Source organism: Apodemus sylvaticus, chromosome 18, assembly GCF_947179515.1.
Source record: "Apodemus sylvaticus chromosome 18, mApoSyl1.1, whole genome shotgun sequence".
Taxonomy (NCBI): domain Eukaryota; kingdom Metazoa; phylum Chordata; class Mammalia; order Rodentia; family Muridae; genus Apodemus; species Apodemus sylvaticus.
This window is the reverse complement of record NC_067489.1, coordinates 9619888-9764066: the sequence shown is the minus strand read 5'-3', so window position 1 is coordinate 9764066 and position 144179 is coordinate 9619888. Positions and strand designations below refer to the sequence as shown.

The window sequence follows — 144179 nt, the reverse complement described above, 5'->3', positions numbered from 1 at the left end:
ACAATTCATAAGAGTAGCAAAATCAGTTATGAAAATAATTGTATGGTTAAGGGTGAACATAACATGAGAAACCGTGTCTTAGTTAGGGTTTCCGTTGCTGTGAGAGACTCCATGACCAAGGCAGCTCTTATCAAATAAAACATTTAATTGGGGCTGGCTTACAGTTTCTGAGGTTCAGTCAATTATCATCATGGCAGGAAGCACGGCAGTGTGCAGGCAGACAGGTGCTGGGAGTTCTGTATCTTGATCCGAAGGCTGCCAAGAGACTCTCTGTACTGCACTGGGCAGAGCGTGAGCACTAGGAGACCTCAAAGCCCACCCCCACAGAGTCACACTTCATTTGCATATGCATATGGCGCAAAAGGCCAAGCGCCAGTACAGAAAGAACTCACTCATTCTGGATGAAAAATGAGCTCCGATCTTTATCGCATAGAGAAGGAAAAAACTTCTACTGTCTTATTGCTAAGTGAATTAAACCAAAGTCTGTAAAAAGGAAGCTTTGTCTTCTTTATGAAGACTAAGCCTGCCTTGCTGTTGAGGAGGGACCCGTTCTGTCCTGCTCTGACAGAACAGCATCCTACAATGTCATCCTTCCTAGTTTCTTACACCTTTTCTAGGGGAGTAGATCACATGCTTTTCCCAAACATCCTCTTTTCTTTTTCTTACAAAAATTTACTAAAAGTTCAAACATCATTTTAAACCATAAATTGAATGAAAAGTTTACAGCAAAGGATGTTTACGAATGTATCCATTAACCTGAGACATTCATGATCTGTCACTAGTTCTGCAGGTTCATAGAGTTAAAGACCATAACTAAGTTATCACTGAAAAATTATATAGATAAAGTCAGTCAATATTTTATCTTCTGTCCTTGCACCTACAATAAATCAATCATCCGTTCCCTTTTATGACCTTTGGTTAGCGGTTTTACTGCCCCTTGGAATGTGCTCTAAGTTGTTTGTTTTATGTGTTTGCTGTCTCAGAAACAATTAACTGGTGACACTTGAAGACTGGCAGAGTTCTCAAGGCAGTCTTGACATCAAAACGGGACCTAATAGCTGTCCCACTAAAAAAGAGCTTAATAATTACCAGTATCATGTTAGAAATTCTTATAGAATCATCATTAAGAATTAAGAAATCATCTACTTGTCTGTATAGCATCACTACAAGATAGTATAGCTTCATCGTTCTGCAGAAATCTGCTCAGAAGAGTAAGTCAATACCTAGTGATTACATGTGTGTTATGTGTGTGTGTGTGTGTGTGTGTGTGTGTGTGTGTGTATTAATAGGAAAAGCATAAGCACATTAATATCAGGAATCTTTCCACTAATTTCTTCGGCCTTGTCTAGAAGAGTAAATCCACCATAGTTGTACAGTCCGTGGTGGAAGCCTCTCAGGAAGGTCACCTGCTAGCTTTTAGCTTTTCCTGGATGGCTCCTGGCACTCTGGAAACTCCAACAAATCATCCAAATGCCACTGCCCATTTTTATACAGCACACAAGCTAAAACTGGATTTTCATTGTTGAATAAATAAGAGACTTACTACTTTATGATATCTGGAAATTACATGGAAACCAAGTCAAATGTCAGTGGCCACAGCATACTGTCAAGGGTGGCCTCACTCCTCCGTGGCTGAGCAGTCACTGCACCAAAGACTGTGGGACCCACACGCCTAGAGTCTCCCATACCTGGTCCTCTCCAGAAAGGCTGGCACACAACTATTCTCGAATAAAGATGCCTTCTCATTCTCCTTGAAACTTGGAATGATCACATGACTGAGTTCCAGGTAGCAAAGGTTAGCAGGAATGGAGTATATGTAAATCATGTGTAATTTGGGAAAGAGGCTCTTCCTCACGACCCCTCCTCCTGGTAACTAAGACACAGCTGAGATGATAGAAGCCCCAGCCTCCCTCTCTGTCCACGAAACAGATGACCAAAGACAGGCCAGCAACAAGAGGAGGTTCAAATCCCCTATGATGAGGAACATCACAAGCTCAATGCCCTTGCTTGTTCCTATTACAGATATTAATCTGTCTTGTTTCTATTACAGATAGTAATCTGTTCCTTCAGCCACTATGTCAGGCCTTCTTTAGGGGATGTTACATAGAATGCACTATAGAGTCACACTTACATGCCTTAGAAACTGCTGTGTATTAATGTCATTTAAGTCAGTTAACTCAAATGCCACCTCCTTGGAAAGTACCTGCTTTGTTCCCATTATAACCAATGAACAGAAATTGCCTCTGCCAGCATGTGGCACCCACACTGCAGGAATCACTTAGTGAAGAATTTCCGTTGTAAAATTTTCCATTCACAGCCTGACAGGCCTAAGGATGTTCTCAGCACACACACACAGGCACAAAGGAAAACCAAAGCTTTCCTAAGCATAAAACTTTAAATGCATAGACTGGGCTTTTGGGATGGCTCGGTGGGTAAAGGCACTTGCCACCAGGCCTGATGACCTAAGTCCCGTTCCAGAGATCTATGGGTTGGAAGGAGAGAACCAACACCCACAGATGTCCTATGACCTCAATACATGTGCTGTGGCATATATGTGTCCATATATGTGCATACATATATACACACACACATAAACGAATGTAATTTAAATTTTTTTAGAAAAAATTATAGATTATCAAACCACTGTAAACCCAACATGGCCTTTGGAAATTACACAGTTCATATAATCATATTTTTGCAATGAGTTATATATCAAATGCCCTTGTGTATGAAACCCAGATGGAAGCTGAGAGGCCCAGAAATCAAGGATTGGTCCTTGACCTGGGCTCCCTACCTCTCCAAGCTCCCGTTCATATTTTCTTAAAATCTTTCTACATTTCTGGCCAAGCTTTCTAATGAAGTCTGATTATGCTAGTGATGGCCCAAACCTTATTGAATCTATTCTGGTCACTGAAACAAAACTATATCTAGCCTTGCATCTGGCTTTGGACAGATTACATATCTGAACTCTAGGGGGTAAATTCTGATAGTGCTTTTCAAGTCGCCTGGCTAGAATTTGGGTGAGCACTGATGTTCCTTGTTCAGGGCCCCTCCGTCCATGGGAACCTACTGAAGTCTCACACAAGAGGCTACCTCAGGGATGTAACATAGCACTATGCAATGGTACTTACAGGTGGTGGAACTGCAAAACTAACCACCTACAAACGTGTGGGACATCTTGTCATTTAACTCATGCGACAAAGCCCACACAGCAGTGGGAGCACAAGGACCTCGCAATCGCAATCATTATTTAGTGGTCGTTCTGTCCAAAGACACACTACATGGCTCAGGAGGACTGAGCACTCTTCTGTAGCGGCGCGGCAAGAGCTTATCAAGGGTGTGTATGGGGAAGATTTTGGTTCTTTCTTGCTCTGGAGTCTGTATACTTGTGGGTTTCGTATTTTTACTCAAGATATTCTTTTATATTCTCTGGCTTTTCTCTGTGTCTTGGATAAAACACCATCATCAGACAGGTCCTTTCCAACTGTATGCTCTGCGAGTGTCATCCATCACAATTATCCAGGATTTTCTTTAGAGCACGGGCAACAATTGGCGATGGTTATACTTGTTCCTGTGCTTGGCTTGGACTGTCATCTCAGGAAGCTTACAGACAGAGAACAGCAGCAGCACTGGAACCTTTTCACCGTGGTATTCTCCGCTCGTGTAACTAAAATGGCTTTTAACATTTAGTAGGCAGAATGAATGAGGGGTGGGGGGGAAAGGTAATTGTAACATTTTTATTATGGCTCTCAATATATCCAGAAGAGATTCTCCTTTATAACATCATTAAAGTTCTGGTTATATGTATTTTTTAAGGTATGTATTTAAGTTTGATTTCCTTTCTTCTCCACAGTGGATGGAAGCATTCACAGGACTGAGTAGGGGCTTTAAAATAATAGTGATATACAGGATCCACAAGATCTGAGCTGGATCTAGCATGAAAACCCAACCCCTGAATACTAGTTTTCATGGTGCTAGAAGGTTCCACGCAAGCTTCCAAGGGAGGCAGACAACCAATAATCCTATCCAGCTATGACGCCTATGGACTACAGCAGAAACAAACACGGCATGATCACCCTAGGGTGCAATGTGGCATGAAGATCCCAGTGCTAACCGACAGCTCTCTAACTGGGCTTAAAGCCCTCTCCACAGAAGGGAAATCACGCCCAGTCCTGGAAACCTAGCCACCTCTACCTTCATCTAATGAGGCCACGAATCTTGGAGAAACGCCTGTAACTACTACTGTACTAAACCAGTATAACTTCTGACTATGCCATAAGGATTTATCCTTGGATTTACAGGTGAGTCCTCAAACTTCTCTATGCAATGAATGAAGATCATTACAGAAAACCGCATTGTGTTAAAATGCAGAGCACGTGTGCTTTGGTGGTGCCCAGCCCCCAAGGACACATCCACAACATAATTCCTGGACCTAAGGCTCAGGAAACTGTGCAAGAGCAAGCAGAAGGATTATAAGAGTCAAATGACCAACTGTGAGATTGTGTCTCCCAGAAACATCAGCAAGTTATACCTGAGAAGTCTCAACAACAGTGCTGCCTAACACACAAGAGGAAACATCTCAGGGGCCCTCACCCCAGACAAAGAATTACAAGCAACTAAGAGACACTAAGAGCTGGAGACACAGTCTAACTCAGGGAAGACCCCACCCCAATTTGTTATCTAATACCAAGTGGTCAGCTCTGAAATCATATGCATACAGGTAAGAATATGTGGACCAAGCAGGTTGTATTTGTATATTTATTGTGTATTTGTATAGTGTGTGTGTGGGGGGGGGGGGGTACGGAGAAACAACAATTAAAGGAAAAGACGGCATAAATTTGAGAAAAAACAAGTCAGTGGGTACATAGGTGGGGTTGGAGGAAGAAAAGGTCGGGGGAAAGGTTGTAACTATATTTTAATTCCAAAAAAATTTTTTTAATCAAAGAAAAAAAAGATTGGTGATGGAAGTAATTCTTCTAAATTGGAACAGAAATAAAAATGCTGCACCACATGTTCCTCGGCTTCATGAGGCGAGAAGCCTTAGCAACTGTGCGTGCTGAGCCCACACCTATGCCTGCGCTTTGTCAAAAAGAACCAGCATTGGTGGCGGCAACTTGCACAGCAGGACACACCCTGGATTCTGCACTTGGGCATAGAGTCACGCCTTCTGGAGGAAGAAATCGTGACTCAGCACCTCATCAACACATTTAAACCATAAAAAACTAAATCTGGTTACAGACCGGGAAGCCACGAGACATAAACACGCTACGGGAACAAGCATGGTCCCGAAATGAGGCTCTCCAATTAAAACCCGGAAGTATGACCAGGGATGCGAAGCACCCAGCCCTCCACCACCCTGGGCCACCTCCAGAAACTGTGGTTTCTGTGTCGTTCTAAACATGCCTTGGAGTAGGAAACCATCAGACAAGGCTCAAGGCTGAAGTTAGGTCTTTCCAGTTTGTGATTTCCCATAATCCTTTGCTTTTCTAACTCAACCAGCACACGGCCACTCCAGTGCCTTTCGAGCATTAGCATTTTCCTTCTGAGTAGCCAATGGGCCTTGAGAGCAGAAGCATGCCATGCCCTCTGCTAAATAGCGTCTGCCATCTATCATGTATGTCTCTAATCACAAAGTATAGCTCCCTGTCTCCTATTCTTAACAAATCCTTTCAGCAAATCACAGTTGGAACCGTTTCTGGAAAGGGAGTTATAGAACAAATAAATCACATCGAGGACACACGTGCCCTCTTCCTGCATTCTGTCCTCTTCCCGGTCTGCTCTTGTGAGAACAGAACTCACAGGAGTCCACGGAGGCCCCTAAAGCTGCAGCATCCTTACCCTGTCTGAGCAGAGGACCGGCCATCTTGACTCTGTCGCTAGGAAACGGCAGCCCTGTGCTGATGTACAAATGACTCCTTTAAAATGAACCTTCTAAGCAGCATGCAGATATACACGTGGGGTCACTTCAAACCTTCTGTAAACCTAGCCACACTACTATTTCTCCACACAGTTCCTCAGCTTCATGAGGCGAGGAACTTCTCTTTAGTACGGCAGCCCACTCTTCCCCCAGGATTTCAAAGTTCCCAGGTTTCTGAATTCCTCCCTTTGTAATCTGTGCTTCACGCTGCTACATCATCACCCCTTCGAAGAGCTGTGGGCAACTGGTTAAACCTGGCAAGTGAACCGGTCCCTAGTGTGCTGTAATTGCTGACATTTTAAATAAAGCCGTTGCTTTGTTCACTTGATGCCTCCCAGTACCCTCTAAGCACACCTCCACCAATAGTCACACCATCATTGGTGGTCACACCTCCACCAATAGTCACACCATCACCTATGGTCACACCTCCACTGATGGTCACACCTCCACCAATGGCCACACCTCCCTCAATGGTCACACTTCCATTGATGGCCACACCATCCCCGATGGTCACACCTCCACCAATGGCCACACCATCACCGATGGTCACAGTTCCGCCGATGGTCACACCTCATTGATGGCCATACTTCCACTGGTGTTCACACCTCCACCAATGGCCACACTATCACCGATGGTCACACCATCACTGATGGCCACACTTCCACTGGTGTTCACACCTCCACCCATGGTCCCATCCTCGGAACTATTCCTGTGCTGCTATGACTCGCCCCTACTAGTTAGTTTATGGTAAGCCCTGGGCACCATGAAAATAGCAGCTGTGAACGCAGATCTTCTGCTACAAATTTTACAGTTTCTTTTACTCTGCTTCAGTCCTTAACTTTGCATTGTTTCCTCTAAAGAAATCCACCCTCCGATGAAGCATTACATGCCTGAGATTTGACCAATCATCATTTTATATTTCTCTGCAAGAGATACACATGTGGATTAAAAAGCCATGATATGGGCTGGAGAGATAGCTCAGTGATTAAGAGCACTGACTGCTCTTCCAGAGGTCCTGAGTTCAATTCCTGGCAACCACATGATGGCTCACAACCATCTGTAATGGGATCCAATGCCTTCTACTGGTGCGTCTTAAGAGAGCAACAGTGGATTATGTTTTGGGTATTCCAGTTTTCTAGGTTAATATCCACTTATTAGTGAGTGCATACCATGATTCACCTTTTGAGTCTGGGTTACCTCAAACATAATCCACACATCAAATGAGGTACAAGAAGAAAGGAGGAGTGGCCCCTGGTTCTGGAAAGACTCAGTGAAGCAGTATTCGACAAAACCAGAACGGGGAAGTGGGAAGGGGTGAGTGGGAGGACAGGGGAAGAGAAGGGGGCTTACGGGACTTTCAGGGAGTGGGGGGCTAGAAAAGGGGAAATCATTTGAAATGTAAATAAATTATATCGAATAAAAAAAAAGAGAGCAACAGTGTACTCATACGTAAAACAAATAATTCTTTTTTTAAAAGCTGTGATATACATACCTATGCCATACGCTCAGGGTATTTTACAGGGATACTGAAATAGAGATTAGTGAGTGAGTTAAGTAGCACAGAGGGCTGGGGGGTGGGGTATGAATCTCCCTGGGAAGGGGAAATAGAATTTCCGGTGGGGGGGGGGGGCACAGGAACAAATGGGATCTGGTCGGTGGGAGGAAGGAGGGGGACTGTACCGGGGACTGTACAGGGTTGGGGAGAAACAACTGGAATGAGGGGGGGGTCATCTGGGGGACGAGCTAGAAACCTAGTACAATGGAAATTCCCAAGAATCTACAAAGGTGACCCTAGCTAAGACTCCTAGCAATGGGGGACATGGACCCTAAATTGGCTATCTGATGTAGTTAGGCAAGACTGCCAGGGAAGGGACAGGGACACCAACCCAGCTACAGTTTTTCCTGACTACAAGATGTACTAGAAGTGGCCAACTAATCACAGGTCCAGCCTGAGACCCATGTCACTAGAGGGAACCCACCCCTAACGCTACCTGGAGGGCCAGAAACAAGAGGCGGGACAGCCTAGAGATAGAGACCTAGGGCAAAACCAAACATGACCAAAAAAAAAAGGGGGGGGCAATGAAATGATGCCGAATAATATCCTGTTATACTCACAGCTTGCATAGACTGGTGCCTAACCCAGCTGTCTTCAGAGAGGCTTCATTGAGCAAGTGAGGGAAACAGATGCAGAGAGCCAGGGGCAAACATCAGGCAGAGCTCAGGGAAGGACTGTAGGAGCCAGAGGGGTCACAGACACCACAAAAACCCACAGAATCAACTAACTAGGGCAACAATCAGGGAGCCTGTGTGGGTCTGACCAGTCCCTCTGCACAAATGTTACAGTTGTGTAGCTTGGGTTGGAGGGAGGTGTGTTCTGACTCTTGCCTGCTTTGGAACATTTCCCTCTTACTGGGTTGCCGTGTCCACCCATAACGTGAGGGGAGGTGCCTGCTCTCACTGTAACTTGAAAGGCCATGGGAAGCCTGCTCTTTTCTGAATAGAAATAGGGGAGGAGTGGAATAGGGGAGGGGCAGAGGAGAGGTGGGGAAAGGAATTGGGAGGGGAGGAAGGAGGGGGAATTGGGTTGAGACATAAAATAAATAATAACAATAGTAGTAGTAGTAATTAATATAATAGAGATTATGAATAGAATGAAAAAAAAACATTCCAGAGATTAGCATATAAATGGTAACCGAAACTGGAAGACTCAGACAGCCTTGGCACACCTGGGCTTCATTCAAGCAAGGAACCTTGCTCAACAATAGCCTGCATCAGATAATTAAATTGAAGCCTTGGAAGTTTCATTGGCCTCTAGCTTGGTTCTGTATAAGCACATATATTTAAACATAGATAAAGTTGTTATTGCTTCTCGGCCTTTTGGCTAAGATCAAGTGTAAAGCTGTTTATTAACCTGGAAAATATTATTAGAAACATTAGCAAAATGATTAAGATTATTGATATTTTGGGAAGAAGAGTCACACACCATTCATGTTTCAAAGCTCTGTTTTGATGTGAAACAAAACAATCAATGCTGAAACTTCTAATACAAATTATTTAGACTGTTTTCTACCAGTAATCACGTAATTTTTCTGAATGAAATGTTGAGGAAAGTTTTGGTGTTTGTTTTTTCTCGTTAAAAACTTTATCTATTAAAAAATAATAATAACCGGGTGGTGGTGGCACAAGCTTGTAATCCTAGCACTCTGGGAGGCAGAGGCAAGCAGATTTCTGAGTTCAAGGCCAGCCTGGTCTACAGAGTGAGTTCCAGGACAGCCAGGGCTATACAGAGAAACCCTGTCTCGAAAAAACCAAATCCAAAATCATAATAATAATAATAATAATAATAGCCTATTAGGATTCTGTGTCTGCATATCAAATGAGGTACAAGAAAAACAGAGGAGTGGCCCCTTGTTCTGGAAAGACCCAGTGTAGCAGTATAGGGCAAAACCAGAACAGGGAAGTGGGAACGGGTGGATGGGAGAAGAGGGGGAGGGAAGGGGGCTTGGGACTTTCGGGGAGTGGGGGTCCAGAAAAGGGGAAATCATTTGAAATGCAAATAAAAATATATCGAATAAAAAAAAAAAGGATTCTGTGTCTGCCTTGCCCAGTGGCCAGAGCTCTGGGCATGATGCCAGGTCCTCCCATAATCCACAACCTATGCCCCACAGTGGTCACAGAAGATGGTTATGCCATCAACTTGGGGCCACCTATTTACTCCACAAGTGGTAGCAGAGGACGGTTATGTCCCCACAAAAGCTTGCACCCCAGGGCCAGGCCTTTCCTCTGTTGCGGGGAGCCAGGCCACAGGCCGTATCTCGTACACCTTGGTACTTACGTACAGTTCCCCTTCAATAACCTATCTGCCTTCCTTTAACTGCCCACGCACCTCTGTACAATTCCATGTACGGAGGCCTAAGAACCTTGAAGCTCCAACAGAGGCCATCCAGATCAAAATGCACACCTGTGATGACACTCAATACTACACTCATGATTTAACCACAGACCGCAAACATTATCACCCGACAGGAAGAAAAGCACATTCGTTTCCCGTGAATTCTTGCTGAATGCTGCTCTGTTGGACTAAGAAGGGCTCAGCGCTGTTTCTGGACTGTTTTATTTTTCTTCTCTGTTTTTGACATCAAGTCTGTAGCCCAGGTCGGCCTCAAACTCCTGATTCTTCTGCCTCCGCTGGGATTTCAGGCACTGGACTTTTATTGTGTTTTTCCAGATATAAACATGAGGAGTTCTTTCCACATGAATGATGCTAAATGTAGTTTTATTACAGGAATGTCTCTCAGACTAACAACTCCCTGAAATCATGAGATAACGCTGTGTGTGTGCACAGAGGGTTGTTAGGAATCCTCCCCGACAGTCTATTTAGACCACCACTGGAGTTACAGGAACCAAGAACCTAGAGCTACTGGATATCTAAAGATAACACGTCCAGCAGGAGGTCCCCAATACCCTTGAGCACCTTCTGAGGTTTCTCCAGGAAGTCACCACTCCGGGTTCCTACTGGCAAAGCAAGGAGACAGAAGGACTGAAGAAGTAGGGTTTCCTTCAGGCACTTTCTCAAGCACGAGTCTTAGGGAAAAGCAAGCCCAGGCTTTGTTGCAGGGTTCACTGTGGCCTGTCTTTTACACACAGAAATAATTCTACGCTGTGGCCTCAACTCTATTTCTTCTCCACTATCAGCCAGTGCTCCCAGAAGCGAGCGTACAAATGCCTGGTTCCCATCCAGGTCAGAGCCATCACACACCGGCTCTCGGCACTCCACGGTCATTTACGCAGTGATAAAATCCACAGAATATTTCCAGTGGCAGGCAGAGGCAGAAGCAGCCCATAACCTAACAGACTGCCGGGCCATTATCATTTGAATAATGTCAGAGAATTATATTACATTTCAACCCCCAAAGCTATGATAAAACAAAGCTCTATGCCGTCTCTCCTTGGAGGTGGCGGGGTGGCTGTGTAAATTTCCCTTCTCTTCCTTCTGAGATCGAGTGAGGGGACAGTGAGGGGTTTAAAAAGAAAGCAAGCCATGGACGTGAAAGAAGGGCAGTGGGCAAGATCTACAGCACCAGCAGCTTCAGCTCATCTGCAGGATACAGCAAGCGGAAGGTTACAACAGGACGGGATCTGGGAGGCAGGGAGGCTGCAAGACAGAGAGGGGAGTAACACTGCAGATCCCAGAGTGCCTGCTGCCGCAGCTGCTCACGACATGGGCAACAGGTGGGGAGCCCGAGCTGGGGGAGCAGAGCCTAGCTACGACAGCACCCACAGAATGACCATCAGCACGCATAAACAGGCACCCCAAAAACCCTCGCCTGGCACCTCCCACCTCATAGCACCTCCCAAGGGACTAGAATCACCTCCCCTTTGAAAATGATGGTGATCCCCTCTAAACAAAGACTCAAATTTGGGGTTCAGGTTCTCAAGCGATCTGGTGTGCTGTTTGTCCAGACAACGTGAAAAATTACCACACATGACAGCACACAGCTAGAGCCAACCACTCTGCTGTAAAGGAAATCTGTGGGGAATCCTAAGAGTTTCAATAGAAAAGGCAATTAGGCACACAAGTGGTAAGACAATTTGTACAGAGAAAGCCGAGGAAATACTGCGCCACCTTCAAAAGATATGGGGGGCGGGGGCAGGGGGGGGGGACAAGCTGGAAACTTAAATGAAACAGTTGAGACTGAAATTTTAATTCATGTGTTGAAGGTAATAACATTAACAAAACCTACCAGAAAAATAGAAATAAAACGCACAGCAGAGCACACGACACAGCAGGAAGATCGCAGGCCACACACGAGAGCACGAGCACTCCTGACAGAAAGAAAAGAAACTGCAGGTGAAGAAACCGGTGACAGCAAAGGACTATCTATCACCAAGCTCTCCAGAGGGGACAGGAAAACAAAGGGGAAATGATGTTGGAAATCAATAACCAGGCTAGACCTTCTAACAGAGGGAATGACTGGCAAGATGGGAAACGAGTCTCCACTCTTACAGTCCGCACTACTGCAAGCCCAACGTCAGTAAAGGCAGAAAGGGGCAGACTCGAAATAAGACAGACGGCCAGAAAAGGCATGAAGTGTTGAAAAAGCTCAGGCCTCAGAAACTTAGCGATCGATCAAAACCTGTCCGTCGGGAAGGAAGGACAGTCCAGGGGCCCGAATCTGAGGAGTATCACCTATCCCCTGGGCCTTTGGGATAACTGCAACAGGAAAGAAACGCAAGACGCTGGGTAGAGTGGCATACACCTGCAATCCCAGCAGCGAGGAAGCTGAGGCAGGAGGATTGTGGGTTCAAGATCAACCTGGAATATGCAGTGAGATGAGAGAGGGGTAGAGGGAAAGGAGGAGGAAGAGGAGGAAGGAAAGAGGAAACAGCCTTAGGCATTCCAGAGATCTGTGTGAGAGAGAACATAGCCACTGTGTGCTGGGCAGCTCTGCCGTGTCCAGTGAGCAATGGTGGGACAGGTGCACTTATTTCTGATGTTCAGAGTACAGCCAAAGCACCGGACTTAATGGTGACTGCTAAACACGGCACACACCACACTGGCCACAACTGCAAAGAGAGACGGGAAGTTCAGGGAGCTCAGACGAGCCAGCGCATCTCTTCACACACGAGCTGGCTGTCGGGTGACAATGCCTAGAATGGATGAGAAATAAACATGTAAGTCTCTGCTAGAGCTAAAGAGTTAGCCAAGGAAGAGCCTAAAAGCAACAGTCCAGTGACATGCTGAACAGCTGACACGGAAGCACATGAGTGAGGAGGAGTCAGGGGGCTGCCCTGAGGAGACAGACCAACAGAAGCAGTCACCAGCAAGTCAAGCAGTGAGCATACAAGGCTGAACATGCTGGGCGTAGGCACACACCTCTGGTGTGCATCCAAGTCCACAAAACAAGTAACACAGCAGGAGTGAAGAGTCCCCTTGTGTCCTGCTAGGTCACTACCGCTGTGATGAAACAACACCATGACCAAAAGCAATTTGGGGAGGGAAGGGTTTATTCGGCTCACACTTCCACACGGCTATTCATCATCAAAGGAAGTCAGGACAGGAACTCAAGCAGGACCCTGAGGCAGGAGCTGATGCAGAGGCCATGGAGGGGTGCTGCATACTGGCTTGCTCTTTGTGGCTTGCTCAGCCTGCTTTCCTATAGAACCCAGGACTGCCAGCCCAGGGATGGCCCCACCCCTCCCTCCATACACTGGGCCCTCCCACATCAATCACTAATTAAGGAAGCGCTCTACAGGCTTGCCCACAGGCCAGTCTTATGGAGGCATATGCTCAACTGAGGCTCCCCCCTCTCTGATGACTCTAGCTCGTACTGAGTTAATGTAACCACCAGTTAGCACACCATGTCAGCCATGGTCATAGGCAATGAAGCTGGTCCAACAGACGCCCTAGGATGTGAGATGGCAAGGCAGGAGGTTGTTGTCCTCAGTGGAGGTGGGAAATTCCACTCTGTTACTGTATACTAAAAGTTCTAACCCCCACCCCCATGCCTCAGGATGGCAGAGAAGCAGAATGGGGCACTCCCTCCTTCAACTCTAATTCCTTGTGCATGGTTGCATTTAAAAAAAAATGAACAAATAGGTAAACCTCCCTCACAAAACACACAATCATATATTTCATGTTATCTTTAACTTCTTTCACTCAATACACCTAAAATTAAACAGTAGGAAAACAAGTGCTACCGCGCCTGTACTGCTGTTTTGTGGGAAGCCAAGTACATAGGCACGATTGGTTTTTTTGCAAGGAAATAACCATAATAAGGCCTACCACATTAGGGATACCTCGAGATGGCAGGAAGCTTAATAACCCTCCAGCAGGACAGATCGCCTGGTCTACTGACCAGCTCAGAATCCAGCGGTCCCTGTCCTGGGGCTTCGGTGCTGAATCTGTGACCCAGGCTGATGAACTTCCAAAAGTACCAGGAAATAGGGAGACACCATATCTGCAGCCTTTAGCCACAGGCCTGTGGACTTACTCACTTTTTAAATGGTATGGCATTTGAAAATAACACATTGAGGAAAGAGTAAACCAGGGACAATTTTGCCAAACAATTAAGTCCAAGAAATGTAGAAAAGAAACATGTTTAGGGCTAAGAATAACTGTAGGACACCAGATGACCCAATCCTATCTGCCTCTGCGGAGGGAACCAGAGGCCCAAAGTGAAATTAACTTGCAAATAATCCTGGCTCTCTGGGGAAGAGAGCATCCTAAAAGGAAGTAGGAATGTGTGTGTGTGTGTGTGTGTATGTGTGTGTGTTTTAACTCAGCATATCGATAGATGTACCTTAATAAAATAATCTCTCCTCAGAAAGCATACACATTGGAAGAAAAGCAGACTGATCATTAAAAAGTCTCTGATGTCCTCAATAGGTGCACTGTAAAGTCCATAGGATGCTTGGCTGGATAGGACAGATCCTGGGTCGCCCTTGGGAGGGTACAGTTAGGAAAGAGAAATACCAAAACATAGACACCAAATCGCACCGTCCTTAGATTAAGGAGCAGAAGCAAATGGGAACTGGACTGCTCAGTGTCTCTCCAGATCTGAGGAAAAGGTTAGCTGGACACAGTATAGCACTTGGAGATCCAGAACTGAGAGACAATTCTAGCGAGAAATGTTTAGAAAATGTCTAGGAAACCTATGTATCGATTGAGCATGGATTCTAGAATTCCATACCTGACTTCCCATGACAACACAGAATCCAACTTCAGGCACATTAAAAATTCAACAAAATTATTATTTCAGATCATACATATATGGAACATAAATGAACTCTGTACTTAAATTTAGGTCTCACTCCAAAGTATTTCAATATAGTTATGTAAGTATCCACAAATCTGAAAAAAAAATCTGAAGCTCAAAACCTTCCTAACACACATTTCGGAAAAGTGTGTTCACCCTATAGTAATACTTCATATATACTCGTTGACAGCTTCTTCACTACTTATGGTTTGTGCATATATATGCCTGTATGTATGTGAGTATGTGAATCTATGCATGTATGAGTATACATGTACAATACATGTGAGGGCCAGTGGTTGTTCTTCAAGTGCCATCGACTGTAGGGGGATGTCAGTCCAGCAACAAGGCTACTCTAGATGGAACAGACACACCCTTAGCACACACCTTTAGTTCCAAACAATGAAGGTAAGGTTAGTTTGTAGAAGGAAGGTCCCATGGAAAGTGATGTCTAAATGAGTGGCAGACAAAGTGACAAATCAGAGAAAGATTTGACAGAGTAGGATACGCCCAACCCTCACGAGAAGAGAAAGGAGGGAAGCAGAGAGAAAAGGCAGTTTTACCAGGACAGTGATGAGAGACGGTGACAGAGAGAGAACAAGCCAGGCACAAGTGAAAACAGGAGGAGGCAGAGAATGAGGAGCCAGAAGATTAGAACAGACTGCCCAAGGTAATATAAGGCCAAGTGAAACAATTCAGTCAGTGGCCAAGAGAGAGACCAGACTGAATCAGTCAGCCTGGAGAGGAATCTGAAGCAGAACAGCTGAGTTGAACTACTTAGCCAGAGTTCATAAAGATCTAGAAAGGGTGAGTTTATCAGTAGTAAGGCTCAGAGGCTGAGACTTCTAGTCTAGATAAGATTGTCCAGAGTCTAAAAGCTTCCAGGACTAGGCCTAGGCTAGCAGACAGAGGCAGTCAGGCTCTGAGATGACAGTCACATCCGGTGAATAAAAGTTACTTTTACAATCAACCTTGGTTTTATTTTTAGACAAGGTCTCTGACTGGACTAGAGCTCAGGTGAACTAGGTAGACTGGTCAGCAAGTCCCAGACATCCTCCTGCCTCTGCTCCCCAGTGCTGGGGTGACGAACTCACACTATCGTGCCTGACCCGTTTTATTTATTTATTTTTCCTTACTCAGATTCTAGGAATCAAAGTCAGGGCTTGACTTACTCATCCATCTCCCTGGCCCTAGATCTGATTTTAATAGCAAGATACCAAGATTAGCAACATGAAGGGACATGTGTCACTCACAGAGGCAGCTGGATTTACACAAAGAACACGCAGAAGGCAATACACCTTTCCTCTTTATGAATGAAAGACTCCCAGGACTGCTTTATAAATAAATAAATAAGTAAATAAATAAATAAATAAATAAATAAATAAAGTCTTTATGATTTACAGAGCTGTCATCAGGGATCTGACAAAATACACCACACAGTAAAGAACAGAGTGGACATTGATCAGAACATCCCTCAGAGAGCAAGGAAACCTCAGATCCGCTTCCTGCCTCCTGTCTCCACAAGCCTCAGGGACTTCAGCTTTATAGTGATCTTTGTGTGAGGACAGCAAGACAATCCTGGTGCCCATTTCAGACAAAATAACTGTAGCCAAGTCCACTCAGTCCTCATCACAGCATGTAGTCACACCCATAAACTCAAAAACAAGGAAGATACTTAACACCTGGTCCGCAGATATCAGGCAGACAGACTCAGATTCTACTCAGTGATTCTGAGGCAGAGATCTGGGCAATTCAACACCACCTCGCCATCACCTGAATTCTACTAAAACCATGAGTCCAAAAGAAGAAAATGAAAGACACGTGGTCTTTAAATGAGAGCCACCTGAGCTCAGATGCAGAACGGGGTGACCCCAAACTCCTCTCTGCCCGCGGGCCATTTTCAGTGACTCAGCACCAAGAACTGGCGCTGGGAATGCCACACCCATGGATCCAGAGGAAGGATTCACTATGGCAAGATGTCATTCCTGGGTGTGGGTGCAGCTCAACCACAAAGCACCCTTCCTTAAAACACTGGTAAGACAAACGGCCACGGCGTGACCACACAACCACCAGCACCCAGCGGAAACCCTCTTCCAAAGCAACGTCGCAGGGCTGCGCCACTGAGCACGCGTGCGTTTGTTGTTCCGGTTTGCCCGTTTTGTTTTCTCAAGTTAGGTAATCATATGACCATAGGTTCACTGGGTTATTATATTTTATGTAAGGCTCAGCAAGCTGCTAAAGATGGCCAGAAGGCACAGGAACAGTAAGGGAGAGGAAAGGATTTGTAGCAGTGAGTTCAGATAAGGAAGGGGCTCCGAGGTGGGGAAAGCATGGCTCAGTGATGTAAAGTAACACAAGACCCGAGTTGTCAAAGAACATTCCGGGAGGGTAACAAGGCTGGTGCCAAGGCCTAGCGGCAGGAAAGAACAAGGAGCGTAGGGCGTCACACTGAGCCACAGTACCGGACAGCTTCCCATAAAAGCTCACGGTGAACCCCGGGACAGAGGACATTTTGCAGAAAGCCCCGAGAGCCAGAAAGGAGAAATCTGGATGTGACAAAAGGCAACCAAAAACATCGTGCCGAGAAGTGACATGATAAAAATGGCTTTAGAAAGATTATCCCAGCAGCTGTGTGTAGGATGGTTTCAAGCCGAGAGAGACCGGAGGCGGCGGGGAGATCTGCTGAAAGAATGTTCTCCTAATTCAAGCACAGTGTGGGGAGGCGTGGTCGGGCGCAGAGCCTGGGTGGGAGAGCAAGGGATTCTGGGACCCGACCTCAGTTTCCCTGCCTGTAAAATGTGAGGCTTGACCCAGCAAAGATTCGGCTTGTATACTTTTTGACTCAGCAGAATTCCATCCTGAGGCCTCCGTTAGATCAAAGCAGGGAGAAGAAACACAAAGTCTCAACCTCACACCCAGCCTTGGCAAACTAAAGTTCATGCATTTTTATCACATCTTAAAATCTCAGATATACAAGATTGCACCATGCTAAATAAAAACATCAGAGAACATTCTCCAGGAGTGGGTTGGTGGCTGCCCACCCTCCTCTTACAGGCAGAGGCCAGAAAGCCTCGGTGTGATCCTCCCCGCCCCCACCAGCGCCTCTTCCCCATCTTAGTTGCAACCATGTCATTTCCTAAACGGTGCTCATCCACCACCCTCTCCCACCTCTGTCACAAGCATCACCCACTGAAGGTGCCACTCATCCTCTGGACCTCGGTGTCCCCGCCCACTTGCTGCTCACACACCCACTAGCATGGAAGTCCAGCCGAAGAAGCAAGAATGCCTCACGATCCTCAGCGTGAAGCCCTTTCAGAAGCGCTTCTTGTCTTAGGCTAGGGCAATGGCTCAGTCTATGAAGTATTTGCTATGCAAGTCTGAGAACCCGAGTTCAGATGCACCACATACAAAGGCAGTCATGGTGATGTACGCCTGTAGTATTGGCACTGGTTGTGCAGGGACAGGATCCATGGAGGTGAGTGGCCAGCTAGCCCAGCCAAGTCATGAGCTCCACGTTCAGTGAGAGCAACTGTTGTAAAAAAACAAACAAACAAACAAACAAAAACAACAACAACAACAACAAAAATAGGGTGGACAAGATGGCTCAGCAGGTAAATGCTCTAAGGACCTGAGTTTCACCCTCAGGACTTACATGTAGGAGAGAACTGATTCCTACCTTGTACCCATCCATGCACACAGGTGCACACACACACACACATAATAGATAAATGTAAACATAAATAACAGAGAGTGAAGAAGGTATCCAACATTGACTTCTGGCTTCTCTATGTACACGAAACTGAACACCCACATAAATATGTACACACAAGTGCAACCTCAAAGGCTCTCCCAAGCCCAGGATCAACCTTACCACTCAGTAATAATTAAAACTCAGTGTTTTTAATCAACTTCCCCACGCCCTGGTCTGAACTCCAATCACAGGTAGAGCCTGTGAGCATTAATTCCTGAATCCCCACATACCCTAAGGTGGCTACCTTTACTGCCTAACACCATGGTACCTAGAAGCTCCTAACACGAGTCTTGACATGCACATAACACACACACAGCACAAGCCTGGGTGTGCCGTTCTTACCACAGTTGGCTTAAAAACTCACAACTACAATCTCCAGAGGAAGTTCCAAACCAACAGCAGTGTGAGGCATCCAAGCATCAGTATTAATGTCCTAACCCAGTGAACTGACACACTTTTCACCATGTCTGAACTGATGAGAACAAAAGAACTCCCAGAAGCTTCCCAGGCTGGTTCCCAGCCCTTCCCACCGCTCCCCTCTGTGCCTCCATCCACTCTCCCTGGGACTGACACTTCCCTGGTATCTCTCCTACACGGCTACTCCTTCCACATCTGTCCCAGGCTCAAGCCCTCCATGCCCTCCTCTCTCACAGCAATTCTCTCATTGCTATTTAAGTGAACATTTAAACTAAATATAATTATGATTTCATTAACTCCCGTTCTTCCTATTGACTGCATTCCCCGATTTCCCAGAAGGTCCTTAGTGTAAATAAGTCCTAGCTTTATTGGCCAGAAATGCAGACAAGGAAACAAACTAACTCCCCTAAACAGGATGGGTTTTCTGAAGTATTTTTAAATTATTATTCTGAGGTACATAGTAGTAATTCTTCAGAGAAGTAAGCCTCATCCTTTTTCTATAGAGAAGCAGGAAGACCTTTGCCATATTATGACACCAGGTGTAAAAGTTCAGGTTTGCACCCCACCCGTAAAAAATACCTAACTTTTCAATGGATCCGTGTAACCTATCTGCAAAAGAGAGGTGGCTGTCACTGACTTAAGTCCACCAAGTCCAAACTCTCTCTTAGTTTATAACTGCTTGGTCTTTTAAGGAAAAAAAAAATGTAGGAGAAACAGACAGTGCAGCAGTGTGACAACTTTTTGTCATTTCCAAAATTAACAGCTTGGAATAGGAATGAGTATGAGTATATTCTCATAGTTACCCACCACCCTCTCCCACCTCATTCACAAGCATCACCCACTGAAGGTGCCACTCATCCTCTGGACCTCCGTGTCCCCGCCCACTTGTCCCCACCGACTTGCTCCTCACATACCCACTAGCATGCGAGTCCACCTGAGCCAGCAAGAATGCCTCACAGTCCCCAGCGTGAAGCCCCATCATTGCGACATACCTCCTGTGCTGGGGGAGGGCTCAGTCTGTGAGTATTTGATGAGCACTCTTTAGGCATAACGTCAGTAAAACACTTGAGCATGGTGTCTTAGGGACACAGGATGAGCATCCTTTTTAAGAAACTGCAGAATGATCCGGGCAGTGATGGCACACACCTTTAATCCCAGCACTTGGGAGGCAGAAGCAGGCGGTTTTCTGAGTTCGAAGCCAGCCTGGCCTACAGAGTGAGTTCCAGGACAGCCAGGGCTACACAGACAAACTCTATATCGAAAAAGCCAAAAAATAAAAAAATAAAAATAAATAAAAATGAAGAAGAAGAAGAAGAAGAAGAAGAAGGAGGAGGAGGAGGAGGAGGAGGAGGAGGAGAAGAAGAAGAAGAAGAAGTAGTAGTAGTAGCAGTAGTAGAAGTAGTAGAAGTAGTAGTAGTAGTTGCAGAACGCAGAGGACACAGAAGAGTGATTTCTGTGTGACTAGTCATGCTGTCCATGAGGGCCTCAGTGGGCACAGGATAAACTCCCAGGTCACCTCACTCCAATGTTCCTGGCCACCACTTCCATCTCCTCAATTATACATGTCAAAAGGAGAGCCCAGTATCTGCAACTCCTTAACAGAACTCACTGCACTCGGCACAGAACACACGGTCAGAACGAAACCAGGAAGGCAGGGCTCCTCACCGCTGCCTCCCACACAGAAACATAATGCCCACACTAAGTCTCTAGAGCAACTCTGCCAGGCCGATGCTCCAGGCCCTGCTCCCAAGCAAGCCTCCAGACCCGAGCTCTCTGCCTGCTGTGCACCACACAACCTTCATGTCTCTGCTTCTCACCAGACCATGGGATTCTCAGGCCAAGACATTAAGTCCGATTCATTTTTTTAACCACAGGCATGTGAACCTTCTAGACAGTTTTTCATCCACGGGGTAAAGGTTCAGGTGCAAAGCAAGAGTGGTCACTGGTTGCGACATGAAGTCAGGTGGGGGCAGAGGCTCAGCTCCTCCTCTCTACTCTAAATTCAGAAAAGGCCTGCCCATAGTGACTTTAGCGTGTCAATGTGATGACCATGGACTGTCAAGTCTATCAGGAGCACAGGACACATACCTGCCTCACCTCCAAGTGGCAGGAAGATTAAAATGGGTGATTTTGAGCCTAGGATTCACTCTGGGTGCTGTGTTCAGATATACAGATGGTGTTCCTCTTGCATAGTAACAGTAAGTGGCTAGTTCTTTGTGAGGGTGAAAAAAAAGGAAAGCAGGAGAAAAAGAAGCAGCCAGAAGCAACAGAAACTTAAGAATCAGAAGGACAAAGTCTGGGACTGAGAAGAAGGCAAATCCCTTGTAACCCTTAATATTTTGCGATGCCCTCAAAGAGAAGATGGTGAGAGACTCAAAGGAAGGTCAGGAGACAGAGAGACCCACTCTCCACTGGGAACACTCAGAAGGCACAGTGTGGTTCAGTTACATTATTTACAAATAGCAGGCGCCAGCGAGAGGGACAGGCAATACCTGTTGTCGGCAGAGGGGAAAGAGAAGAAACTTCCAGCTACCAACCATCTGGCCAGGGCACCTTCCCAGGTGGACGAACAGGCCCTGAGATGAAGATTTCAAAATAGATTTATTTCCAGACTGGACACCATTCAGAAACTAAATTTAGCCAGCTTGAATTCTTTTTTAAAAATGCTATCCCATTAAGCCTTTTCATAGAGGAAGTCTACATTTCATTACAAAGCGGAACACGGCGTTCTCAGATCAGCTGGAGGCACAGGAGGGGCAGCTGCAAGGTGCACACAGTTGGCAGACACACAGTGGATTTGAGGAGGAGAGATGGCTCCAGGCAAATGAACCAAGGGACTCTAGCTGTAGTCACCTTGAAAATCAAACATAAAAGCGCTTGTGGTCATTATTTTAAAAGATAAGCCATTTGGTAAATTAGACAAAGTAAGTCTTTAATTTGCCTCTTTGTTGGCAAGCCTCTGTGACTCAGACATTTCTCAAATTCGTGCCAGCTCCTTCCTTACCTGGTGCTTTAAATTCTTTGATCCTTTTACTCATATTCAGAGCCTGCTCTCCTTCGCTGGGTAAAGGTGGTGCTTCAACAATCACATGCAATATGGCTTTATCTGGGCCAGAAAAAATATCTACATATTCTGTCATCTTCCTTGAGTCTTTAACTTGTTTGGAGAGGAGGAGACAAGGCTTCCCTTGACACTTTGTGAAGTCCTTGCCTATAAACTCTTATTGGCATCTGACACCCCTGTGACTGCAGAAACTATAGCAAAATAAGCATTGGCTTGTGGGAATCGCTGGAGTAAGACACAGTTGGGCAATAGTTTTAAGGTTCTTAGGAGTGACTATGTTATTAGGGTGACCAAAGTTGTACCCAAGGAGTTCTTATCAAATTCCTGGAATCCATAAGCCTGACCTTATTTGAGGCAGAAAAGTCTTTGAAGGTATGCTCATCAAGGACTTTCTGGTGAAAGGTTAATCCCAGGTGACTTGAAGTGGGCCCTACATAAACCAGTAGTATCCTGTGGCACAGAGATTTAGATATATACAAAACCATAGGAATAGAGATACTTAGGAGATTAGACTGCAAGACAGGCGGATTTCTGAGTTCGAGGCTGGCCTGGTCTACAGAGTGAGTTCCAGGATAGCCAGAGCTACACATAGAAACCCTGTCTCAAAAAAAAGGAGATTAGACTGGTATGGCCACAAGCCAGGGAATACCTGAAGTCACTAGAAGCTCAGAGACCAGAAGGATCACAGCTTTCAGACACCTGGATTTTAAGGCTCCTAGCAGCCAGAGCTACAAGACTACAGGTTTGTCATTGCAAGCCACCAACTTAAAGGCAATTTATTATGGCAGCCTCAATAAACTAAATATACCCTTAGCCAACTTACTAGGGGTTGGCTGAAAGTAGAGTTTCAGAAAATAAAAGAATTGCAAAGTAAAAGCCAATTTAGGGTAATAGAACTTACCCTAAGAAGAAAGAAGAAGAAAATGTGAAGAAAAAAAAAAGAAACAGGGGGAAGCTATAGTATATTCTAGAATATTAAACATGGGCTAAAAAAGCAAATTATAGATAATATTTTAGATCAAGTTCTTAGCAAAAAATAAATAAAAAGGCATAGTTATCAACTTAGATTTAAAAATCAAGAAGATATTTGAAAAGCAGTATACCAAGAAACAGATTATACTTACTTGTAGACCACAGAATTAATGCTGACTGTTAATACATTAATTTATGCTTCCTTATAATTTCAAAATATTTAAAAGATATTAAAGACCTAGAGAAAAAAGAAAATGCAAGGATATAGCCCAAATGTTCTCCTATCCATCCCCACATGAGGGTGAGAACAAAACTTCTGAGGAGAGAGGACTCTGAAAAGACAGACTGCATGACAGAAGTTAACAGGGGAAAAACACCCGGCAGCTAAGGAAATGCATCACCAATTGAACAATGAAATAACTGACCTCTGGGTTTTCCCTATTCTTATTCCCTTGAAACGTACAAAGGAATTTCAAAGAGGAGCCTACATGTGTTACAGAAGAAAGATTTAAAGAAACGGAGCCCTCACGGCAGAGGCAAGAGACCACACACGGTGGGTGATTCATTCCTTGGAAGGCTATTGGCGATGCTATTAACAAATCTATACCACTGGGCATCCAGATTTAACCCAGTGCACATGCAAGAATTTTCTTCTATACTACAATATTTTAAGATGATATAAGACAGGGATCTTGGGGCTAATGAGATGGCTCAATCAGTAAGATGCTTACCATGCACAGAAGAGGACCTGAGTTTTTATCTTCAGAACCAATGAAAAAGTTGAGAATGGTAACAGATCTAAAACCATGGCACCGGGAAGGCAGGGACAGGCAGATCCCTAAGGTTTGCTGGCCTAGTCTAAGAAGTGGGTGTAGAGGGGGGAGGGGCGAAGTCTGTTCTTTCTCAACAGAATAGATAGAGGAAGACTGACATTAACCTCTGGCCTCACACACACACATGCACATATAAGCACATGAATCTGCATGCACACACAAGCATGTACATGCATACATGAATACACACACACACACACACACACCATAGGGCAAGTATTTCTTCCCTTTTTTGTTTGTACTACAGTGTTCTATAAAGGAGAAGAAAGTTCTCCCCCCCTCTTCTCCCTCCCACTCCCTCCCCCCATCTCTCTTCCCCTGCTCCCTTTCCCTCTCCCTCTCTTCCTAGCAACCCAGGATCCCTGCACTCATGCACAGTCTAAAAGCAGCATGTGATATGTGAGTGCTGTTTTAACAGCTCCTCTGAGATGAAAATATTCCATCCAACAGGGAAGCTACTTAAACCAAAAAGTAAACAATTCAAGATAGCTACAGGAAGTCCCTGAAACCAACCAGATTTACCAGGCCCCTCCCTGCCAGAGCAAGCTTTAAAAGCTACACAGAAGACTCAGAGAAACCCTCAGCAAAGACCGAGGCCGGCCAGCTGCCGAGAAAAGGCAGAAATCAGCTGACTGCCTAGAAGAGGTTTAGAGCAACTGAGTCACTTGGAAAGGACACTTTCCAGTCTCTTGAGCTGCCTTCAGGCTGAGCAGTAAACTCCAGGTACCCAGCTTTCTGAGCTGTCACCATGCTGGGGTGGGCCTCGGTGATGGAGCTGTCTTTGAGTCATTTCTGTTCCTGTAAGGAACCCCTCACCCATATACCCCTGTAAATATCCCCAGTAAAATTCATAGTTCATCAAGTTGGACTTTTGTGGTATCTGTACTTTGGTCTATCATCCTTATCTGGGACGAGCAGCCATATATATTGTATCTTCTGAGGAAAATGTTTGTCGCACAACACTGACACGCTGAGCCAGCTTTAGGAAGTTCACAGACATGGAGAACGGTACTTGTCAGTTTAGCCTATGGCTTCCTTCCCTGCCTGTACTTGATCTTCAGTCTTTTCCTGGTCCCCAACATGAGCCACTTCCTTCCAACATCCCCTCCACCCTTTGGGCCACAGAACTACAGGATTTCTACTTAGTGAATCCAATCATGTCGAAGAATAAATGATAAGTCATGAATTGTAAGATTACAGTGGGTTAATGGAGTCTAAAAGAGAGGTCTACTTCCCTATATATACTCTCATATTCATATTCTTCCTCCCTCTCCCTCTCTCTTCCTCTCTCTCCTCCTCTCCCTCTCTCCCCTTCTTCCTCTCTCCCTCTTTCCCCTTTCTCTCCCCCCTCTCCCCCTCTCTTCCTCTCCTTCCCCTTCCTCTCTCTCCCCCTCTCTTCCTCTCCTTCCCCTCTCCTCTCTCTCCCCCTCTTCCTCTCCTTCCCTTTCCCTCTGTCCTCTCTCTCTCCCCATCCTCTCCTTCCCTCTCTCCCTCTCCCTCCCTCTCTCCCTCTCCCTCCCTCTCTCTCTCCCAACCTCTTCCCCTCTCTCCCTCCTTCCCTCTCTCTCCTTCCCTCTCCCTCTGTCCCCTCTCTCTCTCTATCCTTCTCTCTCTCCCTCCTCTCTCTCCTCCCCCACCCCCCCAAATACATATACAGAAGCCATGTAAGACCTCCTTAAATTGCAAAACCATCACCTGCCACAGGTGGGCGGTAAATTCAGAAGTGCATCTCAGACTGCTGGTTGTAAACAGGATCCAGTCTTCCTGAGGTTAAGGAAACCCAGTTTCCCCCCAGGGATCTGTCCTCTACATGGGAACAGTAAATGAGGACAGTTTAACCCGGAAGCAGATTAAGATTCACCAATGCCTCAAGCAGGGGCTTCTGCTCTTGGTAGTGTCTAGTAGATGTGATACGTGAAGCCGGGCGTGGTGGCGCACGCCTGCAATCCCAGCACTTGGAAGGCAGAGGCAGGCGGATTTCTGAGTTCGAGGCCAGCCTGGTCTACAGAGTGAGTTCCAGGACAGCCAGGGCTATACAGAGAAACCCTTGTCTCGGGTGGGGGGGCGGGAAAGATGTGATACATGAAGCACAGACTCCAGAGACAGCTACAAGGTTTCTTCCCGCAAAGATTCCCCGGGGGCACGTCCAGACTCTCTTCTTCCCCTTCCTGGTCTGTTTAGATCTACACCCTGCCAGACCTGCTGCAAATGTGACAAAGACAGGAAATACATAGAAGGCTGGGCATGTATACGTCCCTCCATACCATTCTCCATGGGCAGCACTTCCCTGCTGAGGCTATGCTAGGTCACCACAGAGACCTCCTTCCTGACCAAGTCAGAGCCACCACCTATAAATGCTGGAGTACAAAATCTTCACCCTGGGAGAAGACACCCACAGGCCCAGGAAGCCTGTGTGAAGTTTAATAGAGCCTGATGACATCATGTCAGCATTGGCTCAGGGTGGTTACAGCATTCGGAAACCTGATGGCTCAAATCCTGCTGGCTGTTTGCACCCTTTTCAGTAGGGATGACACCTGTTACCAAGACAGTGGAAGACACCACAGATCAAAAGATCTGTGATGAGACTTGTAGCCACCCTACCAGGAGCTAACAAATATTCTTTATGTTTTTATTATACATTATTTTAATGAATTAATTTATTCACTTTACATTCTAGTATCAACCCTCCTCTCCTCTCAGACCCTCCTCCCCAAGTTCCTCCTGTTCCTCTCTGTCTGTCTGTCTGTCTCTGTCTCTGTCTCTGTCTCTGTCTCTCTGTGTGTGAGAGAGAAAGAGAGAGAGAAAGTGAGTTAGTTCAACAGTCACTACAGGACTAGGCACATCCTCTCGTATTGAAGACAAACAAGGAAGCCCAGTAAGGGAACGGGATCCACAGACAGACAACTTCAGGGACAGCCTCTCCTCCCAGTTTTGGGGTAACTGCATGAAGACCAAGCCGTACATCTGATACATATGGGGAGGGGGCTAGGACCAGTCCATGCTCATTCTTTGGTTGGTGGTTCAGTCTCTTGGAGGCCCCAAGGGTCCAGGTTAGTTGACTCTGGCTGTCTTCCTGTGGAGTCCCTATCCTCTTCAGGTCCCTCAATCCTTCCACAAGACTCCCTGAGCTCCATCTAATGCTTGACTATGGGTCTCTACATCTGTTTCAGTCAGCTGCTGGGCGGAGCCTCTCAGAGGACAGTCTAACAAATATTTCTATTCAAGTTGTTTGGGGGGGGGGTGGTTCCTATACATGAAGCTAAATGCATTTTGATACAAACACACAAGCACATACACACACACACACACACACACACATCACTAACAGCTCAGCATTTGCACATGCATGGTAACATTTCTATCTGAATCTCTTCATTCATCAGTTCATTCATTCAACAAATGCTGGCTTGATGCCTCATGCCCAGGAATCTGTTAGGTGTTTGGTTTGCAGCAGTGATCAAACTAGATGAAACTAGTCTGATCAAACTAGCCTTTTTAGGGCATCTATTCCACCAAGAGGCTACAAATTTCAGCTGTGGAGCCAGCCCGCCACCCTGCAGCACTCCAAACTATGTCAATGAGCCCCCCCCCCCATAATGTAATATAGTCTCCCTTTCTGTTTCCTATTCAGCGGCATGCAATTGGCATCACGGCTGACCTCACATTACTCTGCAAAAATTAGGTAAGTTAACACTGGTAACTTATTTAATTAACATTTAGAAGACCTAGAAAACACTAAGTACTCAGTAATGTTGCCCATTATTGGGCAAATGTTACAAAGAAGAAAGCACAGGAGAAAGTAGCAAAGAAAAGGGGCTCAAAGCTTTGCCCTTCCTTTGACCTAGCACAGAGGCACAACTGTGGAAGAGCAGGAGACACAACGTAGTGGGGAGATCACTGACTGTGACAGGCAGTTGGTGTGAAGTCCCTTGACTGTAGCTGTAGCTCTGAGTGTAGAGACTAACAAGAGGCCACGGTGGCGGCGGGACGTGTTAAGGTACCAACGATGTGCCTGGCAGCTATGCAGTCTACTGACTAATCGTCTGGAGATAGGATTCGCAGAGTTGAATCCTTGCTTGGCTGCAGGGCACCCACCAGTCTTCTTTTCATGTTCAAGGCCAGGGGCCTGGGGACGTGGAGGTATAGGGTATGCGATCTTGTGTACAGTTTCCTTTATTTCACAATATAGGAAGATCATATGGTACCATTAAAATATTTAAGTTCCATCTTTTTATGACTGTGCATTTTTACAGTGTGGCTATATTTTAACAAATGTAGCCTCCTTTTCTTTTCTTCATTCCAGTATTATTCCATGAAACAAAGCCATAGTGTATATCTAATTAGCTAATCTTGCATACTTGCAATCACTTCCTTAGGATAAGTTCTCAGAAGTGAACATCCCAGAAGTTTTCTTTTGGTTGAGTGTTGTGATGTTTAAGACATACCATTTTAGAAACAAAAAAGGGGTACATTAAAGAACTTTACTAAGTATTTCTACTGTTTAGTTGCCTGGGAAAAAAGCTGTGTAACTCACTGCTCACAACAAAAATAAAGCTTCGAATCTAATTATAGTGATAAACCAGAACATTTTGTTTTAGATTCAGAAATGCTATACCCTAAAACGGCCCCAAGATGATCTTGAAACTAGCTCTCAACCATTTATGAAAATCTCCACGTTGTCTGTAATACAGATTTTACGCTAAGCTTTTATCAGAAAATAGTTAAAAGAGATATGTTCAGAAACTGTCAAAATTCAATAGTGTCATAAAATATTGTTTTAAAGAGCCAAAAGTTTCTCATTAAAAGTATATAAACAAGGTATATACAACGCCATTGAAGTGGTGATAAAGTTTCACATCCCACTTACATGCACGTAACTCAGGGAATCCACGGTAATGATCTGATGGAGGACCCACATGGTGGCTGTATAGCTGAGCCAGTGGCTGTGGGGTTGTCACTCCAATGTTTGTTGAGGAGCAAGGGCCACAGCACTGTGGTAGACAATGGGGATTGGTAGCTCTGTCTTTCTCATAGCTCTCTCTCCAGTACCAAGGACAGTGAACGGCCCAGGCACCCCGGTGTGCTTTCCATGGTCTGTGCCCTCCTAGAGCACAAAGCAAGGACTAAGAGGATGACTTCATCTGGCATCAGGCCTGGGAAATATGCCACAGGGAAGCAGTGTTCAACTTGGTCTGGAAAAGTATGTAAGAAATCTGGAAAATAAATTAGGGTTGGGGAACCCACCTCTGTGGCTAAGCACACTTGATCTAGGGGACCCATGCTCAGTTCCCAGAACCCACATGGCTGTTCACAACTGTCTACAGCTCCAGGTGTTGACCAAGAATCTGATTCCCTCTTCTGGCTCTAGAGGCATCAGACATGCACATGGTACAAAGAAACATGCAGGTAAAACACACATAAGGCACAATGTTTCTTTCGAGAAAACATTATTAAGTGTAGCAAAAAATGTGGTACCCTATGGCCAAAGTGCAATACAGAGTTACAAGATGGAGCAGACAGGGGTGGGAGCAGGGGGGTGGAAAGCCAACCTCCACAAACATCAGAGTGGTAATAGAACAATGAGCAACTCCAACACAGAGTTGGGACAACCCTGGCCGGTGAAGAGCAGAATGTTGCTCCTAGGACCATTCACTGATACAGAAGATCTTCTTGGGGCTGGAGTGGTTGGCAATTAAGACTGAAGACCTTTGCTCACAATGCTACCATTGTAGCAGATTTGGGAAAGACCAAAGTGTAAGGTGTCCCAGGGAGCATGTGCTGGCCCCGGAGAGATGTTCTGAGACAAACGCCCAGAGTAAGCTTCATTCAATAGGATGGAGTAGGAAGAAGTGGCAACAAGCCAGAGATGAATCAGAGATAACAGAGCTACCTGGGTGAACAGCTTTTCAACCTCAGGATGGTACAGAAGGGCCCTCCGCAAGCCTTCCAGCTTCTGCTGCCAGCACAGCTGGCCGGTAAGTTTTAATACACCTCGTCCTACACCAGGCTTTTTGTTAGATAATTTTGCCCAACTATAGGCTAATGCCAGTGTTTTGAGCACATTTAAATCAGGTGAGGCTAATCTATAACATTTGGTAGGTGTATTAAATGCATATTTGGCTTTTTGGTACTTTCAATTAATGAAGAGTTTTCAGGTGGTAGGCTCATTTTAATTTTAGAATCACTTGTTAAGTATAAGGATTCTCTTCACATGCTGTTACCTTCAGCATGTTAAGGTCATTGCCTTACAATAAAACATCATGTACCAGGGCTTTAGGAACTATGTAAATACATAAACCTCAAAAGCTTGAGTCCTTCACAGGATATGCTTCATGGTTCACATGTATCTATAACATTAACTATAATATGCTTGTCAGTGATGCAAAGGCATAAAGTCCCAGCCATCTTGCCATCTGGCCACTGAGATAACATGTGACCACTGGACAGATATGCGTGCCCTCTTCCAGGCTGTACTTGGGCTTTGTTGCCTTTAGTTTGCATTTTAGTGTGTCATAAGACATGATCAGGAAAAATACTTCTTCCTGTATACAACAGCCCCAACTCTTCTGTATGTGATCTGCTTGGGAAAGACCCTACATAACTTTTACGTATTTGTGATGTCAACGCAACAAGGTAAACAGGTAAAGGTTTGTGTGTTTTGGGTTTTGTTGATATGACTCCTAGGGAACTCATAGTCAGGTGTAACATTCAAAAACATCTCTAACTGTAACAGTTGTTGCCTTGTTGGCCCAACCTAGTTTATTAAAATTTCTTCCATGCTTTTACTGGTTAAGTTCACTTACATTTTTTGAAGGATTGACAAGCAAATATATAAATAAGCAAGAGTACTACAAAACTCTCAGAAGTCAGGGTCATTTAAAACTCCCAGCTCCGGTGGCCCAAAATGGCTTTGCTTCCTCATAACTGAAAGAGGCAGGACAGTCCAGACATTCTACAGCATCCTTCCTACAATGCTGATGCCATTGGTCCACTTGAGCCATGTGGTCATCCCACCAAGTTAACGTGACATCATCCCCTTGTGGCGATGGGTGACTAAACCACAGTGAGGTCAACCAGATGGCTAAATGCCGCTCTGTTGTGTAGGCAGGTGACAGCAGACCTGAACTCAGTCATCCTTGACACCAACAGGATGAGATGCCACTTGTCACCTTGTGCAGAAACAGCAGGAAGAATGTCCATTAAGCACAAGAGCATATGTTTGCATATTGCTTGGATACTCTATGGGCTCTAGGGAATAATTACATTCTTTTATTTCCAGCTGTATTCTTGTGCCTGTTATTTGGTCTCCCTCAGTATGCACAACATGGGGTATCATTTTTAAACCAATGGCTAATTATATATACAAAGTTTAATTTTTTTTGCTATAATTTTATTGGCAGTGTATGTCCAAATGTATAGTCCTTTCAGACCTAATTGGATAAAATGTTTCTTTTTCTTCAGGTGGAAACACATAAGAAGTATACCAGACAAGAACATCACTTAGTAATGAACAAACCTTGCTCAAAAATTAAAGTTTTCACTTGGAAGCTTCTGAATAAACAAAAACCTACCCTATCACTTGATCGTCAGGAACAGATGACCCAATTCAACTATCTGAAACAACAGGTAAAGATGGTTCTCTCAAATAATCATGCTGCCTGTTCTCCTCAGACAGGAGCTGTGTGGGGGATACAGCCTTATCTTTTAGATAGGTTGTAAGTTGACTACAGCAACTTTAAGTCTTCTGTTTGAGTAGACTTCAATGTACTTTCATGATTGAACAACCTGACAAAGTCACATATCCTGTGATGTCCCGGGTCAATCAAGCATTCAGCCCACTGTTAGAAAGAGGTAGCCCCCCACAGCCACACCCCACGCATGGGCAGGATCTCCAAAAGCAGAACTAGGTAAATTCCCACAGCATGATATCCTGGCAACCAATAAGGTCACTCCATCTTGGGAAGTGGCAACACCAGATGCAAAAGCGTTAATGGGATCTTGCCCCTCCCGTGTCTGTTGCAGACAGAGAACAACAGTTGTTCTTCCATGCCCATAAAAAGGGACACTACTAACACCCATGACATACTGATGGTGAGGCCTTCTCATGTTTAGGGAAAAATGGAAGGATCAAGAGAAATCAGGTGGCTAATCCCCAGCACCTTTGCCAAAGCGATTAAGGACTAACTGTACTGTGTGCCACAGCTCTGAAGCACGGGGAGGTGGAGCGGAGCAAGGGCAGCTGCGGATTTCACACCAGCATGGGAGCCTGGTGAGAATCAGAGCCCGGGGAATTGGGCCTCCTGAAAACCTGGAATGCTCCTATTATGAATACCAGGGAATCGCCATGTTTTAAAATGTCCACACACAAGTACCAAGGAACAAGTGGACATACTCGGTAGATGCTGGACAAGCAACTTATGAGCCCTCATAGGATGAAGACCAAAGGCTGGGGAAAACTGGTTGGTTAAGAGCAATTTCAACTGCATGGAGTGTTTTGCCCACTAACTTCCTGTGTGGTGAAGCTCTGATTCCTTTATAGCCAACACACTGCAATGCTCTAAATATGACTCCCATCTGGCCAAAATGATGAATCACAGCTATTTTTATTGTAGCCAATGCATGATCATGGCTTATCCATTCTAAGGGTCAATAAATAATACTTAATTAACATCCTCGTAAATTCTATAATCAAAGTTTATATCATTCCACTCCTTGGGCAACTAAGATGAAGGCTGTTTGTTTTCTTTTGTTTTTTGCCTCAAATATAATCCTAAAAGAATATCACAGTATTAAAAGTCCTGTAACACTTAATAAAACCCTAGAACGTTTTAGTTCCGCATTGGAAAGGGGTTCTTGGTACATGAATCAAGTTCTAAGAAGCGTGTTTTTGCCTCTAATACTCAATTTGGAATTTCTATCACTGTCAAAAAGGAAGTGGACAAAAATAGGAGATGCAACAGATTGCCACAGAGGAACATACTTACGTCACTCTGGAGAAATGACAACACTGCTATTGAACCACCTGAATCACGCACGAGCCCTCAGAGCGCAGCTCGGGGATCCGCAAATGAGTGTCTTGCCTCCGCCAGCACACCAACCAACCACATAAGCTAACTTCACTATGGCTGCACAAGCAGCAAAGGGACTGAAGCTTGGCACTGCTCCCCTTGGAAGGTTTCTCTGGGGAATACAAAGGTTGCGTGGGGGAGGGGTGGTCATTTTAATTATGTTCCCTTGAGTTATTTGGCATCGCGCTCACTTACCATTTGGCTGTATTACCCTTTGACCCAAAACACAAGGTATTTACAGGTCAGAGCAAGAGTAATGGCTTCACCTCTACTGACTTGACAGAGATGATTTCAGAAGGGAATAGCAGGACATAAACACGGCCAGCTCATAATAGGTCATCTCAGAGACCAAAACCCATAATCACTACATCAGCCCCATGAAGTGGAGAAGTGGTGTCACTAGGGACTCCTGCCCATCTTTCATTGGGTTTATGTTTCTCCCAATCCAGATGTGCTTGAGCAGAGGACTCCCTGAGGCCTGCTAGCCATGTGGCCAGATGTGGGGCATAAAATATTCTAATTTGTTCCCTTCTAAGTAATGAAAAAAGTCACACCACCTAAAAGGAAGTCGTATGCACAATCTACAATTAACATGGAAGCCAAATCTGTGTGAGTCACCCTACTGCCTGCACAAGACAATTTGGCTACTGGAGAATCCTGATTAATAGCATTAAATGGCATTTTTAAAACACCAGAGTAACAACCTGACCTGCCAAAATTTATTATTTTTTCATCATATCACCAATTTTTTTTGGCCTTGGCTATGTAGCACCTTCCACAGAGAATATGAAGATGAAAATCGCATTATAATGCACTCTAAGTCTATATACTGATGGGGAGGTTAGATTAAGTCAGCTTCAGATTTATACACTGCCCTGAAGCTGTCCAGGATTACTTTGGGCTATTCTGAGACTCCAGGTCGTTTTCTCAATACAAATGCAATTAGTTTGTGGGCTGTACAATAAGAGCCTTCTATAAAACACAGGTGACTGGGATCCACGGTAACGGTCAGATCTCAAGGTTGTAGGCTGATGTACCCTCCTGGCCACTAACAGCAATCCCAAGGCTCCGAGTCCAGATAGCTCCCTCCTGCCTCCAAGTATTAGACGCCAGGAAAAACTGCTTAAGCTTTAATCTCCAGCCCTGAAACGCCCACAGCTTGGACTGGCAGAGTTCATCAACAGCGAGGGCGAATTCGCTGCCCGTTACTTTATACTCTCATCGATACAAGACAGCTGTGGCTGATCAGTCAGTCACGCATTTGGATTTCGGGCCGGGATCGACATCCATTTGAAAGGAAGGAAGCCACACGCGGGCGGCTGACACCACATTCCCGAAGTGTTTTGAGTTTCGGGTGAGAATCGCTAAGCAGCAGCGGCGCTCTGGGTTCCCTTCCACCTGCGACACTCTGCGCCCGCCTAGGCACCGCCTGCTGTCCTTCCCCACCTCTTCTAACTCGGTATAGAGCCCCAGACCCTGCCTCGGGTCCCAGCGGAGCATCTCCCGCCACCCAACCGCTCCAAAAGGATGCGAGAGAAATCCGGTGCCCCGCCCGGCCCCACCTGGCCGGCGCCAAGCAGAGGAGCCGGTGCCTGCCGCCCCCCAGCCCTTCGCCGCGCAGGGCTGTAATAATTACATCCTCATTATTTCTTCTGCGATCGTTAGGAAAAGAGCCCGAGAACAGCAACAGCAGCTGCCGGGGGAGGCTTAGTTACAAAACCCTGCGCTGGGTAGCGCTTCGCTTAGCAACCACCCCTAAAAAAGCCCCCGTGCTCCCGGCTCGCACTTGGAGAGCCCAGCAGCGGCCACCCCCTCCCAAGCCCGAGGCCCAGGCCCTGCCGGGAGGGCGCGACAGCTTTTGCTAAGGGCACAAGTGGCCCCTCCCCGCCTCCGCGACCCCAGTGCCCGTACCACCAGCTCCAAGCACCTTCCATCCATTCCCAATCCGGGTCCGGGTGGCCACCTGGGCTCGGAGGAGGGGAAACACAGGTCGCACCCCACTGCCCCACCAGAGCCCCTCGCTGGCCCGCGCCGCGGGCTGCACCCCCTTACCCGGCCTCGCGGAGCGGGGAATTTCACACCTCCGCCTCGCTCCTGCATCCAGGGAGCCCGTGTGCCAGCAGCCCTGCCGCGGGGCGCCGCGGCCCGGAAGGACCCCAGCGGCGGACCCCGGAGCACCGGCCGCCCCCGGGGTTCTTCTCACACTCCCGGATCGCATTCCTAGGAGCCTCTTACCCCCAAGGCAGGGCCCACGCCGTTCGGACTCGCAGCACCGCCCCCTCCCTGCCCCGACGGCACTCGCCACTTAGCGCCCCGGTCCCCGCATCCCAGTCCCCGCGGCCCCGCGCGTCTCGCACCTTCCTCAGAGCGGACATCCTTGGGCTTTCCTAGTTCAGTAGGTGCGGAGCGACATGGCAAGGTGGCCACCCCTCAGGCCAGGCGGCGCGCACAGCACTGCCGCCAGCTCCCAAGCTCGAGAATCCTTAGGTTGGTGCGTCGATCCGCAGTCTGTCTGTCCCCCGCTTCCGCCACTGCTCTCGCCTCCACCGCCGCCGCCGCCGCGCGCTCCGACCCCGTTCGAGCCCGGCGCACGGTCGGTCCTCACGGCCGGCGCCTGCGCACTCGGCGCCCGGGGAGGCACCGGCGCACTGGGGGGCGGCCGGTGCGTGGCTCCATCTGAGGAAGGGCCCAGCGCTGCGCGCCTAGGGGGAGCGCTCAGGCCGCGGTGCGGCTGCCAATGGCGAGACTGGCTCGGAGGTCGCATAGCGCGCACGGCCCGGGAGCCCGCGCACAGCGGGTCCCAACTGTTGCGCGCAGAGCATTGGGTCACTCCAGGACAGTGATGGTTCCCGGCGGGGGTGCGGGGAGGTCCCACACCCCAAGTGCTCCGTGTGTTTGTAGGTCAGCATGGGAACCCACAGGCAAGCCAATGCGCCTGGGAAGGGCCAGCTCAATGGGAACCGAGATGTGGGATCAGCAGCCGCATCGGTACACCAAACTCTGCACGGTGAAAGCCTATTGGACTCCCAGGTCATAGAGAGGGGGCGATAGGAGATCTCAGCACCGGCCACTGAGAGGGCACAGAGCTGCTCTGGGCGCTGTGAAATAAGACCTCTGTTTCCACCTGTTACCTCCCAGCTGGGTAAACTGCTGCTTCTGTGCTCACAGCAATCCCCAGCAGTCTTTATGAATAAACGAGGTCCAGACACAGGGCTGAAATGGTGTCGGCCATTGTTTGCTGCTGCAGCACTTAGAGGTGTGAAGTGTGGACTCGGAAGCAAAGAAAAAAAAGTATCCTTTTATCTCCGAGAAGTCAGGAAGACAACCAGTAACAGTGGGGCAAATTCAGCAAATTAGCCATATCTTGATGAAACCTAGTTAGATGTATGGGGGTATCCTTTTTCAGATCCGCTGAACAGTCAAGAAAAGTTTCGGTGGCCTAAAGTAAAACGTGCTGGCTACTAAAGACAGTTTGACACCGGGCTCTGGGGCTCTGCCATAACACCTACTTAACCTTGGGCAAGTCACTGGGCTCCACGTACATGTAATAAGGGGCTTTCGTCTCCATTGTCAAGAAGTTTAAATGTGACCAAAACTTAATTAGTAAGATGAATATTTACAGAAAGGTGAATGGGTGGCGAATAGAAGGGAGTCATGTGAACAGCCCTGTATTTCCCAAACTTCCAAGATTTTTTTTTCCATAAAAACAACCTCCATAAGATGTTTTTCCTGCCGGGCAGTGGTGGCGCACGCCTGTAATCCCAGCACTCCGGGAGGCAGAGGCAGGCAGATTTCTGAGTTCGAGGCCAGCCTGGTCTACCAAGTGAGTTCCAGGACAGCCAGGGCTATACAGAGAAACCCTGTCTCGAAAAAAACAAACAAACAAACAAACAAAAAAAGATGTTTTTCCTATGATCAATCTACAACTGCAGGGCACTTAAAAGACAAAATACTAAAGTGTGTGAGAGATACACAAACGAATAGAAAATATCTGATATGACTTCTTTCTAGTGTTTGTAGCACCTTCCATTTGGATACCACTATCAAAAAAAAAAAAAAGTGAAATTCGGCTTTCCAAGCCTTGAATAAAAATCTAGATTGCATATTGTCTTAGTCCGGGTTTCTATTCCTGCACAAACATCATGACCAAGAAGCAAGTTGGGGAGGGAAGGGTTTATTCAGCTTACACTTTCACAGTGCTGTTCATCACCAGAGGAAGTCAGGACAGGAACTCAAGCAGGTCAGGAAGCAGAGATGATGCAGAGGCCATGGAGGGATATTTCTTACTGGCTTGCTTCCCCTGGCTTGCTCAGCCTGCTCTCTTATAGAACCCAAGACTACCAGCCCAGGGCTGGCACCATCCACAATGGACCCAACCCCCCTTGATCACCAACTGAAAAAATGCCCCACAGCTGGATCTCATGGAGGCACTTCCCCAACTGAAGCTCCTTTCTCTGTGATAACTCTAGCTTATGTCAGGTTGACACACAAAACCAGCCAGTACACATATCAAGTTTAAGATTCTAATATCCATTTTTCTCTGGGTTGTGGACTTGGGACCAAAACAGAAGAAGAGAGTGTCCCTGAGCACACATCCAGTGTTGTGATGGAGCCGTTTGAAGTTACAGGAATAACATGACCACAAGTGACATTTGCTCTTATGAATAGTGTTCTTGCAAAAGGACAGGGAATGGTTTGTGACATTAGGGAAAGATTATGTGGTGTTATTATGTAAAATATTCCTCTAGGTTTGCCCTACAGCAGGTCCCAAGACATGGATTGAGTGTGGGTGATTTATGTGAAAGACTTAGATCTCTGGAAACTAAACAGGAATAAAGAGTGGAAAACAGAAGAAAGATAATAAAGCGTGTGTTGTTGGGGTGATCTTTCAGGCAACCAGGGCTCCATCCTATTAAAGTTTTTTTTTTTTTTTTTTTTTTTTTGGCTCTTTTCAGTTTATTGCACAGAGTTACACTAGTCCAAGTTAAAAGCAGACCCCCCCAAATGATAACATTATACAAGCTGTGAGGTTTTTAAACTTGTGACAAGGGACAGAAGGGAAATTCTACTCATTGCAAGGAAATCCTCGCTTAAGTTTCAGAGAGCCACAAGCTCTTAAAACCCATGAGCCTTCAGCTGATCGTCCTTAGCCAGTCCGATCTCTAGCAGGACCTGGTATGTGTTCTTGCGCTGGTCACCCTGGAGCTGAATTACATCTCCATGTTCTCAATGCTCAAGCACAGTACCACTGCGGGCAAATTTCTTCTTAAACGCCTTCACTAGTTTCTTTTTATCGTAATCATCAGCGATCGATCCCTCGGACAGTTGTAAGGGTCTTCCTGCCGTTTCTCTGTTGAATTCTTACATGGACATAATCCTCAGCACCAACAGGAAGTAGGCACCACCCTTACTTGCATGAGCAAAGGGATCGAAAGAGTGGAGGTTCTGGGTAACGGATATACGATTCCTTATGATTCCTTTTCCTTGGTGGAAATGGCCTGCGTGCGGAAGGCAGCTGCAGGAGAAGAGGGGGCGGAGCATCGGGAAGGGAGTGGCTCAGGGGGAAAGCAGCTAAGTCCTCGGTGGTAGCTGCTCAGTGACTGGGGCCTATTGAAGATTCTTAGCAGAATAGTCTTGAGGTACAAGCCACAAATTTCTTTCATCCTCCCTCTCCCTCAACTCCCCTTACTGAACACTTGGATAATGCCAAAGAAAGCCTTCAGAGAGTTTGAGTTGAATGAGGTAAAACCAGAGGTTGACTTCTGCCCAAGTTCCCAAGAAGAACAGGATTCAGGAAATAAGAGAATGAGGCAGAAGAAAGTTCCAGCAGTGGGAAGAACAGCCCAGAGGACCCAGAGACAAAGAGAGACTTAACTTTTCTTCTAAATGACTAATTAGATTAGGAAGCAGTGCCTGTGCCCTGGACGGCTCGCTGCCTGACCCTGCCTGCCTTTGAGGTTTAGAGGCGAGGTGGTACAGAGTCAACTACACAGACTCTGCGGGCGGGTGAGAAAAGATGCAGCAAGCTCCTTTAATACCCTCCACCGGGATCCCATTGGTCCTAAGAAAGCATCTCTTCTAAACAGCAGTTCCTGATTGGTTGGCATTGTCTGCACCAGCAATCCTTTGCCCGGTTTCTCAGGCAATCCTCAATTAGCTCCTCGTGCAGGAGATGCTTTTTTCTAACTGCGAGGGCTCCCAGAGTTTACATAGAGGTAGCCCTGCTGTTCCTGCTGCAAGGAAGAACTGAGAGACCATCATGTATGCAGACTGACAGATAATGAATTGGGAAGTTCTATAATTCATTTAAAGGACTTGGAATAGTGTCTTAAACACAGCATAATTTTGTGTGGGATTTGAACGTTAGGACTTTCTTCAAGTCACTTGTAGACAGAGGTATTTTTATTTCTTCTTTCCCAATATATATTTCTATTTCCTTTTCTTGTCTCATTACATTAGCTAAGTTTTCTAGAATGATATTGAAAATCAGTTGTCCTGTAATCCCAGCACTCTGGGAGGCAGAGGCAGGCAGATTTCTGAGGCTAGCCCGGTCTACAGAGTAAGTTCCAGGACAGCCAGGGCTATACAGAGAAACCCTGTCTCAAAAAAACCATATCCAAAAAAAAAAAAAAAAAAAAAAAAACAAAACAAAAAAAAAAAAGAAAGAAAGAAAGAAAGAAAGAAAGAAAGAAAGAAAGAAAGAAAACCAGTTGTTAGAGGGACTATCATTCTGTTCCTGTAATGGGCTACAGTGAGTGGCTTTTTAAAATGTTTATTTTATGTGTATTTGTATTTTTGCTCAAATGTAAAAGCACCATTGTTCATGCCTGCTGCTCTCAGAAGGCAGGAGGTATAGGATCTCCTAAAACACAGTTCCAGATGGTCTTGAACAACCATGTGATCCAGGAAACCAAACCCAGGTTCTGTGCATGAACAGCAAGAGTTCTTAACCACCGAGCCATCTCTCCTGCCCTGGGGTGATAGCTTTAGATTTTTCAAAGATCTTTTTGGTTGGTATGAACAGAATAGGTGGTGTGGTAGGAGGGTAAGAGTTGAAAATAGCAGTAGGAGTGGGGAAGAGATCAACTTGAAAAGAAGACAGGTTAGGTGGGATCTTTCTGAATAGATCTGTGGGGGGTGAGGGAGGGAGATGGTGGCAAGCCTGTTCCCAGGGTTAGCCTGGCATCTGAGTAGATGGTGCTTGTGGTCGACTGAGCTTGATACGGGAGTCCTGGTGTTTGCTGGAGTTCTTGGGGAATGTAGTAGAATCTGGTGTGGTGGTCCACACCCTGCATCTTCTGTTTCCTTTAAACAGCACGCTTTTGTGTCTGGTATTCTCCAAAGGTGGTAAAGGCCTATCCTGAACAAACCTGACTGTGAATCGGGGGATCTCTTCTTTGACTTGGAGGCAGGACACGTGTCCCTGGTCATCCTCTCTAGTCACTCTTTCTCTTGGGACAGAGCTGGGATCTCCTCATCTCTCAGCTTTCCAAAGGTCAGAGGTCTTCATGGCTCAGTTCTTAACCACCACTGTGGCTACACTGGTTCCCTCCATGATCTCTGAAGTTTATGCATCAAAAGCCGCACAGCACGACTTAACAAAGGGCTTCCCAAAGGACCCCTACGATCAGCCTGAAACCCCAATTTTTCAGCTTCTGAACCAAAACTCTGAACCCATTCTAGATTTCCACTTTTCTACCACAGACCAATCTGATGAGTCAGAAAAACTCCTTTGCTTTGCCTGCAAACACATCCGTACTCTGACTACTCTTCCCACACCGTTCTATGTCACAGCTCAGATGCTAACATCATTTTCCTCATGGCAACTGGCTGACAACGGACTCTTCCTTCGTCCGACGCGGCCTCCTCTCAGCGGAGAGGCCGAAGCCACTTCCTTAACACTTAGATGGGCCGTTTCACTTCGAGGCTCAATGGGTCAATTTTACACAGCTCCGTGGAAAGATTGAAGTTGCTTCTTCCGTGATCTTTACCAGCAAAGTAGTAGAAATCAACAGAGACCTATTATTAAATACTGATTTCTTGACTCAGGATTTACTCAAAGCACCACTTGTAGTGCCTATTTGCCAAACATGTCTTCAATGGCTGGAACACTGGGTCTTGTTACCTACCCTTAACAACCTGCTGACTGCCCCTTAGCCATCTGTAAAATTTCACCTGCTTGCCCACCCCACCTTGTGATTTTAGAGTATAAAACGTAAACACAAACTGGACCCCAACCCAGGCCTTTCAGGAGCTATCCTGGCCTGAGTCCATCTGTGACATCTCTGCGCCTCCACTCTCATTAATGTCCGAATGTTCCAGAGAGCCCTGACACAGCAGCAGCCGTGCCCTTTCTCCTCCCAGATCCAAACCTGAATTAGATCTCCAAAACAGAGGCAGGCGGGCTCTTCATAAACATCAGGTCTTCCTCTTTCATCTTCTCAAAGATGAAACCAAAGACATTTACTCCTGCATTATTTCTCTTCCAAGAGCTCATCTCTTTGGGATGTGGTCCTTACAGTCTTCTTGGTCATGCTCCTCTGTCTGATCTTTCACGAACGTTATCACCAGCTTGCAGACCACGTAGAAACTTGGCAGTCATGTTTCTGAAGACGCGGTTCGAGGGCGAAGAGTCAATGTCAACAGGGAACAAAGGTTTCAGCGCAGTAACACCGGTAAGCTGAAAGCAAAATGGAAGAGGGCACAAAGAAAGGGATCCGCAGACGCGAAGCAGAGGCGAGCACCTCCGGCGTGCAGGCGCAGCGGTACAAATGGCAGACGTGGTGAGGGGCGCGCGGAACGGATTGCAGGTGTCTGCGGGACCTTGTCTAGCCTTAGGCTTCCAAGTCTTCTTTCTCTCCTCAGCAACCTTTCTCCAATTTGCACCCTAAGTTCCGGAAGTGTGCAGAGCCGGTACTGTCCCCACTGTGTCTTGGCCGACGACCATTGCAGGGGCAAACGGCAAACGGCAGGAGCAGCGCCTTGGGGACCACCTCCCTTCCGCGCAGGCTCCAGGACCAGGCTTCTAGAGGCAGAGTTTAAGCCACGCCCGGGCCTCAAACAAACCAATCCACCCCCGGAGGTGTATGATTGACATCTGGCGGCGGGGAATTCGGGTCCGGATTAGGCACTCCCAATGCTGTAGGCGGGCCTCCACGAGAGGAATCCGGAAGCGCCGCGCCGCTGGCGGCTGCTGGGGCCTGGGTTCCCGGCTGGGGTCCGGTATGTCTTCTCTTCGGAAGCAGGGTAGGCAGGAAGCGTGGAACGCGAACGGAAACTGGATCTGAGATACGCGGGGGTGGCGGACCTGGTAGGCTGATGCCCTGAGCACTGGGGGATCGTGGGGCTACAGGGACCTTGAGTGTCTAAGGTAGGATGGGCGTCTTGTGGTGGCTTCCCTGTCCTGCTGCCTGGGCCGGGCGCTGTCGCAGCCTTTAGGGGCCTTCGTTGTCCCTGGACCCATTTTAGTGGAGCAGAGGCCTCTGGAGCCTCGGTGTTCTCACCGGCCTCTCTCGGACCTTCTTTGCCTAGTAATAGCGCTGGGGCGGAGCTGGCGTGTGGAATGGGGATTGGGGTGGTGGCGGAGATCACTGGACCTAGTGTCTGGAGGGCTGCCTTTACCCAGGGCAGCCAGGCTAGCCCCCATCTCTGAGTTAGTGCCGCCGTGAGGTCGTGAAAATGCAGGTCCTGTGATGGGAACAGAGACTGTGAGGCTTTTTCTGTATTTAAAATATGCTTCTCTCTTGTGATAGTGGCGGGGCGGGCGAGATAGCTAGTGGCAACTGTATATAGTTAATATGTATCTGCTTAAACAGCAGGGAACTAATTTCTCAGCAAGCAAGAGAGCCATGAACAAATTAGTATAGCCCCCATTCCGTGTGTTCTTTACTAGGGACCTTCACTTCAGCCTCGTTGACTTCTTCGGTTTCACCAAACTGCGTGGGGGGAGGGGGGAGGGGGGGAGATGATCTGAGGGATCAGAAAGGACGTTATTTATTCTCTTCCAAAATGGACATAAGCATTCTTTACTGAGTAGCAAAACCTTTTCTAATCATCCACAGAAAGAGGATACAAAAACACTTTATAGGTTAATAAATGTTCAGCAGTCTCCTGAGTTGATTCCACACCCTGTGTTTTCTCTTCTTCTTGCATTCCCTTCTACGTCCAAGACACTTCTAAACCTGACACTAAATGTAAGGAATTATATCATTATAAAGCACCTAGCCGGCTTTACAAACCTTTCTAACCTCAGGTAAAATCAAAGAAAGCTTTTGGTTGTTTTAATCAGACACTAAACTACTCTCTGAAAACAGTCTCTTTTTCTATTGGAGAGAATATATGACAAAATTATAAGATAAAAGGTAAATAGTTAAAGGATACTGTGTTTGGAGGGACAAGGATAGATTAATGCATCTTGAAAGTACAAAATGTAAGCACCCTAAGGACCCTGGTGGTTCCCAGTTCCCACATGGTGGCTCCGTAACCTGCTGTAACTCCAGTTCTAGGGGATCTGATTCTGGCCTCCACAGGCACCCGACACCCACATGGTGCACAGACATATACATACAGGCAAAGCACCCATGTATGCAGTATGTGTATGTGTCTCTGTGTGTATTTAAATATACACAAATATATATATACACACATATACATACACATATACATATACATACGTGGAAATATAAGTGGAATATCATCTTTTCTTCTTGTCTACACATGACCTCCTGAGGAGCCCTGGAGCTGGGAAACAAGCTCTGAGAAGGGAAATGTTAGAGCCCTGAGCGGGAATAAAAATGCTGAGTGCTTGCAATTTGTTGAAGCAAAAGTATGGAATCGGAGCTGGTCTGCCTTGGCCTATCATTCGTTGGCCCCGCCGGCCCTCCCACCTTGGGTTGAGTTATACTTAGAAAGATGCCTGGCCGATGGACAGGTCGTCACAGGTATCACGCAGAGTTCAGGTCCAGCTGTTCCTCGGGGACGTTGAACCTCAGTGGTGGAGAGAGGTGACAGGATATGTTTACCATTAAAGACAGGGTCTCATTTGGTGGTGGCCCAGGTTAGTCTTGGATTTTCATCCTTCTGCCTCAGTCTCCCAAGTGCTGAGGTGGTAATAAAGATGCTGCTGGACAGGTCTATTGTTTTATGTAGATACAGAATATATACAGAGCTCTGAGCCAGGGGTCATCCAGCTAGCGAGTGTTTGTGGAGCATCCAGGGCTGTGTGAGCTGCCTCAGGCCTTAGGGGCCCTGCAGTAAATCCTGTTTTGTACAGAGGTATTGCTGTAATCCAGGGCTGGGCCCTAGTGTGGAGAATGGTCTAAGGGTATTAGGCTGTTCCTTCTCTGAGCCTTGTATAGACAAGAAAGCTGATAAGGCATAAGTAATTGAAAAAAATGGCCTTGGGTGCAGAGTTGGTTTTTGGTTTCGGAGACAGGGTTTCTCTGTGTACCGCTGGTTGTCCTGGAACTCACTCTGTAGACCAGGCTGGCCTCGAACTCAGAAATCCACCTGCCTCAGCCTCCCAATTGCTGGGATCACTGCCCAGCAACTTTTCTTTTTTCTTCTGCAAAGTAGATTGCTTCTGTAATGGGCCTACTAATGCACCAGTTTCTTGTTTCCAGAGTTTGTAGAAAGCTCTGGAAAATTAATAGGAAGAATGTTTTGACTCTAAAACAACTCTGTTTGAGGTTTAAAAATTAGATATGTTCTATTTTAATGCTGGGGGGGAAAACATCTGAACAGTCCTGCAGGATGTTGCTTGGGACTCTGAGAGTCACTTATGCAACCTTGACAAAGACTGGTTCACCTGCAGGTGATGGCTCAAGTGTGGAAGTGGAAACTGGGACCCCGTGGGTTCTAGGTAGAGTAGAGTGGGGCTTGTGAACTCAAACCATAAACCTAGAAGTACACATTTAACCCTGAGAAGGCCAGCTAGGGGGCCGCGTGGGGTTATGTGGGATAGAGGATGTAGGGAGAGAACGGGAAAGATGGGAAGAAAGGTTTCTAGGCAAGACTCAGCTTGGTAATGAGCTGAAAAATGCAACCTAGAGCAGAAACCCAGGCCAGATCTAACACTGGTGTGGCTGGAGACTGTAGAAGGAGCCCTAAAGAAAGGACCTGAACTGTCTGGTACCACATGATGTCATGCAGAACCAGTCAGCAGGTTCGTCTGGTTGCCTGCAGCGAAAACAGCAGATGTGTAGGGAGAAGACTCCGTGTTTGAAGGACAAGAGAAATACCAAGGTACCTGAGAAATATTATAAACAGTGTAAAGTCCTGCCCTCAAGCCCCAGCCCAGAAAGTTGGAGTCCACAGGAGAGGGGCTGTGAGGAAATGCACCAGCAGCACCTCTCCTGTGATAGACTTCCCATCTGCCAAGAACTCACACATGGAAATACACGGTTCTCAGCCATCCTGATGCTGTGACCGTTTAATACCGTCCTTGGGTGGTGGTGCCCCCAGCCATCGCGTTATTTTCTTGCTACTTCAGAACTGAAATTTTGCTACTGTTATGAATCATAATGCAAATATCTGTGTTTTCTCATAGTCTTTCGGGGTCCCTAAGAACCGATGGTCTGGAACATCTTTTCCACTCACCATCTTTATGTCAAACCCAAAATATGTCTAATTGAAAAATAATGAACTGGAAACGTAGAAATTATTGGTACAAAAATTATAATCTATCTCGCGGCTTCCGTTTGTAAGTGCTGCTTACAGACTTGCCCCTGAGTGTCAGCTGGTCGTTTCTTAGCTCAGTCTGTCTGGGTGAGAAGGCCGTCTCTAAACTGAAGAGTTGACAAAGGTCCCATAATGGTCTATAACAGGACCAGCCCACCCTCCTAGAAGTACGATTTGTTCTCTCTTCTGCTACAATGTATTGACCAGTCCCAATGCTAGTTCTCACAGCCTTGCCTGGGACTTATATCATGTATGAGTAGTTAACTGTGTGGCAACTGCTATTTAAAACCATCTAAGAGAAAAAGCCTTGAACAAAATGTACCCTGAACATTTTTTTAAATGTTTTTTTTTTGTTTTGTTTTGTTTTGGTTTGGTTTTGTACTAAAGTTTTGGCCAATAGATTTTTTGTATTTGTTTGTTTCTGAGACAAGTTTGGTTGTATAGTCCAGGCTGGCCTTGAACATAATTAGAATCTGAAAGCCCATGGTCATCCTGTCTCGGCCTTGGTTTGCTGAATGGCAAACCAGAGCTGCAGTGCCAGGCTCTCCAGTATATTTCTGCTACTTGGAGATAGATTCCAATCGAGTTCCATTTGGATCTTATTTGGAGCACTGTTTTTCTGTTAATTAATATCTCACAAAGCTTGCCAACTCCTATCTAAATCTAAGCTAATCGTTTCCCACCTATAATCCTATCATTTATTGAATTAACATAATATACTAAACTTGTGAAGTGACAATGAAACCAGCTTATTTTTTTTTCTAGATTATAGACAAAGGTTAAGTACTTCACCTTTTTATAGGAATAAAAGGGCAGGGAGGGGAACCTTTCATTTTTCTGGAACTCTGCGGGGGGCTGGCTTACATTCAGGCACCTTGTTTAAACCAGTTTTTACTGAAAAGAAAGAATTCAGAGTATCAGTTTTCAATAAACTACAACAAACCTGAAAAGATTAAAGTGCCCAATAAAGTGTGTGTGTGTGTGTTTACTAAAGTAGAGGAACTTTTCCTAGTTTAAGTTGGTAAGGTAATTTGATTTGTTTTTATGCTGTCGTCTTAGGAGTGATATTTTGAGAGCTTTACCTTCAGTACACCAGAGTGAAGTGGGAAGGGAACATTATAAAATCAGTGAAAGTTTCTATTTCTTGTCGGTTCTGCTACTTAAAGGCCTGATAACTCTTGGTTTCCAGTAACAAATCGTTGTAAAGTGAAAAGGGTCTGTTAGGAGCCCATTTGTTCTGTGAGGTTCCTCTGAAAATGAGGTCCCAAGAAGTCACATTGTAAAGGTTGTCGGTTGGTATTTGCTATCCGTCTCTCTTGCTTCAGTGTAATTTCTGTAAGCATATGGCTCTATCATTGTTAACAGCTTTTCGTGAACTTCGAACATCTCGAAGTAACTCGTTTTGAATTAATCTCACTCCTCATATCCCTAAATCAGCAGCTGCTGGGTAACAAACCTTTTCCTGGGGAGACATAAACATGGGAACCCATGACAGACCAAAGTATGGATACTACTGAAGTCCAACTTGGTGAACCAATGAGTTTTACTAGCATAGGAGTGTGGGTGAGAGGTTACTTACAGGAGCAGAAATGGCGCATGGACAGCTGGGATGACCAGGGCCACCTCAGCATGGGTGACAGACAACTCATAAAGCTGGGAACCCTGCACAACTTAGCAGGAAGCTCAACAAGACTGGAGAGTGTCCTTTGTAGGTGCCTCAGTTGCTCTAAACCTCTTCTCCACAGCTCTGCTGGTTTCTGCATCTTCCGAGCAGCTGGGCTCATCTCAGTCTTGGCATCCTGCCAGCTTACTCTGGCAGCAAAGAGCTGAGTGACTGTGGTCAGCTTCAGGGAGTTCCAGGTGAGTTCCATTTATTTGCCTTTCTGTTTAAAGAGCTTCCCTGCAGGATGTACTATTTCAATCTCAGAGGAAACAGTTACACAACGACAGCACACAGTTTTTTGATTTTTTGGTTTTTTTTTTTCATCTGGAAATTACAGTTCCCAAAGAGGCATTAGTTTATTGATACTATAAGATTTTGAAAATTTGTATTAGTCAATTACAAATTAGCATCATTTTCAATGTCTTCCACAGCTTCTCCTTTCTAGATGTGCAGTATATATTCAGTAAAGTAAAATGTATACATTTATTCTAAATTTCAATAAGGCATATTATACAGAGAGATAACAAACACACTTTTGTGATCAAAATACATTTTTAAAATATATTAAAATATTCATTGAATTGATGGGATAACATTTGGTGCTCTTGAAGATTACAGAATCCCCCTTTTTTTTCTAATACAGTTTTAATTTTCTTTTCTGTGGAAAAGAGAAAGATATAATTCTCTGTTTGGTTTGTGTATTTTCACATAAGGGCTTTTCAGTTAGAAGTACACAATCTTGTGATCAGTGACATCCTGCCACTACAAGCGTCGCACATGGAAGTGGAGAGCACCGTGCTAAGTAGAGTGGGCCAAGCACAGGAACGTAAGCATGTTTTCACTTCTGGCACCTGAACAGATTAATAGCATAGGAGAGTCAAACATTGGTGATTTGAGACCAGGAGTAAAGGAAGGGAGGAGGCTGGGAGGTGACGGGGTTAGACACTAAGTATTAAAATGTACTTGGAAGAATAGATTATTTTTAGAATGTTACTTAAATTTCAATTAGGTATATAGGTGTACGTCTGAGTATGGGTTTGAGCGTGGGAGCACAGGGCATGCAGAAGCCATATCCCTGGAGCTAGAGTTTTAGGCAGTTCTGAACTTTGGCCCTTTCCAAGAACAGTGTATACTCTTTTTTCTTTCTTTTTTTCTTCAAGACTAGGTTTCTCTGTATAGCAGCCCTAACTGTCCTGGAACTCACTCTGTAGACCAGGCTGGCATCCAACTCACAAGAGAGCCTCCTGCTTCTGCCTACTGAGTGCTGGGATTAAAGATACCGAGATGGCCGCCATTGCTGCCACCACCACCACCGCCGCCGCCGCCACCTGGCCTTACTCTTAACCCCTGAGCCACTGCAACCTCAGGGAGAATAAATCCTTGTGACACAACAGGACAGCTATGGCTTTCTTTGCATGGTGAATTTTACAGTGCCCTGTCATCTCCTTTATAAAGAACAAAAAGAGAGGCACACTCAAAGGCCCTGAGCACCAAGAAATAACATATAGATACTTTGATTTGACTATTATGTATTTGTATGCATTGAGGTGTTACACTGTTTGCCGTAAATATATAGACATGGTGTAATCTATAAAGAATAAATAAAACAGAAAAGGAAGTTCTGCACTCACTCTCTTTTTAATATTAGTGAGGAAGTAGGCTGGGCTGTGAAGCCTCACAGGGTGATGTGATACTTTCTTACTGACTGTTCTTTCTTGGAGAATCTTGTTAGATCAGTGGCTCTCAGCTTTTGACCCTTTAATACAAGTTCTCATGTTATGGTGACCCCTATCTGTAAAATGGTTTCTGTTGCTGCTTTATAACTATAGCTTTGCTACTGTTATGAATTGTAATGTAAATATCCAGTTTCTGATAGTCTTGGGTGACCCCTATGAAACGGTCATTTGACCCCCAAAGGGGTGGCAGCTCACAGTTGTGAGAGAACCACCGTGTTAGACTCTTGCTCTCTGTACCAACACCACAGTTAAACGGACAGAATATTGTCCTTGAATGCTGCTATTCACAACTTTGTTAAAAATAGGGGAGATGTTTGGTTTTCACTGTCAACCATAGATTCTTAAATGAAGAACCGCATTGAGCAGAATTAGGGTCCCATGGGTCTGTCGCCAGCAATCCAAGTTCCCGTTTCTCGACTGGCAACACACATCCTTAAAAGTTTCCCTAAGTGTCTAATTTCCAAAGAACTCAACACTCAAGCAAGCTTTGCTTCGTTTGGTTTCTGCCTTTACACTGACGTAGAAGTATGGAGGGCCTTTAGTTCTTTCTGGAAATTATATCAAAATAACTCAGTTCCCCCGTGGGAAAGAGACTTAATTTCTGTGTTTGGCATTGCGACATTTTAACTGGGATGTTTTCCTTCGCTTGGCTTTCGCCTGTATCCATCACTTCCTGACTCTGATTGCCAGGTCAGCTTGGTAATTGGGTTTGTTTTCCCGCAGGCTGCTTTTTACAGTTGGTATTAAACACCCATTCCCCGGCCTTTCATTTTCCTGTGATTGCTTTTTGACAGACACTAGAGCTTCAAGTTAAAACCTGCTGCCACTGCTAGAAAAGGAGGCTGTTGGTGAGGGGCGAGAAAGACAAGGCTCCCTCTGGGCCCTGCTGGGGGCTTAGGAGTCCCTGTTGTGACCACTAAGCAATTTTTATTCCCTTCACATGAGAATCAGAGCTTTTGAGCCTTCTGGGGCCTAGGACAGGAGCCTGCCTCTCAAGGGCCAGGTATATCATCTAGTTTTGTGGGAGTATTTTAATTGTTTTTTAAGTACATTAGAATTTAAACAGAAAAGAGATTCTTAACCATTTACGTGATTCGTAGGCCCATATTTGTAGTATGTAAATATACATGTCATACACATAATATTCCCAAAACACATAGCAGGTTAAACAAAAAAGGAGCATTTTAACACATAAAAAAATAATTAAATACTTTTTTTTTCCCCCTTTGAGACAGAGTCTCATTTATCACAAACCAGCCTTGAGGTCACTTTGTAGCCAAGAGCAACCTTGAATTTCTGATCCTTTCTCCTCCGTTCCCTAATTGCCAGGGTTACAGGGTATGCACCATGATGCCTGGTTTCCCGTGGTGCTGGGAGCTGAATTCAGGGCTGTCTGCGTGCTGGGCTACCGCTGTCCACTGGGCTACAGCTGCCTGTGTCATCGTACATGCACTGTGGACCTGCACACTAAGGCTCATTCTTCACCAAAAAAAAAAAAAAAGTATTCAAAAAACGTATCTGTTTTCAATATTAATGAAAAAGTAAGCTGGTGTATTAGAAAGCATGCGTTATTTGCTGAAGAAGATTTATTTATAGGAAATGGAGTTTATCATTTTCGTTATAACCTGGATATTCAGTGTTAGCACTGAGTACAAAAGTGTCTACACAGAGCTATGATCTGAGCTGTCAAGTGTTTCTTAGTTGATGGACTAAACACTGTCAGTGACAGGAAAGTGGATCTTTTTGTTTGTAGACCGTGTGTGCCAGCCTGGTGCATGGCAGCAGCTCCGCTCCACTTAGAAGCATATCGGGATTATATTTACCTTTGTTCTTAAGCCTTGCAGGACGAGAGGAGACAAACAAGGGCGGGGTGTAGAACGTTTGGTTTCCGGGGCGGGGCTTTAGATAGTGGCTTCAGCATCCTCCTGCGATCTCAAGCGCAAGGGTAGAAGGGGCGCCGGAGAATGGCCCAGCAGTATTAGTTGGTAGAAAGTAATTAATGATATTTTGGTTTTGCTCTAAAGCTTTGCGCTTTTATAAGTGACTTCAAAAATTAAGATCGCATTATTTACAAAAAATACTTTATGCTTTGTATTGTGGAAGTTGTGAAAATTTAGACATTTGTTGGCAATGTTATTTTAGATGTCATGATATTAGGATTAAGTTGGAGTAATACTGATTACACTTAATGTTAAAGACTAAAGCTCCGTTTGTAATGAGCTACCCGTGTTGATGTCTCTCTGAGAACCATCTGCATCCGCCCTGACTCACTGAGTCGCTTTATAAATAATGCATGGAATGGTGGGTGAGCTGCCTTTCTGTCGCTGTGACAATGTAAGTAACAGAAACAACCTAAGGGAGGAAGAGTTTGTTTCAGCTCGTGTCACCACTATGGCCTCTCTGGGCCCACCCTTGCTCTGAGTGAGGACACAGATTTATTATGTTTATGATAAGCTTTGGCACTGTAGCCAGGCAGATTCTCAGCTATTCCAGCCCGACAACACTGGCCTGGCCCACATCCCGCCACATGGCCCAGTTACCTGTCCATCTCAGTCTCATCTGTTTCTTCACCCGTGTCTAGCTGGTGACCCTTTCGCCTCTGGTACCCACCTGAGAACCCTCCCTTTCAGCCCGGAAGTCTGGCCTTAGCTCTCCAGCCCTGCTATTGGCCAGTCAGCTCCTTATTTGACCAATCAGAAGGCGATGGAGAACAATGTTTACAAAATACTTAGGCTATGCTTCAAAATAAGGACAATACCAAAGCCCGCGGGTACTGAAATCAGCATCTGAATAATGCAAAGACAGTCTACACAGTGCACGAAAAGATTGTTCCCCTGAGCTTACAGTTTGAGTCTGCTGAGAAGGGCATGGCAGTAATAACCGGCGAGCTGCAGCGTAGGATGGCTGGTAAGGACGCAGTTGTACTTAGGAGGAATCGCGAAATGACTGTTGTTGCCTAGGTCTCCTTCTCTTCTCTTCTTTAGTCTGGGATCCCTGCCCACGGGATGCTACTGTTCACTTCCAGGGTGTCCTTCCTCCTCAGTTAAAACTCTCAGAAAAGCCTTTCACAGGGAAGCCCAACCTAAGTCTCCTCGGTACTCCTAAACGCTAAAATGACAATGAAGATTGTCAATGAAGATTGTCAAGTAAGCACAAGTTCACCCTTTGTCAGTTTAATTCCCAAGTATGTCAGCTTTAAGTGATAGCATCGCCCTCCTGGATCCCATGGGGTTATGACCATTCTGTAACATGCATTCATTTCAACTCCAAAAGTCCCCGTATTATTTTTATTTTTATGTCTATGCGTGTTTTGCCTGCTTGTATGTATGTATACCATATGCATGTGTGGTGCCTGCAGTCACGAGGAAAGCATCAGATCTCCTGGAACAGGAGTTACAGGTGGTTGTGAGCCATCATAGGGATGTAATGAATCAAGCCTGGGTCATTGGCAAGAGTAGGCAGTGCTCGTCACCTCTGAGCCATCTGTCCAGTCGCCAAGTCCCCAGATTCTTAACGGTCTTAATGTTGTTTGAAAAGTACAAACGTTCTTCTGAGTCAAGGCGATCTCAAGGAAAAACTGTTACGTATTTCCAATGCAATGGCTTACAGTGAGCAATTCTGTTCTACTAGGGAAGAACGGGAGGACAACTGGACCAAAGCAAGATGCAAGCCCAAGAGAATAAACACCAAATCCTACTGCTCCGTGTGCAGCATCTGAGACTTTGAGGGGCATCATCTGGGCTCCAATAGCCTTGAGCATCCCTGCCCCTCAGTTTCTGCCACCTGTAGCATATAAGACCTCTTTTGGGCTAGTTATAGAATATATCTACAGCTTTCCTTGTCGGACTTCCTCTGATCCTACATTTCTGACATCCTGGAGTCGCATGTCAGACTTTAGTTTTGCAGATGTAATTAGTGGCCTCTGAGGGTTTGCTTGTAGAAAATTCGATTCAACCGCACGTTGTCCTCAGCTGCTTTCTGCAATCTTGGTGCAAGCCTCTATAACCCCACAAGTCTTGTATCCTGTGTGCTTGCAAAACTAGCGCCTCGTGGAAAATCCCGCCAAGTTCTCCTGCCATGGTGAGACTAGTCTGGCCTCCTGTGACAGCTGTGCTGGCTTCTGTGGGCGAACCTTGGATGGCCCAGGCAGGCTTGCTTGTTTTGTTTTGTTTTGTTTTTACAGCTAATCCCTAATCAGTTTCACTTCTACAAGTTGGATCCTTTGATGGGTGAGGTCTTTCCTTCAGGACACGCCCTGTTTTCTCAGCGCAAAGCTTCTGGGTCTCGGTTTAATGGCTGCTTTCTTCTCCCCTGCCTTATTTGCCGCTGTAAATGCACCCCTGCTCTTTTCCTCACCAAACTGCACTGTTATTTTGTTGTTCATTTCTGCTGTCATCCAGATCTGACCAAGAGTGTCGAGCAGGGACCAACCATAACATGGATGTTACGCTGTTTTGAGTTAGTGGACTTAGTCCACTAACTTTGAATTTAAATTCAAATTAAAAAGACATAGGCAAGCCGGGCGTGGTGGCGCACGCCTGTAATCCCAGCACTTGGGAGGCAGAGGCAGGTGGATTTCTGAGTTCGAGGCCAGCCTGGTCTACAGAGTGAGTTCCAGGACAGCCAGGGCTACATAGAGAAACCCTGTCTTGAAAAAACAAAAATCAAAAACAAAAAGACATAGGCAGAAAGCAGCTAGATTCTCTGATGGGATCTATCCTCCGTTACCAATAGAGCCTTTGTTCCTCTTCTAAAACCTCACGAACTGGGCCTCCACTGTCTGTAATTTTCTTAGGGTTCTGTTTTCTTGAACTAACATTGGGATGGCCCTTTAAGATCCACTTACAGCCTCCAGGACTCTGCTAGCCCAGAGCTCTGAACTCTTCCCCATTGTTCCCACAAACCTGCCCCAGCGCCTTAGGGACCCCAGGATCGAGCTTGTCTTGGCGGCCATCTGTCCCTCATCTGACACCAGTCGTCTGCAGTAGTTACTTTTCTGTAATAAAATGCCTGCTAAAAGCAACTTTAAAAGGGAAAGGCTTGTTTTGGTTTATAGTCTGAGAGTACTGGTGTGGAGTCATAGCTGCGGAATGAGGCAGCTGGTCAACCGACTCCATCCGGGATCAAAGAGAAGAGAATATTGAAGTTCCATGTGTTGTCTTTTGTTGTTGTTGTTGTTGTTGTTGTTGTTGTAATGTTTATTTAGTGTGTGGCCTATCCCATGGGTGAATGGGTGGTACCCTGACAGAGAAGGTAGATCTTCCTCCCTCAGTTAAGCCTCTGGAATTTCTCTCATAGACAAACACAGACATGCATCCCTAGGTAATCCTAAATTCAGTCACATTGAAAATAAGGGTTAGCCACTTCAGATAGCTGGATATAGCCGTCAAAACAGACACTATCAACGTCTTGCCTTAACTCCTGTATTGAATGTTCACTTTACTGTAATAATGCTTGCAGCAGGGTGCTGGTGGGCATACATTTCCTGAATGCATGACACCTCTTGCAGAGAAGTGATTGGAAGCCAAAGATCAGCAGCTTGTGAATGATAAAATCCTAGCCTAGGCCGGGCGTGGTGGCGCACGCCTTTAATCCCAGCACTTGGGAGGCAGAGGCAGGCAGATTTCTGAGTTTGAGGCGAGCCTGGTCTACTGAGTGAGTTCCAGGACAGCCAGGGCTACACAGAGAAACCCTGTCTTGAAAAAAACAAAAACAAAAACAAAACAAAAAAATCCTAGCCTAACAGGGAACTCACAGTAGCTTTTTGGGCTTACAAAACACTTTAATGTAGTTTGGGTTCCTCTTTGGGTGTTTTTTTAATCTTGTTTTGTCTGAACACAGTTCAGTTTCAGTTTACAAAGGAAGGTTGCCCTCAGTCCTCCTTGGTTGATGTGTATTTAGAATCTGTGTTGACCCTTGCCCACTTGAAGTTTTATGACATTTTCCCAGTCATCTCTTCTACATAAGAATTTAAGACAGAAGCTTTAAGGACTTTTATACTTAAACTATGTGCATGTTTATTTTTAAAATGTAAGCCGATTTTCGTACATTCTTAAGTCCTTCTATGGTCCTGATAACCCAGGTTATTACTGTTAATATTGGTTCTGGCATCCCACCTATCTAATGATGAGGACTGGTGTGGGACTTTGGGACATCAGCAATTTTACTGATTGATATCTGTACTGCCTCAGAATGATTCAGAATTCTACTTTGTTCTTTTTAAAGACTCCTTTCACATCTATTTGTTTGTTTGTTAATTACAACTCCAACAACTAGGTATCTACATGTAGAAAAATGAAATGTGTTCCTTCTCTCACACCCTGCACACAAGTCAATTCCAAATAGATCAGAGCTCTCTGTGTTAGACCTGAAATGAAAACTTCTAGAAGAAAGAAAGAATAGCCAGTACCTTTAAAAAAAAACAAAATGAAACAATGTTGTATTTGTTACCACTGAACCACACATTTAAAGGGGTGACTCTTAGCACAGATTCTCTGAGAGTACGGTGGAATAAGATGTGCCTCTTATAGCTAGGCTAGTCCTGTGTGTGACCAGGGAAATCTCATCTGTTTCCCTACAAGGCATCCTTGGGATCTTTTCTCACGATTCATGTTGCAGTTCACCACCCTCAGTTGTCTGGATGCTACCTCTTGCACTGCCTAGCTGATCATTCTGGGATGTTTAGGACTCTTAAAGGGTGCGAGCTAAAATTAAGTGAAGAATTTCCGCATGCAAGCCAAAGCCTTACGAGCTGTGCAGAATTGTTTCTCCAGTTACCCTTGTCAGCTAGTTCCATTGAAAGGAGAGGGATATTGAAGTGGGCATTACCCTTCCGTGGCCTGCTGGTCTCCTCAGAGCTGATCTGTCACTCAGACTGTAGGAGCTGTACGGCCTACACATAGACTGTCCAGGCAGTCAGGCTTCTAGAACTTAGCTCCAGTTCCACCAGATGGTGGCTCACTGACTATATGCAGTGTAGGAGACATTCAGTGTCAGACCGACCCCCATCAGGGGACAGCAGTCACGGAGCACAGGTGCCTCCGGGCAGTAACCGCGTGTTCTTCATCCACAGCAGGCCTAGGATCCTCCCCTGTCCTCAAGCCCAGTCCTTGAGAGGGCCAAAAACATAAAACTGTTCATCCTCTTAGTATGTGGGGCCAGTGTGGGGTCATTTGAGGGCAGAGTCCATGGGAGTCCATTTGAAGCGTGGACTCTGGGAGGTTGTCTGTCAGGCAGTGTCTGCATACTGACCCAAGAGGATGTGCCTAGGCATTCTCTGAGTGCTGGTGACCCGTGCTGGGCCAGCTCCTTGGCTGTTGGGTAATAAGGATGCCTTTGTTTGGAATGAAAGCCATTGTGATTGAAATAGATGTAGTAAATCATTTCCATTGTTAATCTGTTGCCTTTGTAGTGTTTACTGAGAAAGTGCTGAAGAGGCTTTTCCCAAATGTTTCAAGTGGTCAAGAAAAGGGGGCTCCCCAGACCCCAGCTTTGGAGACACCGTCCCAGGACGTGACCCCTGGCACAGTACAGCAGAAGCATGCTCACGGCCTGACAGGTAAGGGTGGGCTGCGGGTATCCCTGTTTCTCTACACTTAACTCTGGACAGTTATATCCTCTTGGCCCCAGGGCCTCTGCAGATGAACACACTTCTCAAGTCTTGAAAGCAGATTTTGGCAGGACAGGCCTCACGCTCTACACATACAGTGTGACTCAGTGGAGGGAATCACGTCCTAGCCACACACTGAGGAGGCCACAGTGGAGGTTTTTTTTGGTTCATTTCCGTGTTTTGTTCTGGTAAAGACCACTGGACATGGGTAGGCTTGGACTGAGCTACAGTTAGAACTGGAGCCTCTGCCGCTGTCACCTTATCCGCAGTCATTATACTGACTCCTGACAACCCTTCAGTACCCACTTGGCTTCTCTCAACTCAGGGAGGGCAAGCGATGCTTCTTGCGCATTACTCTGCGGCAAATATGTATCCTGGGGAAGTGGGGCAGCAGGAAAAGCCACAGTGAGAGCCCCAACAATTCCAGTTCCCAGGCAGCATAGTAGTGTAGACCTGGGAGAATATTCCTCAGAAGACTCACACCTAGGCCACGTGATGTATGGGCGCAGCAGGGAGACCTCTTTTGCTCCTGACAGATATATAAATATATAAAAGCTAATCTTGAGCTTATGAATTGTCTGACATCACTTCTCTGTCTTTTTTTATATTATTTCTATTGTATGATAATTGTACCATTTCTGCACCTCTCTTTCCTTCCCCCAACCCCTCCTGTGGCCCCCACTTCTTGCTCTAGCTCAAATTCAACACCTCTTTTCTTTCAGTGTTCTTTCATGTGGGCTTGGGTGTGTGTGTGTGTGTGTTTATATGGAATGTATGTTTGTGTATAAATATATATACAGATGTGTGTGTGTGTATATATACATATATATGTATGTGTGTATATATGTATATGTATACACACACACACACACACACACAAAACCTGCTTGGTCCATATACTGTTACCTGTATGTATGATTTCAAGGCTGACCGTCTAGTCTTGGGTAACCAATTGTAGGCCTTGAAGAAGACTCTTTCTTCCACTGTCAGCCTCCCTTCCCCTGGTTACCCATAGTCCTTTGTCTAGGGTCAAGGCCCCATGAGCTCTGCTCCTCGAATATTAACATGTCATCATTGTTCAGGACTTGCTTAGGCAGCCATATTGATGAGACTTCATGGGTGTCTCTTCTTTGACATTTCTAGGTGATATATCCTGTTTCTATAGATACTAAAATCCTTCTGATGCCTCTTGTGCAATGATCCCTGAACCACAGGTGCAAGAGTTGTATTGTAGATGTGTCGGTTGGAACTAGGCACCACACAATCTCTTGATCTCTTGTTCTCTGCATAATTTGACCAGTTATGGTTTTCTGTAATGGTCATTGCAAAAAGAAGTTTCCTTGATTACACATATGAATTACATGTATCTCTGAGTATAACGATACATATTTAGATGTAGTTAGAGATTGTGCTGGTTTAGTAATGTGGCAGTTGTGGGTTCTTTTCCAGATTCTTGAATTTTCTTGTACCAGATAGGTAGGTAGGTTTTTCCCCTCTTTTGAGTGTGTCTTAAGTCCAATCAGAGAGCTGCTGGTTACCACCAAAGTGTGTGTGCCATTATTGCATTCTTTTTTTAATTAAAATAATAAAATTTATTTTAGAATATACAAGTCAGTATTTTTTAAGTCATCAAAATAATTTATAATAGTTAAATGCCTCTTAAATATACACGGTATCTTCTGAAGCTAAAAGTAATATGCACTCAACCAGTTCTTAAAATCTATTTGGAACATTAAACATGATAGAAGTAGAAAAAAATCTCTTATGAAGTCCTCTATGAAAGGAAATTGTGACAAGTTCCTGATTAGACAGAAATGGATCCATCTTCCAGGGAGAATATGTAGTGTAACTATGGCTTCATAGAACGAATTGGGTAGTGTTCCTTCTGTTTCTATTTTGTGGAATAGTTTGAAGAATATTGGCATTAGGTCTTCTTTGAAGTTCTATTAGAATTCTGCACTGGTCATGGGCTTTTTTGGTTGGGAGACTTTTAACGATAGTTTCTATTTCACTAGGGGTTATGGGACTGTTTAGATGGTTTATCTGATGGTATTTGGTATCTGTCTAGAAAATTGTCCATTTCATCCAGAATTTCTAGTTTTGTTAAATGTAGGTTTTTGTAGTAAGATCTGATGATTTTTCTTAATTTCCTCAATTTCTGTTGTCTTATCTCCCTTTTCATTTCTGATTTTGTTAATTTGGATACTGTCTCTGTGCCCTCTGGTTAGTCTGGCTAAGGGCTTACTATCTTGTTGATTTTTCTCAAAGAACCAGCTCCAGGTTTTGTTAATTCTTTGTATAGTTCTTTTTGTTTCTACTTGGTTGATTTCAGCCCTGAATTTAATTATTTCCTTCTGTCTATTCCTCTTGGGTGTATTTGCTTCATTTTGTTCTAGAGCTTTCAGGTGTGCTGTTAAGCTGCTAGTGTATGCTCTCTCCAGTTTCTTTTTGGAGGCACTCAGAGCTATGAGTTTTCCTCTTAGGACTGCTTTCATTGTGTCCCATAAGTTTGGGTATGCTGTGCCTCATTTTCACTAACTTCTAAAGTCTTTAACTTCTTTATTTCTTCCTTGACCAAGTTATCATTGAGTAGGGCACCAATCAGCTTCCATGTGTATGTGGGCTTTCTGTTGTTTCTGTTGCTATGGAAGATCAGCCTTAGGTGATGTGATAGTATGCATGGGTTTATTTCAATCTTCTTGAATCTGTTGAGGCCTGTTGTGACTAATTATATGGCCAGTTTTGGAGAAGGTACCATAAGGTGCTGAGAAGGTATATTCTTTTGTTTTAGATGAAATGTTCTATAGATATCTGATAAATCCATTTGATCCATAACTTCTGTTAGTTTCAATGTGTCTCTGTTTAGTTTGTGTTTCCAGGATCTGTCCATTGATGAGAGTGGGGTGTTGAAGTCTCCCACTATTATTGTGTGAGGTGCAATGTGTGCTTTGAGCTTTAGTAAAGTTTCTTTTATGAGTGTGGGTAGCCTTACATTTGGAGCATAGAATGTTCAGAATTGAGAGTCCTTCTTGGTAGATTTTTTTTCCTTTGATGAGTATGAAGTGTCCTTCCTTATCCGTTTTTGATAACTTTTGGTTGAAAGTTTATTTTATTCAATATTAGAATAGCTATTCTAGCTTGTTTCTTGGGACCATTTGCTTGGAAAATTGTTTTCCAGCCCTTTATTATGAAGTAGTGTCTGTCTTTGACACTAATGTGCATTTCCTGCATGCAGCAAAATGCTGGGTCCTCTTTAGGTATCCAGTCTATTATTCTGTCTTTTTATTGGGGAATTGAATCCATTGATATTAAGAGATATTAAGGAATAATGATTGTTGCTTACTGTTATTTTTTATTTTTATGTTTGTGCAGCTATCTTCTTTTGAGTTTGTTGAAAGAAGATTAGTTTTTTGCATTTTCTAGGGTGTAGTTTCTATTCTTGTGCTGGAGTTTTCCATGTATTATCCTTTGTAGGGCTGGATTTGTGGAAAGATATTGTGTAAGTTTGGTTTTGTCATGCAATATCTTGGTTTCTCCTTCTGTGATAATTGAGAGTTTTTCTGGATATAGTAACCTGGGCTGGCATTTGTGTTCTCTTAGAGTCTGTATAACATCTGCCCATGATCTTCTAGCTTTCATAGTCTCTGGTGAGAAATCTGGTGTGATTCTGATAGGTCTGCCCTTATATGTTATTCCCTTACTTTTACCATTTTCCCTTACTGCTTTTACTATTTTGTTTGTTTTGTGCATTTGGTGTTTTGATTATTATGTGATAGAAGGAATTTCTTTTCTGGTCCAATCTATTTGGAGTTCTGTAGACTTCTTGTGTGCTTATGGACATCTCTGTCTTTAGGTTAGGGAAGTTTTCTTCTATAATTTTGTTGAAGATTTTTCTGGCCCTTTAAGTTGGGAATCTTCACTCTCTTCTATACCTATTATCCTTAGGTTTGGTCTTCTCATTGTGTCCTGGATTTCCTGGATGTTTGGGATTAGGAGCTTTTTACATTTTGCATTTTCTTTGACTGTTGTTTCAATGTTTTCTATGGTGTCTTCTGCACCTGAGATTCTCTCTTCTATCTCTTGTATTCTGTTGTTGATGCTTGCATCCATGACTCCTGATCTCTTTCCTAGGTTTTCTATCTCCAGGGTTGTCTCCCTTTGTGATTTCTCTATTGTTTCTATTACCATTTTTAGATCATGGATGGTTTTGTTCAATTCTTTGACCTGTTTGATTGTGATTCCCAGTAGTTCTTGCGTTTTTGGGTTTTTTTCGAGACAGGGTTTCTCTGTATAGCCCTAGCTGTCCTGGAACTCACTCTGTAGACCAGGCTGGCCTTGAACTCAGAAATCTGCCTGCCTCTGCCTCCCACAGTGCTGGGATTACAGTCATGCACCACCACTGCCCCGCCTTTCCAGTAATTCTTTAGGGGAATTTTCTGTTTTCTCTTTAAGGGCTTCTGGCTGTTTACCTGTGTTCTCCTATATTTCTTTAAGTGAGTTATTTTTGTCCTTCTTAAAGACCGCTGTTATCATCATGAGATGTGATTTTCAATCAGGGTCTTGCTTTTCTAATGTGTTGGGGACTCGCTGTGGTGGGAGATCTGGGTTCTGATGATGCCAAGTAGCCTCGGTTTCTGTTGTTTATTTTATTGCTATTGCCTCTTGCCATCTGGTTGTCTCTGGTGTTATCTGGTCTTGCTGTCTCTGACTGTGGCTTGTCCCTCCTGCAAGCCTGTCAGCACTCCTGGGAGACCAGCTCTTTCTGGGTGGGATTTGGGTCCTCAGTTCCTGTGTCCTGGGGATTCCAGGTGGGTCCCTCAGAGAAGAAGTGGTGGTCCTACCTATACTCACAGATGTGTCAGCACTCCTGAGAGACCAGCTCACTCCCAGAGGGACCTGGGTATGGAAATCTGGGACACAGGATCAGCTCTGGGCATAGTCCCCATTTATTGCATTCTTAGGGTCATAGTGCCATGGTAGTTGGTGTGATTTGTAGGTGTCACAGGACTATCGGTTGCTTCCCTCCCTTGGAAGCATGCATCAATTTTTCTGGTACCATAGTAGATCAAGGTGGTCTTCAGGGAGGAGGTTGTCAGGTCCTTTGGATCCTATGTTCAAAGTGCATGGTATCTTCAGCGATTGGGGCTTAACCTACCACCTCAGGGAGGCAATGAAGGGCAGCAGCACTAGCCTGTAATGTTTTGGGAATCTCTTGGGCAGCCCTGATCAACAGTTCAGAAGAAGGTTGCTCATGCCTGGTATTGAGGGGTTTTGATAAGTAGTCCATGGATCTTGGGAGAGCATTGTCAGCCGAGGTGTGTGCGTGTATGTGTGTGTGTGTGTGTGTAGGTATGGATAGACTCTATATGTAATCTTAGGAAGATAAACAATGCTCCTTTGATGTCTTCAGACATCCTCCTTGCTATGCCTTCCCTCCTGTATGTGTCTCCTTCCTCTCATCAAGTTAAAGTCCCCCCCCCATGCTCCCCTTTCCCTATTTCCCCCTTAAAATCACTTGCACCTTGCTATGCCCTCTGCCAAGCGGTTCCCCTTTATTTTTCTGGTTTCTGTAGTTACTACAGGCTCTATACTCACATCTGAAGACTTGGAGCCAGGAACCACAGGTAAAAGAGAGCACGTGCTATTTGTCTTTCTGCGTCTGGGTTACCTTGTTCGATCTATCTTTTCCAGTTCCAGCCATTTAACTGAAAATCTCATGATTTCACTTTCTTCACGGTTGAATAGTGTTTCCTAGTGCACGTACCGCATTTTCATTGTCCACTCACCGTTGAAGAACATTTAAGTTGTTTCATCCCCTGGTTATTATAGATCAAGCAGCAGTGACCGTGGCTGAGACACTATCTGTGGAAGAAGGATGCCAAGTCCTTTTGGCATGTACCATGGAGCGGTGTGGCTGAGTCATATGGTAGATTTATTTTTAGCTTTGGGGGGGGGGGGAGGTTCTTCAGGCTGATTTCCAACCCCACCAACAGTGCGTGAAGGTTCACTATTCCTGGTAACCTCACGACCGTCCGTGGCCAGCTCTTTTGCTATCTTTGCCATTCTGAAGTGGGGTAAGATGAAGTCTCAAAATCACTTTCATTCGCATTTCCCTAACTGTTAGGGATGATGAATTTTTCGAGATATTTCTTAGCCATTTTTATTTCTGCTACTGAGAACTCTGTTCAGATCCAAAATCTATTTGTTAATTGGATCATTTGTTTCTTTGACTCTGTGTTTTCTGAGTTATTCATAAATTCTGGGCATTAATTCTCTGTCAGATTTATAGCCGGCAAAGATTACTATTTCATGAGCTTCTTCATTCAATTTAGCTTTTCCGAAGTTTTTTAGTCCTTGAGGTCACACTTGTGCATAGTTGGCCTTAATTCATAGGCAAATGGTGTCCTATCCAGAAAATCCTTCTCTATCCTATATCCATAGTGTGCTGTGTTTTTTTCTAGCACATTCAATGCTACAGGTTTCACATCAGGTCTTCAATCCAATCGGAGTTATTTCTTTGTACAAGACAAGAAATACCACGTCTAACTTCCATCATCCCCTTGTGGACATCCAGTTTTCCCAGCACCATTAGTTGAAAACTGCCGTCTTCTTCGGTGTATATTTTGGGCATCTCTGTCAAACGCTAGATGGCTGTAGTTACCACACACTCGTGGACACACTGACACAGTGTTGTTGTTTGTGTCACAGTGGTCCTTTGCGTGTTAGTGATTATAGCTTCATTTGTTTTCTACAGTTTATTGGCTACGGTCATTCCTCTCCTCACCCCACAATGCTGCTTCCTGCCTGTGTTCTCCTTAGGTTTTGTGGGGGGGATGTAATTTTTAAAGGTCATTTGTATCATGGAAAGTTTTCCTTTCTCCTATAGCTGTGGCAGGGAGCTGGTCCAGTAGTCTTGGATGGTCATCATGGTCTTAGGAATGCATTTCTCGTGCCCAGACTATAAGTCATGCCTTGTTGTCAACCAGACAGCAGGTACCACTGTCCGTATGCCTGCGTCCTTGTCATAGGAAACGCTGGGCTGGAAGCTGGTTTCCTGCTTAAGTGGTAGATTTGTTGGAGTGGCCAAGAGTGTGAATCTTGGTAGGAACACAGGGGTTTGTTTTGTTGGGGTTTTTGTTTTGTTTGGTTTTTCTTAATGTTTAGGACAATTTAGCAAGATTCAGAAGGAGAGAATTGGAAACCATAAAGGCAAAGATTGAGCAGGGCAGGATTTGACATCATATTCCACAAATGACCACTTAAAATTGTTCAAGTGTGCGGTAAGAGATGATTGGCATCTAGACCGACAAAGTACAAAGGGAGGATAGCTCACGTAGCCAGGGACAGGGCAGATGCTGCTGAGAAAGTGTCGCCTGGAGGTGGTTTGCAGCTTGTAGGCGGGCTTTTGATTGTCATGGGTCTTGTAATCGGGAGCCTGAGCCAACTTCTCTCATTCTCTAAGCTGTAGGAGGAAATAAGCCACATCAGGCTGTTATCTGAGCTTCAGGTTATAAATCTGAGCACTCAATAATTTGAAACTGGTGTGCTGTGTATATTCAAAGATTAGAACGTTCTTCATGCAATAAAGTCAGGCTATTAAGTATGTGAGTGGATAGTACTTGATATGAGAGAAACATTCCAACCATGTGGGCAATTCAAATTTTAAACATTCAGTTGTGTTTTAATAAGGACGGTTTTATTGATGGAACTGTGAGAAATGTTTACTCTTCTCCTTGACTGATGACCACAATTGCTGTACAATGTTGTGAATTTCCGTTGTGTTTATTTGTATGTTTGTTTTTATGTATAATAGCCTGATCCATAGCCACTTAGGGAAATAAAAGAGGGTAATACAGGGGAATTGGGACATGATATTTCACAGTTTATCATATGCAAAGTTATATTTAATTGCATACATGTATGTAATATGGGATAGGAAGGCAAAAGGGGGACTTTCAGGGGAAGACAGGCACCCACAAGTTGCAGGGCGGGGCAGCAGTGGGAGTGAATTTATAGAAAGGCACACTGATACACAATACAGATTATGCAAATATGTATGCTGAATGTGATTGTTTTAAGATATTAAAAATATGTGAATGAGAAAAGGCTCAAAACTGGTTTTATGATTGTCTTGAATAATCCTTGATAATTCTTCCTACCATTGACATGAACGGGAAGTGGAGAACTTAAACATAAGTTCATCTAGAAGAGTGTTTTAAGGCTTTAAATCACTGAATCCTTTTGAGTCTTACCCTTAAGGACAGCTCCCGTGGAAAAGTGTCCATAGCACCCATGTCACAGTTCCATTTTTCCTGTAGACACGTGCCTGAAAACATGCCATGCTGGGCTTAGGAATCCCCCTGGAACTGCATGGAGAGACAGTCATGTCAGCTCTAACACCTCAGTAAGCCTCCCACAGGGCAGTGGTGTCCTTCTTCCTGTCGCCTTGCTCTGTAGCTCAGTGTACACATTCATTTCTGCATCTTCAGAAGATGGGGTCTGTGTTGTGACAGTCTTGACTCTCCTGATCCTTGTGGCCTTCCCTAGTCCCGCTAAAAAGGGAGTTATTACTTCATTAATGCACTCAGTCAACAGCACGTGAACTTGTCTGGGGAAGTACAACACCTAGAAGACAAAGGGACACCAGGCGGGTGGTGGCCCACGCCTTTAATCCCAGCACTTGGGAGGCAGAGGCTGGTGGATTACTGAGTTCAAGGCCAGTCTGGTCTACAGAGTGAGTTCCAGGACCACCAGGGCTGTTTAGAGAAAGAAGAAGAAACCCTGTCTCCAAAAAATAAAAATAAACAAAAAGAAGACAAAGGGACGCCAGCTGTGAGCTTGCAGCAGCAGAGACAGAGCCCCACCCCCAGCCCCTCGTCTTGCTGAGCTCTGGGGTCATTCCTAATGTCCCCTGAAGGCACTGTTCTTAGTATTGTTCGTACAGTGTTAATTTTGTCTTTGGGCAACTACCAGTGTGGGTGCTGACCTTGGTGCTCACCCCATCCTAGAGGCCTTCTGGTACTGTCTGTCCCAAATCCATGTGGCGCTGTCCTTGGTCCTGGCCTCTCGCTGTTTCGCCCTCCTTGCTGCAGAGCCACTGGTCTGCACTTACCCAGCTCTCCCACAGCCTAGTCAAACTGAGATTCAGGTTTCATGGACACTTATGATGAGTCCTGTCCTAACCTAGCTGTGATATTAGTGCTTGAAATCATATCAGGCCCATCAAATGTTTTTACCTGCCCAGAATGTTGCTGTAGGACCTCGATTTATAAATTCTGAGCAGTTGGGTAGACGCACCCCCCCCCCCGCCCCCGCTCCCCAGGGGTCAGAGAGTCTGAAATCCATCACTGTGCTACAGAAACAACACTGGGAATTATCAATCAGGCAACAATTTCCTTTATAAACATATTGTGTGGTGATTATAGATTGCGGAGTGGCACAACAGACTCATTCTGCCAAGCTTTAAACTCACACTCTACTGGGGACATGATCAAACCTGTGAAAAAGTAATGGGAAATATGGAAAAATTGCAATAAAACCGTGCCCAGAGTGTGGTTAGCTACAAATGTTTCCCTAGTTTCTGCAATGGGGAGATTGGAGGAATAGCGTAGTGCGGGTGGGGGGGCGGGGCAGCCACAGAGGGGCATCTGGAATGCCACATGCTGAGGTTCAGGAGCTGACCGCAGTGAGGGACACTGTGAGGGCCATTCTCGACTGACAAGCCACTGTGCCCACTTGGCTATGAAGAGCACGGCATGCAACACAAAGAAGGGAGCGGTGTAGACATACGGGATGAAGTATAAGCCAAACAGACCACTGCGGCCAGGGCACAGTGAGACCCACACCCACTGAGGTGACACACCCTCGACCTTTCCTTTACCACCACGGCCAGGGCACAGTGAGACCCACACCCACTGAGGCGACACACCCTCGACCTTTCCTTTGTTCAGGATGGTTGATTACAGGTGGCCTTCGTCTACATTCAGACACTTAAGTTGAAACTTTAGTTAGTTTAAATTTAAAATTCTGTTTCCCGTCCTGCTAGCAGTTGTGTCAGGCAGTCCTCCGCTGCCCGGTGTAGCAGTTGAGGCAGTGGACGCTCAGACACGGGGCATCTTTACCAGAGTAGCATGTGCTCCTGATCCTCCAATCCAGAGAGCGCAGAGGGGCTAACAAGTTAGTGGGGTGCAGCTTGTGTTTCTCATTTATTTTGTGGAGACCACCTGCATAGCTGAGGGAACATGAGATGACTGTGTTCCAGGATGCTACAGAACGTTAGGTGAACATGAGAGCACAGAAGTACTCAAACACAGGAGAATTCTTTCCCTAGAAAGATATATATATATATATATATATATATATATATATATATATATATATATATACACTCACACATACACACACACACACACACACACACACACACATGGCCCGAGGCCATAAAAAGTATAGATTATACTTATCAGAATTGCCACAAATAATGAACTAAGAAAACATTGGCAGCTGCTAGCCTGGGCAGAGGATTCACTTATTTAATATATAAAAAGTTAGCATGTTCATTAAAAAAAAAAAAAAAAAGGATAAACGTCTCAGAGAAACATGGCCAAAGCAGGATTATTGGCATGTCACAAAACAAATACGCAACTCTCTCAACGCTAAAGAAATAGAGCGCTCCGCTCCTGCTGATGGAAGAAATTCAAGTGACGAGTGGGTGAGGATCCTTTCTTCATCTATAATAGTGTCATGGACTCGTTGATCCACACCCTTTGTCAGAAGTGCAAGCGTGACCATCGTGAGGAAAGGCAGGCAGAGAATATGGTCATCCCCAGTACACCATGCGCGCCCAGAAGGTCTACCTCTTGGCCAGTCTCCCTGTGAAATGACTCCCATGTACTAAGATTGGCACACTCTAAGTCGTTAACTATGGCATCGCTCAGACTAGAGAATAGAAGTCTAGATTTCCATTGCAGGCTAGTCCAAGCCTTTTTATGTTTATCCGTTTCTCTGGGCAGAGGGGATGTATGCTTATACCATAGTGTACTTGTAGCGGTCAGGGGACAGCATACAGAAGTCAGTTCTACCCACTGTGTGTGTTCAGGGATTGAACTCAGGTTTGGCAAAAGTACTTTTACCGGCTAAACCTTCTCACCAGCCCTGTGGCTGGGGGAGGGGTTGAGTAAATGATTTGTGGAACACGAGTTCAGTTCCATTGAAGGTTATGCTGTCTTCAGAAGGCATGCAGGCCCCTAGGTGGACTTTTAGAATGAGAACCAAGATGTGTTATCAGGTGGAAAGGCAAAGATGTTAAGTTTACTGTATGATTCATGGCAGAGAATGAGACACGAGTAGTGTAGTGTGTCTTTCTGTTTGCGTATTGACCAGTAGCCTTGCAGAAATCCACCATGCATTGCTTCCCAAGAAAGGAGGCAGGAGGCCAGAGCAGAGTAGGAGGGAGACTTATTGTTGGACATGGGTGTATCCCCTGCACTACACCTTTGTACTACCTGTGATGGAACTGTAGAGCATCATCTTGAGAAGGGAACAAGTGAAGATGCTTTCACACCTGCATCACTTAGGCATCTTTCCAATCACATACCTATCAAACAAGCATCCTGTATGTCTCAGCAAAAACAAAATTCAGCCTAGATCAGAAGGAAATTATGACAGGAAAGAGCAGTGAATATAGAAATTGGTTAAAGAAATTATAGTGATGTAATTGAGTGTTGACTATAATAAGGAAATAATTTTTTCTTTGTTCCACAAGGAATATAAGCCACTGTGGCTGCAACAGTGGCTTATATAATCCTATATTTCTCATGGAGAAAAGGGGAGGATCCACTAGAGTAGGAACTTTGGGTGGAGGTGACCATAGCCAGGGGCAGATTGGAGGGCAGAGTATCTTGTGGAGCTTTGGTCTTAGTTCGTGTGGTTGGTAAATGCCCATAGAACTTACTGCTTTACTTTCATTTTGAAACAAAAGTAAAGGCCCAGACAGAGAGGGAAGAGCTACATTGTGTTCAGGCAGCACCAAGGACAGCGCATCCCAGGCTGTGCCTGATCTGTGTGTGTCCAGGTGACTTTTGAGTGTTTCTGATTAGAAACACTGCTGAGGTGTCACTCCACCAGGAGGAGACAGCTCTCTAGTCACGAGTACTGTGGTTTTCCAGATGCCAAAATCGAGGATTTGAAAGTTCCATGTTTTGTGGCCATAGACAGAAAGCAGGTGGGATGGTGTAAGGGAAGGAGCAATGGGTGTGGCCCCCAAGTGAGGATGAAGAGTTAAGTCAGCCTTCCTGGCAGTGTCCCACAGACAGATAGCTGCTCAAGCACGTCCCTCCTCTGCTTAGGGAGTCCCAACCCCACCAGCCCTCCCTCGTGCATTAGTAGAGATCCAGAGCCGAAGGCTTTCATTAGTAGAGATAGACTCCCACCTGCCTTCTCCTGCCTTCACGCCTCCCCTGGGGAGATCGATGGCCCCGGGAGCTATGCTGACAGACATAACACACTCTGCACTGCCTGGAGGCAGAGGACTGTAGAAACATGGCTGCCAGCCACGCCAAGTGTAGCCCATCTCACCCTTGCCCTCCCTATGCTTGCGCAAAAGGTCTGACACCTGCTTTTGAAAGTGTAAACATCACAGCACACTGTAGTCTACAAAAGAATATGGAAAACTAGAACCAAACATTAAAACAGGTGATCTGTTCACCTTTACTTACAGATGAGTGAACCGGGGCCCAGGGTCCTAGTTTCCTGGGTCTTAGTCTTTAATAGTCTCTCCTGGGCAGTGATGTCATGAGCAGCTTAGAAGCCCATCTGTAGAGCCAGCATGCGGTTGCCAGCAAAGCGTCTCCGTAGCACGGTCCATTTCCATGCTGTTGTCTCTCACGTGTGAGTCATCTCATGCTTCGATTCCATGTCACTTCCTACATCCATCCCAGTAATTAAGTGAACAATGACATTTCTAAGTTCTATTTAACTTTCCTATTAGGAAAGATTTAGTGGTTAAAAGCCTCCAAAAATACTCTGTGAAAAAAAAAAGATCAAATGTTGATGTTCCGCGATAGGATTAGTATACATAGAAGCATATCTCCATCTGCCCTGGATTCTAGCAGGGAATGGTGTAGTAATTAATCAACTGTGCGAATCAAATTAACAGAAGAAGCAGAATTCTGGCAACATCCTGAATACTTAGCCTCTAGAGATGGAGATGTATTGATGGCAGAGGAACCAGGAAAGGCTTCATGGCTTTTTGTGTTTAACTATCATAAAAGCGTGTCTTCACTGTGTTATTTTCTTCAGTCCTGATCGCCATTGGCTTAAAGTAAGATGTTAGTTGTGGATTTAAAATAAAATCCTCTGTGGAAGGCTAATGGAAATATCCATTCGTGCTTGCCAGGTACTTGAGACACTTTAATGTAAATGAAACTTAAAAACTGAAGAGGGTTGGTGGGAAATATTGAGGAGTGTGGGAGAAAAGATCCTCATCCGGTTTATATATTAAAAAAAAAAAGACAGCAAGAGGTTCGGGCTTTGCAGTTCCATTTCCAAGAAGGTATCAGAAGAAACAGAATGGCCAAGCGTGCCTAAGAATCCACAGCTAGGGTGGAATTATGATTTGGATGTAAAATACGGGTCCATGTGTTTGCACACTTGATTCTTGTCTGATGTTCTGGATCCCTGTAGAAGCTTTAAGATGCTGGGCTAGATAGAGAGCATACGTAGATCTCTGGGCCACAGGCCTTGACGTGGAACCCGGCTGCTCTTTCTGTTCTGTTCCTATTTTCCCTCCATGGAAATGTGTACAAGCAGGCCTAGCTTCCCCACTTCCACAGCCGGGAGCTCCTCTTGCACCTCTCCAGCCATTATGGGCTGTGCCTCCCAACTGTGAGCCAAAATAAAGACTTCTTGCCTGAGACACCTGTCAGGTGCTTGAGCACAGAAGTGAAGAAAATGACCATTGCTGATGGCCACAGCCACCATTCACACAGTGACCGTTCAGAGCCACCACCCCGTGCAGGATTTAGGATAAAAGATAAATAACAGTTTGTCCATAGATAGAATATTCTGTACTAGTAAAAGAATATGCTGCCTAAATCCTATGTACTGTGTTGCATTATTTCATATTATACTTAATTTTAAATTCTCATATAATGCATTATTTTATATTATACTTAATTTTAAATGCTCCTATAATACACGTGAATTGTGTGTTGCATGATGTTAGAAGGATATTATATGGATATGTCTGTATATGCACTTTGTCTCTGTCTGGGTATCTGCATGTTCTTGTGACTTAAGAGTGCCTGAGTGCACACATGTCCATATCTGTGTCTATAAATGGTGCTTTCTGTGGATTTGTGAGCATCTATTCTAAGTGTGAGGAGACGGTGTCCACCTTCTCTGTACACATTACAGACATGAAGACAGAATTAAGGAGGAACTAGGTGCAAAAAATATTGGAAGATTCATGTTATAATAACAAAGGGTATGCTATACACAGTTTATATTTTCTGTTTCATATTCATGAATTAGTTGTATTTTATATCACCTTTCAAAAGCTCACAAGTTTACATTTTGACTAACTTATTGTGAATCTGTAAATATAGATGATGCACTTGTGTCATGACCGATCATATGGCCAACTTGCTTTCATAACAAAATACTTGGCTTTTTTAATTCAGTGTTTATGACAGTGATTTGGTTCTATTGAGTTACTTGATTTCTTGTCTTCACTGAATTTTATTGGAGAAACCACGCTAATATAATCAGGACAAATAACTGTCTGCTTGTATTATGTAATATTCACTCGTGCTTGATGTGCCCCTTTTCCCTGCAGATGGTGACATTAAGATCCAGCCTGAACGTCGGCTCTACACTGTGAGTTTGCCTCCTCCGGGGTACATCCCTTGTTCGCCAGAACCGACCAGCTGTGCGGATTCCGAAAATGCATCCAGCGGCGGTGACGCAGAAGGTAAAAGAGTCTGGGCAGGAGGGAAATGGAGCCTCTTTCCATCATGATTTTCTGTCTTGTATCATTTTTCGGTCTTGTAAATTAGTTTCTAAACTGATAATTTGATGGATATGGGTAAGCATGGTATTGTATACCCACATACTGAGCTGTTAGATATTTCACAGCCATTAAAAATGATTACAAACTCAGAGTAACAGAGGAGAACTTAGACGGGACCTTATGGCTAGGATACAGTTATGAGCTAATTCATCGACGCATGGTCTGGACTAGAGTGCTCCCGCGCTATTGGCACTGCTCTTGCCTTAGTAGAACTTGCGCCATGATTTTCTAAGCTTCTCTAACTTTCTAAAAACTATAAAATCGAGGAATTAATATATTTTTATCTCTCTTGAGAAAAGATTAACCTATTATAATTGTGTCTATTGTTGAATGTCTTCTCGAAAGAGAGTATGATATTTAATGCAGTTCATTATTGAGAAGTGTTAGTGTTTCCAAATGTTATGTTTTTATCTTAATATTGAAATGGTTGATTTTCCCTTTGAAAATTCAATTTGAAAACTTTTTAAAGAGGAACTTATAATCTTCAAAGATTCCCTCATCCTAGGATGATACCTATCAAGTATAAATTAAGAAAGTCTATATCCTAAATCTTAGTTAATTTGACTATCAAGAAATTGTGTTTTTTCTAACACATTCATCTTTCTGGTTTCCTAATTAAAAAAACCAGAACCACTTAGGAGTTGGAATGACTTAGGAATCATATAGTCATTATTTCAAACTCTGTCGAAAGTCTTTGAAATATTATAAGATGGGTAATTTATTTAGGAAACTTAAATGTGTGCTTATGAAGACTGATTATTTTGGTGAATATATGTCATTGTATGCCGGGGCCAACCCTGACAGCGGGTCCTGAGGTGGGACACAGCATGGGAAGAAGGCCAGAAGCTGATGACCTCTGACCTTGTAACTCTCTCTTACTGTTCTAGGGCCAAAAGCTTCTGACCTGGCAATTTCCCAGAGAAAGAAAAAGAAAGTCAGGCGGGCATACATCACACAAACACACACATACACATACACACACACACACACACACACACTGGCTGGGCCGAACCACCTGTTTCATCAATTTCACAAGTGCACATGCATGTGTGTGTGTGTGTGTGTGTGTGTGTGTGTGTGTGTGTGCCAAAAGCCATACTTTGTTTTTTCTCTCAACCTTTTTATACCTTCTTAGACAATTCTTTATAAATATATATATGCACATAAACAGGCATGTATACACATAGACATATTATACATACACTATATATGTGCATGTATACACACACACACACACACACACACACACGGTAGATGGATCAGAGCACCAAAAGCCACACTTTATTTCTTCTCTCAGCCATTTTATACCTTCTTAGACAATTCTTTATAAAATTGCCTCATAGATAAAATGTTACACAAAAGGGGAGTTACAAAAGGATATTGATAGTAAGTTTAAAGCAGTGTTTCATCCTATAAGCTCATTATAAGTTCATAGCAACAGTTTTGCACAGCCTTGCTTTATCATAGTGCACACTTGCCGTAGCCTTCCCTGGATGGCTTATGTCAATTGTGAGCTTAATGTGTTTCATCAGAAAGGGTTCATTCATGTGATCTTATGTTCAGCCTTTCATTGTGTTCGCCCAGGGGACAGTTTTCCCAGACTTTCGTTTTCAGATAGCTAGCTCTCCGTCCCTCTCATTCTTCTTAGTTTATTTAAAGCATTGAGTTTTCTGAGCTACACCATACCCTTTTTGGAAGTACAGGGTATTCAGGGCTCTTCAGCTAGTCACCCCATGAAACTCCTCTGTGTCCCCCCACGTTACAATTTTAATTTTAGTTTTAAGCTAACATTTAAAGCAATGCACTTCATTATAACAATTTCATACACACTCCGTTCTTGTTTGTCCTTCTCCCCCGCCCCTCTGCCCCTGACTTGTTGGTTCCCTTCCTCCCTGCAGAAGTCCCCTACTGATTTCATGTCGCATGTATTGGGTCAGAATAAACTATTCACTGCCTCTTGAAGTCTGTGGGGACTGAGCTTAGGCGCTGGTGTTATGAAGGTGGTAGGTAGGGCTTCTCGCCATCTAGACACTCATCCCGACTGGGGCTATTGCTACGCCAGCCAGCACTGTAGTTGAGCTGTCTAGAAAAGCACTAAGAGCTGACATGCGCAGGAGTCTGCAGCCTGCCCCCTGCATGGAAAGGGGCAGAGCACAGGGTGTGGGCACACAGCCACTCCTGAAACACCAGTGGACCCCCACATAGAAGCAGGGTCACTGGGACGCCATAACACAGTGGCACCAAGAAGACACCTTACTAATGGGTGGGGAGAGACAAGCAGGGAGGGAATCATTTTGGACTAAACTTTCAAGGGCTTTAAAGATTTTGACTCGGTCTGGTCCTAAAGCCATACTACCGCGTGCTTCCTGGAGAATCCAGTGACGGCACATCACATCCAGATGTGCGGTGTGGGCATGATCACTCTAGGGGAAGGAACGCAGGAGTGCTTCGAAGGTCCTTTTGAAGTGTGAGCCATTGGATCAAACAATGCTTCACCCGCATGAGGTGCCGGGGAGGGGCTGGGCGGTACCAGGATTTCTCAGCAGCAACCAGATTGCATGGGTGGGCAGGCAGTAGATACTGTTCTGGAGGCTGAGATTCCCCAGGGGAAGGGACTGGCCAGAGCCACCTCTGCCCTTCCTGAGAAAGTCTTCTTGCTGGTATCTTTCTAAGTCCCTGGATAAACTCTCTTAGGGTCTGACATAGTAACAGCCAGAAGACTTGAGACTTTCAACAGTTAGGGTAGGACCTGTTGAAAGCCTTATAAATTATCTAGAGCCAGAACATCTAACATTCCATGAATTATGTGACAGACTCTGATGGTTAAGACCTTTATATTTCATCTGCGGACATTGTATCTACTTGTAGAGGGTTGGTCTCCTGACCTGGAGACAGTGTATCTAATTGTGGCAGTTGGTCTTCTGACCTGAAGAAGTTGGATCTAATTGTGAAGAATTGATCTCCTGACTTGGTACTGCTAGTTACATGTCTCTGTCCTCCCAACCCCCAAAACACACACACACACACACACACACACACAGTGTCAGCCTTGAGCTATTGACGCTCAATGCAGCAATCATCCGGACACAGTGACTTCTATCTCAGTATCTGCTCCTCACCCAGTATTAGCATGTGTTAGAATATGGATACACACAAAGATATTGGAGGATCCGGGTGAGCAGGTTCAAATTCAAAGCGAATCCTGCGGTGCCTGACAAGATAGAATGCTGTTTTATATTTCACTGTCACTGGGAGCCAAAGTACGGTTATATGCCAGTCTGGTAAAATGTATTTTGCTTCAAAATGAAAATTCCTCTTTGTGTCTCTTTTGTAGATTTCTTGTGTTCTCTGTCAGTGATTTAAGTCCTCGTTGAACCCTGTTACTCCTCCCAGTTAGAAAATGTTAACCTTGGGTCACAGCGTTTTGAGGAACCCACCTTGCACTGTTGAATACGGATGGCTCAGTTTGTTTCTCATGCCCTGTATCCACTAATTGCTTAAGTAACTGAACCACGGATGCAGCTCTGCAACAGACAGCAACAAGCCTTGACGCCTTGCCTTGTCTCCTTAGAAACAGCATTGTAACTATGCTCCCTAATTTCAGTCCCAGCTCCACAGTGAAACCCCCGGGTGTCCAAGGAGCCTGATGCCTTAGGCGCACATTATTGAAAATACCACTGGGCGATGTCAGGAGTGAGTGTATCCAGCTGGTTGCCGACACACCTGCCGTTAGCGCTTCTTCCCTTTCATCTTCCATTTCCCCAGCTAAGTGAAGACTCTGATTAGCTATTCCCTCTTCTGTTTTCACGGGCTCTCATCTCGTTACCAAGGCTGTGTCACTGGGAACAAAGTAAGCTGACAGTCATGTGTGAGGATGGCAAGCTCACGTGGTTCGAGTGGGCTTCCTGACCATCGAGCTGTGGCTTCTGGCAGCTCTGATGAGAAGGGCACAAGCCCTGCCTGATGGTGGAACCAGCCAAGGTCCTGCACCATCATCAGCATCTATGCAGAAACCTCAGCTGTAACTAAACAAGCAAGTCTTTAGAAGGAGTGCCTTTTCTTTTCTTTTCTTTTCTTTTTTCTTTTCTTTTCTTTTTTTGGGGGTGGGGAGGTTGGATTTGTTTTTGCAAGACAGGGTTTCTCTCTATAGCCCTGGCTGTCCTGGAACTCACTCTGTAGACCAGGCTGGCCTCGAACTCTGAAATCCGCCTGCCTCTGCCTCCCAGAGTGCTGGGATTACAGGCGTGCACCACTACCGCCCAGCAGGAGTGCCTTTTCTATATGCTGCCATAATTAGTGCTTTTTCCTAAATTAAAAAAAAAAATCATGGCTATAAACAGTGCTAAACAAAGGAAAATCAAATATAGAAGATGTACAGGAAGTAAAATATCATCCTCAGGGCAGTAGGCAGATGTCATAGTAAATATTAAATATATATAAATATATATGATTAACATGTATACATACGCATAGGTTTCATATAAACTGTGCTTTTAATATATCATGGAGTTTTTTTTTTTACTTTCCTATGTATATAGTTATCATTTTCCAAGAATAATAAAATCTATTTCAAGAGAAACTTCCCTTTCCAGAACTTCCAAAAGTTTATGTAGTACTATGCTAGTGTCTTTGTACATGAACACCATTACATATTCATGTGCATCTCATTGCATTGTACCTATCTGGACAGCTTCTAAAGATAAAGACTTAGGAATTAGAAGTTCCAGGTTGTTTCAGGGTCACTATTGCTGTGATGAAATAATATGACCAAAGCAACTTGAGGAGGAAAGGGTTTATTCAGCTTACACTTCAACATTGCTGTTCAACACCAAAGGAAGTCAGGACTGGAACTCAACCAGGGCAGGAACCTGGAGGCAGGAGCTGATACGGAGGCCATGGAGGGGCGCTGCATACTGGCTTGTTCTTCGTGACTTGCTCAGCCTTATATATTATAAAACCAAGGACCACCAGCCCAGGGATGGCCCCGCCCACAATGGGCCCTCCCCCATCAATCACTAATTAAGAATGCAAGGCATTAATGTAAATGCCTTTCAGCTGGATCTTATGGGAGCATTTCCTCAATTGAGGTTCCTTCCTTCCAGATGGTTCTTGCTTATGTCAAGTTGATAAAAAAATCAGCCTGGACACAGGTTAAAGCATATTTACAGAGTCTTTTATTCTATTTTTACACTAGGGGTGTGTGTGTGTGTGTGTGTGTGTGCAAGCAAGCATGCACTAGCACATGTGAACACTCACAATCACCTGTGTAGGGGCATATTTGCCACGGCATATGTGTCAGAGTCAGAAGGCAGCTTGCAGGAATTGGTTCTCTCCTTCTACCACATGGGTTTCAGGGCTCAAACTGAAGCCATTAGGCCAAGTGGCCAGGGTGCCCACCAGCCGAGCTACCTTAAGATATTTAGCAGGATCTATTAGACAGCTTCCCCAGTTCACGTTCCTAAAGTTGGCCTAAGCATTTTTTAACCTTGTAAGTTTTAGCCAATTGTTTGGATAACATCTTTTACATTTTTATGTCCATTAGGGAAACTTTCTCCTAAAGCCTAAAACTATGACATACAGATTTGAGTATAAAGATACTCAAAGTGTCTTCATGACAAAAGACTCAATGAAAAATAAGCTAAAAAGGGAATAAAGCCAAAAGCGTCTGTGTACGGCATGATTTACACCCCAGTGAGAAAAGGTGCCCTGTCCGAGAGAATGGCACCGATGGCCCAGATGTTCCTTAAAGAACAAGTGTGATGCTTCTCACAGTAAACGTGTAAACCAACCGTGCAGTGCCTCATTTAGGCTCTTCATATGGAACTGAAAATAGGTGAATTCTTCTAAAAAATAAATTTACTCATTTTAACCCAGTACTTTCTCTTGGATTATCTTTTAATTTTCTTCAGCATGCTTAGAAAACATCTTCATGCAAGTTAGTTCTACATCTTGTCCATGGCCCTCTTCACCCTCGTTCTTCCTAACCCAAGTTCTTCTCCAGATGAACTCTAAGCGTGTGGAGCAGGATGGTGTGCCTATGTGGGCGTGGCTGGCTCTGCACTCCTGAGGGGCCCAGGGCCTGTGGGAGCTCTCACGGCAGCGCTCTGTGAACTGAAGTGTACAGTTAGTCCTACAAGCAGCCTGCCGGGCCCTTGCCTGTGCCCCCCTCAGTTCAGGATTGCAAGTGTGAGTGCACGTCTCTGGGGAGTTATCTCTGAGATCAGCTGCCCATCCTCTAAGTGTGTTTTGACACACTCAAGGCTTCATTGTGAGGCAGACAGGTTTCAAATTGTATCCATGATGCTTTGACCATGTTCAACTGTAGCCGCCGGCGGCCACATGCGAACTGGATTACCTGGAAGAGAATTCTGGGGTTAACGGGAAGGGGGTGAAAGAGAAATGAGTCAAGACGACAGTTGCCGATAGAGACTGACTTTACTATTATTTAGCCAATATTTATAGTCTTTGGAAAAACCACCCTGCCCCCCAAATGGCCGAGAATTCCTTGGATCTTCTCGGTGGGTTGCCTGCTTCCAGTCACTCAGTTTTCTGCTGGTCTCCAGGTGAAACTGCCCTGAGGCGGCCCTGGTAGTTAAGGTGAAAGTGGCCGTTGAAGGGTGGAGGCTGTAGGCCAGGAATGTCGCAGCCTGAATAGGCCAGAGATAACGCCTGGGGAAGAGTGGGGGTTGCCAGCCAGGAGGGTCACAGCTAAATGCTGTGGGGGGAAGGGACATTCAACATTTTGTCTTTACTGAGGAGAGCCTGAGCCAGGACCCTGGGTACTGTACCGTGTGGGCACCGTACCGTGTGGCCGTGCAACGGGTAACGTGGCATCCTGATAGACTGATAGGAAAGTAGGGCTTTCCCCAGGGACAGCAAGGCCCGGGCTGGGCCAGGAGACACATTCCTGTATGTCACGTATGCCCGGGTAGGAGAACGGTTCATTACTATATGTGGACGTGAGGCAGAACATTCACCTCTGTCGGGGCCTGGCTTCTCCCTCTAATGAGGCGAGGTGGCTGTGAGGCTACAGATAGAGACTGCCCCAGTAAGGCATGTGGTGGGTGGGATGACAATGACCCCCATTGGCTCTTGTGTTTCAGTACTTGGTCCTCAGGTGCTAGAACTGTTTAGGAAGGTTTAGGGGGTGTGGCCTTGTTAGAGGAGTTGTGTCACCAGCGATGGGCTTGGAGGTTTTAAAAGACTCCCGCCATTCCCAGTCCCCTTCCACCCCACACTGCGGAGCACATGGAGAAGTGACAACTTTGCACCGTTGGTTCTCTCCCTCAATGTGGGTTCCCGGGGCTCAAAGTTAGGTGGTCAGGATTGATGGCAAGCACCTTCACCCACTGAGTCCTCTTGCCAGCCCCATGCATTATTCCTATAAGTTGTCCATGAAATAGGAAAGGAAAATACTTCCAGACACCAGGAAAGGGTACGCCATCAACATGGACACAGTGTAGAAGCAGGGCCCAAGTCTGAGGATTGCTCAAGACTCTGAAGTGCAGTGCAAGAGGAAAGCAATATGCCAGCCTGTGAGCTTGGACTATCAACTCCATTGTCTTCCCGTGCCCAGCCAGTCCTTACTCTGATTAAAAACCTGTGCCTGTCCTAGCAGCTGCCCCTGAGTTTGCCCAGATGACTGTGCAGAGGGCCTTACAGTCCACCTCCACCAGGGGGCTCCCTCGCGCTCCTCTGGCGCAAGGCTCCTGGGACTGAAACTCCTGACTGAAGTGAGCTTAAGTTGATTTTCAACTCGGAAGTTCATGCAGTTTGAGTGATAAAATAATTATTTTTACAAGAGTTCTGCTTCAAAAGTTTCCACACAAACGGAGCACTTGGCTCCGTGAATGCCAGGCTTAATCCACTGAACTATTCAGCCAAGGACATCAGTGTTCCTTGGATTCCTGGGGTTCCTGGGGTTGTGGAGGCCACTAGCTTCTGTGATACAGAGTAACTAATGGATAGCTGGAGGACTCCTAGTTAGAACAAAGGATAAGTGGTGTTGCAATTTCAGTTCACACTCAGCTCTGATCCTTAGAAAGTCTGAGTAAAAAGGAGCCGAGAGAAGTTCTGACGCCTAGTCAGTCAATCGGAATGAACCCAATTGTGCTACGCTGGGCTCTAGAAGGCATCAGCTCGTGTTTATAAGGACCAACAAGTAGGTGCCGTATTTGGCTTTCGGAAGTCAAGGAATTCTGCTGCCTCTTCCTTAGTTCTGCCTCATCTAAAATCCAAATTGTTTGAGAGCCACCCATTGCAGATGTTGGATGTGCAAAAACACCCTTGACAGGAATCCTTCCTGGTAGAGAAATAGCAGTTGGTAAGGAAAAAAAAAAAAAAAGATTGTCTCAGTAATACAGACCATACACTGTAGAAATGCAAATGATAGTGGGGTCAACTTTTAGTCCATGCAGTATAAGCAAGAAGAAATTAGGGAAAAGAAGAGGGATGGTTGGGGCTCAGGCCGGAAGAGCAGTGAAAGCAAGAGGTTCCCAGTGGGTGTGCGGCGGAAACCGTCCTGACGCGTTCAGCGTGACGCATCCTCAAGGCTGTGAATGATCTTCCTTCGCCAAGAGTTCATGGTGCATACGACTCAGTCCGAAACCATAGTTCTAAAAATGAATCTAAATTCTTTTAATTATTATTCTTTTAAAATATGCTCATGTGGGCAAGACATGAGTTTTGCTTGACACTGTAATATTTAACACCACAGAAGAAAATATGCAGGATGTGATGTGGGCTGCATGCCACATCTGAATACCGAATACCGAATACAGCCAAATACTGTCTCCAGAAGAACCGTCAAACCACGTCTCCCAGTCGGTGAGGGGCTCCAGACTAAACGGCACCAAATGCCAAACTTAGGAAACAAATATAGACAGTTTCTCTCTAGAGAAGTAATTTCTAAGCACTATGTGAGGAGGTGGTACACGGTCACACATTTTAGAGTTGTTTTTTCCTTCAGTAATTCATGTCAGGCCACCCCACTAAAATTAAAAGATGGAACCTGAGAGTCAGAAATAAGTACCAAGTAGTGAAAGGCTTCGATGTTTAGTCATCATCTCTGAGAACTCGGTTGGCTCTGTTCCCTCCCAGCAAGAGGTGGGAAATGCAGCCCGGCACTCTAGTGGCTGATACCAGGAAGAGAAAGCCTGTTCTGAACCTAACAACTGACTATCCACTAAAGGCAGCAGAAGAGCCAGTCGTATACTCCAAGAAACATAGGCATGATGGGAGAATCCTGAGGTTGTCCTCCAGAGATGAGAGAAGGCTCCTGAGCAGGCGAAGTCTGTATGCTCTGAGAGTAAACATCACCTCCTGGGCATGGGCGTAGTGCCTCCAATGCATGAGCAAGATGTTCAACACGGCAGCTGGACATGAGTCAGGATGGACTCACTCTGGCCGGGACCTTGCCTGTTTCAAGTCTGGAGTTTTGTTTGTTTATTCCATGTTTTGCCAGTTCCCTTTCCTGGGAATATTTATGCCTCCGTTTAAGTCCTGTGTGGACCAAGCCCTGTGCTGACCGGCTCCCCTGATGAATGTCTTTGGAGACAAAAAAGATAACCTGGTGTGTGCTGCTTTGTTCTTGAACTCAGGAATATATTTGTTCTGACCAGTTTTATGTCAACCTGACACAAGCTAGAGTCATCTGAAAGAGGGAAACCTCAATTGAGATAATGCCTCCATAAGACCCAGCTGTAGGGGCTGGAGAGATGACTCAGCAGTTAAGAGCACTGACTGCTCTTCCAGAGGTCCTGAGTTCAATTCCCAGCAACCACATGGTGGTTCACCGCCATCTGTAATGGGATCTGATGCCCTCTTCTGGTGTGTCTGAAGACAGCGACAGAATAGTGTACTCACATATGTAAGATAAATAAACCTTTATATTTATACGAGTACATCGTGGAAGAGCAGTCAGTGCTCTCAACTGCTGAGCCATCTCTCCAGCCCAGATCTTCTTTTAATACATATATATTTCGTTTAAATACAGAAGCCCTTCCCGACTTGCTCTCTGGCCATGGTGTTCGTTCCATCACAGCGCTGGTGGCCCTGACCAGGACAGTGCTCTTCAGAGCTGTCATTCCTGTCAGGCTCGGCCACACTGGGACCCACCCTGCCCCCACCCTGCCCGGCCTGCCAAGGCCTAGTGGTCCTCGTTTTAACCTCGTCTGATTTTCTTTTTTGTGGAATATTTTACTGTACTTAAAGAATCTATAGCTTTACGCTTCTTTAAAATTTTAAACGTCATTTCACGTGTTTTGTTTTTCTTTATTTTTAATACATTTTAGTTAAACTATGATTTCATAACTTCCTCCTTCCAGTTTCTCTCTCCTGACCCTCCCAGCCCATGACCTTCCCTGAGCCTTCAGTGCAGGAGCTCTGTGACAGATGGCCAGCTAGTGCCACTCCCCCAGCGTTCGCTGTCCTGTCATTGTCTGGTTCCATATGAATCCTTTTTTTTTTTTCTGTGAAGAATGCTGTAGGTATTTTGATTAGGACTGCACTGATTCTCTAAACTGCTTTGGGAAGCATAGTAATTGTATTATTAGTGCATTTCCCACTCTCTTCAGAGATTTGAAGTTTTCCTTTCCTTTCCTTTCCTTTCCACCGTTAGGTTTCTTCCGGTCTAGCAATTTTAATGAACTTTTTAGGTTCAATAAGAAACGGTCTCAAAATACATATAAGTAGATGAAGAGCAACTGAGGAAAGACATCTAATATCAGCATCTGGCTTCTGCACTACCCTCAAACGCATGCACACACACATACTAACAGATACATACATACACGTCATATAAAATTACAGTGCTCTCTGCATTTCCATCGTTTTCTCCCAACTCTCCCTCTCCCCACCTACCCATCTCCATATTCTTTCTCTGAAAACAACAAAACAAGAGAGAAAACTCCAAAACAAAATGAAACAAGGACCAAAAACCATGGAGACTCTTGAGTCGTCCGAGTCTCCCTGAGCACAGTCTGCCCTGGGGTGGGACTGGTTTGCCCAGTGCTCCCTGTTGAAGAAAACTGATTTCCATGCCCCCAGCAACTGCTGATTACAAACAGCTTCTTGATTGTGGGTGAGAGTGTGTGCCCGCCCATGTGCTGGAGTTTTGTCTAGTTTGAACTTCACACACAGAGAATTAAAGTATTTAGATAAATATTAACCTAGAAAATTTGGAACTTACGTCAGAGTATCAGCTTTTTCAGGAAGGAATTCAGGAACTGATCTTATTAAAAAAATAGTTAAGGAGTACATGTTTGTCCACATCCTTATCACGTATTCATAAAGTAAATACGACCTCAGCAATGAATAAGTGCTTCAGTCGGTCTTTCCTTAGATGGCATCTGCCCTGGTTAGGTTTCTTGTTGCTGTGATAAAACACTGATCAGAACCAACTAGGAGAAAAAAGGGTGCGTTTGCTCACAAGCTGAGGTCCACCTGCGAAGGGGATTAGGGGAAGTAGGGAGGCCGCCAGGAAGACCGGAATCTGGAGCCAGGAGCTGAAGTAGGAAGATCAGAGAATGCTGTTACTTGCTCCTTCCGGGGCGCTTTCTCAGCTGCCTTCCAATTATAGCCCAGGCCCGCCCTCATAGGGATAATCCCGCCCACAGTGGGCGGGGCCGTTCTACATCAATGACCAATCCAGGAAATGCCCAGTTCCTTCTTCCCAGTAGTGTCAAGGCAACAAAACTAGCTAGAACAGTATCTGATTACTACCAGGCACTGGCATTTAAAATCACAAAAAGGTCATCCGTTCTCCTCGACTGATGCATTTGACTCCCCACTCGCTTTCTGATACCCCGTGGATTCTTTTAATATGATTCAGAAATAAAACCTGCATTGAGTTCTATCCCGTAATTCACGGTTGTTTCAAAGGAAGCTATGGGGATTGAATGGTCAGGAGACCTTAGCTATTTAAAGTATCTAGTTTCACTCCAACAATTTATTCAGAAGGCAGGTGCCAACCAGCAGCTAAGAGAATTTCAACAACGTTAGACTTTTTTTTTTTTTTTTAAGTATAAGGTCTTGAGAGGTATTTCTTTGGGGATGGCATCTTTTCAAACGATGCTTCAGAATTTATAAATAGCCAAACCTCTGCGGTTCCTTCATGCACATATTTTTATAGCTTTTGTGTGCAGGGGGTCACATTGTGGACCTTTGGAGCTTTGAGTGAATGTTTAGATAAAATCCCCGAAGGAGACAAGCCAAAAGGCTGCTCCACACAGCCCAAGGGCCTGCCCATCTCTTAGACAGCAGAAAAGAAGTTCAGGAAAAGGTTCAGTAAGTTACATACGCAAAGCTTATTCCTTATCTCCTCCACACGTCCTGTTCTCTGCTGTGACCTTCCTGGCATCTGGGGAAAAAAAACAAAAAACAAAAAATGGCGTCTTGAATGCTTTTCTTTCATTTGTGTCACCTTGAATCCACTGGCAAATCTTAGGCAACTACATTAAGGATAAAGAGTATCCATCTTGATGGAAACCATTACAGAAAGCCACACCTGGTCAAAAGGCAGAGAGCAGCTGATTGTGGGGTACCCGGTCCCCACTGATACATTTACAGTACAGCCCCCAGCCCTGAGACTCAGCACTAGAGTAATGACCTTACACTGTGTGCGTTTCTGGGAAAGGCTCCAGTGAGACGCTGTGCAGCCAAGGCTAACTTACTGTAGTCACTGCTCTAACTACTCCTTCACTACACAGGCAGCAGGAGGAGCTGACTCTATAGCACAGGTCATCTTGTCCATCTCTGTGTGCAGACAGAAAGTGTGACCTGTCCAGCTCCGTGACCCCTGGTGAATGGTGTACACTTGTGGTGGCTAGTGGCCAGTGCACGCCCTGGGGTTCTGTTTATCTGTGCAGTTGGTCAGAACAGTAATCTCCATGGTGACAAAGCAGGCGGTCCCCATCTAGACGAAAGGAGCAGACTGCGAAGGATACTAGGACAAGAGCTGCAAGTAGCTTGACCCTAGCACTGGTGTGGACCAACCTGTGTCGACATCGAATGCACGGGGTAAACAAACTTCCTGGTTTCATGAGATCTTCCTTGCATAGGAGCCCCCCTTCGGTGTGGAATGTGCTTGTCTGGCTCTGCCTGCCCTGCCCTTGACCGCCAGTCCATACGCCCCAGGAGCTCTGAGGGCGTGCTAGTGTCTTCACATCTAGGTCTTCAGCTGTGGGCCTTTAGCTTGAGAGTTCCCAGGAGTGAGAACACCTCTCGATGGAAGAGCAGAAGTTGAGAAAACCCTGCCTGTTTCGTAGAATCCTTGAGATGGTTACCATGGAGTCAACCCTCCATTTTAGCAATCAAATAAAGCAATGACTTTTTTCCCCTATTTCCAGAAGATTTTTAATCAAACAGGCTCTTAATCTGTTTTCTGCTACTCTAAGAAATGCCAGAGGCTGTGTAATTTATAATGAACAGCTGTGTGTTTGGCTCGCGTTTCTGGAACCTGGAAACTCTTAAGATCAAAGGGCCACATTTGCCAGGCAGTGGGGGTGCACGCCTTTAATCCCAGCACTTGGAAGGCAGAGGTAGGCAATTTCTGAGTTCGAGGCCAGCCTGATCTACAGAGTGAGTTCCAGGACAGCCAGGGCTATACAGAGAAACCCTATCTCAAAAACCCAAAGCCGGGTGGTGGTGGCGCACGCCTGTAATCCCAGCACTCTGGGAGGAAGAGGCAGGCAGACTTCTGAGTTCAGGCCAGCCTGGTCTACAGAGTGAGTTCCAGGACAGCCAGGGCTACACAGAGAAACCCTGTCTCAAAAAAACCAAATCCAAAAGGCCAAAGAAAAAAGAAAAAGAAAAGAAAGAAAGAAAAGCCAAAAAAGAAAAAGGGGGGGGCCACATCTGATGAAGACATTTGTGTTGAATCAACCATGGTAGATAGAATGCGGGACAAGATGGCCGGGAGTGGGAAGAGGCCAGGCTCATCCATCCAGGAGCAGGAGGAGTCATGGTTCACCCTTCTAGGAGTGGGAGGAGGCTGAGCCTAACGGTCCAGGAGTGAGAGGGGTCAGGGTTTATTCTTCCTGGAGTGGGAGGGGCCTGGGCTCTTCCTTCCAGGAGTGGGAGAAGCCTGGGCTCATCCCTCCAGGAGTGGGAGGAGCCTGGGTTCTCCTTACAGGAGTGGGAGGAGCCTGGGCTCATCCTTCCCGGAGTGGGAGGGGCCTGGGCTCATCCTTCCAGGAGTGGGAGGAGCCTAGGCTCATCCTTCCAAGAATGGGAGGAGTCGGGCTTATCCTCCCAGGAGTGAAAGAGGCCAGGCTCATCCTTTCAGTGGGAGCCTGCTCCATGGATAAAGACAGAATCCATTCCCAAAGGCAGAATTCTCCTGGCCTGGCCTCTTCCCAAAGGTCCTGCCTCTTTACATTGTCCTGCTAGGGGTTAAGTTTCCAACACAGAAACTTTGGGGATACATTCACACCACTTGGAATACCTTTTACTTATAAGCCTGTTTCTTTTTTTTCTAAGTTTAGCTTTAAAGTTTTACTAGAAAAATTTATAAATGATATTGGTTTTTCAGTGATACTATACATAGAAGACTACAATAAATATCCTGTTACAGTAATTTTTATATTTTGCATCAATACACAAAAACTAAGCCAGGCACAGCAGTACATACTACCTATAATCCCAGCAGTACCCAGAAGACAAAGTTGGGAAGATCACAAGTCTGACAGTTGCATAGTACACACTGTGTTGGGGGAGGGGGTGCACTTGTGTCAACACTGAGGGCAGTGTGAGGAACTAGGGTGTAAACAAAAGATTTTACCAGTCTAGAAAAGCGCTCTTGCATTGAGCATCATCCCTGGGCCCTAGCTAATACTGTGAATGTCCCTATTTACTCCAGATTTGGAATTTCAAAGTCAAGATCCAGTAATGATGGTTTACCCTCCACACTCATTTTTTTTTGACTACATCTTTTTTATAATATTCTATACTTTTTTATAATATTCTATACTTTTTAATAATATTCTATACTTTATTCGTGTACACACCCCTTTCACCAGAGCCTTCTAATGTGGTCTATATTTAGAAATGATAAAGAACGTTCAGACACCCTTCTTCAGGATTCTGAATACATGTCCCTCCTCCTGCAGCCCACCTAGAACTATTGCCAGACCCTCAACCGGGGTCAGTTGCCTCTCAGAGCAATTCTGGAAGCTCCGAGGAGATTAACTCACAGATGCCCCTCTAGATCCTGGCTGTGGGCAGTTTATTAGTGCCTTACTTGTTTGTCACCATAGCCAAATACCTGAAACTTAAAGGAGAGAGGTTTCTTTTGGCTTACGGTTAGAGGGCACACAGTCCATCATGGAGAAAAGCATGGCGGCTCGCATGGGTCGGCTGGAGTGCAGCAAGGTTGCAGTGAAGGCTTCTCACACAGCACCAACCAGTGGACAGAGAGCTCTGGCCAAGCGCCAGGTTAACTCTTAAAGCCCCGCCCTCGTGAACACCTCCACCAGTGCTGTCACATCCCTTACAGCAAAAGCCCCATGACCTACCAAAGCAGTGTCACCAGCTAGAGAGAGAAACTGCTTCAACATGACCCTGCTGGGGACATTTGACAGTCGAGCTGTAACAGGCAGGGAACATGGCGGAGCCGTGTGTGGCCTCCGTAGTCATCTGGTGGCACGGTGGATCACGATCACTTTCCGGGCCCGGTGTGAGGCCCCCAGAAGGCCCTCTCTGCTCCTCGGGAGCTTGGTAGCATTAGTCACTGAGGCAAGCAAGCACGTAAGGATGAAAATTGAATTCGTGGTGTAATTTTTAAAATGAGGCCTTTTATTTCTGTTTATTTTATCCGGTTCTACTGCTCTGTTTTTAAACAGTCTTCACGTGTTTGATTAATATTGTTTTTTTTCTCTCTGTCATTCCCTCGATCGTGCTCAGACTAAATGAATGCTTTTATCACTTTGTCATTGTGAATAAAGAAATGCAATTGGTTAGCGCAGAAATAGAATCACCTGACTTTAGCTATGAATTGCAATGGAGCTGTCCTTTGGTACCGTGGGTTTACTGGTTGAACTTCTTACCCTCAAATCTGAGCATTTCTGGAACATTCCTTTAAGGAAGAGATGTGTGTAATTTGCCATGGGGGGCATTAGAGAGGGGCACTTGCGTATTTAACAGTTTTTATTAAAACTTCCAGAGAAATTCTAAAACTTATTTTTACTGAGAGAAACTGTCATGTAAAAATTTGCAAATACTATGAAATAATCCTTTCATGATAATAAATATTTTCTAGTCATGTATTTTATGATGAAACTAACAAGCAAATCTCTACATTGTAGTTAGCACACCGTTAATTTTATAGGTTTTACCTGTAAAGTATAAACAAGCAAATAAGTCAAATGTTGTCTGCTTCAACATGACCCTCTCTCGGGCAGCAAAGGGCAAGATAATTTTGGCAGCTAAAACCTTTTCCAGACCCAATTAACCTTGTATGATGTTTGAATGAAGTAACTTGAGTGAGCTAGCATGGTGTCAGTCTTTCACAACAAAAAAACCTTCAGAAATAATGATTTGCCACAGAACCAGATGTGTGGTTGTATTCAGAGGATAAACTCCAGTTTGGAGACAACAGGACAGCAAGCCTCAGCAAGACAGAGGTAGAACAGTCTGGTACAAGCTTTTCGAATGAGTCCACGCCAGCAGCTCAGTGAGGGGCTGTGCATCTTTTCATGTATACCTCTGTCTTAGTTAGGGTTTTACTCCTCTGAACAGACATCCTGACCACTTATAAGGACAACATTTAATTGGGGCTGGCTTACAGGTTCAGAGGTTCAGTCCATTATCAAGTTTGTATTATTTGAGTCCCCCTTGTGAAGCGGGATTTCTTTTTCAATCCATTTGTCATTTGTATCTAGGAGGACTGCTGGTTTGTTTTGATTTGTTTCATTGAGTTTGTTTTGTTTGTTTTGTTTCTAAGTTAATCTTGTATCCAGCCACTTCACTGAACGTGTTTTTCAGCTGTAGGAGTTCCCTGGTAGAATTTTTAGGGTCACTTCTGTTTACTATCATATGTTGTGAGATGTGTAGTAGAGCTTTTTATGTCTGAGTTTAAGTGAATATATAACAAAGCCTTTGTGCCTGGCTTTACATAAAGTGTTTAACAAAGCCTTTGCTATGCTTGGGTCATTAATCAAAGGCTGGAAAATTGCTTTGAGACAGTTTGAACCTTAAAAAGAAGATGTCTCTCTGGAAGGTCTGCATTTGGCGCTACACAAGAGCTTGAAGCTTCGCTGATCTTGGTCCTAAGACACTCCGGGCAAACATGGGGTTCTTTCTTTTGATTGTGGCTAGCCATGGTCAAAGGGACTGAGATCTGTGTAGATTGTCTGCTCTCTCGGGCAGCAAAGGGCAAGATAATTTTGGCAGCTAAAACCTTTTCCAGACCCAATTAACCTTGTATGATGTTTGAATGAAGTAACTGGAGTGAGCTAGCATGGTGTAGGTCTTTCCCAAGAAGCTGTACCCCCCCACCCCACCCCCCTGCTTCTTTGGAAAATAAAGGCTTAAGCATCTTGGTGAGCTTCTTTTTTAATTGTGGCACCTATGCCCAACACCAATCAATAATCATGTCATCTGCAAATAATGATACTTTGACCTCTTCCCTTCCAATTTGTATCTCCTTGATTTCTTTCAGGTGTCTTATTGCTTTAGCTGAAACTTCAAGTATTTTGTTTAATAGGTATGAACAAACTTGTCTTGTTCCTGATTTTAGTGGAAGTACTTTGGGTTTCTCTCCATTTAATTTGATGTTTGCTATAGCCTTGCCATAAGCTGCCTTTATTATGTTTAGGCATGTCCCACATATGTCTCATGTCTCCGAATTTTATCATGAAGGGGAGTTGGATTTTGTCAAAGGCCTTTTCTGCATCCAGTGAGATGATGAAATGTTTTGTTTTGTTTTGTTGTCTTTCAGTTTGTTTATATGATAGATTACATTGACAGATTTTCATATGTTGAACCATCCCTGCATCACTGGGATGAAGACTACTTGATCATAGCAGATGATCTTTCTGATGTGTTCTTGGATTCGGTTAGCAAGTATTTTATTTTTGTATCAGTGTTCATAAGGGGAATTGATCTGTAATCCTCTTTGTTCAGTCTTTATGTGGTTTGGGTATCAGGGTGACTATGGCCTCATAAAATGAATTTGGCAATGTTCCTTCTGTTTCTGTTTTGTGGAATAATTTGAGGAGTATTGGCTATAACCCTTCTTTAAAAGTCTGATACAATTCTGTGCTAAAGCCATTCTGGTTCTAGGCCTATTTTGGCTAGGAGACTTTTAATGCTTGTTTCTATTTCACTAGGGATTATAGCTCTATTTAAATCGTTTGTCTGATCTTAATTCAGCTTTAGTAAGTGATATCTATTGAGAAAATTATCTATTTCTTAGATTTTCTTATTTGATGAAGTATAGATTTTTAAAGTATGTCCTTATAATTCTCTGGATTTTCTTGGTATCTGTTGCTTATGTCTTCGTTTTCATTTCTGATTTTGTTAACTTGAATATTATCTTTCCATCCTGTAGTTAGTTTGGATAAAGGTTTGTCTATTGTGAACATATTGGAAGAGCAGACAACTTTCTGAACAGAACACCAGTAGTGTAGGCACTAAGATCAACAATTAATAAATAGGACCTCGTGAAACTGAAAAGCTTCTGTAAGGCAAAGGATACCATCAATGGGCAAAGTATAGCCTACAGAACTCGAAAAGCTTTTTACCAACTCCACATCTGATAGAGGACTAATATCCAAAATATATAAAGAACTTAAGAAAGTAGACATCAAAAATTTAAATAGTCCAATTTAAAAATGGCGTATAGATCTTAACAGAATTCCCAAGAGAGGAATCTCAAATGGCTGAGGCTGAGGCCAGTGTCAGGACTAAATTGTGTTCAATTGAGTGTTGCTGTGAGGGACATGTGGGGGCATGGAAATCCCCCAAACAACCCAGACTGATGCTAAGACAAAGGACTGACAGTGGAGCCCCTTTGCTGAGGACAATATCCACATAACTCATTGGTCATGGAAAAGTTGAGCTGGTGCCTACATAGAACCTTCACCTCTTTGTTCTAGTCTCTTTGGTGCAGGAAGATACTCTTTGGCTACTGAAAGAGAAATAGAGACACCAACCCAGCCTCAAAACCTTTGACTCTGTCCTGCCTGCAAAGTGTGCTAGGGCAATGGTGGCACAGAACGTGTGGGAGTAACCAACCAACATCTGACTTGACTTAAAGTCTACTCCATGAGATGGAATTCATACACAACACTTCTTGGGTGACCAAGAACCAAAAGCTAGATAGCCCAGAGACCTATGGCAAACACAATGCAAATGGGAAAAAAAAGTCCCTAAAATAATTCTTAAAGATATTCTGCTACACTCATAGATTGGTAATCCAGTCAGCATCAAAGAAGCTTCTTCTAGCAGCAGATGGGAGCAGGTTCAGAGAGCAAGCACTCTGCCTCCCGAGTTAACCCTCTGCTGGGGTTAAAGGCATGTACCACCCTGCCCAGCTATACAAAGATTCTATTATCAATTAAAAAAAATAAGAATAAAAGAAAAAAGAAATGTTCCAGCTAGCTGCATGCTTCTGGCTTCTGTTACACTGCTTGCTTGCTTGCTTGCTTGCTTGCTTGCTTGCTTTACTCCCCATGCACCTGCCAACCAGGGAGTATTTTTCTGTTCTTTGCCTTTAAAAGCACCAAGTAAAATGCATTCATGGCCACTTTGTGAGATGTGTTTCTCTCTGGGCAGGCACCAGCAGACTTAGCACACACTCAGTTCAGACTTCAGTGGAGCTGAGTGGTCTTTGTGTCTCTACCTGTAACAGGAGACAGCTCATCCTTCACACTGTTCAAAGGAAAGAGTCCCAGGCCTGCAGAAAGACCTCAGCCGCCAAGAAGCACTAGGGAAGGGGACAAACCAGACAACTGCTGGAGCGGAAGCTTAGAAGATGGGACTGTCACCTAGTGTAAGCTGGACCAACCGAGTTTTTCTGATAACATTTCCAGACAAACTCACAAAAGAATCAGGAACTTGCCAGCAGTTCTCACAGAACTCCAGAACAAGTCATTTGACAAGAACTGCTCATGCATATTTAGGCACTGCTCACACTCATTTAACAGGAAGTTCCACTCTGAAGAATATCAAAGAAGCAAAAAGCAGAGTTAACAGCTCTAGATTTAAAAATGAAAACTGTACTCAGAGGCCATCTGCTGCGAGGCCACTGGTCCCTGTGGGACAATGCAGGAAACTTTATTGTGGCCATATCTGAGACTTCTGATATGCAATGAGCAGGGACTTCAGTCTATCATTACTTTAAAATAAGAAGTCTGCCATTATCTATGCCTTGAAGGCCTGTAGTTAAGTAAGGTAGGTTATAATTTCCTTTCCTTTGTGGCTAACTCTCATCCCAGGCTTCCTGACCAGGGTCCTGTCTGCACTGGTTATTTTTACTACCCCAGTGCTGGTTCAGTGGGATTGGAAATTCACAGTTCAGTTTGCAAATTAACTGAGATTTACTTTGTGTGATGGCTGATTTGTATTATCATCCCGGTTGGATTAAGAAATACCTAGGGTATTAGCCAAGCAAATCTCTGGGTGTGTGTGTCTGTGAAGGGATGGCCAGAGACAGGTCTGAAGGGCTCTAAGCTAATCCACAGATTAATACTTTGATGGGTTCATCGTGTGATGGTATTATTGGGAGGTGGAGAAAGGCAAGCGATGGGGCCTTGCTGAAGGGGGCTTTGAGGGGGTATCACACTTGGGATACTATCTCACCCTGATACTTTGCACACTTTCTGTCAAGAAGTGAAGAACAGCCTCTGTGCACACTCCCACAGGAGCCCATGCCTCTCCTCTAAATTGGTGGTGGAGGTGATAGTGTTATAGAGACACAGGAGAAAGCAATACACTTGGCTTCTCACATGCTTTTAAAACAGATATTGTCTTAGTCTGTATGGAGAATTTTTTTTCTTAATTGATGATACAGTTGTCTTTCTAATGCCTGCCTTTTGCCTCTGACTGGAATGCTAGCTACTGTCCCAGAACGCACTTCTTATGGTCTTGCCCATGACCCCGCCCCACATAACTGCCTCTGGCCACGTACAGCTCTTGTACTTGATCAGGAAAAGCGAGATCTACAAGGGTGGCTCCTCCTGGCACACAAGCCACCCTTGAGGCACACACACACTTGCCCGCAGCCAGAGGCAACCGGGAGGACAGTTTCCTGTTGCAAAGAGTGGCACTGTTCAGATATTTCAGAGCTAATGGGAGGCTGTGCTAGAGGGAAGGGCTTTGATGACAGAGCGTGATAGAATCAGTGATGTCCTAGCCTTGCTCACTGGGGCTGCTGGAGCAACGTGGAGGGTCAAGGGAGAGTTCTTGGTGAAGGCCTAAGGCTTGTAGGCATAAACCTGAGGTCTGTGGACCAGAGCTCATCAGTTCAACCAGACCCAAGAATTTGCCAAGGACCACAGGAGCGGCGATGCTTGGCCCATTGATACCTGATGAGCAGAGAGATGGGGAAGGCAGATGAAACTACACACACTAGAACCCAAGGAGCAGGGGCTTTCAGTCCAGTATGCCGTACAGATGTCAGCCATGACCGTCAGCACAGACTTGTGGCCACTGTGATGCCTGCGACCTGTTGTTTAGAAGCAGGGCTGGAGCTACTTCCCTTATGCAGAGAGCTTTCTTCGTTGCTGAAGTTCTTCAATAGACACCTGACTGCCCCAGGAAGCAGACCTGTGACTTAGTTTCCCTGAGAGCCCCTGAGCAAAGTGGCCCTGCCCATTATTTAGGATATACAGAAACCTTTTTTGCATAACTGTTTACATCAGACTTACACATATATGAGAAATTTAAAGTATGGGATGGAAAATTACATTGGAAACTAAGTTGAAATTGAAGTGTGTCATAATCCTTCAACATCTTATTCCCGTAACAGTTCTTTTCTTGGGTTTATCTGACAATATGATCGTGGTCAGCTTTCTCTGATGAGATTTTGAGGAAGCCATAGGTTGAGGCTGTGAGTTATGTCATAGTATTAAAGAAAAAGTTCATTCACAGTGCTTGTTTTCAGCAGACTTATTTTTAGGACCATCTTAACAGGTACAGGGACATGCCACAGGAGCCCAAGAACAGTGTGGGCAAGTGAGGGTTTAGAGTTAGAGAGTGGGGGGAAGGGAAGAATACCGGTGTGCCTCACTAAGAAAACATCAGGAATGAGGATTCCTGCCAAACAAACCTGACAGGATTCTTGCTGAAGGCAGGCAAGACAGCAGACCTTGCCCTAGAGTTGTAGAAAGGTTGATCAGATGTAAAAAGGTTGATCAGATGTGCAAGATGAGGAGCATGAGGTGAGGGTTATGGCTAACTCGGCCCAGCCGAGGCCTTGCTTGGGCTGGATTTTAAAGATTTATTATATGTAAGTACACTGTAGCTGTCTTCAGACGTACCAAAAGAGGGCGTCAGATCTCATTACAGATGGTTGTAAGCCACCATGTGGGTGCTGGGATTTGAACTCAAGACCTTCGAAAGAGCAGTCTGTGCTCTTACCCGCTGAGCCATCTCTCCAGCCCCTGGGCTGGATTTTAGATAAACATTCACAGATGACTTCTGAGGGTCAGCAGAGTGACTACAGTTTGGCCAAGCAGAGAAACTTTGTCAAAGGGCTTTTCCACCCACCATGTGAAAACCTTAAAAGGTTGCCCAAGAGGGCTGGAGAGATGTCTCAGAAGAGCACTGACTGCTCTTCCAGAGTTCCCGAGTTCAATTCCCAGCAACCACATGGTGGCTCATAACCATCTATAATGAAATCTGGCGCCCTCTTCTGGCCTGCAGGCATCCATGCAGGCAGACTGCTGAATACATAAATCTTTAAAAAAAAAAAAAAAAAAGGCCGCTGGCCGCTGGCCGCTGTCCCACACACCTTTATCACCACACTTGCGTTTTCTTCCTTAAGGTTTTTCCCAGATTCCCCAGGGATTGTTTCTCTTTCAACTAACATATGAAAATTATGCGTGCACATCTTATTTTCCCAGTTGCCAAATATATGTGTAAGCAACACTACTGGTAGACATGTGTTCAAATAAGATAAAGGCTACATTTTTCCTGTATGAATCTACATGTAATATGTTTATTTGCTACATTGAGTTCTTCAAACCTGGGAAATTCTAGGACCTCAGAGTGCATAGCCACGGCACGTATACAAGGTGAGGGTCGCATCACTGGGCTCCACAGAGGGCTCCCCCACTTCCTCAGCTTCCCCTGGCACATGAAATCTAGGCAGCAGTCTCTGAAAGCCGGCCGGGGACAGTGCAGAAGCCAAGGTGCAGTGTGCCACTCCCAAGGTCTCCATCAAGTCCTGCACATTCTTCTGTGCCCCTACCCATTAGCAGAGAGCTTGCCTTCTTGGAGTTCCTTTACACACAGCAGTGTGATTCTCACAGTCTCTGTGCTCCCCTCTTTCTCCCTGGGGCCTGCGATAGAGCCAACCCACAAGCAAATGGCTCAGTTTCATATTCCTGTCTAAGGTGAGAGAGAGAGGCTTTGTAACACGTTAGCATGGTGTGTGGCAACAGCAGAGGTGTTGTAGCTTATTATCCTGTATTTGCTTCCTTCTAATTTTCTTTAATTTGCTGTTTGCTTGCTTGCTTGCTTCCTTACGTTATTTATTGACAGCGCCTGCGCTGCCACGGTACCGGGTATCGGGCGTAGGCCTGGGGGATTAACAAAAAACACAGACATGGGTCATTCTGCAAGGAGAATGCCAAAGCTTTACTGAGAGACCAGCAATATATGACTAGAGGCCAGGGAAGGGAACAGGGGAAAAAAAATCAATTATAGTCATAGGTCAGGCACCTGGGAAGTCCGTACCACACCAGGCAGGAAGGCAGGAATCAAGCTAAGCCACGGGATGTTTTGCTCTCAAGAAACCTGTGCAAAAAGCTCAGCTGGGGGTGTTGAGCCAAGCTCTCTGGTTCCCAACAACTCCCCCTTTTTTATTTTTTTAAGAATAAATAGTCTGTCTTAGGACACCTTCCGTCCAACTCCTGTTACCCGTCTCTGGGAATCTCTGCCAGTCCCAGAGCCCCTGTATTAGGTTGGTGTGGACTGCAAAGGAGTTGCCCGTCATAGACTAACTATTCTCGTTACAGGCTGAACCAAATTTGAGCAGATGTATTATCCTGTCCCTAAGCACTTGTTCAATTACTGCTCTGGACTGGTTTTGTTGTTTGCACATACAGTTTAGCAGGAACAATCCCAATGTGGCAGCTCCACAAGCCAAAAACCCAAGTGCCGTAGACCCACACCTTTTTTAATCAGGGGTGGCAATAATGCCAAAGTCTCTCTGATGGTAATACAAGGTGACAGGGAATCTCCCTTCATTATTTAGAGGCATAGACACAATTCCAGGAAGTCTTCAACCACAGCAGCATCTTCATACTCTCAGTAGTTTGTCAGTACACACAATCTGCTAGAACAATTCAATTTCTTCTTGTCTTCTTTCTGTTCATGAGACTTTTCAAACTACAGAAGATGGGACTGAAACACATGGTTTAGTATTCAAGGAATCATTGCAAAGCACAAGACAGGAGTCAAGAAATGAAGTTCTATCTAGCATAAACTATTCTCTAACATAAGATGTAAGGTAATATTACTCTGTTCAATCGAGGGCTGGATAAGGTTCATATGCTGGAGGAACAGAAGCCCCCTCTTCTTTAAAGAAAGGATTTTTACTAGGTGGTCGGGAAGCGGACACTCTTTGCTCTTTACATTTCTTTAATTTTAATTTCAATTCCTCTCTTTTTCTAAAATTTCCTCCTCAGATAATTCTGTCTCACTCTCTGATTTGGATGCATTCAAAGACTCCTTTGAGGCATCAGCTTGTGCTACTCTGAAAGCTCTTTTAATCTCAAACATCTGATCCTTAACCTTAGCATCGGTATTCAAGAGAGCATCCTTGACTAGTCTCCACAGAGCGAAGGCAGTCACAGGAATGCTTTCTGGCCCCGCTTTCTGAAATGTCCTTTGCAAGTCTGTCTTAACTTGGAATATTGCTTCTACCACTGTTTGTTCTACAACAAAGCTTGTGAAAAAGTGGCAACAGGCCTATACCGACCACAGCTGTTTTTAACGTTTATCATTCTTGAAATCATAAAGTTTGTCTGCAAGTTCTTATGTTTGAATGCATGACAGTACAACTTATTATACCTCATTAAAAAGTCATTGTTTTAAATCTTATTCCTTATAAGTCTAATTTCTAGGATAAGAATTACATAAAATATTATGCCAATTTAGAAGTATCTTAGAGGCCTGTTTTTCCTGGGTTGGGTCATGCCATGTGTTGTTGTTTAATATAATTCCAACCCCGAGTTACCAGTTTTAAACTAACTTTTTGTTACCAATGTAATAATTTTTAATCATGCCCAATACCTTATAAGCCAATACTCTATAGTCAAGACATGCAAAACATACTTATACCTTTAAGACCAATCAGAAACAAAAATGAAGCAACTACATGAATCTTATAAATTTAAACCAAACTTTGTTTTTTCTAGCTGCAACTTCAAGAGAAAAAGCACTTTGTACCCAATAGGAGAAATAACTATCAGCTTACTTGCCCTAGAACTTGAGAAGCTGCTGGCCCTTTTAAAAGCAGCTTTTCTCTAGCTGTGCTTGACTCCTAGCTAAATGCAGGGCAGCTTAAATCAGCCTCTGCTGTGTAAATTGAAACTGGATCAAGAGATGGACCTCCAGTAGATAAAGTTTTTACCAATTTTTCTTTTCAACATGAAATAAAGTTTTTACCAATTTTTCTTTTCAACATGAAACATAGGACAATCATTCAAACAACGAAACAAGGACAGACACATGTGGACAAATTGGTGCACCAAAGATAATACACAGAGAGGAAAGAGCACTTGTAACCAGTACTAATAATATCTCCAGTAGAGCCCATAGAGGAAACAGGACGTCTCCGTGTTTCCCCTTGTCCCTAAGAGAGTTTTGAATCCATTTTCCTTCTTTCTCTTTCTCTTCCATGTTTCTAAAATCTGTTTCTTGTCTTTTACTCTTTTTATTTTATTTTATTTTATGCCCCATTCCTCTTGCCTGATGCAGTTTTAGACTGCTGACAATTTGCCTAATAAAATTCACCATCCCAATTTGCTGTCACACCCTAGCTGTTTTAACCTTGAACCCAATACCTGTTACCTAAGCAGAACCCCCAGTTGATTCACCAATTTTAAGGTGGAACTTGTTATCCCCATGGCGCCATCCTGTACTCACTTTTACTTTGTTTCTTGCAACATATATTCCCCAATACGTTCCTCTTCCTTTCGCCGGCCGGCTTTTCTTGGAACGATCCCGTCAGGTGCTCCTCTCTTTCCTGATCTCAGTGGGACCTCCATTTAACAGCGCCCGTGCTGCCACGGTACCAAGTATCGGGCGTAGGCCTGGGGGATTAACAAAAAACACAGACACAGATCATTCTGCAAGGAGAATGCCAAAGCTTTACTGAGAGATCAGCAATATATATACTAGAGGCCAGGGAAGGAACAGGAGAAAACAATTATAGTCATAGATCAGGCACCTGGGAAGTCCATACCACACCGGGCAGGAAGGCAGGAATCAAGCTAAGCCACGGGATGTTTTGCTCTCAAGAAACCTGTGCAAAAAGCTCAGCTGGGGGTGTTGAGCCAAGCTCTCTGGTTCCCAACAATTTATTTATATTTATTTTGAGGTCAGATCTTCCTATCTCATACTGGTCCAGAAGTCTAGAATATTACCCGTTCTCCTGCCTTAGCTTATCAAGTGCTGGGATTATAGAGATTCATAACACACCCAGTATAGAAACAGCCCTCTAGGTATGCATGTGTCTATGTGCATGTGTGCACATGTATGTGTGTGTGAATGTGTATATGTATGTGTATATGTGTATGTGTGTATGTGTGTATATGTGTGTGTATATATGTGAATGTGTGTGTGCATGTGTGTATGCATGCGTGCATGTATGTATATGTATGTATGTATGTGTATATGTGTGCGTGTGTGCATGTATGTGCGCATGTGTGTATGTATGTATATGTGTGTATGTATATATGTGTATGTGTGTGTGTGTGTGTGTGTGTTATTCATTTTATTTCTCAGTGCTGATGATAGCCCAGAATCTCCTTTTATTAGGCAAATAGTCCGGCACTCAGCTATATTCCTGACCACAGTCTTGTATCCTAGACCGCTACCTACATGACATGAATGCTTATTACTGATTTTCTCTCTCCTTGACATAGTTAACAAATATCTTTAAGAAGTACTCCGTGGCTGCTTATACATTTTTGTGATGTCCTGATTTCAAGTTTAAAATAAGATTTCTTCGTTATAAAGCAGTGTATGTTCAGCATTCTCAGCATGGTGCCGAGACGGGCACTGCAGTGCATGAGCAGCCTGCCTCATGTCGCCTGAGTGACCGGAGGGCACGTCCCAGGTCTGGGCTGACTATGACTTTTTAAGTTTTCCTGTTCAATAGCACACACACATACATTTACTTGAAAAAATAGTCATAAATGCATCATTTGAAAGCGGTTTTGCTACTGCCAACTTTTACAATTAGCACTTTATAGTCTTTTCAAAATAGAAGATCAATATTGCAATAATTCTCAACACAACAGCCATTCATATTATGGTGCGACCACTCGGAAAAGAAATAAACCACAGGGAACAAAGTCAGCAGGTAGTGTAGTCCTGAGGTGGCTTCCAGAGGGAAGGTGCCCACAGATAGCCTGGAGAGAACTGAGGACTGCGCCTCCACCCACCCTCCTCAGTGAGCAGTCAGGACCCTGCACATCCAGGACCCCTGTCACACTGGCCCCCAAACTGCCCTCCTTTAAGATCATAAAATATGGATGGATTCTGTTTTCCAAATTAATGACATTAAATATTTTTAAGACACCAGAAGGAACACTCTTTTCCACTGCGCAATGAACCTAACATAAACAGTTCCATAAACAGTTGTCACTTTGGGGACATGAATATTTAATAGACCATTTCATTGTCAGGAACTCAAAGGTACTCGGAATCCACATTGCTCACATTTAGCAGGCCCCTCCTATTGATTCATGCTTGCAAATGAAATGTAAAGATACGCTATTGAAAAATCTGCCAGTGATTAAGGAAAGTGATTTATGAGCTAGACCGTAATCTAATATCCTGATTTTATGAGGAGTGGTTTTGGCCTCGTGTCAAGTTTGAGGTAGCCGTGGGTTTCATAGATACGGTTGCTAAGTACAGGAGAAAACTGTGAACTCTCCCTCAAAAATAGCAAGGGGGTTGCTCACCACTCCCACGACACAGAGCCTGGCCCGGCAAGGACACACAGCAGAGGGGTCCCTGTCAGGCGAGAGGTGAGGGTCCAAGCCCGCTGAGAGACTATGCTGTGTATTTTCACGGTGATGAGGCATTCTGAAGATGCTCCAGCTTCTTCCGGGAGTTAGCTGTCCATAGGGCTGTATATGCAAACGGAGCATCTCCTGGGAGTTAGCTGTCCAAACGGAGAAAGAACGCCCTGCCAGGTAGTCAGATTCCTGTGGGGTCAGCTAGCAGCACTTTATTAACCTCGGTTTCCTAAGAATAGACAGCTCAGAAATCTCAAACTAGAATTTCCTAAAAATTAGAATGGTCAAAAACCAAAGCAGGCAGTTCAGTGGCAAGCATCACAGTTGCGGGTCAGTTCAGGCCGGGCCCGCAGGGCACGAGTTACCTGTGGCGAGATGGTGTTGTGTCCTTGGCCCGTGTGCTAAGTGACCTGCCAAAGTGTGAAGCGGCTGTGTGGTGGAGTCCAGAATCCTCTGTCATACGTCCACCGTCCCTGTATGGACACTCAGGAGACAGCTCTGCACAGTCAGGCCTTCCATATGTCCACAGCCGTACACACACTGGCCGTTCTCCACCTGAAACACTGACTGTGCAGGATTCCCCGTCGATCTGTGCAGGGCCGGGCTGCTCCTAAGACAGCTCTGTGTGCCTCGGTGGTGGGTGGCTCAGCTGTAAATGTCTACTCCTGTTTAGTAGTATACCACTCACATTCCCAAAGCAGCCAGCCAGAGACGTGCTGGAAACCAGAACAAGAAGATCTCAAAGTTAAGGCCAGCCCAGCCTGGGCTTTATAGGAAGCCCCTATCTCAAGAAAAATAAAAGAATAGTTGCTATGTTTTTATTCCAGGGTGATGGGAGATTAAATTTTGCACTAATAAAACATCACTTGTAGCCCTAAAAAAAATTACACTAGGTGTCACAATTGTAACAGCTGTGTGTATATTTTTGCAGAGCACTGGATAGAGTATCCATTTGAACTGTGGTTAATAGTAAGGTTTAGGTGATGTGGTCAGTTACGGTAAAGTTAAGAATCACTGAAGTAAATTGTTTGAATTCCTTTTTACTAAAGCTGTAAGAATCCTAACGGAGGGGCTGGAGAGATGGCTTAGCAGGGAAGAGCACCAACTGCTCTTCCACAGGTCCTGAGTTCAAATCCCAGCAACCACATGTGGCTCACAACCATCCATAACGGAGATCTGGCGCCCTCTTCTGGGGTCTAAAGACAGCTACAGTGTACTTACATACAATAAATAAATAAATAAATAAATAAATAAATAAATAAATAAATAAATACTTTTTTATTTTTTTTAAAAAGTAAAAGAAGGAATCCCGGTGGAAGATATATTTAAGTTAAATGTGGTTGTTCAGGCTCTATCATCCTAAAAATCACTGCCTTTGGGTTTTTTAACAGATGTGGATCTTCCCGACCAACCAAAAAGGCGAAGAATAAGAAGACACAAATCAAAGAAGAAAATCAAAACCCTCAGTGACGTCACCGCAACGCAAACCGACCTGGAGACACAGCAAGAGAAACCGCCCCCGCCGCATCCAGACGCCCCCGCCATGAGCAAAAACAAAAGAAGGAAGCTGAAGGCAAAGCTGCGGCTGAGGAGGAAGAGAGAAGCTGGCGTAGCCACCAGGGCCTCCGGGGTCACCTTCACCTACCAGCCCGAGAGCAGCGAGGAGGCAGAGGCGGAGGAGGATGTGGGAGCAGAGGATGAAGAAGATCCTGAGCAGTCTGCCGCAGACTCCGCCCAGGAAGACACCGAGCTCGCCAGCAGCAGGGCGGACGGCGTCCTGAGTTTTCTGAAGTCCACACAAGAAATTTATTTCTGCGATGGTAGGCGTCCCTACCCCGTCTCCCTTTGAATAACGGCATCCACTTAGTAGTTGGAAAACAGCCCGGGGCAGTCAGAGACTTACCCTGTGACAGGACTAAACACACCGCAGTCTTGTCTTGGTCCGACCTGTTGTCCTCCTCGCTCTGATAAAACACCTGGCAGAAGTAACTTGCAGGAGAAAGGACTGGCTGGCTTTTGTTTCTATGTTGTGTTACACAGAAGGAAGAATGCTCATTCTGCTGGGCTTATAGAACCCAGGACCACCAGCCCAGGGCTGGCACCACCCACAGGGGCCCTCCCACCCTTCATCACTAATTGAGAAAATGCCCCACAGCCTGATCTCGTGGAGGCACTTCCCCAAGGGAGGCTCCTTTCTCTGTGCTAACTCCAGCCTGTGTCCTGTCGACACACAAACCCAGCAGGTACAGGCCGCCTCCCCAGAGTCGCTGGCATGGCGGCACTCCTGTTTCTTCCCAGAGTTCTTTCCCGCTCTGTCCTGGGCGCTTGTTAGGTACCACACATCCTGTCCCGAGGAATGCGTGCTTGGGGACTCCTGAGGGAGCAGGGGTTTGTCTTGAAACTAAGAATCTGCGGCCTCTTTCAGATACATCGAGAGATGATCCAGCGGTGCGCGATCCAGCGGTGCGCGATTCTGCTGTGTGCGATCCAGCGGTGTGCGATCCAGCGGTGCGCGATCCAGCGGTGCGCGTGGAAGTGGCCGAGGAGCTGCTCCGCGTCCTCGAGTCCGGCCACATGCCTCCCACAGACATCCTCATCCTGGACCACATGAAGACCTTGCTGCTTCTGCAGGACACCGAGAGGCTGAAGAGCGCCCTGAAGATGTTCCCAGAGCACTGTGTGATGCCGCCAGGTAAGTGCCATCTCCGGTCATAGACCTAGAACAGAACCCACAGAGAAAGGGCGTCCGTGTGCTTCCGGTTGGCATAAAAAAGACGTCTCATGATGTATCCAGAAACCTATACACTATCTGATATTTGGCCTTTGAGTTTCCAGTTTTGGGGGGCCACTTGCTCTAAGTTTAATTAGAAGTAGAGTAATTCTCTTCCCCCCCCTCTCTTCTTTCTTTTTTTCTTTACTGCGGACTGGATAGAGGGTAAAGTTGTCTGTCTTCCAGTTAAAATCTCAGCCTTAGAAGACTTAGGCGGAGTATTGCTGTGGTGATCTTTCTCCTCACCTCTCCGATCCTTTTCAGCGATGCACTCTGTAAACTGTGCTGTGGCATCAGGCCTGGAGCGTGGCCCTGTTAAGGCCCCGAGGTTTGTTCGGAAGGGACGGAGGGGTTTGAGGGGCAGCCGTCCCCTAGATGGAACTGAGGGGAAGATGGAGGCCAAAGGCTTTTTTTAATGACAGATGAATGAGGAATCACAAGAGCGATGAACAAAGATGGCCCGCAGCAGGCCTGGCCTCGGGACACGTGGAAAAGAGACCGGAGAAGGCGTGGGACAGAGACACCCACTAATGAGGAAGTGCGTGCGTGTGGAGAACAGATGTGTGTCTGGGAAGAAGGGGCCTCAGATACTCCACCATCACAGGCCAGCAGTCAGTAGGCCTTTTTTCATGCCTGCTGTGTTAAGTGTTTGACAGATTTCATATTTACAATAAGGTTTTATGCCAAACTGCAAAAGGTTTATAAATAAATAAATAAATAAATAAATAAGTAAATAAATAAATAAATGCTGCTGGAGAGATGGCTCAGTGGTTAAGAGCACTGACTGCTCTTCTGGAGGTCCTGAGTTCAAATCCCAGCAACCACGTGGTGGCTCACAGCCATCTGTAATGAGATCTGACACCCTCTTCTGGTGTGTCTAAAGCCAGCTACAGTGTACTTACATATAATAATAAATAAATCTTTAAAAAAAAATTAAATAAGCTGGGTGGTGGTGGTGCACGCCTTTAATCCTAGCCCTTGGGAGGCGGAAGCAGGCAATTTCTGAGTTCAAGGCCAGCCTGGTCTACAGAGTGAGTTCCAGGACAGCCAGGGCTACACAGAGAAACCCTGTCTCAAAAAACCAAAATAAATAAATAAATAAATAAATAAATAAATAGTGCTGAGAGATGGCTCAGTGGTTAAGAGCACTGACTGCTCTTCTGGAGGTCCTGAGTTCAAATCCCAGCAACCACATGGTGGCTCACAGACATCTGTAATAAGATCTGACACCCTCTTCTGGTGTGTCTAAAGCCAGCTACAGTGTACTTACATATAATAATAAATAAATCTTTTTAAAAAATTAAATAAGCTGGGCAGTGGTGGCACACACCTTTAATCCTAGCTCATGGGAGGCTGAGGCAGGCAGATTTCTGAGTTCAAGGCCAGCCTGGTCTACAGAGTGAGTTCCAGGACAGCCAGGGCTACACAGAGAAACCCTGTCTCAAAAAACCAAAATAAATAAATAAATAAATAAATAAATAAATAAATAGTGCTGAGAGATGGCTCAGTGGTTAAGAGCACTGACTGCTCTTCTGGAGGTCCTGAGTTCAAATCCCAGCAACCACATGGTGGCTCACAGACATCTGTAATAAGATCTGACACCCTCTTCTGGTGTGTCTAAAGCCAGCTACAGTGTACTTACATATAATAATAAATAAATCTTTTTAAAAAATTAAATAAGCTGGGCAGTGGTGGCACACACCTTTAATCCTAGCTCATGGGAGGCTGAGGCAGGCAGATTTCTGAGTTCAAGGCCAGCCTGGTCTACAGAGTGAGTTCCAGGACAGCCAGAGCTATAGAGAGAAACCCTGTCTCAGAAAACCAAAATAAATAAATAAATAAATAAATAAATAAATAAATAGTGCTGAGAGATGGCTCAGTGGTTAAGAGCACTGACTGCTCTTCTGGAGGTCCTGAGTTCAAATCCCAGCAACCACATGGTGGCTCACAGACATCTGTAATAAGATCTGACACCCTCTTCTGGTGTGTCTAAAGCCAGCTACAGTGTACTTACATATAATAATAAATAAATCTTTTTAAAAAATTAAATAAGCTGGGCAGTGGTGGCACACACCTTTAATCCTAGCTCATGGGAGGCTGAGGCAGGCAGATTTCTGAGTTCAAGGCCAGCCTGGTCTACAGAGTGAGTTCCAGGACAGCCAGAGCTATAGAGAGAAACCCTGTCTCAGAAAACCAAAAGAGAGAAAGAAAGGAAGGAAGGAAGGAAGGAAGGAAGGAAGGAAGGAAGGAAGGAAGGAAGGAAGGAAGGAAGGTACAGAGATGGCTCAGCAGGCTTGAGCACTCGCTGTGTGCAAAGGGCCTGACTGTGAGCCCCAGCTCCCACCTAGAAGAACAGGTGAGCGTGCACCTGTGTGTCTGCAGTGCAGAGACACAGATCCCACAAGACTGCCAGCCAGCCTGTCCAGATGATGGGCTTGCACCTCCAGGAGCGCTCTTAGAGAAATAAGGGGGACCCGTAGAGTTAGACACGGGTTCTCCCTTTGCTTCTGCTTGTGCACATAAGGTAGAGACACCACAACACACGTGCCACACTACACACCACATAACCACAACACACAACCCAAAACCACACACTTTACACCACACAACAACACACACACCACATAACCACACACTTCACACCATGCATGCCACACCACACAAAAATAATGTTTTTAAAACTTAAAAAGCGGGCTGGAGAGATGGCTCAGCGGTTAAGATAAGCCATCACTGACTGCTCTTCCAAAGGTCCTGAGTTCAAGTCCCAGCAACCACATGGTGGCTCCCAGCCATACTTCATGAGTTCTGACGCCCTCTTCTGGAGTGTCTGAAGACAGCTTCAATGTATTCACATATAATAAATAAATAAATCTTTTTTAAAAACTTAAAAAGTAAACTGTATAAAGCTAGTTTTGTTCAGTTAAGCCAATGAGAACTTTTCATGAGATGAAGTCAGTTTTCTCTCAGTTGGCCTGTTCTGGCACTTTCTGTATGTATCCTGAATCCCATGTAGCGTGTAGCGTGTAGCCTGTGGGGGAGGGGAGACACTTGTGAAAGCCGCTGAGCCACTGGTTCTGCCTTAAACAGATTCTATCTCAGGCACATTTGCCGTGAGCAGTGGGTGGAACTGAACCTGTTTCTGGCACAGGGTCCCTCCACGCACGCGTCTGCTGAGCTGACCTGTGTCACAGATCCTTACAGATAAGTCAGGGCTGTCTGCACTCAGCTCTCCTTATAGTCACTGTGCCAAAGTTCACTTACATTATCCAAACAGAGAGCAGAAAACCTAAGGAGAGGTCAAACACCTTGTCCATCAGGAAAAAAAATATCGGGAGGATCTCAGAGGGTTTGTGTGAAATAAAGTTGGACCCCGCCCTCAGCACCAGAGCTCCCAGATACTACACCCGACACAGTTTGGAAGTAAAGACCACATGGCCCAGAGGTCTGACCAGACCTAGGCGGGGTCTCCTCTGTCCCCATTCTCTAAGACCTCCAGCCCTTTTTGTTTTTTGTTTTTTGGTTTTTTTCTTAATGCTTTTGGGTGCTTTTAGAACAAGATTCTTCCCTTTCTTTTTTTTCTTTTCTTTTTTATTATTTTTTATTTATTATATGTAAGTACACAGTAGCTGTCTTCAGACACCCCAGAAGAAGGCATCAGATCCCATTATGGTTGTGAGCCACCATGTGGTTGCTGGGATTTGAACTCAGAACGTTTGGAAGAGCAGTCAGTGCTCTTAACTGCTGAGCCAGCTCTCCAGCCCATAAGAGCTGCAAACTTTAGAGCTGTCCTAAACTAAACCTTAGGAGGCATGTCCAGCCTGGAGCTCACAGGCAGCGCAGGGTGACTCCAAAGCCTATGTTTGAGGCAAGGCCTGAGTCGGGCTGCAGCCGCCTTGGGAAGGAGCTGCAGGATTGGCAGGGTATGTCAGAGATGTGCCTGTCTCCCTGGTCAGTTCTGTCATGAAAACCGCAGGCTGTGCAGCTTCTGGTCCACACCGCTTAGGGTTCTGCTTTCCTTGACAGAAGCATCTATTATTCTCTTTCCGTTTCTATTGTCACTGGATCTCCGTCAGCTTGGACACCAAGATAGCATCTTGTTAGATTCTTTCAGGGTTTTCTCTGGGCCCAAGGGCTAAGACCTGTAAAATAATTACTATTTATGGTTTTATTTTTGTTTGTTTTGCTTTTGTTTTGCCTTACAGACCATGCCAGAATAATCTCAGCCTTCTTTAATTACTGGATCACGAAGATTCTTCCTGAAGAAAGCAGTGAATAAACCCAGCACCGCTTAAGAAGAAGAACTGTCATTAACATGAAGGTGTTGACATGCATGGGGTGCGAGCTCACACTTCCTGCTTGGACATAAGGAGTTATTTATTATTAGGTTTTGTTTTATTTTGTTTTGTTTTGTTTTGTTTTTTGTGAGTCAAACCCTCAAGACATTGAAGACATTTCTACCACCTTCATTTCTGTGTTTGTGTATCATAGGTAAGGTATCATCTGAGGCTTTAAGTGAGAAATCGGGGTAAAATGAAAGCCATCTACTTACTTACTGCTATGTATATATTGAATTACCTCATAAACTGATTGTTTTTTGATACCTGTAACAAAAGTAGATATTTTACTAAATAAACTATATAGTTTGACATTACCGTATTTGTGATAAGATTATACATCACCTCGTGTGTGAGAACCCAGTGCCTTGGGAGGTAGCCCACAGGTAGAAACACTACCTCTGCAGTGTGGTGTCTGGAGCTTGGTCACCGAAGCCCAGAGCTCTTGTGACAGCACCCCTATAATGTAGTCCCAGCACAGCCACGGTCGGGGCAAGGCGGAGATGGGAGAATTTCCTAGGGGTCACCAGCGGGCTCCCCGAAGCAGCGCAGCGGCAGAAGCACGCCTGCCTCAAGAAGGGGAAGGCGGGGGCCTGCTCCTGAGAGTCATCCATCGTGGCACATGTGTGTACGCACACTCACAGTCACACATGCACATGAGACAATTGACATATTCTAAAATGCCTCATGGGCATGATAAGTTCTATACAGGTACCAAAAAGTTTACAGTTTTGTTACAGATAAATTGATTCTCTTCCTGCTTATCTACATTAGAAATCATATGAAGAATCTGTTTTTCTTTCTTTCTTTCTTTCTTTCTTTCTTTCTTTCTTTCTTTCTTTCTTTCTTTCGTCTTTCTTTGTACTATGGGGACAGCCACCAGGTTTAAGTTCTCAAAGCATTAGTCACTTGACCTCACAGGTGCTGGGGAAGACACAGACTCACCAGGAGTCCTTAGCTCTCTCCATGAAAAAACAACTTTAGTGTGAATAGTATGGATAAGATAAGGGTCACCCAGTCACCCTGGAGTGGTAGTCTGTCCCCGCTGTCCTACTGTGACACTCCTCAGACTCTGGCTTTGTAAGTCTGTGCCTCCGTACCTAGCTTAATTTGTGTCTTTTACAAATGAGACATTTATTAGAGGTGTCCAACACACAGCCAAGGGACTGCTTGCTCAGGATAGCAGCTGTGCATATAGCCAAATACACAAAATTGTAAACTTACTTAAAACAATAAGAATTTTTCTTTTTCTCTTTCTTTCTTTCTTTTTTTCTTTCTTTCTTTCTTTCTTTCTTTCTTTCTTTCTTTCTTTCTTTCTTTCTTTCTTTCTTCCTTCCTTCCTTCCCTTTCTTTCTCTTTCTTTCTTTTTTCTTTTTCCAGTGTTGATCTTGGTTTTTTGAAACTGGTTGTCTGTCTCACTGGCTATCCTAGAACTCACTCTGTAGACCAGTCTAGCCTCAAACTCACAGAGATTCACTTGCCTTTGCCTGGCATTAAGAGTGTGTGCTCCCAGCCGGGCGGTGGTGGTGCACGCCTGTAATCCCAGCACTCCAGGAGGCAGAGGCAGGCAGATTTCTGAGTTCGAGGACAGCCAGGGCTACACAGAGAAACCCTGTCTTGAAAAAACAAAAACAAAAAAACAAAAACAAAAAACAAAAAGAACAAGAGTGTGTGCTCCCAGGACTAGAGAGATGGCTCAGAGGTTCCGAAAGTCCTAAGTTCAAATCCCAACAACCGCATGGTGGTTCACAACCATCCGTCATGAGATCTGATGCCCTCTTAAATAAATAAATAAATAAATAAATAAATAAATAAATAAAATAAAATAAAATCTTTGGGCCAGAGCAAGCAGATGTTCTGAGTTCAATTCCCAGCAACCACATGCTGGCTCACAACCATCTGTGCAGCTACAGTATACTCATATACATAGAATAAATGAATAAATCTTTAAAAAAAAAAGTGTGCTCCCATGCCTGTTCATTTTTGTAAAACTCATATGTTTAAGTATGAACACCCTAAATGACAACATTGGGTCACAGTGTTCAGCAAAATAAATGTATAATGCCCTTGATCCTTGGACACATTTGTGGCTATAGTTTTACAGTGGTTGCAGCTTCCCGTGTGCAGTGTGCCGTCAGGTAGTCCATGCCCTTGTCACTGTTGAATGACCTGCAGAGATGCTTCCGCCCATGGCTGCAAATGACAGGTACGTGGTGTTAGAGGATTGGTGCGTGCTCTCATCTGAGTAATAAAGGTAGCTCTGCCCCTCGGCAGCGCTGTGTAATCGCCTGCCACACTTTACAAGCCGCCCTCCGCTAGCCCAAGCTTTGCTGTCTTCCTGTCGATTACTTTCATAATAAAATTAAATGTCGTCCTGTATCTATTATTACTTGGTTAATCCCAACACAGCTTCTATGGTGTCTAAGCCAAAACCCCAAAAGGGGAAAATTACGCACAAAAAAAGTTTGCTCAACAAAAAGGAGACAGATGTTGTTGTTGTTGTTGTTGTTGTTGCAAATAATAGGCACTGTTTCCTTTGAGAGACTGTTCAGATTCCCAGAGAATCGTTGGAGTGCTTGCCTGGTTCCTGTCTGTGTGGTGCCCATGGAAGCAGAAGAGAGTATCAGAACTTTGGAACTGGAGTTGTGGATGCATGTGAGCCACTGTGTGGGTGTTGAGAATCACACTCAGGTCCCCCTGCAGGGTAAAATAACAATTGTCCTAACCACTGAGCAATCCCTCCAGCCCCTTAACCAAAAATGAATTAAGTTACAACCCAAATTCTATTGTAAAAGCTAGTTATATAGTCACATCTTGAATGGCAAAAGGAAAAAAAAAAGCCAAAACCATTTTCTGATAGTGATTTTATTAGAAAATATAGGGAAATCTTGGCAGATGTAATGTCACCGAAAAGCAGGGAGAGATTTCTAAAATCAGCTTGCCTCACTAGACTACAGCCAGGAAAACTGGAAAAACAGGAAAGTCTTTTGAAAGTTTTGGAGTGTAGGAGAGCTGATTTGAACCATAGCTTTAGCGATGGATGACCACACTATGCTAACAATACCACTCAACTCACTGTTTTTACTAGAGGTATTGATAATTAATTTAATGCCATTGAAGAAATGGCATCTTTAATTGTATTAAAGGACACAGCTGGATGGAGAGGTTTATACAAAGCAATAAAACATGCTGAAGCAGGTGCTGGAGACAGGTGGCTCAGCGGTTGTGAGCAGGTGCTGATCTCGCAGAGGACCCAGGTTCAGTTCCTAGTACCCACCCCACCCACACGGTGGCTCACAACCAGCAATTTCAGTTCCGGGTGATTGGATGTCTTGTTTTGACCTTTGCGGGCATCAGGTATGCACACAGTGTTCATAAATACGCACAGGAAAAATATTCATGCATATAAAAGAAGTTGGAACAATAATTTTTGTTCATTGTCAGCATATCTTGTGTAGTTATTCATTTATTGTTGGTGTCCTGCTGATGACAGATAAAAGAGAGGGACTTGTAAAACTCATCAAAGATGATGCAGTTTCCACCCAAATTTCACATTTAATGAGGCATCATGGCATAATGCATCAGGAAAATGTGTGCACAGGATCATTAAGAATGGAAAAGAACACCACGCAAATCGTCAACTCTGAACTTCACAAAAAGCAAGCGTGAGGTCGTTGACGACTCCAGAAATGCTTTAAAGACAGCTAAGCCAGGGCCAAGTGTTACAAGATTTATGACTTGTCACATCAAAGTCCTTTATGGTATCAAAACAAAATTTATTCCAGAACTTGACAGTGAAAACAGGTTTACAAATTTAGCATCTTTTAGTGGATTTAACTACTTGTTCAAAGGAATTAAGCATGTGTCCTCAAAAACCAGCTCTCGGTGCATGTCAAATCTTGACAGCTTTCAAAGGAAGCTGAAATTATGATTGTGAGTCCCAGGTAAGGCTAAGGTTGTTTGGATTTTGATGCACTGATTAAACACAATGTTGGGGGACAAAATTGTAACCTCGATGTTTTGATTGGGGGGGGGGGTGGTTCGAGACAGGGTTTCTCTGTGTAGCACTGGCTGTTCTGGAACTCATACTGTAGATCAGGCTGGCCTTGAACTCAGAAATCCACCTGCCTCTGCCTCCCAAGTGCTGGGATTAAAGGCGTGTGCCACCACTGCCCAGCTTTGATATTAGATTTTTAAAACACTTCATACAGTCCAGGAAAATATCAGTACTTAAGTATATTTGTGACTCCCATTTTCCATTGACTTAAATATGTTACCTGCCAATTTTCAAACAGAATGCACAGTGTTGCCAATGACATTCAAGTTAAAGAAAAAAAAAAGAGACATGGTGTCCTAGAACTCGCTGTGTAGACCAAGCTGGCTACAACTCAGAGTTCCATCTGCCTCAGCCTCCCTGTGCCAGGGTCAAAAGCGTGCGCCATCACGGCCAGCAGAGAAAGTCTCTATTGTATCTCTTTATTCTAGGTTCCTTCCCTCACAGAAACAAACATTATTTCACAGGTCCACCCTTTTCAGGTAATCCCATTTCCACATCCACAGAACCTATAGCCATAAGCAGCTATCTTCAAGAATAGAGCACACTTGAACAAGATATTTGATGAGCAGCTTGAGAACGCATCCAAGAATCGCAACTACATCTGTCAAACGGGATCTTGGTGCCTTCATTCTCAAATAAAGCATCGAGCCTCGCTCTGGTTTTTTGCTGCCCTCTTTTATAATAAATGAATAAATCAGTGAGGTGTTATTAATTATATGGGGGGTGTTTTCTTTATTAGCGATAGCACACATGGGACCTCTTTCTGTACAAGATGCTTCATAATTACTACTAAGATGTGGGGTCTTTTATCTGCTGTGGTAGAAATTGTAAAAATTGGGGCTGGAGAGATGGCTCAGCGGTTAAGAGCACTGACTGCTCTTCTGAAGGTCCTGAGTTCAAATCCCAGCAACCACATGGTGGCTGGCAACCATCTGTAATGAGATCAGATCCCCTCTACTGATGTTTCTGAAGACAACTTCAATGTATTCACCTATAACAATAAACAAATCTTAAAAAAAAAAAGAAATTGTGAAAATTACACACCGATCCTTTTTGTACAAATTGGTTCTTGTTTGTATTTTGCGAATTTAATATGTGCTCCAGCGCACGTCATACATTGTGGCCCAGAGAAGTCCAAAGGTCGGACACCCCTGATTCACATCACCTTGCCCAGAATCCTAATGCGCCATTGATGGGTAGCGCATTCTAATCCGAGGCCCCTTCACCTGATTCTACAGAAGCTCTATAATCTCTTCTTCCTTTGTAAAACCAGACATCGGTTTTACTTGTGATGCTTCTTTGGTTCTCCTGACCCTAAAAGTGTGGAAGTGCCACCTAGAAAGAGGAATGGGTAACAGAAAAGGTAAGGACGAGAAGGGTGCCTGGTACCAAGTTACAGCATGTATGTGTACATAAATGTCATTAGGGACCCTGTTATTTCCCATGCTTTGTGCTACTTTTTGAAGCAGCATAAGGAAAGGGAAGGGGTAGGTTGTGAATGATAGAAAAGAATGATGGGCTACAGTCAGTGCACCTAGACCCAGCCCTTGGCCACGAGTCCATTCAAACCTCAACTTCTTCTATATGTAACGTCCGGTTTTGTTTCTGACATAACACACTGTATTCTCAGTCATAGTCTCTGCAGCATGTATCCTTGGTAATATTTAGGAACATTTCCAATTTAGAATGAGACAACTTTAATGACTTCGTTCCTGATGCCCCTAATCCGTTTCTCTGAGCACCTACGCAGGGGTACACGGCAGTTTGCAGCGGTGGAGGCTATAATTGAATGGGAGCAGGTAAGATAATCATAGCTCATAACTTCTGTATGTAATTCTAATTCCAAACAGAGAACTCTGTAGAAGCAGAGCTTCTCTGTAATGCGTTAGCATAACCGTGGCTAATCTGTTTATCCTGCTATGATTGAAGTCAATAGTAATAAGATCAGTTTCTCTCCTACGGTGTTACGAACTGTGCATACAGCCCACTTAATCCCTACAAGCCTTTCAGAAGACAAAGAAAAGGAAGCTCGTAAGAATATAGGGAAATCTTAGGAGGTTGCTAACATGGATGATTATGGTTCAAGAAAGGGGGTGGTATTTTCTAAGCTTGTTAGTACTCTGCTGATTGATTTTGATGTTATTTGTACAAACTGGAGGAGTAAGCTTGGGTAGAAACATCTCCCTAATTGCGCAGGTGTCCAGGATCGATCGCTGCTTCCGTAGCTGAAGCTGAGGGGCCCACACGCCTACTACTTGATTCATTCTGAGTCTTTGTTCCCACCTAGCCCTGAAGATGTCTTCTCCTTCCAGGACAGTATATTCTGAAAACCTGGCAAGTGTGTTGAGCTTTCTCCAAGCATGTCCATGAAACTTGCACACCTATTCTCCAGTCCCATGCAGTCCCCAGGGAGCTGCACTGCCCCCCCCCCCACACACACACACAACCCCAGAGCCTTTCTGCAATGTAGTGTTACAATGTTTCTTCTGCTACCTGATATAAATTATGATAGATATTCTGAGGCAACACTGTTTCCCACCACAAGTGTCTGTGTCAGATCTGGTGACAGCTAGACTCTGCTTGGGGATCTGAAAAAGACTAACAGGACTGAATGGCTGCTTCAGATTCTGTTCCTACAGTTGTTGTAGGACTAAGCCCCTGTTTCCAGTTTGGCTCTCTGATACATTCTCCTGCAACTTCTCGGGGCTCAGTGTCCTGGCTTTGGGGAGACGTGGCTCAGTACCAAGCTCTGGGAAAGACCGAGAACGAAGAGTCAAATGGGGAGATGAGGGCTCTGGCTGGCTGGCAGCCTTTGGCGCCAGGCCTCCCTCCATCTAGGCTTGCCCTGCTGCCTCCAGATATTTTACGCCTTGCCAACACAACCGGAAAGCTGTTCCCTGTTCTGGCAGGATGCAGTGCTGTTCACTCTCCTTCCCATCATCCCCGGCTCTTTCCCTCTCTTCCCTCGTCCCTCAGAAACACTGTTTTCTCATTGGACTTTGGGCCTTGGTCCCTCCAAGGCTGAGTCCCCTTTGAAGGCCTCAGGCTAATCTATTGCTCTTTCTCCAGTAAGCCGAGGTTGCCCTGAACCATGTTGTAATTAATTCCCCAGGCCCGCCTACCCACAACGCCTGATGTAAAATCTAGTTAGAGAATATTTTTACATGGGGCCCCTAGTATATAGCAGTCACTTCATCATGTGTCCCATGGTGCAACCACATTATCACTGATGCTGAACAAACAGCCCCAGTCAGCTAGGGAGACCTAGTCCAGAGGCCACATGCCAACACAGCAGCTAGGGACAAAAAATTGGCCTGCAAAGAACATCATCTTGCTGGCATGTGACAGAGCTCAGGTCCTGATGGTGACAGCTCTCCACTTGTTCACAGCAATACCATCTAGCACTCATGTCTCCTTTGAGACACAAGCCACCGAGCGTCTTATCCTTTTCCCTTAAAACATGGCTTCATCCTTGTCAAGTGAAATCAGATCATTTTCATCCCTAGAAAGCCCTTGCCAGGAATAGAGTTGCTCAGGCCATCTTGATGTTGAATGAGACAGTCTGGCGCAGGTGCAGAGCTTGTGCAAAGGTGACATGGCCAGCCACCTCAAGCTCTTACCTCCATGGCTTCTCTACCATGGATGGACTGAACCCTCTGAGACCATGCGCCAAAATAAACCCTTCCAGCACTGAGAAATATGGCTAAGACAGGGACGGGGTAGATGTGGGTAGAAAGTGTCTTGATCAGTGAATGTGTTAAAATGTCACACAACCTCATCATTAGGCACAACTGACACGTTAATCAAAAGATCACACGTTGATATAAGTACTGGACTAGGTCCTGTATATGTCATTCCATCAGGAAAGTTGGGGTCTAGATTTCTCATCGATGGAAAAAAAGTAAATTTTGGATTTCTGGTTGTTCTGCAGCCTTTAACAGCTGGACCAACTCTTCAGCACAAAAGTAACTTTTGAGGAAACTGATAATAACTTTGTTAGATCTTTCTGGCAACTGTGAAAATAAGCTAACCATAAGGTACCAGAAGTTTGTTGGCTAATAGCAGTTCTCTGAGATTTCTGTGGACACACGGGATGGCAGCCCTATCCTAAATCTCCATGCAGGTTATGTGAGTCAGGCTTATGTGAGTTCATTTTCAAAGTGGTCCAGACTCCTGAGTTGACAAGCCCCCGCCCCGCCCGAGTGTGCTACTCTGCCAGTGTTTACCTGTAACCACACATCTTCGTCCTCAAAAGTGAGGTCATAACTAGTGGTTGGTTGCAATCACAGGTCTGATGTGACAACTTCCTTAGAGTTAGGATCCCTTCTTAATTGAAAAACCTACTACCCAGCACGAACTGTAATAAGTGCACTGATCCCTCAGAGGGTGTGTAGCATGCAAGCTACAGTACGCACAGGAGGCAGGCCTGCTGTCATGTGTTCAGACAACCACCTGAGCTTCAGTTTCCACTCTAAAAGTGGAGATAGCAACAGCCGACCGTGCCTGTCTTAGTTACCTTTCTATTACTGTGATAAGACCCCATTACTGCCGGGCAGTGGTGGCGCACACCTGTAATCCCAGCACTCTGGGAGGCAGAGGCAGGCAGATTTCTGAGTTCGAGGCCAGCCTGATCTACAGGACAGCCAGGGATAGACAGAGAAACCCTGTCTCGAAAAAAACAAATCTAAAAAAAACTAAAAAAAAAAAAAAAAAAAAAAATTACTGAGGCACCTTATAGAAGAAAAAGTTTGTAGGTGTAGTTTCAGAGAGTTAGAATCTGTGACCTTCATGACAGAGCACTACAGCAGGCAACAGGCAGCAGGGACTGGAACAGTAGCTGAGAACTCATGTCTCAATTCACAAGCTAGAGGCAGAGAGAAAGAGAAAAAGAGAAAGACACAGGTTGGCACAAGCCTTTGGAAAACTCTGAGCCTGCCCCCCAGTGACATACCTCTTCCCACAAGGCCACGCCCTCCTGATCCTTCCCAAACAGTTCCACTAACTGGGGACCAAGCACACAGACAGATGAGTCTGTGGAAGCTGTTCTTATTCAAAGTCACCATGGCTGCTGAGGAGCAAAGGGGCAACTCTGGGGATCCCTGAAGCTGTTGGGACACTTTACTGCCTTCCTGGCTAAGCTTTGACAGGAACGCCATGTTCTTCCAGCAAGGCAGAGTGTTTGGAGCCAGGCTCTGCCCTTGTGACCTCTAGAAAATCTCATTCATTTGATCCTGACAGCAGCAAGTTATTAAGGGATAATTCAGTGACTTCATGTCCTGCCTACAGGACTGTCAGCAGCACACCTCACAGCCCTCACATGCTGGTATGAAAGAGCATTACCTAAATGACGCTGTATCTTATTAAATGTCAGTTTAGAAAAAGCCTCTGTAAGACTAGGAAGTTTTTCCAGGTCTCCTCTAGTTACTCTTGATAGGACTTTTTTTCTTTCTAATTTGAGGAGAATTACTCTGAATACATAAGGCTATCGTAGATAGGAAAAAGAATTCTTTTTTTTTTCTCCTTTTTAATTAGAGCATTTGAAATGCCATATATGTTCTGCTCAAAGTCATTCTGGCTTGTAATATGCTGAAACTGATTCGAGTCAATGTGGACTTCGCCTAGCTAAATCTCAGAGTCGTTTAGGAGGGTTTTAATTAAACATCTGCTAAAAAGTAAATGGGTTTTGACAATGTTGACAATGGCTATCATTTTAAACAGATAATACCAAACAGTTGGAAGACACACTGAAGGGTCTCCTGCTTAATTACACAATGGACATTTTTCCAATGGACTTCATGCCGGGATCAGCACCTACTGCAGATGGAGGGAATCAGAAATAGGGCCTTAGAGCCATGGAACTTGGGTCATCCTATCTCACCCATGCAAAGACCTGGCATTCAACCCTTGGCGTGGTATCTGCCTGGACAACATGATAGTTGAAATTACTGCAAAGTTACACTTCACGGACAAGAGATTACAACACACAGGCTTGAAATTGATAATATGGTACAAACTACAGTAACATTATAAGCTATTCAAATCATGCCAGCTCTGAGGTTCCCTCTGCCCTTTCCATTTGGGGCCTCACCAGAGGACAGCCTACCCTGGAGTTGGGACTCAAGAACACAGGAGTCAGACTAGAAAACACCCTGGGAGTCACGTCACAGTAAACCTTCTGTGGTATCAAGGGAGGAAGCTGACCTTGGTTCCCAGTTCCTAAAAGTTGTACCCCCCCTTCTCAGTCTTTCCCTCCCTCTCTCTCACCCTCCCTCCCCACCCCCTTTCTCAAGACTTTCTCAAGGCCACAGCTCAGGTCTGTGACCCTTGACTCGCCTGGTGTAGATACCTTGCTGAGAGCCAGCCCTGCCTCTCTTCACAGAAGGCCAAGCTTGGGCAGTTCTGTGCTGTTGGATATTTGACTCTGGCACTGGGAGAGAATTCATTTTAACAACATAGCAAAAGATTAGAGTAGAGAACAACTATGAGGAAAAGAGAGTTGGTGCTTGGCCTCCAGGGTCTGTACCAGCTCCTATCTCAAAGAAAATCCACCCTGCCCTCCTTGCACGCTACAGTGCTTCCAGGAAAGTTTAGTATCTGCTCCCAGTGCAGGCAGACACTGCTTAACTGGCGCCTAGACCTCACCACTGAACCATTCTTCTCTACCTACCTTGTCCCAGGACTGAGTTCCCTACTTGGAGCCCAGAAGACTGTGGACATCCACAGCCAGGTAGTGCCTTCTGCTGTATGTGAACCCAGAGCCCATTGGCATCCACACTACTGACTGTCTCTAGCCCAGCCTCCCACCACAGGAAGTCCTCTTGATACATAGATACAGACCTGAGGTCCTGTAGCTATATACTGGTCTATATATAGATATAGACTGGAGGTCCTGTATCTATATACCCTGGTCTGTATATAGATACCAGAGGTTCTGTATATAGATACCTGGTCTATATATAGATACTAGACTGGAGGTCCTGTATCTATATACCCTGGTCTGTATATAGATACAGACCAAAGGTCCTGTATCCATATACCTTGTCTGTATACCTCTGGTCCTGTATCTATATACCCTGCTCATAACCACTTCATCCAAGGAGAGGTATGCAGAGGTTTGGGGAAATTCTGGAAACAGGAGCTGATTCTAAGGCCCTGCATTCTTGTTTCTAAGAGAGCAGTTCTCCTGTGTCAACACCAACCAGAGATCAAATGATTCCTGATCTACCAGGCAAGCAACATGGATTAGGGCCCAGGCCTGCAGTCACTAGTTCTCACTGCTCAGCTCTGCTGGGCCCTGGTATCCATTCGTAGGTCTGCCTGGGATCTGCAAGGGCTACCCTGTATGCCTACCTCATCCTTGAAGCAGACAGAGGAATCTAGTGTGTCGGGACCTGAGTTGCTCCACCCCTCAGAGGCAGCAATCTTTCCTCTTACACCCTCTCCTTACTCACCTTTCTTCTTTGGTTACCTACTGTGGTGGTGATTTGAACAGGAATGGCTCCCATAGACTCATGCAGCTGAGTTCTTTGCCCATGGAGATTGGCACTATTAGGAAATGTGTCCCTGTTGGAGTGGGTGTGGCCTTGCTGGAGGAAGTGTGTCACTGAGGTAGGCCCTTAGATAGATAGGTAGATAGATACATAGATAGATAGATAGATAGATAGATAGATACATACATACATACATACATACATAGGTGTGTGTGTGTGTGTATGTGTGTGTGAATGTATGTATATGTATATATGTTCAAGCCCTGACCAGTGTTGGCACAGTCCCCTTCTGCTGCCTTCAGATTAATATGTAGAACTCTAAACTCCTCCTGCACCATGCCTGCCTGGACGCTGCCATGCTTCCTGACATGATAATGGACTGAACCTCTGGAACTGTAAGCCAGCCCTAACTAAATGTTTTCCTTTATAAGAGTTGTCTTGGTCACGGTGTTTCTTCACTGCAGTAAACCCTGACTAAGACACCTACTGCAGCTGCTAACCATATTTCTTCAAAGAGGAGACCGCTCCGGAGTGATATCCAGAATGCCCAGCCGAGAGAAGCACCAAAGCAGTCACTACCTTTAGATGCAAGTGGGTGCAGGGCCCCTTCCTTACTGGGTCTTTTGGGCACCCAGGGTCCTAGGTGGTGACAACTAAGGTGCTTTCCTCTGAAGATCACGATGCCCTAAGAGGCACTCACTGAGCTGTAGTTCGGCAAACTCACTTGGGACTGACCAGAGCTGCTGAACGTTCCAGTCCTGCTGGGCAGCCAGAGCCTTTGACACAGTGTTCTACCATTACACACACTAGCACGTTCTGGGGGTGCAAACGATGTCACTGACTCAAAAGCTGTCACCTCTAAACAGGTAAGATCTACAGGGACAGGAGCCAGTACTTTGCAGAGAGGAGCAGAGGATCATAGCCTGAGGCCTAGGATAGCCCCCTGATGATGATGTTTACAGTGTCCGTAGCTAAGAAAGTCGCTTCCAGACCATAACATCTTTGTAAGAGTGTCGTTGCACACTGAGATGGCAGAGCAAGCACAGCCCATGTGGCTCTGGCTCACCACCGAGCACCTGGCCTCTGAGAGGAGCTGCTTCTCTCGTCTCTGTCTCCCAACACCCAGACGAGCGGCAAAATCTGTCTAAATGCATGACATAACCGGGAGGTAGTTTTCTAAAGCCACACGTGTCTTACATACATGTAGCAAAAAAAAAAAAAAAAAAAAAAAATGGAGCACTCTCCTTGGAACCTTCTGCCGAGCCCAGTGTGGCCCTGGTGGAGACACCAGGGTCATGAGTGACATTGTACCTGCTCCTGGGACAGGGCCCCAGTGTGCTGTGGGCCTAAGGGTTGTTTGTGTAAGAATGTACATATTTTACATTCCTCCTTTAAGGAAAGGTCTCCCGGTTAAGGTTAAAGACTATGTGATAATCAGACAGCTAGAGTCCAGGAGGCAAAGAGTGGCTAAGTCTCAGCAAAATGGTAGACACTGGGACCTTCACAACAGCCCTTAAGACTAGAATTACGAGGGGCTTCTTATAATTAAAGCAACAAAGGCAGCTACATCTTGAGCCAGCTTGCCAAAGGCAGGCAGATTCCTGAGTTCAAGGTCCTCCTGGGACTCAGATTAGGCCCAGGTGTGGTAGAAATGGTAATTTCAAGGTAGGGTCCCACCCAGCTAGTTTTGTGCTTAACAAAGGCAGACAGATCTCTAAATTCTTTTGAAAAGTTAAGGAGGGAAACGTGTGAATATTATCTCATCAAAGGACTAGGAAAAGGGATGCAGACTCATAAAATAATCCAAAGGGAACCTGGAGTAAAAGACTGAGTTGATGTGTAAAAATAGAAGAAAGTCTGGACTGGACCTGTGCTCTGCAAGAGATGAGCTGTCCAGAGAATGTTTTAGGATGGAAAGAAAGCTACTTGGAGAACTCTCTCTCTGTCTCTCTCTGTCTCTGTCTCTGTCTGTCTCTCTCTCTCACACACACACACACACATACACACTCACACACAAACACACACATACACGAACACGCGCGCACACATACACATGCAGGGCATGGTAGAGAGATCTCTTAGAATAGCAAGCAGAACACAGGTGGTTACCTTGGCCCCACAATTTGACTTCCAGTCATTCTCTTCGCTGTTCCCAGAAACCTCTTCTCTCAGAGTCCCCTCTCCATGCTGAGGCTAGTCCTAGCAATCCTCCAAAGTTGTTCCTCACTTCGGGATCTGAAAGGACAAAGTTATGTCTGGAAACTCTTCTCCCATGACATTCTTTTTTTTTTAATAAGTCATAAAGATATTTATTTAAAAACAATTACTTTGTGTGTGTGTATGTGTGTGTAAAACTATATATAGTTTTATCATTTGTTAAGGATGAAAACAAATTTGCATACTAATTAAGTGGATTGCTTATTTTTACATGAATTAAATCTTTTTTTATTCGATATAATTTTTATTTACATTCCAAATGATTTTCCCTTTCCTGACTCCCCTCTCCCCGAAAGTCCCATAAGCCCTCTTCCCTCCCCCTATTCACCCATCCACTCCTTCCCACTTCCCTGTTCTGGTATTTCCCTACACTGCTGCACTGAGTCTTTCCAGAACCAGGAGCCACTCCTTCCTTCTTCTTGAACATCATTTGATATGTGGATTATGTCTTGGGTATTCCAAGTTTCTAGGCTAATATCCGCTTATCAGTGAGTGCATACCATAATTGATCTTCTGAGACTGGGTTACCTCACTTAGGATGATGTTCTCCAGCTCCATCCACTTGTCTAAGAATTTCATGAATTCATTGTTTCTAATGGCTGAATAGTACTCCATTGTGTATATATACCACATTTTTTGTATCCATTCCTCCTTTGAGGGACATCTGGGTTCTTTCCAGCTTCTGGCTATTATAAGTAGGGTTGCTAGGAACATAGTGGAGCATGTATCCTTATTACATGCTGGGGAATCCTCTGGGTATATTCCCAGGAGTGGTATAGCAGGGTCCTCCAGAAGTGATGTCCCCAGTTTTCTGAGGAACCACCAGACTGATTTCCAGAGTGGTTGTACCAATTTGCAACCCCACCAGCAGTGGAGGAGTGTTCCTCTTTCTCCACATCCTCACCAACACCTGCTGTCTCCTGAGCTTTTAATCTTAGCCATTCTGACTGGTGTGAGGGCAGGGTTGTTTTGATTTGCATTTCCCTAATGACTAATAATGTTGAACATCATTTTTTAAGATGCTTCTCAGCCATCCAAAGTTCTTCAGGTGAAAATTCTTTGTTTAGCTCTGTACCCCATTTTTAATAGGGTTATTTGGTTTTCTGGGGTCTAACTTCTTGAGTTCTTTGTATATATTAGATATTAGCCCTCTGTCAGATGTAGGATTGGTGAAGATCTTTTCCCAATTTATTGGTTGCTAATTTGTCCTTTTGATGGTGTCCTTTGCCTTATAGAAACTTTGTAATTTTATGAGGTCCCATTTGTCAATTCTTGATCTTAGAGCATAAACTATTGGTGTTCTGTTCAGGAACTTTCCCCCCTTACCGATGTCCTCAAGGGTCTTCCCCAGTTTCTTTCCTATTAGTTTCAGTGTGTCTGGCTTTATGTGGAGGTCCTTGATCCACTTGGAGTTGAGCTTAGTACAAGGAGATAAGAATGGATCAAGTTGCATTCTTCTGCATGCTGACCTCCACTTGAACCAGCACCATTTGTTGAAAAGGCTATCTTTTCTCCACTGGATGTTTTTAGCTCCTTTGTCGAAGATCAAGTGGTCATAGGTGTGTGGGTTCGTTTCTGGATCTTCAATCCTATTCCATTGATCTGCCTGCCTGTCACTGTACCAATACCATGCAGTTTTTAACACTTCTGAAGAAGGAAATGGAAGAAGACCTCAGAAAATGGAAAAATCTGCCATACTCGTGGATTGGCAGGATTAATATAGTTAAAATGGCCATCTTGTCAAAAGCAATATACAGATTCAACACAATACCCATCAAAATCCCAACTCAGTTCTTCATAGAGTTTGAAAGAGCAATTCTCAAATTCATCTGGAATAACAAAAAACCCAGGATAGCTAAAACTATTCTCAACAACAAAAGAAATTCTGGGGAAATCAGTATCCCGGACCTCCCATGACATCCGTGTTCTGGGTAGAGTGGCTGACTTCCCTCCTAGCCTTCAAACACTTAATAAGTCTCTTGGACGAGCCACTGAGCTGACCCAGCTCAGGGTAGGGAGGAAGCATCCTGAGGTAAGGGCGGAAGAGCTGTTACAAGAGATGCTACTGAGCACTTGGTCTGCTGGGCTTCTTGAAGGCTTCACAGAGATGAAGTATTGAGGAAAACATGGAGAAACCAGATGTCAATGGATGGAGAAGAGGTGGATTCCAGAAGGTGATGGAGCCAAAGCCAGGAGGTGTGAGAGCGCTGCCTCTGTGCACGGGAGTTACAGGAGCTCAGCCGTGTGTGCGGTAAAGCACTGTGATTGGCTATAATTGGAGTAATCTTTGGAAGAAGGTTCTGTCCATAAGGAATGAGCGGAGAATCCTGAGTACAAGCTATTAACCCTCACCACACTAATGAAGGCCTTCCGGAGTTACAGCTGTGATTCTGCCTGCTTTCAGCTTCCTAAGTGGTGCTGCTAAAGGACACTTGGGGATGCCCTCCATTTTTATTCTTGTTTGAAAATGATACCCTGACAGTGCAGCTTATATTTAGCCTCAAAGGGGCAGCGAGCTTCATTTTAGGATGTGAATCTTATTCATTGAGGTGGCAAACCAAGGTAGGCCCAAAACCAAGCTGAGGCCTTTCCCTTTGCAATTTGATTGAAGAAAATTTGAAAAATAAGCATAGTTGGTGGGCTAGAGAGATGACTCAGTGCAGCTAAGAGCACTGACTGCTCTTCCGAGGTACCTGAGTTCAAATCCCAGCACCCACATGGTGGCTCACAACCATCTATAATGAGAATTGCCGCCTCTTCTTGTGCATCTCAAGACAGCTACAATGTACTCACATATAATAAATAAATCTTTAAAAAAAGCAAAGTTGGTTAGATTACTCATCATTTTACAGTGGTGGAAATGTACGATACAGAGTGGAGCAAACCCTTTCTCTGCCTCCCCTGGTGGGTGAAATGAGGTGTATGTCTTTGGAATGGAGCCTGGGTTCCAGTCCAGGAATCTGTGTTTTTTCTCTGAAGGCAGAGTCTAGACAAACCCCAGCCTGGCTGGGGAGTTGAACTGGAGTGGTTTGCTGAGTTTCAAATGTTCCACCGCTCATTCTTCCTAGAGGAACTTTTAAAGTTTTTGCTGAAAAAAAACCCTGAACTTTAAGAAAATGGGAACTATCTCAAGCTTTTATTGGATTATGTCAGAATGTAACCGGGACAGCTCTGTCCCCACTCCATCCATTGTCATGTATGAAATGGGAAAAAGTTCACTTGTGTATCCAGGTGTAAACACTGTTGTCTGTCTGTCTGTCTGACTGTGTTGTGTCAGCATATCTTAGGGCTTGAGTGGCCGGTCACGTGTGTGTCCAGGTCCTAAGGGTAGGAGAGCCGGGTCCCATATCAAGCAGTATGGCTCCGTGGCCACGGTGTGTGACTTATGGCCTTGTCCTATCTTAACTATTTCACTTTGTTCCACAAAGCGAAAGAGGAACTCCTACCAGAGATTGAAGAGCCAAGAAGGGGCTCTGAGCCAAGAATGAAGTTGGGGGTTTGGGGGGTGGTCTCGGGGCCCCTGTGGAAGCAGCACACAGGAGTGCGGCCACCTTTTACCACGAACCTCTGCGTGAGATGAGAGCCGGTCCTTGTTGGAGCACGATCTTGCTGAGGTCACTTCTTGGCTTTGGAGTTTTTACAGAAGCAGGAGCAGGGAGGCCCCAAGGTGTGCCTGGCTCTGAAGGAAGTGGGCCAGGCCCAGAGCACGGTGTCCTGACTGGAGGAGCTTCTGGAAGCACCTTAGCTTCCCTAATGCCTATGTGAGAGCCAGGCTAGAGCAGAGACCTGAGCTGCCCACGGTGCTGGGGCTGAGGCAGCCGGAGCTTGCGGGCCAGCGACCGCAGAGAATAATCAAAACGAGAGGGTTTTTCAAACCTCATATTTAGAGGTTTCCTTTCCTTTGTTCCTTGTTTGTTTGTTGAGACAGCATCTCACTATGCAGTTCTGACTGACCTAGAACTTTCTTTGTACACCAGGCTGGCCCTAATCCCCAAGATCTGCCTGACTCTGCTCCTAGAGCACTGGGGTTAAAGAAAGAGGTGGGCAAACACACCCAGACATTTTTAGTTGTTTTGTTGTTGTTTTGTTTTGAGATGGAATTTTTTATAACTCTGTGGTCCTACAGCTCATTCTGTAAACCAGGCTGGCCTCAAACTCACTGAGATCCTCCTGCCTCTGCCTCCTCCCTAAACCCCAGCCCCACCTCAAAGGCTGGGATTAAAGGCATGCACCACCATCACCCAGCCAAGTTTTGGTTCTTGAAACAATGAATTGCTCAAATGTTCAGCTGCAATGGCCCCTGCTCTCCTCAGGCAGAAGACAACAGTTGCCTTTGCCCTGCTCATAGTCACACAGTCCGACAACTACCATTATCTGTGTGTCAACAGCTGTGTGCAAGAGAACACAGTAAGAAAATGTCGACATCAGCTCGTTGTATCACATCATTGCTTTGCTCCACCAGTTTCTCTCCAGATCCAAGGCCTCCAACCTATTGGTTGGAATTCCAAAGCCTGCTAGGAATGCAAATTTTCCACGCACTTGCTGAATTACTGACATCAGCAATAAGATGCACCCTGGGTGTTGTTACTCAACGCCCAGCAACCCTGTCTGTGTGGTGAGAGACTCCCTGACTCCCCACACCCCCGTAGTAAATTTGAATCCTGGATAATATCGCATACTTGACAGTAGCAGAAAGTGCCAGCCGCTCACCAAGCTCTCTGGCTTCCTGGCACACAACACAACCAGATACTCCAGTCCCCTTGCAGTTCACTGTAGCCACGTCATCCAGTCACAACCAAGAGAGGGAAAGAAAGGTGCCCATCAAGACACACACTCTGCCCGTGGGTTTAACTGAATGCTAACTTAGTGAGTACAGCCACAGACACTCCAAGGTGAGTGATTCCAGAAGCAGGACTTCTTCTTCCAACTATTTCCTCCAACTAGTCTGTGGTGACAGAACATCCTCTGAAATTGCAACTAAGATGTTTGACAGCCCAGGCAGCCCTAATGACCCAAGAAATTACTGTTTGAAAATGATGAGCCGCCGGGCTGTGGTGACACATGCCTGTAATCCCAGTACTTGGGAGGCAGAGGCAGAAGGATTTCTGAGTTTGAGGCCAGCCTGGTCTACAGAGTGAATCCAGGATAGCCAGGGCTACACAGAGAGACCCTGTCTTGAAGAAAAAACAAAACAAAAAACAAAATACAAAAAAAAGAAAAGAAAATGATGGAATCTGAAATGCAGGGAATGGCAGCTCTGGGCAACTGAGTCAGAAAAGACTGACGGCTCAGGGGCAGCAGAATAGGCCAGCTACACCCAGAACCGGCTGGCTGGGAAGACCTGAAAGGCCTAGAGAGGCCCCTAGAGCCAGGGCTCTGCAGAGGTTGGGTGAGGCACAGGGAAGTCTGTTGTCATGGTAACATGTTACTCAACAAAATTGGAGTAGCACCTCCACAGGCTTCCAGAAGTGACCTGTCTCAAACCTGAAACCCACAGAGTGTGAGGCCAGAAGAGCAAGACAGGAGAGGCCTTTGTGGATGCGACTTCCGGGATTCACAGGAAGGAAACCGTCTACCAGGCTAGAGGTTGAGTGAACAGTGAGTAGGAGAGATTTAGGGTCTGGTTAATTGTGGTGTGTGATGTTTGTATTTATTTGCAAATTAAAAAAAAATAAAGTTTATAAAAAATGTTTTAAGCATGTGGCCTGCCTACCCAAGCGTACCTGTTTCAGCTGAACATGGGTTTATCGATAAGAGGAAACTGAGGCGAGAACAGAGGCCAAGGAGGAAGAACTCACGAAGCTAAGGGAAACCAACCTGGCTTGTCCCCCACACCAGGCGCTTAGAAGGAATGTCTCAAAAGCTCAGCTGTCTTTGGAATTTACCACAGACCATAAAAGCTCTTGGGCCCCAGCAGAATATTGATTGTAAGGGCTGTAAAGGCTCCCGGGTGTTTTCCAGGAGTGCTATCCAGAAGTCGAGTTAGACACTGGAAAAGAAAACAGAGACTAAAGGTCGCCAGCAACAGAAGTGTCCTGCTGGGAGCAGACCTGGGGTCCGAGAGGGAGCACCTCTCACCTGGGGTCCGAGAGGGAGCACCTCCCAGCAAGGGTTTCGTGTTCCCTCCCACTCAGGATTATGCTACCGCGGTAGCTCACACCCCTCTATTTGGACTAGGAATTTATGCTACAAAAATTCTTTCTCCTGCTTAGTTACGTATATGATTGGACTGGGAGTTGAGAGCGTAAAAACCCATTTCTTGCTTAAGCACTTATATGATTGGGCTGGGAGCTGAGAGCAAAGGGCAGGTTGTGCTTAGTTTAATGTGCACTTATCCATACAGAACCACTTCGGGCCTAATCAGGGTGCCGAATGTTGGACAAACGTCCTAAGTTTTTAGCTAAATGCAGTATTAGGAAGGAACTCCAGGCTCTCTCTCTCTCTCTCTCTCTCTCTCTCTCTCTCTCTCTCTCTCTCTCTCTCAGAGAAGGCTATGTGCCTTGTATTGAGGACAAGAGATAGGTATTCAGTGACCAAATCGCAGCTGAAGGCAGAACATGCTTGTATTTCTCAGCTTCCTGGGCATACAGCTAGTCTAGATTCCATTTCCACATTTTATTGGCATCTCAGATGATCTCCTGGGCCAGTTCCACCAACATGCTTCAAGCAGACCTGAAGCCAGGCAGAGGAGGGTCCAGAATGGGTGTGTGGAGTACCGCCTAGGGTTCTGATCCGAAGCTGCTGGTGCCTGTGGAGGATGTCCGTGTAGATCGCCCCTTCACAGCGCCTACGCACTTCCCCTCGTGTGTTTTTGAAGGATGCATAACTGGCAGGGAAACGGCCTCTGACTGCAGGTCTCGCTGTGCTTGCTTACGGCAGAGAAAGTAATCGTTCTGTATGCCTTGGTACACGGAAGTCAAATGAGGTAGGGTAGCAGCAGGAACTGCCTCTCAAGAGCCTGTGTGCTGAGATGTCGGGAAGGCTTGCCACTGTGCAAGGCACAAAGCAAACACACCACTGGGCTTTTAATGTCATCATGAGCTGTGCTCAGAAGAACCTGGCCTTCCTTGTCTATAAGGTATCAGGAAAGTGTAGAAAAATACCTCAAGGTCTATAGATTAAACAAGAAAAGTCTGTCCTCTCACCTTCTGAAACAAGATCAAGGGAGAGACAGAGCTATTGTTGCCCTCTTGATCCCCCACCCCTGCCACCAAGAGCCTCTCCTCAGGTTTTTCCCCTTGCACAACCTCTGCACATCGCTCCCCTTACTCCTTCTCCACTACCACCATCTGTTCCTCCTCTTCTTCCTCCTCCTCCCCCTCTTCCTCCTCCTCCTAAAAAGACACAGGATACCAGTCTCTTTGGATCAGGCCCAGTGTAACACCCTAATTTTACATTGATGAGCTCTATAGAGATGCAAGGCCACATTCTGGAAGACTAGGGGTAAGAATTCCCACGTGTCTCTTGTAGAAAGAACACAACAGAACCTGTAACAGCAGGACATTATGTTCTCAAACTTGTGCCAGGAGCTATGTGTGAAGGAGGCAGGGCAGAGCTCCTTGGGGCACTGGCCTGCCCAGCCCTCCACTGTTCTTTCATGTACATGCTCAGCATCCCGTGCACATACATGCACATATGCACACATGTTCAGCATCCCATGCACATGTTCAGCATCCCATGCACATACATGTACATGCTCAGCATCCCATGCACATGCATACACACGCTCAGCATCCCATGCACATACATACACATGTTCAGTATCCCATGCACATACATGCACATGCTTAGCATCCCATGCACATACATACACATGCTCAGCATCCCATGCACACACATGCATATATACACACATGTTCAGCATCCCATGCACATACATGTACATGCTTAGCATCCCACTTAGTGCACATTGGTATGTTCCCACCCAACACACATTTTATAATCTCAATTCTCAGGATCTGTGGAGTTTAAGATTTAGGTGCAGGAGCATCAGTCAATCATGGACCCAAGATTGTGGCCTCGGGCAAGCAGCTCCTTTTAAGTGAGCTGAAGGATGTAGAAATATGGTAGCTTTGATTTTCCAGCCATAGCAGCTAGGAGACTGGGATGTTTGCTTGTTTGTTTGTTTGTTTGTTTGTTTTCCTTTGAAAGTCTTATCAACCCATCAACAACTCTGCAGATGAAAGTCCCAGGCTTGTGCTTTAATCAATGATTTTAGCCGAACAGCCAATAATCAAGGAATCATCTCACAGACACAGCTTACTTCTTTGGCACACGTTTTGTTCATTTAAGATTTTCTGTTCAGAAATTGCACTGTGCCTTTCATCCCTGTGAGCGGGGATGTAAGTGTGTACACACCAGGTTTCCATCCAAACTCTGGATCTACTGTTCTGTGATTTTGATACAAAACAAGGCCATAGTTATGACATCCTAGTTTTTAAACTCTTAAAGTCAAAACTGGGTGGGTAAATTTCTCATTCTTGAGTAGCAATCTCAGTGACTTAGAAAACCTGCTAAGGAAAAATGAGATGATTTCATTTGAAAAGTAATTTAAAGCCACATCCCAGAAAGAAAGAAAGAAAGAAAGAAAGAAAGAAAGAAAGAAAGAAAGAAAGAAAGAAAGAAAGAAAGAAAGAAAGAAAGAAAGAAAGAAAGAAGGAAGAAAGGAAGGAAGGAAGGAAGGAAGGAAGGAAGGAAGGAAGGAAGGAAGGAAGGAAGAGAGAGAAAGGGAGAAAGAAAGAAGAGAGAAAAGAAAGAAAGGAAAGAAGAAAGGAAGGAAGAGAGAAAGAAGTGAAGAAAGAAGAACAAGAGAAAGAAAGGGAGAAAGAAGGAAGGAATAAAAGAAGGAAAGAAAGGAAGAAAGAAAGGAAAGAAGGAAGGAAAGAAGGAAGGAAGGAAGGAAGGAAGGAAGGAAGGAAGGAAGAAAGGAAGAAAGACAGACATCCCCAGTCATATAGGAAATGGAAGGTGGTAGCCAGAAATCCCAGACTTCACTATGTCTGTTTGTTCTGAAAGGCTAAGGAAGCTAAGATGGCGGCAGGCTGTCAGGAGAAAGTGATGTCCACAGGCATCATCGCAACCCCAAGCATCTGTGTTTCCACTCTCGTTCAGGTTAGCTTATAACTTGCCACTGTTCTCAGGGCCCTCGCCATCTTGGGAAACTGCCTGGGCCGTGGGCCTGTATTCTGACCTCAGATAGGGCAGGTAGGTGGTACACTGTTCTCCCAGACCTTTCCAGTGGAAACAGAAAGGTTCTCATCTGAAGGTCATTGTTTTAAGATACTGGCATCTGGGCCAGGACAGAGGGCTCTCTGTGGCTACCCAAGTGAAAACACAAGCTATCTCCAGGCCCAAGAAAGGAGAGAAGGATGCTGACTGGCATCTGCTATCTCTCCTCTTAGTTTAGCTCTGCTTCCCATCTTGACTCGGAACCAGACAGCTTCACCCACAAGCACAGGGGAGCCCTAAGCCTTATCAAGCCAGGGCCTCACCATGCTTGTGATATAGCTCCACTGGGTACCACCTGGGTCCCTGCCTGGCCGTGGGACCAGCGCATGAGAACGAGCCTACATGCCCACAGAGGGTGCACACGGAGAGCACGGAGAGCCAGGTTCTTTGTTTTAATGTTATCATTTAGGAGACTGTCTCCTAGGAGATGAAAAGTACCAAGGGCCTCACGAAGAAGCCCAGCGAAGACAGGAGTTTCCTCAGGGGGTGAGTGAGGGTGCAGCCCTATTTACCAATACCACACGATGGGCCAGGGTGCTTCCCAGTGGTCTCTGACTAACCACATGATATGGCCTCACCTCCAGGCCTCTGGTGAGCTGCCCCGTGGCATCACAACTGAGTTTTGAGAAAGATTCCCGGAGCTTGAGTTTGCTTCCTTGTGGCTTGCAGCTTCCTTTCTGACCATCACGGGAAGGGCGGACTACAGAATAGTCACATCTGCTGAGAGGAAGTGAGCATGAGAACTCCCTAATTCCTCTACAGCCGTGGGGTCTACGCATGCCCAGACCCTGAACTCAGCGCCTTGCAGAGGACAGAGCTGGATCTGATGGGAGCTGGCCCTCTGGCCCTCCTCCCAATGTCTGACCTATTGGCACTTGCTGTCCCTTTGCTATGATGCCAGAGATGTGTAAAGGACTTTAATAAGATGTTATCTGTAAAGCCGGAAGGTGGTGGCAGCACAGGTCTTTAATCCCAGCAGACAGAGACAGAGGCAGGAGGATCTCTTGAGTTCAAGGCCAGCCTGTTCTACAGATCAAGTTCCAGGATGTCCAGGGCTACACACAGAGAATTTCTGTCTAACCCCCGCCAACACCCCCCACACAAAATGACATAAGACTCCTGGGTCAGACAACATTATTAAAAAAGATGTCATCTGTACAGAGGCCAAGCCTCGTGCAGGACATGGGCACATGGGCAGAGTCATGCCTCTCATGAGGATTCAGTTGCCACACATGTTCTGGGCCAGCTCTGCACTGTCAGTCCCCTCCTGATGCCTCCACTTTACAATTGGGAAATACAAGACCCAGGAGGCCAAGGTTCCACAGGACTTAGTGGGCGACTGCTGAGCCGGGCCATTGTACTCGATTCCTGAGAACCCTGTCATCAGATATCCAATAATTCTCCTGCAACCGGAATCTCAAGTCCACTGCTTGACACTTTACGGAAAAGAAAAAAAAAAGCACGTGAATTTGTAAAAGGATATGGGTTTATTTATAGTCTTGACTACAACTAGGGAGAGAAAATTTCTCGGTTCCTCTTCACCTATCAATTGGAAAAAGTACATTGCAATTTACAAAGAAAATTGAACAAAAGCAAGGAAATATACAACGAACCCTTGGCTGTTAGATAAGTTATCAGAGCTGTGGGGTCTGAGGGAGAGTCTTCAGCTAGGGAGCAACTTTGGCTTCAGCGCACCTCCTCCTAGGATGGAATTTTCTAGAGAAAGTTTTCATTTTGTTTTGGACTCTTGCCAAGCTACTATACCACCATACCTTTCCCACTGGCACTACAGAAGCGGGGCCATCATAGAGGCAGATGCCAAGCTGCCCTCTTCCCCCAGAGCACACTGGGCCAGATCTAGAAATATTCCCAGCCTCGATCTCAACAAGGGCTGCCTGTCCATACTCCCAGAAAAAGACACTCAAACCACTGCCACAGGAAACAGTGGACAAGTACGAAAACCAGCACGGAAGTCTCCAGTTCTGCACGCACAGCTGGACAAGAGCCCAGACTTAGCAGTGGGGTGACCCCAGGATGTGAGACTAATCCAGATTGTAACCTATGAGCTGTCGCCACACTGTCTCCAGTCCTCTGGACAAGGACGCATGTGGGAGGCTCCAGTGGGGAATCCCACTGCCCACCGCTCTGCGGTCCTTCAAGGACCTAGGGGGGCTTTCTTGGCCCACTGCAGCCAGTCTCAAAATGTCTCAGACCCAAATCCACACAAAACCCAAGAAGTGCCCTGAATGGCTTCTCTTGCCCCCTTTGCCCACTTGGTAGGAAGCACCATGAAGGTCCTCGAGGTGCGGTTGGCACACTGTGGCTCAACCTGAGGGTGCTCAGGAGACAGACCTCTTGACACGCTCACTCTGGGCAAGTCCAGGGCGAGCTGCAGTGAGTTGCAGGCAGTTCACATACAAAACACTAACCACAAGTATCTGTGTAGTGGATCCCTGCGTCTCCTTTAAGACAACCACCAAGCCAAATGAGCCGGTGTGAATGGACCCTCAGCTCCCACACTTGGAGAATTTATAGAGAGAGAAGGAAGCAGAGGCACACATTTGCTGCTGTTTATGGCCAAAAGCTGGGTGAAAAAGACACTTCTAGGCTGAACACACACTGCATTAAAACAATATGTTACCTTCTGAGGCACAAAAATACAGAACATTTTTTTAAATGGTATTTCTTACCATGGGCCATTAAGGGGAAAAAAATGTGTTCTTAGCCCACAGTAAAAGGTATACTTTGTTATAGGAAACGCATCAGCCAGAAACCTATTTCTCAACAGGCTAACAGAAAGGCCAAGGAGTCCTGAAACCTTTAGAAATGGGATTAACATCTGGCACTGTTTGAAGCAGGTCCAGATACATTTGCTGTTGTGACACCGAGATCCTATCTAGAGCTACCTGAGCCCTATTTCTATCATAATTTATATGCCTGTATTCATACATGACTTGCTTACCTAAAACCTACTCAGTGTCGAGTTTAAGGGCTTTTGTCATAGTTACAGAGTGGTGCAGTCATCGCCACAGTGAACAACTGACCTTTTCAGTCCTGTGCAGCTTAGATGTGCCCAGATGCCCAAAGCCCCTCAGCTCTCTCCACCCTCACCTGCTTTCTCTCTCTCTAGGTTTACCTTCTCTGAACACCTTGGGTAACTAGGATCTGATATGCTTGTGACTTTGTGGGCTGCTGTCAAGCAGGGAAGAGAAGGTGGAAGAGATGAGAGTGGAAATCCAGTTAAAATTGGCTTCATTGACCTAGGGAGAGACTTCAGAGTCTGGTTCATATCTGGCAGTTTCTTCCCAGTATATTCAAGCCCAGTATTATTTGGGGAAACAAAAACAAAGCAACAAACAAAAAATACTTTGCTGCCATAATACAATTCCCGGTGCACAGGAAGTGCAATTACATGGACATCCACTCAGGGTACTTGTTGTGTCTTCCAAGAAGATGGTCTAGAGACCCACTAAGGGACTAAGGCCAGATGGTCTGACCTGGTCGCAGTCATACAGATAGTCATTTGGGCTATTAGCCACCCCTGGTCCTGGTTGTGGAAGCTTGGGGAGCCCCTGGCTTTAAGGGTCATTTAGAGAACTAGCTACCTCCAGCCCTGGTTGTAGGAGCTTGGTATGGCCTGGCACGACAGATAATGCCGATCATAGGACTATTAATCACCTCCAAGTCTCACCTCAGCTTTCTGGATGGAAGAACAGGTTTTTCATCTCCCCCACTGGAAAGACAATTCCGTGTGCTTCACATTTCCGGTTTCTCTGGAGACCTAGAGGCACAAGGTCCGCCGTGCTGTGTTCTCAGTAACTTTGTATGTCTAGTTCCTGTCATTCAGGTTTCTTCTCATTGTAAGTGAACCAGTGCTCTCTAATAACTAGATAACATCTTGCTGTACAAACATGTGTTTTAGTTGCCCTTCTTTGGGGAATAAGCATCTGAGTTTCTTCTTTTTAATTGGGTAACCATGTACCTACAAATGTTTATGCCGATGGATGCCTCTGTGTGGTTTTCAATTATGCTTCTAGATTCTCTACCAAGCAGTATTGCATCACACCCCAACTCTGCTTACTTCCTGAATGCAGCTAGATTGTTTCCCAAACCCTCTCATCAGTAACACTTACCACTTTCATCTCAGAAGTTCAGTTTCTCCCTGTCCTTGCCAACACTTAATATCCTCTCCTTTGCACTGCAGCCACTTGCACCTTAAAATGGAATGAACTGTGGTTCTGAGATGCATGTCCTTCCTGGCTAGTAAAGAGGAGCATTGCATGCACTACTGGCCATTTGTAGACCTTAAACCCATGCATAGTTTATAACATTTTTTGTGGGTTGTTTTATTACTATTGTTGCAACAAAAGTCTAAGTATTAATGAGTTCAGTGTATCTATTTTTTTACTATAATTGTTACTTCATATAATCTTAGGCTTTTGAAAGATAATGAAAAACAAAAACTAGGCAAGTGTATCTTGATAAGGTTTGTGACATCAGTGTCCCTGATTCCCTTTGCTCCCCATAACTTCAGGACACAGTCTCAAACAGTGCTTCTCAGCCTTCCTAATCCGGGACCCTTGAATATAGTGCCTCGTGTTCTGGTGACCCCCCAACCATAAAAGTATTTTTGTTGCTACTTCATAACTGTAACTTTGCTACTTTTATGAACTGTGATGTAAATATCTGAAATGCAACCCTGGGAAAGGGTCGTTCCACCCTCCAGGGTGGGGATGGGGGGGGGGTCACAGCCCAGAGGTTGAGAACCACTTGTCTAGAGCGTTTGCTCTGCTCGGTGCAGCCTGTCTTCACCTGCTTCACTCGTGCTGACATTCCAAGCATAGTTCTTCCCTTACAGCCCAAATTATGAATTTACATACATAGCGATTCATGCATGTGTACTAATTAGCTCAGAGGAGAGGAATAGTCACTTGGACATCTGTTAGTCACCTGTAGAGCATCTCCTGCTTGCACCCCGAGGTTAAGTTGCATCCTAGAAGCACTGGTTCTCAGCCTGACGCACACCCCTCTCCCTGTGTGAGTGGACCAGCGCATCCTCTGCTCTCAGCTGTCATTGTTGGAAACATGGCTGTGCTGGGTGTGACATCCTGGGGCACATTCGGGTTTCCCATCCCTCTGCCTGCAGATCTTGTCACAATTATCCCCAGAGTTCCCTTCTCTGATTCTCTGCATTTTCACTATATCTTCTCACTTTTGTTGTGTTTGGATTTATTGAGCTTCTTGTATCATGGATTAATGTTTTTTGTTGCACTCAGGAACTCCAGCCATTTAAAAAAAATGTCTTCCCCTTTTCATCTCTGCTCAGGTCACCCCATGACACCGAGATTACTGTTGTCACGGCAGCGTCTCACATTTCTTTGGCTATGTGCCGTTCTCCGTACTTCAGCTTATAAAATCTCTTTTGTTCTACTGTCAAATTTCCCCATCTTCTTCCAGCCTAAAACCACTGTGAGCTGACCCAGGGATGACCCAGCTTAGTCACTGTGGTACCCAGCTCCAAGATTCCCACGTGGTTTTTAATAGTTTCTTTCTCCTATTACTCTATCTGTTTGACAAGATGCTATCATTGGTCATCTTTTTTTTTTTTTTTTTTTTTCTGAGACAGGGTTTCTCTGTAGAGCCCTGGCTGTCCTGGAACTCACTTTGTAGACCAGGCTGCCCTTGAACTCAGAAATCCGCCTGCCTCTGCCTCCCAAGTGCTGGGATTAAAGGTGTGCACCACCACCACCCGGCATCATTGGTCATCTTTAGTTCCATAGACACAGACTGACAGACTGTTGGTTTCTTTGGCCATGGTCTTCCACTGCCCCAGTTCATCACTACCCACCCAAAGTTGGCAGCTCTGCCTTTGACTTCAAATACTCCCAGGCTGATTTCCTTATGGATATGTGTTTAGGGCCATCTTCCAGCATCGCCTTTCGGAGAAGCACACACAGAAGATTTGAGGTTGCTTTAGGGAGCAGCGTCTGTGACAGAAGCAAGCTCAGTTTTAATACTGGCTGCTTAGCGTGAGGCAGCCATTGGCCATGATACTCCAGGTCTTCTGAGCTACAGCCTCAAGAAGAGACTTTATCAGCACCCCCTGTGATGGCCTGGAGGAGCCTATCAAACGGACATTTATAAGAAAACCAAGCACGTCAGGAATCCAAGAACAGCATAGACAGAGGAGGTGCCCTGTCAGAACACAGATATGGCACCCAGGGAATGTGTTGGCTCAGGAAGCTCCCTAACAGTCTGAGCATGTCCTGTTTCAACAGATTCCCCTTTGTGACGCATTCAAAGTGGGCCAGCCAAGTGTGGCCCTGTTCCATTACAGTTACAGTCCCATAGGACAGGAGAAGCGAAAGTCAGTAAACCGTACAGAAAGGGCTACAGCCCACACAAAGCCCGTGTCACTTCTGAGTCTCAAACCTGAAGGAGTGGTAGGAAGAACTGCTGAGCTGTGAGCAGAGGTAACTGGCTCTGTCCTAATCTTCTTCCTCGGAGTCTCTGCACACTTGCACACTCTTGTGCTCTGCACACTTGCACACTCTTGTGCTCTGCACACTTGCACACTCTTGTGCTCTGCACACTTGCACACTCTTGTGCTCTGTCTTCACATCCCTGGCCTCCCTTCTTCCCTCCCCACTTGAACTCTGTCCTAGAACCCTCTCTCCAGCTCCAGATTGTTTCCCTGTAGAGCTGTCCAAATTCCCAGGAAGAATGTTTTGACTGTACCAGTCTTGATTATTTGCCCAACCCCAGCTCCAACAGCTTTGGCCGTAAGAGAACTCTGTTACCCAAGGATTGGCTTTTTCTCTTCTGCTCCAAGTCCATCCCTCCAAACGACTACAGAAACTAAACATTAGAAAGGTCTGTGCCAAACACTTGGATACACTGAAGCAATGGGAACCTGGATGGCTACCCTCTTCAGATCACTGCAATGTCTTAATCTTTACCTGAAGTTTAATATTCAATATAATCTAAGTAAGTTGCCCATGTAGAAAAATTACAGACAAGCAGTGGAATTTATCTGATTTTATTCTTTTACACATTTCTTGGCCTGGAATGAAACTAAGCATTGAAAGTCATGGTGCCACTCACATAGAATACGTAGGAGCCTTCCCCAGCAATCTCTAACAAGATCAGGGGTGGAAAGATGACTCAGTGGTTAAGAGTCACTGGCTGCTCCTCCAGAGGGCTCAAGTTCAGTTCACAGCACCCACGTCAGGTAGCTTCCAACATCCCAGGGATCCCAGGCCTCTGGGCTCCTCAGACACCTGGACTCACATGCATATACCCACATCAGACATGTACACCTATGAAGACAACAGAATAAATTAGGATATTTTAAAATAAAATAAAAGTCAGATCCTCTAGAATATCAAAATTAAAGAAGATAATATGCTTATCTTCTCTATTGCATAGAGCTACAGCATGTCCCTCAAATAGTTTGGGACTCTGTAACAAGATGTTTGGAAATACATAACAAAACATTCTAGCCAAAACTGGAGTGTAATTCTTTCTGCTAGTAAACACAGGTGCCAGTTAATGCCTTCTCTGCCGTCCCATACAGTTCTCTCCAAGCCATAGGCCAATCGTGCTCTCCGTGACCAAGTCTAGAACACAGGCACTCCCTTCCCAGAGCAGGCCTTTGGACCAACATCCATACAGGTATCTGATCCTCACTGTATAGCTGGACAGAGTGAGATAGTGGGGAAACCCCAGGAATCTCCTCCTCCAGGAGTTGGCATCTACCTGAAGATGAGACAGCACAGAGTCAAAATCAACACCAGAGGTGCCTGGTGCGGGAGCCCTGTGGATACAGTGGAGGGATGAAGGACAGAGGCGCACCGTATAATGTGTGCGGTGCTGAGTTCAGCTGCGCTGGTCCAAACTCAGGCTCCTCGTCCTCCAACTGCCCTGTGTAATAAGTAATAATCCTGAAACTCGAGACTCAGCTGCAGTCACCCTTCCAGGCAAAGCAGAGCTTAGGTTTCAATCACTGCTGAAATCATGGCTGCCATCCACTCTGGGGACAGCTTCAGTACTTTAAGGAATCCCAGACAGCTGAGGACCGTGCTTGACTGGCTGGACTGATAACAGTCTGACTCTCACGTATGATAATAAAGGGTCCTCACTGTAGATTTACTAACCTCAGGTTTAGCATTTCAAACTCAGAGCTCAGCCTGAGCCTAAGCGAGCAGATGAGACCCATTCTTCCATGTACTGATTAACATCTTGGGAAACAGAGGATGCCAGACCAGGCTTTCACCCACCCTGAACTGATCCTTGGAAGGGACACAAAACACTATCCACTGGCAGTTTCAACACCATTCCACAGATTACCTGACAAGCCAAATAAAGTGGCGGGTGTGCGGCTCTGAGTCTGCACAGACAGATGTGAAAGCAGGTCCCAGCAAGGCTAGAATGTAAGACCTTGGTCAGTGGTGCTTACTCTGAAACATCCCCAGTGAGACACCAAGACTCCGATCAATGCAAAAGCAAGAGGTTTATTTTCCATCGTCTTGGGGTCGACCTTCAATTAGTCCCTCAAGGCAGGTAACTAGAAGGTGACCCCAAAGGCTATTTGCAAGCAGTTTTTATACTTTTGGGGGGCACAGATTATATCAGCAAGGTTACAGTTCAAATTTATTGACTAAGAATATTGACCTTTAAATCTATTGGCCAGCAAGTGTGGCACACATTTGAACTCTACCTGGAACTTTCCAGAGGGTCAGGTTAACTATCAGTACATTCTGAGAAGTTTTTTTTTTTTTTTTTTTTTTTTTTTACTCAAGAATGTTCCTGTGGGTGGACAATGGAACTTGGCCTAGCCTTGATGCCAGGCGGGAGGGAGAAGCTGCAGGGAAAGTGTGGGACTGGAAAACCCCTTAGGATTCCTCAGGATGAAGTAAGTGCCACTGTTGAGCCAGCTTTGTAACTGAGCAATCAAATGGCTGCTGGCACGGGCCTGTGCCCCTGGTGCTGACTCGGTGGGAACAGGCGTGGCATGCTCCTGTTTTCTGAAAGGATCAGTCCCACACTCCTAGAAGTTCCCAAAGGGCTGCTCAACAGGCCCCATCGCCAAGGAGGGTTGCAAGCGGCATCCAGAGGCCCTACTGTGCTGGCAGGACTGGAGGCAGATGACACATGCATTAGATTGTCTGCACTGTGGGGTTTCCCGAGGACACAGCCTGTCATTTCCAGCCCTTCTGGAAACTGGATTTTGAGAGACTGTTCACAATGTTCACTTTGCTCACACAAGAGATTCACGCCCCACAGCTACCGCCTTCTCTATCTAGGATCTGCCCGTGACTGAGTCCAGCTAAAACTAGAAACATCCAGGAACCATGGACTGGCTGGAAAATCCTGAGCCCAGGAAAAGTCTTTGAGGCTGAAGCCTCCAACATCAGAGGAGGCTCGAGGGAGACAAGAGCCTCTGCTCTTGGTCTCCTTTGAGTCTGGGTGACAGTGCAAGGCAGCATGGGAAGGATGGAATAGGAATGCCTGGTGGCAGATCCTTAGGGCACTGTGTCCATCAATGGCATGAAATAAATCCTTGATTGAGTCTGTAGTTCCCAGTCAAGGAACACGGAGTGGGTGGACTTGGTCCGGGAAAAATAAAATAGCAGAAGTGTCTTCGCAATAAACACCAATACAGCATCAGACCTGGGTAGCACTTGCCAAAAGAGCAGGTGCAGTGGCACACTCCCGGTTCTTAGGAGGCTGGGTGGGGGGACCCGGAGCACCAGGAGGCTGGGTGGAGGGACCCAGAGCTTGCAACTCCTGGATACACAGCAAGGCCAAGGTCACAGAGCCGTATTATGTTGCAATCCCGTATCTAGAAAGCAAGCAAGAACAAGCAATCAGCGAGTGAGCAAGAGAGAGTAAGAGAGTGAGGGAGAGAGAAAGAGAGGGGAGGGGAGTCAAAAGAGAGACAGAGTCAAAAAAGCCAAATCAATATACCTTTTAAACTTGATTCAACATTGGCAGCCTCCTAAAGGTAAGGAAACTAAGAAATTAGAAAGGCACAGGGACAGGATGTGGGAAGACTTAAAAGCTCTTTTGAGTAGATGTGTTATAGATTCTTGTCTTCATCAGTTCTGACTATAATTTTATAACATACATACCTTTGCATACTTTCCCCCCTTTTAAATACATTTACTAGGCTGTGTCTCAGGGATACTAATACCCTAATTTTAAACCATTTATTTCTGTTCACATGTATGAAACTCAACTTCTTCGTGTAATTTATAACTGAATTTTCCCACGTAGGAAGACTTACATATTTAATACCTTCCTTATTTTATTACTATGCCCAATGAAAAATGCTGGATCCTTTGGGGAAGGTTTTGAACTTCAAACCTAGGTTCCTTCTTCATTCTCTAAGAAATGCATTAATTATGCATCAGTTAGCATATTAAGTGGCTTCGGATTTCATCCCCTGTCTCCTTACTTTGAACAGAAATGGGAGATGAAATAAAAACAGTTTCACTGAGGTAGCTGAGGACTGATGACACACAACGATCGTCAAATATTTCATTCTTTCACCTGTTGGCATGGGGCTGAGGAACTAGGTGGCACCCTCAGGTGATGTCGGGTGTCTGGCATGACAGTTGGGTCACATCCAAGTACCTTTTACCCTTTTCAGGACACCCTGCTGTCCTGAAAGCAAGTACTGAAACCTCTTTTGTGTGTTTTTATCCTGAATGTCGTGAGCATAAAGTTGATACCTCTCGTGGATTGAAGAGGCTAAACCTAGCTCATCCTTCCATTCTAGCCCTGCCCCCTCTCCTGACTGAAACAAACTAAGCTGTAAGAGGGGTGGGGGAGTGCAGGAAGGGGGACAAATTTCTAAGAAGGAATGGGTTTCCTCTTTAAGAAAAATGGTTCATTTTGTACATCTCTTGGCATTCGCCGTTTAAACAGATTGAATTTCGTTCACACGATGTAGTGTCTCCATGATCCTCAGGGAAAACCTAACTGCACTGCACTGAGAGGCCTGGAGGCCTGTGGAGAGGCCTTCCCTCAGCATCCACCAACACAAGGGCACCGCCCTGGTTTGATGCTCTGCCCTTGGGCACTCTACAGTCTCACTGAGCTCTCCGAGGGACCCGCTCGCTTCCTTCTGAGGTCACTTTCTGTCTCCCCGTTTGTGCAGACAGACAGGACTGGCGTGGACTTAATGAGCTGGGCTGTGTGCTGCAGGGCAGCAGGAGATGCTTGGAACTGAGCTAGGCTTCTTCATCTGTGGACCTGGCTGGCTCAGTAGCAGCCTCTGTGTCTTCTCCTCACTGCCCACCCTTTACCCCTTCTGAGCATTGTCCTCCATCCCTGAATCCTCCCACCGGTATCCCCTCCCTCCCTCTGTCGTCCTATACCAGGGCCACATTCAACTTACTTTCTTTGCAAAACCCCACCTCACCCCTCCCCGTGTCCACCTGTGTCTGCATGAAAGTGGTCCCTGAGGCTTCGCCTCCAGACTCCCACAAACCCAGTCCTGTTCGTGGGTCCTCCTCGGGATGTCCCCAACATCATCCTTGTTTCTTTCCTTGCACTGCCACTTCCTGAATCAGGCACCGTAACTCTGCTACTGCTGGCATCCCTGCCTCATGTCTTTCTCTCCCACATTCTGCCCTATTAAAGTGATACCAAACTTTTTCAACCACTTCCCTGGAATGCACTCAGAATTAATCTTGGCTGCCTCCCAGGCACCTTGGGTCTGCTCTGACCCCAGCTTCAAGGACATCAGCCTTGATTTCTTTCAAACCCAGAGCCTGCTTCTCTGTCTCGGCTGCAAACATCTCTTATCGTGCCCATCCCCACAGACACTGGCATTCCTCGGGCTGTACGCTTGTTCCTTGAAAAACAGAAATAGCTTACATTCACTAGACAAGGAAAAGTACGTCCTTAGTACTCAGCCTGGGGAATTGAGAACTGTTCTCCCTGTGATGGGGAAACACACTGCCCTGGTGTTAGCACTGTGCAGCCTGGGAAACTCTAGCCCACGGTGGTGGTGGTGGTGGTGGTGGTGGTGGTGAGCACGCTCAGTGCAATGATGGATAAGATGTCTACACCGTGGTCTCCATGTTCTGTGCCCGAATGCCCGCAATCAAGTTCTTCCCATAGGAAGACTGAAGAGTGCCGTTCATTGGCCACGTCATCATGGAACATCCTCTCAACTTAAAATCCATGTCTTCGCTGGGCAGTGGTGGAACACGCCTGTAATCCCAGCACTTGGGAGGCAGAGGCAAGCGGATTTCTGAGTTCAGGCCAGCCTGGTCTATAGAGTGAGTTCCAGGACAGCCAGGGCTACACAGAAAAACCCTGTCTCGAAAAAAAAAAAACAACAACAACAAACAAAAAAATCATGTCCTCTCAGACAACCCGATTCTTCTCCCCAAAAGCTGTGCCACGAACCTATCAAATCTGTTCACTTAGAGACCCTAGTCATGTTCAATAATTCATCTAGATTTATGAATTAATCGAGATGAATTTCCCTGGGCAAAGTGGAAGATGCTCTCCATCTTCCTTCACGTCTTAGAGCTTTCATATATGGCCCAGCGTGTCTACTCATAGAAAAATGAAATAGCTGGGAAAAAAATAGCAAAAGTCGGCAGGGCCAGTTTCACCAGAAGGCTCCAATTGGCAATGGCTTGTAGCGCCCAGGGTATGTGAAGGCGTGTAAAGCACTGGGGTTTTTACTTACTGAACTCTCAGAGATGGAGAATGGAATGGGAGTCCCAAGCCTAGGAAGGAGTGGTGAGGAGTTTGTGCTGGGGATGTGAAGACGTCCTGGCAATGGTGGTGAGAGAGAATCAACCATGACAACTACAAAGCCACAGGACTGTTGGCAACACCACAAATTTGCACATCAACAGCTTAGGCGATCCGAGGACACACAGGAAAAACCTACTCACACACTCAGTTCCTTCCATGGCGCTCACAACAGCCTTTGGACAACTGTGTGGTTGTCCCTACACATCAAGCGGGTTGTCAGTTCTTGGCAAAGTCCAGCAAGGTGGCCTCCAATATCATCCGATTTGATTCTCCCAGGAGGCAAAGTCAGACACCACAGAGCAGGGCTAAGATGGCCTCTGCTTCACGACCAATTGCAAATCCCAACCTCCAGAACTTACCATCTAATGGTTTGGGATCCCGCACCCTGTCTTTGGGTCTAATTAATCTGCTAGACCTGCTCACAGAACTCAAGAAACATGTTTCATAGCTGGGCGGTGGTGACACATGCCTGTAATCCCAGTACTCCAGAGGCAGAGGCAGGAGGATTTCTTAGTTCAAGGCCAGCCTGGTCTACAGAGTGAGTTCCAGGACAGCCAGGGCTACACAGAGAAACCCTGTCTCAAAAAAAAAGCAAAGAAAGAAAGAAACATGTTTCATGGTTTATTATGAAGGATATGTTAAAGGGTACAAATAAAACCCTTAGCTGAGAGACGTGCAGGCCTCCATCTAGGTGAGTCCTAAGCACAGGTGCCTCTATCCCCCAGGATATGAGGGCCCGACTGCAGCGTGAGTAAGCTCTTACCTGCCCCAGGGGAGCCTCCATATGTTCGTTTGGAGGTCAGGACAGGGATAGATGTGAAGAAAGGTTATTGTACAAAAGGGTTTGACTTCAGCCCAACTGAGTGGAGAGAAAGTCCTGTGTGTTCAGATTCTTGACCTCTGTACCAGCGTGTCTGTCTCCTAAGAGCAAGGCCTATGGAACGGGGTCTCGGGATATGCTATCATTCCAACTAGGTCTTTATGGCTAGTCCGAAGCCAGAGGCAGGATAAACTAGAGCCTGTCACTCTGCCCCGGCCCTCAGAAGAGACCAGACTCTGAAAAGATGTGAAGGGAGGACTTCTGCTTTCTGGGGCTTGAATGCTCCAAGTGTGATCACAAAACACTTTTGCCTGGATCCCTTGGGCCATCCAGAGCTGCTTCAGAGAGCAAGGCCAAAAAGGCAAATTCTCTAACGACAGATGTACTGAAGTTCTAGTCATTGAGCACATGACCATAGCTGTGGAGTTTAGGAGTCAGAAACTGTGGCCAAAACCGAACACACATACATATATATTATTATATATTATGTGTATGTCTGTGTATATACATATGAATACTGTAATTGGCAGA

The 144179-nt window shown here is 45.3% G+C and overlaps 1 protein-coding gene and 2 pseudogenes across 5 annotated transcripts; 2 read left to right on the top strand and 1 right to left on the bottom strand.

Annotated features, from left to right (window-relative positions):
* Positions 1 to 8778: 8778 nt before the first annotated feature.
* LOC127669044 (uncharacterized) lies at positions 8779 to 8939 on the top strand (annotated as a pseudogene).
* Positions 8940 to 37719: 28780 nt separating this feature from the next.
* On the bottom strand, positions 37720 to 39367 carry LOC127668588 (eukaryotic translation initiation factor 1-like; annotated as a pseudogene).
* A 2482-nt stretch (positions 39368 to 41849) lies between these two features.
* Erich1 (glutamate rich 1) lies at positions 41850 to 107370 on the top strand. Of its 5 annotated transcripts, none has more exons than XM_052162174.1 (8): positions 41991 to 42088; positions 47202 to 47316; positions 47833 to 47945; positions 56267 to 56413; positions 71301 to 71435; positions 101341 to 101769; positions 102375 to 102641; positions 106922 to 107370. In XM_052162174.1, the coding sequence occupies exons 3-8, from the start codon at positions 47897 to 47899 to the stop codon at positions 106993 to 106995; spliced, it is 1101 nt and encodes a 366-aa protein (XP_052018134.1). In that variant the 5' UTR covers positions 41991 to 42088; positions 47202 to 47316; positions 47833 to 47896; the 3' UTR covers positions 106996 to 107370. The 5 variants fall into 5 exon arrangements, with proteins under 5 accessions (XP_052018133.1, XP_052018132.1, XP_052018136.1 ...); XM_052162175.1 differs by having other exon boundaries at positions 42056 to 42148; XM_052162173.1 differs by lacking the exons at positions 47202 to 47316; positions 47833 to 47945 and having other exon boundaries at positions 41850 to 42000.
* The last annotated feature ends 36809 nt before the right edge of the window (positions 107371 to 144179 follow it).

Excerpts from the sequence above, each read along its gene's own strand:
- Erich1 (XM_052162172.1), top strand. The coding sequence starts at position 41,865 with ATGATTGACATCTGGCGGCGGGGAATTCGGGTCCGGATTAGGCACTCC. Across the intron at positions 71,436-101,340 it reads CAGCGGCGGTGACGCAGAAG|ATGTGGATCTTCCCGACCAA; the intron begins GTAAAAGAGTCT and ends GTTTTTTAACAG. Across the intron at positions 102,642-106,921 it reads GCACTGTGTGATGCCGCCAG|ACCATGCCAGAATAATCTCA; the intron begins GTAAGTGCCATC and ends TTTGCCTTACAG.